The following is a 121896-nucleotide window of genomic DNA, read 5'->3' on the forward strand; positions in this document are numbered from 1 at the left end:
AGCATGGAACAGGGAGCCAGGAAATCCTGAATTCTAATCCAAGCTCTGGTACTGGTGCCCTTTGTGGCCTTGGCCCACTTCTCTGTCTTGTGCCTCAGTTTGCCCAATGTATAAAATGAGAATAAAGTTGCCCTACCTCATGGAGAGCTGAGAAACCTGAGCAATTCATGTTGGGGAACTGCTGGCTGTTCCTGCAGCTGGAGTGGGTGATACCTTGCAGGAGCTAGCACGGAAAGAATTAATACCCTGCCCCAGCACAGGTGCTTGCAGCATTGCTGGGAATGGCCTGGGAGCCCAACATGCTGGGTTCACTCACTGAAAGGGCCTCGCTCCCTGGTGGCTGGACTGAGCTAGGAGCCAGAGACAGCCTGGAGAGGAGACGCCCTTTGGGTTCTTTCAATGACCTTTCCATCCGTCCCTGGGCGGGGGGGTGGGGGGGGCTCTGTCCTTCCCCTAACCTGGCAGCAGAGCGAGCAGGAAGGAGAAGACTCTGCAAAGCCCAAACAATAGCGCAGTCTAGGAGCCTGCAGGAATTGAAGTGCCTAGAGAGTTGCTAGAAAACAAAAGCAAAGTGTATCCAGGAAATCGTTGATATGGGGCCTCTGCAGAGTGGGAGATCAGAGGGAGCTGGAGCATTGGGGGGGGGGAGAGAGGCCCCCGGATCTGTACAAGGAATACAAACAACCAAGGCTCAATTGTTGTCAGCCCTGGTGAATGAGTCCAGCTCTCCCTGGCTTTACCTGATGCTGGGCTGCTCAAAGAATCTGCCTTTGGGAAGCAGGGCAGGAGGACTCAGTATTCCCTGGCCAGAGAAGCACTGAACTTGCCCTAGCCCTCACCTAGTACCATATGGAGGTCGCAGCTCCTATCCCAGCATTGCCTGTTCCCTGAGAAGCAGCGTCTCTCTGGGCCAGACGCTGAGAGGTACTTAGGCCCCTAACAATACAGGCAGGGATCTCATGGGATACACGAACATTCTGAGGTGCCCGGCTCCCACTGAGGTCCCCTGGATTCCTTCCCCTTGTCTCAGGCCTCCCGCTCCCCTACAGCACCAGGACCATGGGCCCCCCCACCTCTGCTCTCCCCTCCTCCACTGCCCATGTCGGTAAATATCCCTATCGCTCTGCTGTAAACCCCAGCAGGGCACGACTCCAACCCGCTGCCTCTCATGCTCCTCCGCCAATAAGCCCTGGTGTGGCAAAGCAAAAAAAGGGGTAAGAGCTTCAGCAGAACTGCTGTTTCCAGTCACTTGATAAGGGGGAAGCCTCACGAGGGGAAGGCTGGTCCAGTGTGCAAAGGCTGTGTTGAAGGGGATCACAAATCTCCCGGCTAGGGTTTACATGGCATCGCGTCCTCCCCAGGGCATAGCCCAGCACTTCCTTTGAGCCTCCTTATGCAGTGTCCCGGGAGCCTGGAAACGTGTCACTAAGGGTATGTCTACACTACAGCACTAATTCGAACTAACTTAATTCGAATTAGTTAATTCGAACTCAGCTAATTCGAACTAGTGCATCTAGACCTAAAAACTAGCTCTAATTAGCGTTTTGCTAATTCGAACTAGCACATCCACATTGAGTGGACCCTGAACCGGGGTTAAGGATGGCCGGAAGCAGTGCCGGCAGGGCATCAGATGAGGACTTAGAGCGTGGAGCTGCTGTCTCAGGCTAGCCGAGGGCTGTGCTTAAAGGGACCTGACCCCCACCCCGGACAGACAGTTCTCAGGGGTTCCCCGCTTGCAAAGCAGTCCTGGCTTGGAATGCCTTGAGTGCCCACACTTGGCACATCACAGCACTCGGCCATCAGACCGGCTGCACTTGCCGCAGGCTGCCATCCGGGGGGGGTCAATCAGGGGGCTGCAGGAGAGTTTCCACCCAGAGGAGCCCGCAGAGGCACCCCAGTCCTCTTCATCAGGGGCTCGTACCCCATTCCTCCCTCACATCCTTCCACTTACTCCTCCCTAGCCCCCCTTCCTGATGTACAAAATAAAGGACACATGTGGTCAAAAATAGAAACGCTCTTTATTGAACAAAACTCGGGGAGACTGGGAAAAGGAGGTGGGAGAGGGGAAGAGAGAGGGTGGGAGAGGGGAGGGCAACTAAAATGATCAGGAGTTTGGAACAGGTCCCATATGAAGACAGGCTAAAGAGACTGGGAATTTTCAGCTTAGAAAAGAGGAGACGGAGGCAGGACAGGATAGAGGTCTATAAAAGCAAGAGTGGTGTGGAGAGGGTGCATAAAGAAAAGTTCTTCATTAGTTCCCATAATAGAAGGACTAGAGGACACCAAATGAAATGAATGGGTAGCAGGCTTCAAACTAATAACAGAAAATTCTTCTTCACAAAGCAAATAGTCAACCTGTGGAACTCCTTGCTGCAGGAGGCTGTGAAGGCTATAACTAGAACAGAGTTTAAATAGAAGTTAGATAAATTCATGGAGGTTGGGTCCATGGAGTGGTATTAGCCAGAGGGTAGAAATGGTGTCCCTGCCCTTTGTTTGTGGAAGGCTGGAGATGGATGGCACGAGACAAATGGCTTGGTCATTGTCTTCGGTCCATCCCCTGCAGGGTATCTAGTGTTGGCTGCTGTCGGCACACAGGCTACTGGGCTAGATGGACCTTTGGTCTGACCCAGTACTGCCATTCTTATGTTCTTATGTTCTAAGCTCAGGGTCGGGGGGTCTCAGTGGACCAACTTGATTTTCATGCAAACCTGCTCCTGGGTGGCCAGGCTGGCAGCTATTCTGCCCTAGACGGCCACTTTCCTGTGCCTAGTGCGGAGGTCGTGGACATTGGCGGCTTCCCCCCAAACCTCGATGAGGTCTACGATGTCCGCACTAGACCAGGCGGGCGCCCGCCTCTTGCGGCCCCGGGCAGGCTCCTGGGAGCCTGGTCCCGGGAAGAGGCGGAGGGCTGGGTGGCAGCGGGTGCCTGGCTCATGTCGTGCCAGGTGCAGGGTCTGCTGGCTGGGTGCTGGCTGGCTTGCACCTGGCATGGGCACGGTAGCCAGACCCTGCCCCTTTAAGGGCTCCGGGGCTAGGAGGGGGGCAGAAGAGTTTCCCTGGTGGTACCCAGAGTGGCCACCAGGGAAAGCTGGGGAGGGCTAGCCTCCCACTAATTCGAATTAAGTGGCTAAACAGCCCTTAATTCGAACTAGTTAATTCGAACTAGGCGTTAGTCCTCATGGAATGAGGTTTACCTAGTTCGAATTAAGCGCTCCGCTAGTTTGAATTTAGTTCGAACTAGCGGTTTGCATGTGTAGTGCCTATTAAAGTTAATTCGAACTAACGTCTGTTAATTCGAATTAACTTTGTAGTGTAGACATACCCTAAGTTACTCCTTCTGCCCCGTGTCCTCTGCTGGAAAAACCAAGGCCCAGAGAAGAGCAAGGACATGCCCAAGGCTTCACAGGCAGGAAAAAGTTTGCTAAACACGTGGTTCTGCCAAAGTGCAGTCAGCAGTTTTACCAAGATAACCCCTTGAGCACGATTTATGGGAACTTCCCGAAGCACTCCTAGGGATTAGAGGGCCGGTGTGCATTCATCCCATGGCGTGCAGAGGTGTCTCCTGTCTCTATCAGTTCCCTGCTGCCTAGCCGTGTGGTGCCCTGCCTACTGCTGTTGCTTTTCCGCAGCTGTCCAGGAGAGGGCAGTGTCCAGCCGCAGGACGCAGCCCCCTCTGGTTTCTCTCAACTAGAGCTCAGCTGCGGGAAAAACTTGCTAGCTGTCTACACCAGCCGCTGGAATTTCTGCAAGAACACTGACGATCTCATGTAAGATTGTCAGTGTTCTTGCGGAAATACTATGCTGCTCCCGTTCGGGCATATGCCCTCTTGCGCAAAAGCATTTGCGCAAGAGGGCCAGTGTAGACAACGCGGTATTGTTTTGCGCAAAAAAGCCCCGATGGCGAAAATGGCAATCGGGGCTTTCTTGCACAAAACCGCGTCTAGATTGGCATGGATACTTTTCCGCAAAAAGATGCTCTTTTCCGCAAATGCTTTTAACGGAAAAACTTTTCCATTAAAAGCATTTGCGGAAAATCATGCCAGTCTAGACATAGCCGAGGGGTATTTCCAGGTTGAAAACAGTGGAGCCTGGTTTGGGGAAGTGCCCCCCTGTGTTACTGCACAGCCCTCCATCAGGCAGCAGTGGAGCAGCCATGAAGGGGAACAGGTAACAACAATGCTGGGTGCATGTGTTATAGAATCCTAGGATCCTAGTGCTGGAAGAGACCTCAGGAGTCATTGAGTCCAGCCCCCCTGCTCTAGGCAGGATCAACCCCAGTTAAATCATCCCAGCCAGGGCTTTGTCAAGCCAAGACTTAAACACCTCTAGGGATGGAGATTCCACCACCTCCCCAGGTAACCCATTCCAGTGCTTCCCCACCCTCCTAGGGAAATAGTTTTTCCTAATATCCAACCTAGATCCCTTCCACTACAACTTGAGACCATTGCTCCTTGTTCTGCCCTCCATCACTACTGAAAACAGCCTTTCTCCAGCCTCTTTGGAACCTCCCTTGAGGTAGTCAAAGGCTGCTATCAAATCCCCCCTCACTCTTCTCTTCTGCAGACTAAATAAATGGAAATCCCTCAGCCTCTCCTGGGGCCCCTAATAATGTTTGTTGCCCTCCACTGGACCCTTTCCAATGTGTCCACATCCTTTCTGTAGTGGGAGACCCAGAATTGGATGCAATACTCCAGATGTGGCCTCACCAGGGCCAAATAAAGGGGAATAATCACATCTCTAGGAGTATGTCTACACATCAAAGTTAATTCGAAATAACAGCCGTTATTTCAAATTTACTTTCCTAGCATCTACACAGGCAAACCGCTATTTTGAAATAAAATCAAAATAGCAGGGCTCTTATTTCTAATTTGGTAGACCTCATTCTATGATGAATAATGCCAAATTTGAAATAGCTAATGAGAAATAAGCGCTGTCTAGACACTTGTTCTGAAATAGGGTGCCTCCAGCCCTTCCCAGTTTCCCCTGGTGGCCACTCTCCTCTCCTCTCCTCTCCCCTAGCCCTGGAGCCCTTAAAGGGGTAGACTCTGCCCACAGTGCATGTGCCAGTTACAGGCCTGCCAGCAGAGCCAGCAGACACTGACCCTGACCCAATGGCCCCAGTATGAGCTGGGCAGCCAGTGCCAGCCAGCTGTCCACCGCCCAGTCCCCCAGCTTCCAGGAGCCAGCCAGGGGCCGGAGACGGCGGGTGCCCTCCTGGACTAGTGTGGAGATCATGGACCTCATTGAGGTTTGGGGGGAGGCCTCCAATGTCCATGATCTCCACACTAAATGGAGGAATGCAGCCATGTACGGCCGCGTAGCTGCCACCATGGCCTCCAAAGGCCACATGCGCACCCAGGAGCAGGTGTGCATGAAAATTAAAGCGCTGCGACAGGCGTACGCCAGGGCCACACAGGGCAGCTCCCCAACACCTGTCCCCATTTTGACCACTTCACTTGTTTCTCCACAGCCTCACCAGCTGCACGTGCAAGGCGCACCACCCCGCCCGGGACATCTTCCCTCACCATAGGGCTCCGCAGGTCCACCCGAACACTACAGGGGTACTGACAGCAGCACTTGTGGGCCCTGCAAGCCCTGCATCGCACCTTGGAGCACTGGGTGCAAGACGATCAGGAGTTCCGGCGGGAGCTGCTTGCCCAGGGTCGTGCCATCTGCTAGCATCTGCAGACCCTGGTGCAGAGCGTGCTGCCTACTGCTGCTCCAGCGCCTGCTGCCTCCCCAGCTACTGCTCCTCCTCCCACTCCTTCTCCCCCTCCCGCCAGTCCCTCCACACCCTCCTCCCCATCTTCCGCGGTATTTCGAAATAGAAAAAGGCTATTTCGAACTGCATTTTGTGTGTAGACGTGTTATTTTGAAATATCTTATTTCGCATTAACTATTTTGAATTAAGATATTTCGAATTAACGCTGTAGTGTAGACATACCCTAGATATGCTGGAAATGCTCCTCCTAATGCACTCTAATATGTAGTTAGTCTTCTTGGCTACAAGGGCACACTATTGACTCGTATCCAGCTTCTCATCTACTGTAATCCCCAGGTCCTTCTCTGCTGAACTGCTGCTTAGCCCGTCAGTCCCCAGCCTGTAACAGTTTTGGGATTCTTCCATCCCAAGTGCTACCTACAAACACAGCCTGAGAATCAGGAATACAGGGATTGCCAGACTGGCTCTAATCAGCATCCTGTCTCTGGCAGTGCCCTGTGCATGTGTATTGGAGAATGATGCAGGAAACCATACAGCAGGCAGATGTGGGCTAATCTGTCCTCGGGAAGGTTCTCCTAATCCCTACTAGTTAGTGTTCGGTTTAATCCCTGGAACAGGTGGGTTGATACCCCTTCCAAACTGTTCCGTTAGCATGAACTTTCCTTCCTCTGGGCCTTCTCCCTAGAAATGTCTGAGCCCCCTTTGATTTTATTTGATCAAATAATCTTGTTTTTTTCTTCACTGGGAATGGACTCCCTGTAGAAAGCACTAAAGGCCACATTTTCAAAAGAACTCTGTGTGTTCGGTGACTAGGGGACTGCACTAGTTATACCAGGAGTGGGGAACTTTTGAGGGGCTGGGGGTCACTGACCCACAGAAAAATCATTTGGGATCTACGGGGGGGAGGGGAGGCGCTAGAGTGTGGGCTCCCCACTCCTTGCTGGGGCTGGATCCAGGCAAGCCCTCAGGCCTTAGGTTCCCCACCCCTGAGCTAGACCATGAAGTCCTGAGAGGTTTTAGGAAAACTTTTCTGTCAGTAATTGTTTTAAACTTTATTTTAGATCTAAAGTGAGCCAAGAAAAGTTTGGCCTTGTTATTGGACACGATCTCTGCAAACGTAAACACCATTGGAATTGACCGGATTTAAAAGAAACGGTTAAAATGTACAAAACTATAAATTCAGCGAGTCATTGGGACCGAGTCCATTCGTCCAGCACACAAATGGCAAAGTTAGAGTTATTGGAGGGCCTGATTCCCGTGAATTCTGCCCGATCCAGTGGTTTAGCATGTTTTCTGCAGTTGCCATTGACCCAGCCAGGAGCAAGTCAAGAGAGAATCAGTCCTTGACATGCAGTCACAGAGTCTGGGTTCAGACACCTTTAACTGGCCTACTCAGCCAACCCATGCCTCTTGCCAGTGCCTGGTGCACTCTTGTGTACTGGACTGCGGTTCATGTGCGTGAGAGGAACAGCAGGTGGTTATGTGTATCTGGGTATGATGGATCATCCTTTAGACTAGGGATGTTAAAATGCATTTAATTAAGTAACTGTGTAGCCGCTGCAAATTTCAGCAGTTACATGGCTGCACATGGGCGGCTGGCGGCTCCCTGGGAGCTGGTGCACACAGGGACCCAGCTTTAAATCAGCTCCCGCCTGCCTCTGATACAGAGTAGGGCTATTAGTGTTTATTTCAATAATTGTGTATCTGTAACAATTTTTAATAGTTACATGGTTATTATTAAAATGCTCCCCCCCCTTCCGCTGAGAGTGGGCCCAGCAGCCAATGTACTCCTGGCTCCCAGCCTCACTCCCAGGGAACCCCAGCCACCCACACTGCTGCCGATAGGCAGCAGTGTGGGGTGGCAGGCGGAGCAGGTCCAAGGAGGGAGCCTGTTTAAAAATCGGCAGCAACACGGTGGGTGGGAGGCCAGAGGATCCATGGAGCCAGGGGCGGATGAGAGTTTTGCGGGGCCCAGGGCAGCACAATATCCCCTCCTTTGGAGAAAAAACAGAAAAAAGGGGCCCCCCAGTGCCCACTCCTCCAGTAGCCCCACACTGATCATGTGAGCTACCCCCTCCTCATCCCCTCTCCTAACACCGCCCTCTACACACCTGCCCTGCCTCTCTCCTCTGGTGCTGGTCCCTTCCCTGCAGGTGTCTGCCCTTCTGCTTCACCCCCAGAAACCCCTGGCACCTGCACCTTCCCTTAGCCCTGCACCCTCCTGGTGCCTCCCCCTTCCCTCACTGCCCCTGAGCCCTTTGCCCTCTTTTTCCCTGATGCCCACCCCCTCACCACCCTCACCACCATCCCAAGCATTGTTACAGGCTGGGGACCAACCAGCTAAGTAGCAGTTCTGCAGAAAAGGACCTGGGGGTTACAGTGGATGAGAATCTGGATATGAGTCAACAGTGTGCCCTTGTAGCCAAGAAGGCTAATGGCATCTTAGGCTGCATTAAGAGGAGCATTGCCAGCAGATCCAGAGATGTCATTATTCCCCTTTATTCAGCTCCGGTGAGGCCACATCTGGAGTATTGTGTCCAGTTCTGGGCCTCCCACTACAAAAAGGATGTGGACGCATTGGAGAGGGTCCAGCGGAGGGCAACCAAAATGATTAGGGGGCTGGAGCATATGACCTATGAGGAGAGGCTGAGGGAGTTGGGTCTGTTTAGTCTGCAGAAGCGAAGAGTGAGGGGGGATTTGGTAGCAGCCTTCAACTTCCTGAAGGGAGCTTCCAAAGAAGATGGAGGGAGGCTGTTCTCAGTGGTGACAGATGGCAGAACAAGGAGCAATGGTCTCAAATTGTGGTGGGAGAGGTCCAGATATTAGGAAAAACTATTTCACTAGGAGGGTGGTGAAGCACTGGAATGGGTTACCTAGGGAAGTAGTGGAGCCTCCATCTCTAGAGGTGTTTAAGTCTCGGCTTGACAAAGCCCTGGCTGGGTTGATTTAGTTGGGATTGGTCCTGCCTAGAGCAGGGGGCTGGACTTGACGACCTTCTGAGGTCTCTTCCAGCTCTATGGTTCTATGATTCAATGATAAAAGCCAGCTTCCCCCATGTATCACTTCCCTCCTCCCGCCCGCCCCCCCCCCTCGGAGGGAGTCAGTTTAAAAATCGGCAGCAGCGCAGGAGAGGAGGGCAGGCGGCTCTGTGGGAGCTGATACAGGCAGGGAGCCAGCTTGAAAGCCAGCTTCCCGCGTGTACCAACTCACCCTGTCCCCCTCACCCTCTGCATTTTTGCCTCTCTATCTGAGGCAGCAGTGGGAAGGTGGTGGGCAGGCAGCTCCACAGGATCCAGTGCTTGTGGGAAGCCAGCTGTTAAGTTGGCTCCCCCGGCACACCGGCTCCCCTGTGCTGCTGCCTCTGTGGGAGGCAGTAGGGGAGGAGGCTCCATGGGAACCAGAACACATGGGGAGTCCCACAGCACCGGCTCCCGGCCCCTCTCCTTGTCACCTCTGATCTGGGGGGAAATGCGTGTCATCATTTGGATTAAACAACTATCGGCTAACATCCCTAATACAGAGGTGGCAGCATGGAGGATAGAGGGCTCTACCCTAAGTCGGCTCCCTGGGAGCCAGTGCATGCAGGCTTTTAAGCCAGCTCCCCACATGTCCCAGGAGTCTGCGTGTAGCCATGAAGGTTAATCGATAAGTCCAGGCTCATTGGACCGTGTGCATGGTTATACCTGCTCTGGACACTTGTGTGAGGTGTCCTGGATGCCATTTTTGTATTGCTTGTACACGTCCCCATTCTGACCACAGCTCTGTCCTGTGGTCCTTTCTACAGCTGAGGCGCTCTCTGACTGAGGCCCATCCCAATCTGTAATCAGGGTGACTAGAGCAGGGGGTTCAGAACACGCTTGGGAGTGCAGGCAAGGGCACCCCACTCCTCGTCCATTGCCCTAATCTAGACAAGGTCAAAGACCGCAGAGCCTGGGGAATGTGAGCCGAGCTGCATCTAGGAGGCGAGGGCTGTTCCGGCTGTGTCTCTGGCGGGCCTTTGATCTGCCGGAAGAGAGCAATCTCCGGGGAAGCGGTCTGCTCAGAGAGCTCTGCCAGGGCTGTGCGGCGTGGAGACAGACACGCTCCAAGTCTAAATGGACACGTAACGTGCTGGCTGTAGGGCCGGCCTGGAAGCGCTGTGGGCGTCTGCTGGAGCAATTCTTGTGGACCGGCGTCGCAGGACTGCGCTGGAAGGGAGGGCTGGGGGGAAGAGGATGGTATTCTAAGCAGAAGGGAGGGGCATTGAAAGGGGCAGTTTGGCGAGGAATCAGAAGCCAAGGGAATCTCTGCCTCCCACCCATTGGATGCGAGTGCCTGCTTGTATTTTGCTGGCTCACTCAGTGTGTGGTTTGTTGGCTGGATTAGTTCTGTATTGACTTACACCAGCTGGGCCCTTTCCTTACTTAGTTGTATTAGCTTTCTGGCTGTCTCCTTGCACTGGTTGTGTCTGTGCCAGCCGCTCTGTGTTTTGAGTCCTCGTGACGCCTGTTCCCTGCCCACAAGTTACACAAATATTTCATGTGCCATTAAACAGCTGCTGATGCGCAGAAGTGTTGGGATAAACGTTTGCTCTGGCTTTCAATTTGCTGGCCAGCTCTTTGTCCCAAGGCACCCCAGGTCGCTTTCCAAGCCTGGGGTGTCAGCTCCTACCTTTGGATGCTTCAGCTGGCATCTGGGTGAGTGAAATCAAGGCACAGACCCGACCCGAACACCCCGGCCAACATTTCCAAAAGTGAAGGGGGACTTTTGGGTGCCCCGCACGAGGCACCTCAGTGGGCCCTGAGGGTTTGAAAGCACGGAGCAGTGCCCACTGAGGGTCAGGCCTTTGCTGTTGGGCACCCAATATCACAAATGACTTCTGGGAGCTGTAGACCCTCCTCCCCTGAGCCAGACACACCTCCCCTTTCCTTAGGGTGTTGAATCCAGATGCCAGTCCTACAGCTGTGCTCTCTGCTGGAGCTGCCTGGTGTGAGGGCCCACACATGGGCTATGGATGCCTGCTTGAGGAAAGGGCCCCCTGGTAAGCGCCCACTCAGAGATGGCTGGCCAGTGAGTTGGTGAGGAGGTGGGGAATGCCTCAGAAAAGCTGCCTATCACAGTTGGTGGCCCTTTGGGGAAGGGAGCATGTAGCGTAGAGCGTGCGGCAGCAAAGGAATGATGGGAGATGGCCGGGAGGTCGGCGGCGAAGGGCAGAGGTGTAGCTGCGGGGCTGCCGGAGGGCCGTGGGATAGTGACACGGCAGGAGATGACCATGCACTGCAGGAGCAGCATGTCACTAGCTGAGATGGAAGCAAAGCACTGACCTGCCCCCTGTGAAGACTCAGGTGAAGACTCAGCCTCAGATAGTCGCAGCCCCCGCCTTCTCCTCCAAACCAGGACATCCCTGGTGCGCCGTTGTGGGCCTTTCCATGGCACTAGCCACACCTCACGTAGGGTATGTCTACACTGCCACCCTAGTTCGAACTATGGTGGCTAATGTAGGCATTCGAAGTTGCAAACGAAGCCCAGGATTTAAATATCCCGGGCTTTACTTGCATCTTGCCGGGTGCTGCCATTTTTAAATCCCCCTTAGTGCGGACTCCGTGCCCGCAGCTATACGTGGCACGGAGTAGGTAGTTCGAATTAGGCACTCTAATTCGAACTACCTACTCCGTGCCGCGTGTAGCCGCGGGCACGGAGTCCACACTAAGGGGCTACGTCTACACTGGCCCCTTCTTTGGAAGGGGCATGCTAATTTTGAAAGTGGGAATAGGGAAATCCGCGGGGGATTTAAATATCCCCCGCGGATTTAAATAAACATGGCCGCCGCTTTTTTTCCGGCTTGGGGATGGATCTCTCTGCCCCTGGGGCTTTATTGCCTTCCCAACCCCTCCTAGTCTTGTGGGGTCTAGCCTAAGGGCTCACATAGAGCAATTACAGAAATATTTTGCACTTGGAACTGTCTAATGGAAAAAGACACTTTTTTGGAAGACTCTGCTGGGATGGCCTGGTAGGGGAATGAATCCCCACAGAAATGGGGAGATGTCCCAGCTACTGTGGGACCTTGGCTTCTAAGGTCATGAAGTCATTGGCTACGTCCTACACTTTGAAGTAGGAATAAGAGATCCTCCGGAATAGGGCTTTATTCCGGAGGATCGGGCCAGTCTAGACGCTTTTTTCCGGCTTTTCCCCAAGCCGGAAAAAAAGCGGCGGACATGTTTATTTAAATCCGCGGGGGATATTTAAATCCCCCGCGGATTTCCCTATTCCCACTTTCAAAATCAGCATGCCCCTTCCGAAGAAGGGGCCAGTGTAGACGTAGCCCTATTGCCATATCAAGGGTAGCTCTTTAGCAAGGTCTTTAGTGAACATTTAACCAAGGATGCTGGGTGAACACTCAGCTGGGGAAGGCAAGCCCCAGTCCTGCCCCTTCCACAACCTCCCTCCTAATCCCTATGGAGCTGAGCCACCCCACGCCAGGTGGCTTAGCCTTCCCCCTCCCAGCGGGTGGTGTGGCCCCAGTCTTCAAGCAGCCAGAAAGCTGGGCAGCCACATGGCGGCCCCGCCCAGCCAGAATCAGGGCAGTTTGGGGAAGGCAATGCCTTCACTTGCCTGTGTTACCTGCCGTTCCTCATTTCACCAGAGAACAAGTCCGCCTGGCTCTCACAAATGGCCATGAGACTGAGGCCCTGCCTGGGCCCGTAACAACAGGCCTGAACCCAGAGCTGGGTGCAGCAAGATGGCATGACGCTGTAGCCTCGATAGGGTCAGAACCGAGCTCCCAAGGCAGGTGAAAGCCTTGGCTGTGTCGCAGAATGCACCACCGCTCGGAGCCCATTGGCACTGTTACTACAACTGGGCCATGAGCAGCCTTTTGACTTCAGCACGAAACGCAGAGACGACACATGCGCCTGTCAGGCTGGGCCACGGCGGTGCAGGATCTGCTGCTGCCCTGGAGTAGAGTTCCTTCTAGTGCTGTTGCTGCTTTGCCTGGGAAGCTTCCCCTCCCCCTCCTTGGTTCTTGTGCTGGCGAGGCTCTGAGAAGGCCCTCGGAGAGGCTGCAGGGTCTGTGTTCCCTGGCACATGTTGTTGATCTTGGGCAGATTCCTCGTTTGACTTCTCAGACAGCTCATTGAACTCCCATCGTACCTCCTGAAGTGACACGGGGAGCCCCTCAAAACTAGGATGTAATAGTATAGTCGATTAACCGATTAACCAATAAGCAAAAGCTTATCAGTTAATGCTATAGACCACACGCATTTCCCCTGCCCCTTGCCAGTACGTTTTTTAGCAGGCTGGCCAGCAGTCCAGCTCAGTCCTGGCTTGTAATGGGTCTGGGACATACCCCCGCTTCATTTAAAGTGTATTAGGAGTGAGGCGGGCAGGCAGCCCAGCTCAGTTATGGCTCATGCTGGGTCTGGGAGCTCAGACCCCCACTAGACAGGGGCTGCTGCCCCCCCGTATTGCTACCTCTTTATCAGAGGCAGCTGCATAGGGCAGCAGGCAGCTGGTCTGTGCGGGGAGCTGGTTTTTAAACTGGCTTCCCTCGCGGACCAGCTCCCGCCTAGCACCCCGCCCTGCTGCCTCTGATACTGGCTGCTGGCCTCACCCTGGGAGACTATAGAATAGTCGACTAACCATTAAGAATTCATGAGGTTACTTGACTATTCAATTAACCAATATTTAACATCCCTACTCAAAATCACAGCATGCCACACCTCTATTCCTCTCCACCCACAGCACTCCAGATTCACCAGTGTCGCTACTCACCACCTGGAGAGGTGGGCAGGGATTAGCAGCCCCATTTCACAGGGGAAACCAAGGCACAGAGCAGTGAAGTGATTTGCCCAAGATCACCAGCAGGTCAGTGGCAGAGCTGGGAATAGAATCCCAGGCCTGTGTATTAAGCATTAGACCACACTGCTCCTCAGGAGCCCTAAAGGAAGGATACAGTGCCTGGGACTTGAAAACAGGGCTGTGCCCGCACACATGCTGCCGGCACACTGAGGCACACGCACAAACCCACGGATCTGTCGCCATGCAGCATGTGGCCAAGAAGTCACTTCCTGGCATGGCCGTACAGATGTGCCTTGGGATGAAGCTGTGCCAGGGGACAGTATCCATTACAGGAGAACAGGAAATGCAGACCCACGCAGCCGCTTCCAGCAGTTCCAGATGTGCGGGGAGCGCCGGCTCGGCTACACTCCTCCCTGCAGAAAGAACCGAAAGCGGAAGGCGCCCTCCCCTGCTCTCCCTCTGCCTTGAGCCTCAGCTCCCTTGGTGCTGTCAGAGCGCGACCTCCAGCAGAGGCTCCAGGCCTCTGAAAGCGGCATTTCCTCTTTCCATTTGGCAGGCGATCGCTTGGCAGACCCTCCTCTGAAGGGAGTTAATTTCCTGCCGCGCAGGGTCATCAGGGCTGGGCTGAGTCAGTGCTGCACATTCAGGCATTGTGAGTCCTGTACAGCACATCCACGCTGAGGAGCCCAGGACAGCAAGCTGCAGCCACCTCGCTGGCCCACAGTGACCCACGCCGGTTCTGCTGCTGCTTCCACTTCTTCCCTGCGAGCTCTGAAACTCCCCAAGGCTGGAGTGGAGACGTTTCCTCTTCCTCCGTCTGTTTCTCCTGCGATCTACAGCGAAACAGTGCCGCCCATCAGGCGTTCCCGGTCCAGGGCCCCAGCCTCTGGACACAGGCTAAGAGCCGGGACGCGGAGAAGAGAGGCCGAGCAGGGAATTGGCATTCCCTCACCATGGAGGCTGGGCTGTTCGTAGCAGTGCTGCTGCTCGCTTGCACGCCGTTGCACACAAGTGAGTGACTTCTCCTTGCCAGCGCGCGGAGTGCGGGGGGGTTGGCTGAAGAGGTTGGTTTAATTCTGTGTTCTCCTGCTTCACGTTGGCCCCCTGAATCCAGTTTAGCCAAGCTCCCTGTTTTCCCACGCAGCAAGCAGCCCAGGGCACTTTCATGTGCATGTGTGAGCTAGACCCAGGCCGTGCGCCGCTCTGTCCCACAAATAGCCAGAGCCCTGCTCTCGCACCGGGAACCTGCACCCGGTGGGACTCTGCAGGCTTCTCCATTGCCCATTGCAGGCTCCTCTCGCTTTCAGTAGAAAGTGGATGGTGAGAGCAAAACCCAGCCTTGATTTCACTTTTGCCCACAGTGCGGGAACCCACAACGCCGCCTAGCTCTTACCCAGCCCTCTGGTTAGCTCTGTCACAGCCAGTGATTCCCTTGGCCAGCCGGGAAAGCTCACCAGCACCTCCTCTTCTGTCACCCAGCTGAATTCCCTAGGCCGGGGCTGTGCAATGGCTGCAGGAGGCTGGAGCAGCTTGTTTCTCAGGACCCAAGACTGTCGCATGACGTCTGTCTCCTGTTGCTGGTAGAGCCAGATCCTGCAAAGTGCAGATCGTCTCTTGTCATGGGCTCAGCTCCGTAAGCTTCCCTGGGAGTCAGGCAGTCTGCAGCCCATAGGACTGGTCTCCCTGGGCCTCATCCAAACCCACTGAAGTCAATGAGAACCTGTGTGTCGACATCAGTGGATGTTGGATCGGACCCCGAGTTAGCAAGTAAGAAAGCAAATTACTGAAAAATAGCGGAGGGGAGGAAACCCTTTCCCTGGCCTGAGATGAGGAACGGTTTGTGGCTTCCCAGTGACCCTCCAGATAAATCTCAGTTCTAGGACTGGACAATACAAGCCCTGTGCAAGGCAGCTGAACAGCTGTTAGGGGTTTCTAGGCTATGCCAGGCATCCAAGGGCTGTGCTGCCCAGGTCTCCTCTCCCATGCCACTGCACAGAAGGGAGGCTGCTCTGACCCGTTAGGTTTGGTATAAAACCCCTTTTGCTTGTGCAGCCAAATCAAAGTCATGGGGCTGCCACCAAAATGCTGAGCACTGACGTTTGGCAGAGGCTCTAGCTTGAAACGTTGCTGGGACCAGCCAAGCCCGGCTTTGTTTGTCTCACTTTCGACTGTCAAGGTCCCAGGCAGTGCAGGGAAAGGGGAAATGAAAATAGTGCTTGAGCTTTTGAGACCACATAAAAATAGGGAATTTGCCAAATATCCTGGATTGGGATGAGTCCTCTCTCTGCAACAGTATGCTCTGGAGAAGGGGGCTGCTTGGGAAATTACCCAGCTGCGTTTATTCACCCGCCTGCTTGTGTTTAGGCCAAAGAGCAAAGCAACATTGGAAGGGAAAAGTGCAATTCAAGATGAGCATTTGAGCAACTGAACAGAAATCCATGACAAGGGCACATAAAGGGGCTAAGGGCAGCCAGCAGGGATGGAATTAAATCTTGCCTGGGAAGTGACCTGGGGATTTGGTGAAGGGTCGGCCTATGGGATCTCTAATAGACAAGGTAGGTGTGAAAATTCTCATTGATTCCGCAGTGATTTATAATGTTCTCTGATCCCATTCACACAGCCAGGCCAGCACTAGGCTTAACTCCAGATCCACAGCGTGTTAGGCTTGGGCACAGAAGAGACCAAGATCAAGTTTCCAGGAGGATCCCGGGTGTGAAAGTAGCATGGTTATGACTTCCCCTGGCACAAAGCACTGCAGTGAGGGGCTGGGTCACCCCTGGCTTACAAGCTGGGCTGCCTTTCAGTGCTCTGCTGCTGCAGCTCCCAACCTGCATGAAGGGCAGATCCTAGGTGTCTGTGCATAGCCACAATCCTGGGCCAGCAGCCGGGACCTCTCAGCAGCACACCAGCCATACTGTGGCTCCCCCCAGCTGTTACAACATGCGGGGTGACCCCCATACACAACCAGCCTCGAATCGTCCCCAAAGAGTGTGTTCTGCACAGTCCAGATGGGTTCGATCCTGCAGCCCTCTCAGGGGGTCAGTACTCAGCAGCTTGCTGTCTTAAATGAAGTTTCCCTCACAGGTCACAGCGCTGGATTAAGTTAGACTACAGAACTGAACAAGGTTATTGGAGTCCAAGGAGCTACGTTTTGAGTACAAGTGTAGGGCATTACAGTCGGAAACATTAACAAGAGAAATAAAGATAAAACCACCTCCTAGAAGAACTACATTTAACAAACCAGATGTGGTTCAAGGTGAAATTCTTACCCCAGCTTCCCAGTAGCATTGCTGGCCGAATTCTCAGGTCAGGGTCTGCTCCCCAAATTCAGCGAGTCTTGTCTTCTTAGACTAGAGAGGGGTATGGAGCGAGACCCCTGGGTGTTTTGCCCCTTGTTTTTATAGTTCCTTCCCTTTTGAAAAGCATTTTTCTGAGTGTGCCCCCGAGTTAAAGTTCTGTCCAGCTGGGACCTAGGGTGGCTGGTTGAGGAGAGAGGCTTCCTGCTGTTTCCTTTCACTGGTGGATTCTGAAATACAGATTTTCTGTCATCTTTCTCCCCCTCTCGCTGTCTGCTTAGATGTAAATTGAGGTGAACAGGTAAATTCATCCGAGGAAGTGGGTTTTACCCACAAAAGCTCATGATATGATATATTTGTTAGTCTCATAGGCTACATCTAGACTACAGTCTTCTTTCGGAAGAAGCTTTTTTCAGTCTTCCAAAAGAAAACGTCCACACTGCAAAAGTGCATCGAAAAAGCGATCTGTTTTTTCGAAAGAGTGCATCCAAACTGAATGGACACCCTCTCGCATATAAGCTGTGATTGCTACGGACGGAATGGCCACCAGGGCACCTGTGCTTTTTCCTCTTTCCTCTTCTTCCGAAAGAACTCCCACTTCCCCATCCACACGCACCTTTTTGTGAAAGAGCTCTTTTGGAAAAAGGCTTCTTCCTCATAGAAATTGGTTTACCAATGTTGGAAAACTCCCCTCTGTTCTTTCAATTTTCTTGCAGAAGGACACAATTACAGTGTGAACGTTCCTCAAATTTTGTTGGAAAAATGGGTAGTGTGGACATACCCTCAGGTTTCATAGGACTGCTTGTTGTTTTTAAAGTTCCAGACTAACACGGCTACCCCTCTGAGACTCATCCCTTAGTTTAAGCCAGGTCTGCTTGACCAGCTTTATCTCGTCAGGGCTATGCAAGTTTGAACATATGTCTTTAGCATCAAACAGGGGGATGTCAGAACTTTACTCGTACGGTTGCTATGTACGCTGTTGATCTCATTGATCAGCGAGTTGCTAGTTTTTAAATGATACCTCCCCAGGGTGTATTTTGTACAAAGATGTGTGCAGGCTGTGGCTACTGAGGTGTGTGGGCTCCCAATGGGTACAGATGGTTTTTAAACATTAAAGCACCAAAAGCCTGGACCACCAAACCAGAAGGGCTGGTAAGCATGGAAGCATTTTCAGGGATCTCTTCTGCAGTTTGCTCAGCTCAGGCAAGATCACTATTGGCTAACTGCAAGATTCCCATGAGTCAATTTGATGGATTCTTGCCAACCACAAGCATTCAGAAGTCACGCATCAAGTCCCAACAAGCATCAGAGCAGTTTAAAAAGCACAAGCTATTAGAAAATGGGTGAATATCAAGGGGGGTGTTTTTAGCTTTCGGGCTCCATTTGAGTCATATATTCAAACTCTTCTGTGCGACGAAGCTGCTAATAAATTACAGGTCAGATTTTCACCTAAACATATGACTCCAGAAGCTGGGGCTTTAAGAAGTCCCCTCCCCTAACTATCCCAGCACTTGTGATAAAGCTACATGCTTTAGCAGCATGTGATGAGCAGGCTGGGAGAGCAGTGTGGAATCTCAGATCCCAGGGAGCACACCCATCTGCAGAACAGCGATCGTGGAAGTATGGTAATGGCAGTTCCCGGAGAATGGGAGAGGCTGTGTCCTGAGACAACGAGCCACTAAGGGAAGGTACATCCCTAGTAGTTGGGTAATACCTAGAGGTGAGGAAGGATTATGCTGATTTCAGCACTGAGCTCAATACAGTGAGGGGATCTACTGCAAGTGATGGCTCATGGAGAACTTCTAGGGGGCTGGATAATCTGGTTCAAATGGGACCGGACTGCATCCAGACAGCCTCAGTGAGCCCAGTGTATCCCTAGTGGAACCTTGTGACTTCTCTGGACCTACACCTGAGGATCGTCTCTTTCATTTCTACCACTGATGTTCCACATGGCAGGCACTGGGGCCTCCCGTTGGAGCCCTGCAGCATTCTGGGAGGGGGATCTGTGCTGACTGACAGGTGGGGATGGGCGCGAGAACCAGTGAAACAAGCCTTTCATGGACGTCTCACTTGGCACACTTTGCACAAGACTTGTCGCAAACATATAGCAGTGGGTGTTTAACCAGTTAACCAATTAAACTGGGGGGCAGGCGGGAAGGTCGCTCCAGCCCAGCTGGAGCAGCCCATCACCATGGTGGGCCCCTTGGGGCTAGAGCAGCTCCCAGCTCCCACCCCTTAACCAGAACCTGTTAGCATCACCCATTAATCAGTTATCCGGTTAACCTTTCACATCCCTAATTACAATCCAGTACAATCACGCCCTCCCATGCAAAATTGAAGCAGGAAGGGATGACACAAACATCGCTGACGGCATTCCAGGGACTTCCCGTTCTTGGTTCTAATCCAGCACGAGAACTGTCTGTGCAGCTGGGATGGTTTATGAAAACCATTTTGTCTAAAACAGGCTTCATCTTTGTAACGGTCCTTATGGAAGCACCTCTACTTTTGAATCCTTTTACAAACTCACGGTAAAACGTGGTTAGACCAATCGTGGATTGGATCGGCTCCTGCAGCGGGATTTCTCTGTGTCTTAGGCAGTGGTTTTCAAACTTTTTTTCTCATGACCCAGTTGAAGAAAATAGTTGATGCCCATGACCCACTCTAATTTGACTAGAGTGTGGGCTCTAGGTGGGGTTGAGAGCGTTGGGAGTAGGAAGGGGCTGTGGCTTTGGGGGAGGGTTAAGTCTCGGGCAGGAGAGACTTACCTTGAGGAGTGTTAAGGCAGCTTCCTGCCTCTGCTGGCATCGCAGTCTGCACTGTGCCCCAGAAGCAGCCAGCAGTGGATTCCCAGCCAATGGGAGTGTGGAGCTAAGTGCTCTGGGCAGGGGCAGTTCATGAAGCTCCCGCTGCCCCTCCCAGAAACTGGGTCTCCTGCTGGTTGCTTCTGGGGCACAGCACAGACTGCGGTGCCAGGACAGGCTGGTAATTGCCTTAGGATCCCCACTAGTCACCTGATCCCCCTGCAGCATCGAGACCCAGTGCGACTGTCTTAGGTGATCTTGCCAAGAGCTAAAGAAAATAGTTAATTTATCCATGCAAGCTCTGGCAAACGTCGGGCACTCAATTAACATCAAGTCAATGGAGATATCAATGTCCTTCATAGAGTAGGCATCTTGGCATTTAGCCATGAAAGCAATATGGCTTGTGTCTCAGTTTCCCTTTTCCTACAGCACTTTCACTCTGCAATGTCCTTTCTCCTGTGAAAGGTTCCAAGACTAGTTACAGGCGCCAACTGTGACTATCACAAGATTTATTCACATAAGGTGTGTTCCTAGGTACCACTCTTAACAAGTTCAAGGGTCTTTCCAGAAGATCAAGTGCATCGTCCATTTTTACACTTCCTGATTTCAGCAGCACATCAGTTACAAGAGCTAACATGAGCAATCCATTGCAAGTTACATTTACAATTACATTTGTCATGCCACACCTTTGGGTCGATACCATTGGAGTCCTGGTATTTTAAGGAGCTTCAGGGGGTAGCCAAGTTTGTCTGTTACAGAAAAAATCAGCAAGCAAATGCTCCGGTAGCACTTAATAGACTAACAAAGCATGTAGATGGTATCATGAGCTTTCGTGGGCACAGCCCACTTCTTCAAATGACCAGAGTTATGACTAGGGGATAAGAAAACTCGAAATAAGAAACAAAAAGTTTTTTTATCCCCTAGTCATAACTCCAGTCATCTGAAGAAGTGGGCTGTGGCTTTCTTTTGTAAAATTAAGCTCTTTCCTTCTCTTTGGCCTCAAATCCTGAATTCTCTTGCTTAACAGAATCCATTGTTGGTTGGGTGAATCCTCTGCTAACAATTGCCAGCCTTTCTCCCCAGTCAGGTAATTCGCATCCACAGGGACACTCAGTTGTTCATCAGCTTTCAGAGTCTCAGCAGCTACCAGTTCCAAGGCTGGTTTGTGTCTTAAAGAGATACCATCCATTTTCACTAGTATGTTAGACTCACCGTTCTTTTATCCTTCTATTACCAAGCACTGCTTCCACCTGGAATAAGATGTCCAGTCCACCAATGTTCATTATAATTGTTTCCATCCATGTGTGGAATACATTTTATGTGTACCGAGGCATGTGTGGATGTGCACCACCAGTAGAAACATATACTGCTGGCTTTGGGTGCTCTGCTAATCAGTCGGGCAGCATTTGAATCTCTTCTGCGTGGTCACCCAACTACTCATCTTACAGGGAACACTGCAGCCCACAAGATTACAAGACATATCCAAAGTGTCTAGAGATGGGACTTTACCTGCCATCCTCTACATTCTCGAGAGATTAATTGCATAGCTGTTCTGCTCTATACGCTCAGCTACCCAGACTTCCCTCTGAACCTCAGACACATACTGTCCACTTCCAGAATCAAACAATATTGTCTTCCTAACAAACTGCTTAAGCACAGCCACTTGGTTGTCACAGGGCAGTTCAAATTCCCTGGCAGTTTCTACTTCATCTGAAATAGGGGTGGGCAAAAGGGTATCCACAGGCCAGATTTGACCCACCATTCAGGTTGATCTCACTGGACCACCCTGATTTTCATGCAAACCTGCTCCTGGGTGGCCAGGCTGGCAGCTATCCTCTCTCTCCCCCCCCTCCCCCCGCCCCAGCCAATCAGGGCTTAGGGACAGGGGAAGTGCACAGCACTTAGAATCAGCCCTGGCGGTTGACTCTAAGCTTAGTGCACCGGAGGGCAGGGAGCCAAGAGATTTTGTGCTCCCCCTGCCCCCAGGCCAATCAGGGCTTGGGGGTGGGGGGAAGCATGGGAAGTCTCTTAGGTGTATCCAGAACCAACTCTGGGACAGTTGACACATTTTCAACCACACTACGCCGAGGGAAATCTTCTATCTGCTCCACAGACAATAACTGGAGAAAGTCTCCGTTAGCAGGCACACTACCCTTCAGAGCAAACCAGCGGAAATGGCCTGTTCCCAGACAACTGCTTGGAGACTGGGTAGTTCCCTCCATGGGCAAGTCATTACCCCTAATGGACACAGGAACATTTTCTGCCATGTCACAACTCTCCACACAGTAACAGGTAAAGTCGAGGGACTCAGGCTCTAGCCGTCCCTTCCCAAACTGCAGATTAGACAAAGCCATCAGCCCACATGGCTGCCTGGGGCCTCTCACCATTCTTTTGTCTTCTTCTCCCTTGTCCCAGCACCCAGGGCTGTCTACAGACAAATCACAGACTCATAGACACTATACCTGGAAGGGACCTCGAGAGGTCATCAAGTCCAGTCCCCTGCCCTCATGGCAGGACCAAGCACCTTCTAGATCATCCCTGACAGGTGTCTGTCTAACCTGCTCTTAAATATCTCCAGTGATGGAGATTCCACATCCTCCCTAGGCAACTTATTCCAGTGTTTAACCACCCTTGCAAGTAGGAAGTTTTTCCTAATGTCTGACTTAAATCTCCCTTGCTGCAAATTAAGCCATACTGAGAGGGAAGCGGCTTCCTTCACAGACAGACTGTCACTCTCAGCTTATAAACTGCAGTCCCCCTCCAGCGGGCTGATCACTCTGACCTAGTTCAAGCAACATAGCTCCACCTGCTTCATAAGCCAATAATCCATCATTCACAAAACGTTGCCCTTCTCCTCAGTTAGGGCTTCAACCTGACCATCAATTTTAATCTGTGCTAGAGAAACCTTTTCCTGACCCATGAGTTCTCCCTGTGTTTGATCTGATGCCAGATTCACTTTTGAGATATTAAACATTCAGAAACCAGGTGCAGATTTCCCTGCATGGACAGTGAGCTTACTTCCTCAAACAAACACTTGGAGAAACCCTCCCCTTGGTCTTAGCAAAATAGGTTCCACACAGTCAGCTGACAGGCCCCACCCCCGCTCCCCCACACATGTCCCTGTTAGTTACAGATAACACAGACGAGTTACATTCGTACTTGTTTTGAGGCTGGGTTATCACATTAACCTGATTCAACATATCTGCCCTGTTACAAGCAACCCACATTTCAACATTGTTATAAACAGGCCGTCCGGGCGGATATCGGTCCTGCTGCTCTTCCCTTGCTTCTTCGACTTGGAGCTTCAATTTAGCCACTCCGGTGCTTCCTGACTCTCTCTTCAGTGGCCAGCCATTCCATTTGCCTTGCTGGGGCTTCTCTCCCTCTTTTAGCAGCCTCTTCCCTTTTGGCAGCCTCTGCCTCCAGTTTAGACATTCTTTGCTGTTCCAGGACCTGAACTGCCGCAAGTTTCTGTTCATACTCAAGTTGCATTTGGCTTGCAGCCTCCTGCACTCTAATTGCCTCTGCATCTCCTCCGGCCTGTGCTCACACTGCCTGGGCCTCCCGCCTTCGTCTTGAGACTGCAGTGAGCCTCCTCCCTGCCTTGCTCCACAGTGGCCAAATCTCCTGGACGAGACGCCATTGCAACCTCCTGCTCCCCAGAGCTTCAGGAGGGGCTGCTCCCCCCGTGGGGGGTGCCAGTGCTGGGCTGCACAGGGCACCAGCACTAGTAAGCACAGCCCTGTGCAAACCCACATGTAGGAGTGTTTGTTGTTTACACACTTCCCTGACCTGCTTTTACCTTAAGGATTAAGGTGCTGGCTTAGAAGGCACCAGGTGGTAACTCGGAACTGCCAGCAACACGCTTTTTGGAGCCCTGGGACAGAAAGCAAGGCACAGACGCTGGGCTTCAGGCAGACTGGCTTGGTGGGGATATGGGCAGCCTTAAAACATTGGCCCGCAGGGGGAGAGATGCGGGTCTCTGCCCAGGAGAGGTGACATCTGGGAACCAGAAACTTGTGCCCTGAGGGACACTGGTGGGGGATGCAGGTGCAGTTACCCTGAATCAGTGACACTAGGTAGAGCTGCATAATGAAACTCCGCGCGCGCGCGCACACACACACACACACACACACACACTCATTCTCTCTCCCTTACTCCATTTTTCAGGTAGCAATTTGGTTTAAAACCTGTGAAAAATCCTAGTTATAGAACAAGTCAAAAGCCTTCAAAATGGGGGAGGGAAAAGCTACACTCCCCAGCTGCTATGGACCCATCTTTACAGTCCCTTGTGCTGCGCCCCTGCCACCTGGCCCGTTGGGCTGTGCGAGTGCTCAGAGGAGGGACGGCTCCGAGCTTGCCCTGCAGGAGTTGATGGTGCAAAATGTGGCCCTCTTCTGTGGGCCGGCACCACGTTTGTGTCCGGGGAGTCAGTACTCAGGTCCCTGAAGCCCCTGACCCCCCTTTCAAGAAGTGCACGATAACATCTCTCATGTCCCACAGTGAGCTCCACGGTGGGTGTCCATGTTCTGCCTTCCTAACAGTCCAGCTACAGTTTCCATCAGAAAAGACATTTTCCACCGTATCACAACCTAGCTGAGCGTTGGTGCCTGCTGCGAAGCCCCTGCCACGTCCCCCCCCCCCCCCCCCCCCGAGGTGGCTGTTTCACTTGCCGCTGTACCGTGTGTTTATGAGCTGGCGAAGTACTCTGGCGAAAGGTGCTGTGTGAATCGGGATCCAACTCTTGAGTCCCTTCAGCATGGCCATGCCACTTAACTGCCTCCTTTCTAACCAGACCTCCCTTCCCTGAACCCCACCCCTGCCTTCACTGGTCCTATGTGTGCATTGCACCCACACCCTCTGCTGTGACCTGGCATCCCACTGTGTTGCTGGCCATTCACTGGCATTGTGTTCCAGCTCACAGAAAGGATCTGAATCATATGATTGTGTCTCCGTGTGCTGATCTCATCCAGCTATTACTGTATCCATCAGCATCAGCAGCATCAAAGAGGGAGCTGGGTAATGTTTCTGCTGCCTTCAGTGGAATTAGAGGTTTGTCCTAAGGGTCCCCAGATGCCCCAGATCTTTGGTTCTGCTGGGAGTGGCAGCTGGGGTAGAACACGCTGCCCTTTTGTCATTGTGCAGGCTGTGGAGAAGAGCTCAGGAAATGACTCTGCCTCATTTGGCAAGGGCTAGGAGCCTGGACAGCATGAGCCACAGGGAACTACCAGATCCCTCTGAATGGCAATGGGACAAAGGTTTGGCGGCAGTTCCCACCTCCCATGTCTCACTTCCCTCCATGTGTGGTGCAGGAGCTAGGCATCTCATCCCTGCTACCGTTCTGACTGAGCTAGCGCTGGATTTCCAGCAGCCAAAATCTGCATTGTCTCCCTTAAATCCCAGGCCTATGAAGAGGCTCTGGAGCCCTGCGGCAGCCTGGTGATCTCCCAGCTGTTGTGTAGAGCACAGAGCAGACAAGCAGAAATCATGTTGCCAGGCATAAAAAGAAAAGGGTGTATTCCCTTTGCCTAGACCCGCAAACAGGCTGGTTCCTTGGGAGACAATTTCCCTTCACCTGTGGGGAATAGTTTCTCTAGCCAAGACTGGGGGATTTCCATTACTGCAGCTGCAGAGCTGCATTTAGCTAACCTAAATTTAGTTAACACCTGCTTGGGATGGCGTTTTACCATTCAGGTCCCATGGGGATCTGCCCTGGGGCTGGCTAGCCCGCCTCGGTGCTAGCATCAGCTCCCTGAAGCTTTTGGATGTCACACACCCAGTGACATTTCCCACCAATCTGTGTGGTCCACTGGTCATAGCAAAGAGCCCTGGATTCTCCTTCTAATCCCACAAAACCATTGCATGGCATCAAACAAGTTCATTTTACCTCCTCAGCCAGTCCAGGAAAACTGAGTGGTAACAAATCAGCTCTGAAAAGCAGAAGGACTCAAGCTAGTCTGGCTAACTAAATCATGGGCAGTGAAGGGTGTGACATGCTGGCAGTCCATTGAAAAACAACACTTTAACCATATCTTCCCGGAGTTCCTAACAGCCCCATCCATTACTAAAAGCTATGAGTTCTGAGTCCCCTTTGCTTTCCACCACTTCTTCACTTGGTGTATTTTTCTCATCCTGTACAATGAGACTTGATTACAGCAGCTGTTAATGTCACCACAGAATTGACAAACCTGTATCAGGATCAGGACTCCTGGCCTTTGGTTTATCCTTATAGAATCTATCCTACGGAATCTATCCTTACAGAATCTGTTGGGCTATGTAGGTGCAAGCAGTGCCAAAGATATGAAAGGGAAACCACCTGATTCAGAAACAAAGTAAATAATAAATGCAAATAGACACCCAGTAATTCTGATGAGTAAACTGGTAAAGTTACCAACCCTTAAATGGCCAGAAATAGTAACCAACACCAAACTCATCCTCAGTGTCTGCCTAACAGAGCCATCCTTACCCATAAGCAGAATATGCAGCTGCGTAAGGCAACTGAAAATTTGGGGCACCACTGGGTCTTAGTGTCCACCCACCCGTCTTTTCCTATCCCTCTTCTGTGGCTCTGCTTCCTCCGGAGAGGATCTAGTTAGGTGAAAAATCCTGCCAGACCTATTAGCAGAACATTAAACTGTGAAAGAGCCTTTCGGGTGGTAATGAAGCCACTGAACAAGCATTTGCCAACCCCAGGTGGGCAGTCAGGCTTTTTAATTTAATGTGTGTGAGCTACAGACCTTAGTTTAAAATTGGCTTTAAAATACTTCATGAGTGTGTTGCTGAAGAGTATATCATCACATCTCTCAAACTCATTGGTATTCCCCCGCCCTGGGCGGCCACTGGGCATAGGGGCACCAGTTAAATAGTACTACATAGAGCCTCATAAAACCTTAGGACAGCCCTGCAGCCTAAGCCCCGCCAGGTCTGATTTGCGCTCTGTGTATTTGTTTTTTAAATGATTTAGTGCTGGTGAAAGCCCTAGAGCAGTGGTTCTCAGCCTATTTATCATCATGGGCCACATAGGAACCTCTCTGCGTGTTGTGTGGGCCGCATCCACACAATATATATACTACCTCCATGGCCCTGGAGGTGACACAGGGCCAGCCAGGTACGTGTTCTGACTGGGCCCCAAGTGGCCCACAGCCTGCAGGTTGAGAGCCACTGCCCTAAAAGCCAATGCTCTTGGCTCTTCCCCAGGAAAGGTCCAGCCATGGCAGTAGGAGAGCATCCTTCTTGCTCATCTCTGCCCCCTGTCGGACGCACACTGCCCTGTAACGCTGAGCTGCCAAAAGGACAGTTAACGTCCCATAGCCCAGGCTATCTTTGTCCTCTCTGTGGAAACAGCCACCAAGTGGGTCAAGCTATCTGAACCCAAGGGCGTGGGCGGGCACTTCTAAAAGCCCCTCCCCCAGCTTTGCGGGAGGGACGACTGGACCCAGGGCTCAACTAATTGCGGGGGACACATGATGAAAAACAGGGTCAAGGGGTGTGGGCCAAAGGTTTAAAACAAGAAAAGCGGATGGGGACACCAAGCAGAGAACCCTAGACAGCACCCACTGCTCCTTGAAGCTGTCTAGGGAGCCAGTGGACGCCACCTAGAGGAACTCTGCCCGGATGCGTAACACCAGGGAGGAAGGGAAATAGACCCCACAGTCACAAAACACCCCCTCATCCAGCATCCTCCTCCTGGTATTGTATATGGCGGCTTTTGCCAGGGCCAGGAGGAGGTTGATGAGGAGGTCTCGCGACTTTGTGGGGTCATGGGTGGGGAGTGCCTAAATAAAAAGGTGAGGGGAAAAGTGCAGCCAGCACCTCAACAAGAGGTTGTGGAGGAGCTGGAAAAGGGTCTGCAACCTGGCACATTCCAGATATGTGTGTACAGGTGGTCTCTAGGCGTGGTTGAAACCATCGGCCAACAGGTATCAGGTTCCAAATCCCATCGTCAATCCCTTACTCCATTCAATTCTCCGTGGACTTTCCGTGTCTGTATGGAAATTCTCCCTCCCTTCCCAATGCATATGGCTTGCTCCATGCACCCTATCACTGCACCCCAGGGGCTGTGCCATTGTTCTGCACTTGTTTGGTTAGCGTCTCCTTCATCTGCTTGCAGAAAACAGGACTCCCCCTCCCTTCTAAGCCCAGTCTCCTCTGTGCTGGGTTAGGGGGAGGGAAGGAGTTTGAACAGATTTTTTTTTCCCCTGGAGTACAAAAATAAACGCTCTTATCTGATGGCCCCGGGGCCCTGCAGGCTGGGCCCAGCTGAGCTCTGTTATCTGATCATTACATAATGCTGGAGCCAGGCTGCCTTCCCCCCTGACGGAATACCAGTGGGGCCTGGCAGGGAGGTGAGGAGCCAGCCCTGTTTATGCGGAGCGGGCACGGGGAGCGGCTGACCCTGTGTAACACTGCCAGCCTGAGCCTTCCACAGGGAGGGGCCCTTACGCCACTCTTGGTGAATGATGAAGCCGGTCTCGGCAGTGTGTACAAAACATGCAGTGAGGTTCTCCCTTCTCGATGCAGCATCCGCCCCCCATGAGAGGGAGGGACAGTGGAGAGGAAGGTGGACTCTGGACCCCAGCTGAGCGGGGAGGCAGGGGAGGAGCCCAGAATCCAGCGATGGCCCTTGATAAAGGGGCTGGCAGGTAGCAAGGAAAGGGTGTGGGCCAGGGCAGACCTGGTGCCATGGAGGGTGATGCACTAGAGCTGTGCAGCTTGAGGGAGCAGGAGGGCTAGGTGAGATGGGGTGTGTGACTGGTGAGGGCACAAGGTGATGGGGGCTTCTGGGGGCACATAGCGGGGGTATGGCGTGCAGGTGGGGTTGGGGTGCTATATGGAGTGGTGGGGGTATCCTGTCAGAGCCAATGGGAGGGTTTCGTGGCGTGGGTCTGAGGGATTGCAGGGGGAAGGTGTTTCGCTGTTCATGCTGAGGCGCTGTTGGGAGCAGGATTGCGAATGAGTGGTGTGTCGGGCAAGGGGGCTATTTTATCGGCACGGGCTAAGAGCTGATGGGGCTGAAGGAAGCCTGGGCCTGTCTTGCTGGCTGTGCTAACTAGGACCCTGAGCAGCTGGCTCCTCCCTGCCTGCGTGGCCTGCCGCTCTGTGGGTGGAAGGCTTCACACCCAGGCCAGACGGCTGGGTGCTCTCCCTCAGCTGTAAGCAAGCGGTGCCGTTCTCTCTGGAAACCGTCGCCAAGCAGTTCCCCGTCGCCGCACAGATCTAATCTTTCCCTTTGTGTTCTAGTCCCAGAAACCTCTCAGTGTGAGGCGGAATCAAGGCCGGAACGGTATAAACAGATCAGGCCTGTCTGTAGTGTTCTGAGCAGCCGCGGAGACGTGTCTGGTCCTGGCTGAGTGACCCTAGCCAGGCTGCTTGGGGTAAGGCTGGAGGGGAAGAATGACGCTGCCTGTGGAGCCCAGATAAGCCTCTGTTTATCTTCCTCCTGATGCGGCCGACTGCATGGTTGGTCTAGGTTGGTGTGTTGAGGAAGTGCGGGACAATAGGTGGGTCGCGGACGCAGCGTCATGGACGAGGCCTGAGCTGTGACCTTAGAGTAAGGGTTGCTTTGGAATCTGCCCTTGCTTGACTTCTCCCCCCACTGTCCCGTCTCCCCCCAGTGAATTCATCTTTTCGGCTGTCACTCTGCGTAAGTCACAGCTGCAGCCGCATCTTCTGCAGCCCGGGAGCAGGAAACTGGCCTTTGACACTAACCAAGCCCATTAGCAGGGCTTGAAAAATCTACCAGACAAAGATTTCCTTGACGCGTGTGTTGTGTTGTGGGCTGGGATGGTAGAGGCTAGGCAGCCATTAGTTTCAGCAACACGTAAGTGTGATTTGAAAGTGTGTGCTGGTGCTCATGCATGGATTCACATAGAATGTTTCCTGAGTCTTATGCTCATGAAGAAAACTGTCCCTAGGAAAACAAAGTATAAGGGGTGCAGGGCTTGGCGTCTGAGTGTACGGAGAGCTCTTCTCCTCTGCCAGCTCTGCCCAAAAGCCGAGTGAAATTAACAAGATCTCAGTCCATGTCACTGCTATGCAGACCCTGCGAGCAAGCAAGGAAATGGAAGAAGAAAAAACATCCCTAAAGCCAGAAGGGATCATTATGATTATCTCATAGGAACTCCTGCTAGTGCGCACAACACAAGCCATAGAGCAGCGATACTCAGACTAACTTGCAAGCCACAAGTGGCTCTTGAATGTGTCCCCTGTGGCTCTTCGCAGCACATGATATAAACACACTGTGATTTCAATAGTCACCAGCCTCCATCATTCACCAGTCAGGTTCCTTGTACTGTTATTAACTGATAAAGTTATTAGCTTGCACTGAGTTAATAATGTATTTGCTGTGAGAGAGAGAGAGAGATGATATGGGGATAGATAGATAGATAGAGGCACGTATAAATGAAACGTTTCCACTGTCATACTGTTTAAATATGATAGTGCTGTAGTGAATGGAACTGTGCACTCACGCGACTGTGCTTTTTGGGGTAATGTTGGTGGCTAATTTGGCTCCTGGCCCCGAGGTCTGGGAATCGCTGCCATGGAGTAATACCCAGTCAATGCCTCATCGGTGTCGTGCATCTGTTGATTTGGTGGCGCTCTGAGCAGAAGCTGCAGCAGGTGCCAGTGCTGAGGACCAAAGGCGGGGGAAGGGCAGAGCAGTGGGGACCCAGCCTGACCTTGCAGCCTCAGGGAAGCTGGGAAGGGAAGGGAGGGCGAGGGTTAGCGTAACAGGGAAGCTGTGCAGTGCTGTCACCGGGCCGACTACTGCTCCGAACACTGAGTGGGACTAGGCAGCATGAGCAGGGACCTCTGGCCGGCACAATGGCCTAAGTGCTGCTCACTGAGAGTACATCTACACTTGCTCCCTAGTTCAAACTAGGGATGCAAATGTAGCTGACTGAAATTGCTAATGAAGCGGGGATTTAAATATCCCGCACTTCATTAGCATAATCTCGCCCGCGCACTATTCCGCTTGCCAGCTGATTCGAACCAGGAAGTGCGCTCTAGGAAGGGTTAGTTCGAATCAAACCCTTTGGTTGGAACTAACATTACTGTTGATTGACTGTCGATTTTCTTGTGCAAAAACGTGCTTGAGGTGTGGCAGCTCCGCGGGTTTTTGCGCAAAAACCTTGTAGTGTAGACATAGCCTCAGTGGCTTTGCAGATCTCAGCCTAGAGCTTCCAAATTCACTGCTACAGTCAGTCCAGCATCCCCAGGGCTGGCACTGCGAGGCCCTGGTCCAGCAGCTCCCTGCCCTGCTCCAGCCTAGGTGCTTAAGTCTCCTGAGTGGGTGCTTGAGGCTGCACCTTTGGGCTTAGGGCTGCTGTAGGTGGGATCTCTAGGGTTAGAGCCTAGGGCTATGTCTACACTACAACTTTTTTTCAGAAAAAGGTATGCAAAATGCACACCGCAATTTGCATCTCTTTTTCTGCTTTTTTTTTCTGGAAGAGGCTTTTCCAAAATTTGGCCAGTCTACAATGGACCAAATTTCGGAACCCCCCCCTCTTTCGGAAGATCCCTTCTCATAGAACGAGGCAGACAGGGGCTTCCAAAAGAGCGCGTCTGCTCTTCTGCAAAAAAAAGTGGAAGAATAAATGCGTTCCCTGGACGTGGCGGAGTTTTTGGTATCCCGAAAAAACCCCACACTCTAGATGTATCTTAGGGCTCTATGAGCAGCCCTGAGGGGAAGGGTGGCTGGCCAGGCCCAAAGCCACTTGCTTCCCAGGGGCTGTGGCCAGTCCTCAGGCCAGCCTAGCCAGACTTCTGCCCAGAGTCCCTCTTCCACAAGCCAGAGAATGGCCGCTTGGATCAGTGCCTCCTGTCTCTCCACCCCCACCTCAGGAGCAGGAAGTTAGGAGCCAGGCGTGACCCCAGCACCACAGCCAGAGCAGCCCTTAGCTGAGGGCAGGGAGCTGCCAGGGCAAGCAGCAGGAGTCAGCAACTCAACCTTCATCCCCATCCTGCCTGGGACCAAGAACAACCGGGGCAGAGCCATGTCCTGGAGCAGCCGGAGTTCCCCTGGCACCAGTCCGGGAAGAGCCTGGGCAGCCCTGTGTTCCTGCAGCCCCCTGTGTGCTGCAGGTTGAACTGTAGATCTAGACACTGTCAAAGGGCATGTGTATTCATCAGATACGCCAATGAAAGGATTGCACTTGCAAGACCTGCGCCCTGACCTTGCAGCTTCCCTGCACCTTCCCCCCTTATATATTCTCCTCCTTCTCCCCTCCCCCACTCTCCTGTCAGACCCGTATGCAGGAATTTCTTGGGGGGAGGGGCTTTTTTTGTAAATATGGACCACAAGGGTGTGAACGCACCCCCACAATCCCCCAAGTAAGCGGGGAAATCAGCCCCTGCCTTCTCCTGGTCGGCCAGAGCATACTTACTTGGGGGACCAAGGCGGGTTTTCGCACCCTTCGCACCCCCTGGCGTATGGGCCTGCCTGTTCTCCATCCTCCTGCAGTGCAGCACTGCTGACACTTGTGTGTAAATTTCCACTTCCATGGCTCTGGCCACCTATTTCCTGTCACTCACTAGAACTGTAGATACCATCGCCCAGTCATCCACCCTTCAATGTCAGGGCGTCTGGACAATCCAGGCCTAGCATCCGGCCCAGCTCCGCTGCCTCCAGACGCCTCGGCTTCAGGCCGTTGTCTGGAGCCACTGGTGAGCAGCAGTCCCCAGAGGGAAGTGATGAAAATCCTTTCAGTGGCTGGCCATCTCCAAAGAAAACACTCCCTGGAGGGAGCAGCCAGGCCCAGTCGCGGGACCCCGGTTCACCACCTCTGCTTCAGACTCATTCCCCCTCCCACTGCGTGCTCAACTCAGGAGGTCTGTCAAAGGAGGGACCCTCTGGTATTAGGTTCCCTTTATGGAGGGACTCATGGGGGGGTCGCAGGTCCACACCATCAATTCTTTGTTACATTAAGATGCTGCTGTAAAACATCAGTAGCCGCAGAAGACTTCATAGCTTTTGCGGTGCTGAATGCCAGAGCCACTAGAAACTTAACAGAAGCAGCAGGGACATCAGATCTTGCTCTGTTAGTCCAGACCTGTGTACCAAAGTCGAATCTCCATTAGCTGATAGCAGTATAGGGCCTATGACACACAGCTGAACAATTCTCATTCCTTCCAGTGAAAGCTGTTTGTTCTTGCATGTCAGAGGCTTTAGCACACTGGGTTGGACTAGCAGAGCGAGCTCTGATGTCCCTGCTGCTTCTGTTCAGTGGGCGAGGTGAGGTGTCTCGCCATGTCCCCACCCACTTCTCAGCTCTAGCAGGATAAAATTTTTCCAAGGTCAATGCAAAATAGCCAACCTCCCCTCCCCCATATTTACATAGCTGAACTTTCAGTGATGTTGCTGTGGGTTTGTTTTCCCAAGGTTTGGCTGGGCGTAGTGTCAGCTTCTGTCCAACAGAGCCGGGGGGCCATATTCTGATAGCTTTACTCACGCTGAGTAGCAACTTTCTCCTTACGAAGTCTCAGTGCCTTCAATGGGGCAATCCCCCAGTCAGCTGCATTGCAGGCAGCCGGAGTCAGATCTGCTTGCATTCCAGTAACAGATTTGCTGTTTAGGTTTTTTTTTTAATTGCACATTGTTATTGTCCCTTCTGTACAATGTTGCGTGTCCCGGTTTTTGGATGACTTAAATAACAGCTTCTGATCTTTCCAATTTCCTCTTGCTGTGCTGCAGACCGGAGGGGGGAGTGCACGGGGGAAGGGGGGAGAGAGATGTTGCTTCTTGTGCTCAATTGTTTGTGAAAGATACAGCACGATTTTGTCAAGAACTGGTTGCAGCAGGGACATCACATTTTCCATACCGGATCAGAGCTTTAATGCGTTCAATCTCCTGCCTTGGGCAGTGGCCAACGTGTGATACTTCAGAGGAAGTTTTATAAAGCCCCAACATGGAGCACTTGGCCTGTTGTGGAATGCTGGGTGTTTAAGTAGGAGGGCGCAGGGCTAGGGTTCCTGCCCTCAGTGAGAATTGTCTTCTCATGTCCTGAAGCAAGATGGGGTATGTGGTTCACATATTTCCCTGTGCTCTGGCAGGCTGAGAGCTCACCATTCATTCATGGTCAGTTTGGTAGGGCTGGGACTGACCTGTAAAATTTCACTTTGAATAAGATTTAAGATTTCAACCCCCATGCATAGGGGTGCTGAAGGGTGGATGATATGTGGCCAAGTAGGCATCTGGGAAAGGTGGGTCCAGGCCCACGCAAACTAAAGTTTCACCCTCATGGCTAAGGGGGAAGACTCTCTAACCCAGGCCACAATTGAGTATATGGGGTAACACATAAAGCAAGAGTGAGGTCAGAGATTGAAAATCAGGGAACCGAATGATAATGTCAAGTAATAGAAACATAGGACAGGGCCCATGTCCCTCAGTAGCATCCTGTTCAGAGGGGTTCAGACTACTCTCCACCCCTCAGCTATAGGCTCTGTAGTGCAATGTGTAGCATGTGGGCTTGCTAGTGCTATAAGAAAGGCACCTATTCAAAGGTTATAGGTTCAAGTCCTGCTATAGTTGCATTTTTCCAAATTAGTCTAGCTGACTTGTGTTCCATTTGAACCCTGGAAAAGGCAAAGGCATGGTGCTGGGACTCAGGAGACCTGGGCTTTGTTCCTGATTCTGCCACAGACTTGTTGGTTGACCTTGACTTAATCTCTATTTCCCCTTCTACTACGGTTGACAGATACTTTCACAAAAAATCCCAAAGATGGTGGGAAAAACATTGGTGGAGCCAAAATAAACCAAATCAAAAACCAAAAAAAAAAAACCAGAGGACCAAACTTGTTGAGCAAAACAAAAAAAGTCACTGCACCTTTAAAGCCCCATGCTTCCCCAGCCTCTGCCAAACACAGAAAGGGCAAAATGTCCCCGCCAGCCAGAATGTGTAGTCAACCTGTGGAACTCCTTGCCAGAGGAGGCTGTGAAGGCTAGGACTGTAATAGAGTTTAAAGAGAAGCTAGATAATTTCATGGAGGTTAGGTCCATAAGAGGCTATTAGCCAGGGGATAAAATGGTGTCTTTGGCCTCTGTTTGTCAGAGGCTGGAGAGGGATGGCAGGAGACAAATCGCTTGATCATTGTCTTCGGTCCACCCTCTCTGGGGCACCTGGTGCTGGCCACTGTCTGCAGACAGGACACTGGGCTAGATGGACCTTTGGTCTGACCCAGTACGGCCGTTCTTATGTTCTAATAATATAAAGTACAGCAGCACATTTGGTTCATGAGATTATTTGCAGAATCCTACATTATGCTGGCGTAACCCACTTTTCAGCATATTAGCCTACCCCGCTCTGTGACTGGATATGACTTTACTGTAGACAGCAGCTAAAGGAGTTATTGCTTTGGCTCAGGCGGTAGTGAGGTGCTCTTTGTGCTGGGAATCCAGGGTTCGATGCACTCTGATGGCTATTCCCCAGGTGTAGGGCAAAAGAGGAAACATAGTCTTAACTTGGACTTTCCTCTCTATCAGAAAGACTAGTGCATGTATTTGGACATAGGCTTTCATGGGTCAAAATCTCTTCATCAGGTGCATCTGACCAAGTTGTTTTGACCCACCAAAGCTTATATCCAAATACATGTGTTAGTCTTTAAGGTGCCTCATGGTTTTTACAGACACAGACTAACAGCAACCACTCTGAGACCCTTATTATTTTTCTGCAGCTTTTCCCTTGTGCTAGGCTCAGAGTTGGCCCTCACAGGCCCTGATGAAAGTCAGTGGGGCTCCACCATGGACAGAGAGTGGCCTGTAAATATGTGGTAAAGGTCGTAGTTTGAGATTAAAAAGCCCTCCCTTGTCAAGTCGATCCAGCTGCAAGAACAGCAGGACTCCCTCTCCTGGATGTATTCATGGCAAGCTGATGCTTCCTAGGAAGAATCCTGTTTGGTCACTTTTTCAAAGAGCTGTTTGAGGACATGTCCTTTTCAGAAACCTACCAATGGTTCAAGCTCGTCTTTCCTTCTGTGCTTCCTTCCTTCCTCAATCCTTTCCATAGTTATAGCCCTAAAACAAACCCTTCAGGACTCAGTGTTCTGCCAAAGCAAACTTTTAACCTTGAAGTTATAAGCCCTTGGAACATGGGACTGACGGCACCTTCCCCCTTTGATTCATTAGCCCTTTCTACTCTGTAGCATCTAATAACTAATAGATGCGCTTCCCAGTGCTTCCCGCCCCCCTTGTGCTCAGACACTTCTGCCCCCAAATCCCCTCTCAGCTCTGCCCTGAGCCCCCCATCTGGAGCCCCTTCTTGCTGTCCTGAGCAGGCCACGGCCAGGGCCCCCAGGAGCCTCATGTTCCAGTAAGCAGGACAATGCACCACAGTCTTCTCCACTCCTTTTAGCTAAATACTTCAGTTGCCCTTTGATCTCTTTCCTCTGTATCCCTGACTCCTTCTCCTCCTTGGCCACTCTGTGCTGCTGCTCCACTCCTGATATCCAGGATCTTCTCTCTTCTCCCACCCTCCTATGCTCCTTGCCCCCCCAAGTCTCTCTTCTCACTAGGTATGTCTACACTATACAGCTTTTAGTGACCAGGTGTCGCTAACAGTCAGCTTGTGTGAATGCTGTTTGTGGGTACTTTTACTGACAAAGTACTTCCACCCCCTCCAGAGGGTTTTGCTTTGTCAGCAGGGGAGCACGCCTGCCCACAAATCAGTGTTCAGTTCACACCTTCACTTGGCCTGGCAGAACTTTGTGGTTCATGGGGGTTTTTTAAGTGCCCATGAAAGGTTTTGCCCATCAACTGCAAGGGAGATATTCCCACTGTTCTCTCCTTCCCGACTGACACTAAATTGCTTCTCCTCTAGGTCCCACGAGTGCTGATGAATGCAAATTTCTGCCATCCACGCAGGACAAGTTGCTTTACAAGACCAGCCAAGCCCTGAGTGGCTGCGTGAGTCGCAGCAGCATGGAGGGACAGCAGGAAGTCCACGTTCTCCAAGTGAAAATAAAGGAGGTCAGTTGTCATGGGGCCTGGAGGGCGGAGGAGAGAGGTTTTCACTGCCTGTGGCATATGGCGCCATAGGTGAATTAATGGGGGGTGGAGGTTAGTGACGTTGCTCCCTAGGGTTACCAGTTGTCCGGTATTCACCCGGACAGTCCGGTATTTTCATCTCCTGTCTGGTAAAAAAAGTCAGACACACCTCAGATGTCCAGTATTCTCTGAATTTTTCCCTGGCCAGGAGGCAAAAATGCCGGGCACATGGCAACCCTACAAACACTCAGTGCCCGGCCTCCCCCCCACCCATCTCCTCCCTCCCACACACACACACCCATGCTTACCTGGTTCCCCAAGGCTGCCTGTACAATTTTGGGGGGGGCTTAATAAGTCTTTTTTTTTTTGCTCCACAACTTTGGTCTCCCCCCTTTTTTCCCTTCAACAGAATTTTTTCCAGGTGTTTTTTTTGGGGGGGGAAGAGAGGGTGTTCGATATTTTTGTTTCAACCATCTGGCAACCCTATTGCTCCCCCAAATGCCAGGCTTACACAGACGGGCTGTCATGGTGCAATGTAAGGAGTTCTGCTTTCTGCAGTGACTGGAGAGGTGCTGCTGCTTGCACCTGGAGGCAGGGAGGCAGCATTTTGTTTATAAACACAGAGAGTATCAGGCAATTCAGATAAGAAAGGGCTATTAGGGTGTTTCCTTAAGGGATCTGTTCCAAGCCTGGTGAACTACAACAGGTAAGCAGCCTAATGAAGGATTTTTCTACAGTTGCAGAGAAGGGTTACTGGGAAGAAACCCTAGGGCTGTTAGCGTGGAGTCGATTACATGATTAACCAACAAGCCTGGGCTTCTCAGTTAATCCTAATGACTACATGCACCCCCCTTGCTGCCTTCGTACACATTGGGAGCCGGTACATGTGGGGAGCCAGCTCCAGAGAGCTGCCTGGCCCCCTTGCTACCTTCCACAGAGGCAGCATGGGGGGCAGGCAGGAAGGGGGAAGCCAACTTAAAAGCATGTGCTGGGAAGCTGGCTTTTAAGCTGGCTTTCCTTGTGTGCCAGCTTCTGTGGAGCTGCCCCCCATAGGGCAGGGAGGGGGACAAGTGGAAGCTGGAACATGCAGGAAGCAGCTTTCAAGCTGGCTCCTCACACATATTGGCTCCCGCTGAGCCGCCTGCCCCTCCTGCTGCCTCTTCATCACCCCCTGCGTGTAAGCGTGTGACTCAGTGGTCCCCAACCTTTTGAGGCTGATGGGCACCTGGGGGCGGGGGTCGCGCATGCACCACACGCCCGGGGCGACACCATGCATGTGCCACGCGCCCGGGGCGACACCATGCATGTGCCACGCGCCCGGGGCGACACCATGCATGTGCCGCGCGCCCGGGGGCTGCACGTGTGCTGGGCGCCTGGGGCGCAAGAATGGCTGTGGCTGGCCCGGATCACTAGGTGGGCACACATAACTGCCCCGGCGGGCACCATCATGCCTGCGGGCACCGCACTGGGGACACTGGTGTAACTACTAACATTTCCAGTTACTTGTTTACACAAATACATGATCGTTAACATCCCTAAGAGAAACCTCTCTTATGAGAAGTGACTCAAAGAGCTTGGCTTGTGTGGTCCAAACCAAGACATGGCTGAGGGAGAAATGACTGCTCTGTATGAATACATCAGAGGGATAAATACCCCTGAGGGCGAGGCGTTATTTAAGTCAAGCCACTGAACAAAAGGATATAAATTCGCCAACACGTTTAGGCTGACATTAGGCAAAAGTTTCTAACGGTCAGGAGTGAAGTTCTGAAACTGTCTCCTAAGGGGAGCAACGGGGGCAAAAAACTTAACTGGCTTCAAGACTGAGTTTGAGAAGTTTAGGGAGGGGATGGTCTGATGGGACTGCCTGCAATGGCAGGAAGCCCACTGGCGACTGCCTGGAGCAAAACTCCCCACTGGCTGGAACTGGGACCCTAGACGGGGAGGGCTCCGAGTTACTAAAGAGAATTATTTCCCAGGGATCTGCCTGGTGGGTCTTGCCCATGTGCTCAGAGTCTGTCATCATATACAGGGTGAAGAAGGAATTTTCCCCCAGGTCAGATTGGCAGAGACCCTCGGGGGGGGGGAGGGGTCACCTTCCTCAGCAGCAGGGGGCACAGGTCACTTGCAAGTTGAAACTAGTGTAAACGGTGAGTTCTCCAGAACTCTGTCTTGTAACTATGATTTGAGGACTTCAGGAACTCAGCGGGAGGTTAGGGGCCTATTCCAGTGGCCTGCAATGTGCAGGTCAGACCAGGCGATCATGCTGGTCCCTTCTGACTTCTAGTATCTGAGTAAGAATTTATATTATAACTTTAGACTTAACTGGTGTCCCCTAAGTGACTTGCCACAAGATGTGAGTATTAGAGCTGAGCGGGTCTAATATGTATTTAATTTTCTTCCTTGATATAGGAATTAGATTCGGGGCTCCTGCCAGATATTTCTCAATCAGTGGTTCTCAAAGTGCCGTCTGCGGCCACCCCCCAGGTGGTCCCTGGCAAGAGCTCAGCCCCCCTCCTATGCAATGGGGAGCCTTTGCTGCCACTGCAGCCTGGTGGTTACCGTGCAGCCGCAAGGCTGCAACACCAGCTCTGGCTTCCCACTTGAAGGAGGCAGTGGGGGGTGAAGAAAGCCCTGACTTGGAGGGGAGGTTGGGGTGCAGAGAAGTGTGGCCGCCAGGCAGGGGGGCGGGGTGGGTATTTCTCACCGCTTCCCTGTCCCCTCCCACTGGAAATGTGAGAGCAGGACGCGTGGGGATTTCAGAGCGGCGGCGCTTCCTAGCGTGGAGCCTTCCCGCTGCTGCTTCCCAGGGGCTCGTCCCGGCTTCTCCGGGAGATGCTGGAGTTGCTGCCCTTCCCAGACACCCTGGCAGGCCCCAATGCCTCCTGCACCCAGACTGGACAACTCACTTAACTCCCAGCCCCACCCCGTCCCATGCAAAGGCGGGAGCTCCGGGAACATGGGGCTTTCTGCCGGGATGGCTTAAGAGTGCCGAGCCCTGTGCCCTGCTGGTGTTTGCATAGACCTTGCCTGCTCCGCCCCTGCACGTGGTTGGGAGACAGACAGGAGGGAGCCATGTCTGCTGGGCATGGGGGCGTGGACAGGGCAGGAGAGCTCGGTGAATGAGGGGGTTATCTGTAGGGATCTCTTAGTAGGTGAGGGGGTAGCTTTGGGGATCTCTATGCAGGCCTAGCCTTTGGGCAAGGCAAGCAAGGCAGTTGCCTAGGGCCCGGCCCACCCGGCTGCTCTCTTGCTCACTCTGTGGCCGGGCCTGTCTCTACGTGAAATGTGGGGGGAGGACAGGTAACTGTGGGAGTTTGAGTTGTGGGGATCTCAGTACATTGGGGTGTCCCCTTCCCAGTGTGAGGATCAGGAACAGCAGCTGTGTCAATGGCCCCCTCCCTCCTGGCCATACTCTGCACCCTCCCTTGCTCCTGCACCCTTCTTCCTGGCCAGACACCCTATTCTCAGCCTGCTTTTGCACCCTACGTCCCATACAGATCCCAAACCCCATCCCTATCCTACTCGCTGGCAGCCCTATCACACGGAACCCCTCATTTTTGTCCCTACTCCAGAGCCTAAGGGGATCCACAAGTAAATCTGGCCTATGGGAAGCCCTGAACCTCAGTCCTCCCTGTCTCTTCCCCTCACCCATGGTACTGGAGTGCAAGTAGAGTGCGGTGTCTCAATTGGAGGCCATGTCAGAGAGCATTGGGGTTCTTTGGTGAATTTTTTTGTGTGGTCCCCAGATGATTTTTCTGTGGGTCAGTGGTCCCTGACCCTTGCCATAAATAAAGAAAACATTGAAACCTTTTTGTGTTGGACATAAATTATTATTTTACTTTATTTAAAATGAAGTTTGATAAACTAACGTGAGAAAGTCAAAATGCTTCATCTGTTTCATAATGTAAATTAAACCGTTCTCCCCAGCTGCAGCATTAGCAAAATGGCTCAAGGGTAATTACGTAATTAACGGTGAGTTTCCATTAGCGCTGGTGGTCCATGGAAAGGTTTACATTGTTAGGTGGTCCATAAGCCAAAATGTTTGAGAACCACTGCTCTAAGCAGCCTGACACGCTGGGTTTTTCTTCAGTTCAGATGGGTCCCCCCGCAGGCCTCTGTGACTTGTTTCACTGAGCCTCTTTCCTGCTGGCTCTCGGCGTGATGTGCATGCTGCTCGTGTTGCTTTGTGTGCACATCTCCCGTGCGCTCCCTCAGCTGCAGCTCTGTGCCCGCCCTTATACAAACGCAGTCCAAAGGGGCGATACGCGTAGCCGTGCAAACACAACTGCAATGGCAGAAAGCTGCGGTGTGGACACAGACTGTACTTGTAAGCAGTGGAGGTGACTGTGTCTACAAAGTCACAGAACAGGGCTTAAAGCATCCCGCACTGGTTGCTGGCAGACAGGTTGTCAGCCTGACTGGATTGCCAGTCTGTGTGTGAGTGGCTTCTTCTCCTGTGTCCTTAGGTAAAACAGGCCCTCTGTCAAAACTCATTCACCAAAATCAGCCACATCTAATAAACCAGGATCCACACACTCTTTCTGCAGGTGAATTTAATGTTGATGAAGGGTGTCGGAGAGACAGCCCTGATTGCTGAAGTCCTGTATTTATCCTGCTAACTGGTACAGCTTCCATCACAAACTGCCCTGCTAATACATCTCAACCCTCAAGTGGTAGGGTGCCCTCTAGGAGAAAAAAAGAGACTTTGTACCTCAGTTTGTCCTTGCCTCTATTCCATTCATGATTTTCTAGACAGCTAACATATCCCTCAACCTTTTAGTCATTTCTTTTCCAAACTGAAAAGTCCCAGTCTTGTTAATCTCCCTTCATATGGAAGCTGTTCCTCACCCCTAATCTTTTCTGTTGCCCTTTCTGTACCTTTTCCAAATCCAATATATATATATATTAGATGGAGTGACCAGATCTGCATGCAGTATTTAAGATGTGGGCATACAATGACTTATATAGAAGCAATATAATATTTTCTGTCTTATCATCTATTCCTTTCCTAATGATTCCTGATATTCTGTTAGCTTTTTAGATTTTAGACTGTCACTGCACATTAAGCAGATGTTTTCAGGGAACTATCCACAATGATTCCAAGATCTTTCTTGAATGGAAACAGCTATTTTAGACTCCATCGTGTTTGTATGTATCATTAGGATTATATTTTCCCAGGTGCATTACTTGGCACTTATTCACATTGAATTCCATCTGCCCTTGTGTTGCCCGTCACCCGGTTTTGTGAGATCCCTTTATAACTCTTTTCTATCAGCTTTGGATTAGTCACTGTTTACTCTTTTTCAAGAATATTTTGAGATGTTTAACATCAGTACTCCAAATACAGATCCCTGCAGCACAACACTCATTCCTATTCTTTTCCTATCTTTTAAGTGTACCTGGCAATGTTTTGTTATAACCCAGCCTTTTGTCATTCTTAATCACCTGCCTCTTTCTTTTTACAACAAATGCTCTGTCGCCAAGGCAAAGCTGCAAGCAGTTCAAACTCTGTTGCATTTAAGAACTGCCTCTGGAGTCAGAGCCTGGGCTTTAATCAGACCTCAAGTATGAAATCTAGGAGTTCAAACTCAGCCCCCAAAATGGCACCCTTGCCCTTCCATCCAAGCCTCCGCCCTTTCCATCTGAGGCCTCACCCCTTCCAGGGGTGCAAAGCCACTCCCCCTTGCCCAGAGACCCAGCCAGTCTGTCAGCCCCACTGATGTCACTACTGTGGCTCTGAAGTCATGTGTTTGCCACAGCTATGGAATAAGGACTGTCATAACCATGAGGACTGGCCAGCACCTGGGGACTAAGGGTTAACTATGTCCCCTGTACCTAGCCAGGTATCTGGTAAGCCAATAACAATGCAGGTGGGGATTTCAAACTGGGACAAAGGGATTTTTAACTTTTCCCTCCTTTGTCAGAGTGAGTTTCTTGCAAGTAACAGGGAGATGGAAAGGCCTGTCTCCCTCCAAGAAAAGTCTCCTCAAAATATGTAAGTAGGGCAAAGTTAGTTAACCCATCAGGCTTTATTGTCTTCCTGGTCTGAGAATGTGGAAATGATGTCTGTGCTGTTAAAAGTGGGTTTTTCCTATCTTTTGTAACTAAAATTTGAGCCCATGGGAGGATCCCCCGCGAGTATATTAATTGGTGGCTCTTTTTAATCTAATCACTATACTGGCAACTATGGTTTTGTTTTGATAATAAAAAAGTTTTTTTTTATTAACCTGGTATTGGCTCATTTCTGTGTCCTGAAAAATCTGTCTGTGGGTATCTGCATGCCTCCGACGAGGGGGCAGCTACCACAGACTGCAGCTCTTTTCTTTTTCAAGCTCTGCAGGGAAATGAACTTGAGGTACCCCTGAGGTTTTAGAGAGGAGATTTCCCAAGTAATCTCTTCCCTGGTTTTCTTCTTGGAATGCTTGGATGGTTGCAGCGGTTTTTATTTCCCAAAATCCGGGTATTAGGATTTGGGGGGGACGTTTTTGTACCAAAGCCTGTAGAGATCAGGTTTTGGGGTGCTTTTGTGGGCCTCCCCCCCCCACACACTTCTGCATTCATCGTGCCAGAGTGGGGAACAGTCTTGACAAGGACCTTGGATTGGCTGTTACTAAGTGAAAAGGCAGATGTTGATCCTACAATATGAGCAGGGTCACTATCTTGCTGTGGAAGATAGCAAGTCATTATCAAGCCTAGTTGCTGGGGAACATTGTTGTAATCAATAAAAACCTAAGGGAGACTGGGTTATAAGGAGCATAATGCCAATGAGAGAAAGAGAAATGAACCTGGGCAAAACCTTTGAATTTTGGCTTAAAATGTCCCAGTGCACTTCAGTACTTTGACCCAAGCTGCTCTCCATGATCATGTCCAGCTTCCCTTCCCCCGGGCTGGTGAGCACTGACCTGCAGAGCCCCAGGTCTGGGACCCTGCTGCTCCTTACCCCCTGTTCCTGCTTTCGTGCTGCCTGCCTCTACCCTGTTCTACCCTGCCCCCTTCTCGCTCATTTGTGCTCCCTCCCCTCCAGATGGCTTGCTGTGTAAAATCCAGCTCATAGACTGTGAATTGGATGATGAGTTGAGCCTAGATCCACATTTTTGTATCCATGCAGGGCTTTATATAGCCCTTCACCTGCTCTAGCCTTTGGAGGTGTAAGTTCTCCCACTATTCTCTAGACCATCTGTGAAGAGACAACTCTCCAAATCTCGGGTGACAGGGTAACAGCTCTTTTTTCGTGCTCTACTGGCTCTTCGCGCCAAAAAAGATGGAAACAGTATTTCTGCCTGTGTGGGGTTTTCTTAAGTTTGTGGCATGCTGACCACACATGTTACATCTTCCCCTGTGTAGCTGATGCTCAGTCGCGGTCTGCCTGCTGCTGCCCCCAGCTAACAGAGTCGGTCCTTTAGCTTACGTGATCCCTTTCTATGTTTTGAAGCAGGTAGTCCCCAGACTCAATCCAGCCAGAGTGAAATTTTGCTTCATTTAGATTTGGTAGAAAACTACAGACTCTGTGGAATTGGCACTCGTAAGTTCTGCTTGTTCGGGGCATGGCTGGAAGGGACAGTCTGTTGCCTGCAGGAAATGGAAGATTTTCCAGAATTGTGGTGGCAGCGAAATCTCTCTGGATCCATAGTACAAGATCACTGGATGTTTAAAAGATATTTGGAGTTACCATAAGCAACCTCTCCTTTCACATCCTTCCTTCCTACCTGCTTTTCTCCTGAATTCCTACCCAGAACTGGTTCTCTCTAGCAGTGTTCTGTCATCTGTTCCCACTTCTGCATCTGCTCATGTATTATTTGCATTGAGTTAGGCGGTAATTTTCCTTTTCTTGGTGTGCTGAGAAAGGGCTGCTTGTGCTAATGGTGCTCTCTAAATCGTCTGTTTTTCCTTTTGTCCTAAACAAACATGAACAATGAGCAAAGTGTATGGGTGTTAGATTCAGAAATAGCTCCATTTGCATTTGCTCTTCCACAAGAGGCTTGCAGTATAGGTGTAGCCTTGGAGAGCGAGCAAGCATGGTGCGTGATTCCTCCACTCCTGGGCACACCCGCTTCAAGAACACAACAGTGTTTTGTTCCTTGTTTATACAGCACCTTGCTCAGGGGGGTCCTGGTCCATGCTAAGAACGGCTCGGCGCTACAGTAATGCGAATAATAAACAGTAACAATAACAATGGTCTCTGCATACCGACGGAGCTTGAGAATTCCAGAGACCAAAAAGCATCCCAGCTTCACAGTTATGTGCAAACAAATGCAAAGTGCCAAGAGAAGGGTAGGGCTCCAGGCTTTTCTGTTTCCTCTTTAACTCTGCCTCCAAGGACTGGGCGTGATATTCACATTCCTTACTGTGTCCAGGGGGAGGAGGACTGCTGGGCTTCTCCCCTTCGCTCAGCTTTCTGTGGAACCTCAGCCATTGGTGGATGCTGAGCCACAGCGAGGCCGAGAGCCACCCTGGGCCCCAGCGCAAGGTGGAGTGTGGGGGGCTGGCTCCATGCCCTCAGAAGGGGTGTGGCCTCAGCCAGAAGGGGCACTTCCCAGACTGTGGCATATGCCCCCCACCGAGCCTCAGAGCTGCGTGGAGCGGTGGAGCAGTGCTCCAGAGGCAATTGAAAGGGGGCCAGAGCTCTGACTGACACAGGAGCAGTGGTGGTGCCCGGGCCCCTTAGAATCACCAGCCCGTCCCCCCATCAGTGGGCCTGCTGAGGCAATTCCTCTGCTACAGCCAATACAGCTGCATCATTTTATAGCAGCTGAGGATCTTGCCCACAGATTTCCGTTATTCTTTTTGGGTCCAGAGGCCATTTGGGTTTTGGGCACTGAGAAGAATCGAACAGTGCAACAGGGAAGCTGGTGTGGACGTAATATACAGACCAAGTGGTTTTATTTCTGTCCGTTTTCACCTGTGGGCAGCCTACAACCAAACACTTCGATCAGCAGCCCTTAGAGCAAGTCCCACATAGTAGTGAAAAGACTGAGCCCAGCTGTACAGAATCTGTACGGATGTCTCACCTATTCAGGTGCAATCCAGCCCAGTAAGGGCTCATCGCCTGTCCCATAACTTTGAGTGCCTCAGAATGTTTTGCTGTTGTTGCTCCCAACCAGAGATGCTGACAGGGGAAGAGGGGCGGGTTCCGCAACACCCGGCAATTTAAAAAGGCCCAGGGCTCCCAGCTGTTACTACCTCGGTAGCAGCCAAAGTCCTGGCCCCTTTAAATCACTCCCAGAGCCCTCGGCAGCGCACACCCTCTGGCCCAGGTGGCACTGAAGGGCTGACTGGAAGAGGCTAGCAAAGTCTCTTGTCAGCCCTGCTCTCAACTTGGGCCTCTCACAACTTGCTCACCAGCATGCAGGGCACATCCTGTAGTGTCCGTGTGTTAGACAGGACTGCCTCAGCAATGTGACTCCCGCAGCATGTCTGCAGCCCCTCATCCACACTGTGGCTTCCACCAGCCTTGGTTACTATTGCAGGGTGACTAACACACTTCCAGTCCTGGATTTTCCCCAAAATGTCTGTTCTGCAATGTCCAGCCCTCTCCGATAGTTCCAAACGATATTGGCTCACTGCTCCGTGAAGGAGTCAAGATTCAACAGTTTGTTATTTTCCCAAAAAGTTGGTGACTTACCCTACCCATGATCAGGATCTCTCCCCAAGGTCCACAGTGCTGGTGCCTTTGTCTTCTTGGGTAAAAGAGAGAAGTTGGGGTTCTCTGTCACTTTTTTGGATAGCCCAGTGAACCTTCACAATGGATTCCTCTGAAAGAGGCTACTCCTCAAAGGAAAGTTTATCATGCAGTCAGGAAGGCAACATGGAGTCTGATGGGGAAGGAGGCTTCATGCTCTTCTTTACCCCATGGATGCATCTAGACTGGCAAGATTTTGCGCAAAAACTTGCCAGCTGTCTACACTGGCCGCTTGAATTTGCACAAGAGCACTGACTTTGTAATGTACAAAATCAGTGCTTCTTGCGCAAATACTTTCACGCTCCCACTCAGGGATAAGCCCTCCTGTGCAAGAACTGGTGACCACTTGAGTTAAACTGTTAAACTGTTAAACGTAATGTTTAATTGATTAACTAATTAAATAGGATTTTACATCCCTGGTAAATACAGGGATGCTTTCTGTTCCAAGCTCCTGCATGTCATAGAATCCTACTGCTGGAAGAGACCTCAAGAGCTCATTGTGTCCAGTCCCCTGCCCAAGGCAGGACCAATCCCAACTAAATCAACCCAGCTAGGGCTTTGTCAAGCCGAGATTTAAAAACCTCTAGGGATGGAGATTCCACCACTGCCCTAGATAACCCATTTCAGTGCTTCACCACATTCCTAGTGAAATAGTTTTCCTAATATCCAACTAGACCTCCCCTGCTGCAACTTGTGACCATTGCTCCTCGTTCTGCCATCCATCACTACTGAGAACAGCCTCTCTCCATCCTCTTTGGAACCGCCCCTCAGGAAGTTGAAGGCTGCTATCAAATCCCCCCTCACTCTTCTCTTCTGCAGACTAAATAAGCCCAAATCCCTCAGCCTCCCTCATATGTCATATGCTCCAGCCCCCTAACCATTTTGATTGCCCTCTGCTGGACCCTCTCCAATGCGTCCACATCCTTTCTATAGAGGGTGGTCCAGAACTGAATACAGTACTCCAGATGTGGCCTCACCAGAGCCGCAAAAAGGGGAATAATCACTTCTCTAGATCTGCTGGCAATGCTCCTCCTAATGCACCCTAATATTCTATTCACCTTCTTGGCTACAAGGACAAACTGTTGACTCATATCCAGCTTCTCATCCACTGTAATCCCCAGGTCCTTTTCTGTCAAATTGCTACTTAGCCATTCAGTCTCCAGCCTGTAACAATGCTTGGGATTCTTCCATCCCAAGTGCAGGACTCTGTACTTGTCCTTGTTGAACCTTATCATATTTTTTTTGGCCCAATCCTCTACTCTGTCTAGGTCACTCTGGACCCTATCTCTGCCCTCCAGTGTATCTACCTCTCCCCCTAGCTTAGTGTCATCTGCGAACTCGCTGAGGGTGCAATCCATCCCCTCATCCAGGTCATTAATTAAGATGTTGAACAAAACTGGCCCTAGAACTGATCCGTGGGACACTCCACTAGAAAGCAACTGCCAACCTGACATGGAGCTGTTGATCACTATCCATTGGGCCTGACAATCTAGCCAGCTTCCTATCCATTTATCCAAACCATACTCCCTTAACTTGCTGGCAAGAATATTGTGGGAGACCATATCAAAAGCTTTGCTAAAATCAAGGTATATCGCATCCACTGACTTTCCCATGTCCACAGAGCCAGTTACCTCATCATAGAAGCTAATCAGATTGGTCAGGCATGATTTGCCCTTGGTGAATCCATGTTGAATATTCCTGATCACTTTTCCCTCTTCTAAGTGCTTCAAAATGGATTCCTTGAGGATCCCCTCCATGATTTTTCCAATGACTGAGGTATGACTAACTAGTCTGTAGTTCCCTGGATTGTCCTTCTTCCCTTTTTTAAGATGGGTACTACATTTGCCTTTTTCCAATCATCCGGGATCTCTCCCGATCTCCATGAGTTTTCAAAGATAATGGCCAAAGGCTCTGCAATGACATTTGCCAATTCCCTCAGTACCCTCAGATGCATTAAATCCGAACCCATGGATTTGTGTGTGTCTAGCTTTTCTAAATAATTCTTAACCTGTTCTTTCTCCACTGAGGGCTGCCCACCTCCTTCCCATACTGTATTACCTAGTGCAGTAGTCTGGAAGCGGACCTTGTCTGTGAAGACAAAAGCAAATAAAGCATTGAGTACTTCAGCTTTTCCCACATCGTCTGTCACTAGGTTACCGCCGTCATCCACTAAGGGCCCCACATGCTCTCTGATCACCCTCTTATTGCTAACATGCCTGTAGAAACCTTTCTTGTTACTCTTCACATTCCTCACTAGCTGCAATTCCAATTGTGCTTTCACCTTCCTGATTATCCCCCTGCGTTCTCAAGCAATATATTTATACTCCTCCCTAGTCATCTGTCCAAGTTTCCACCTCTTGTAAGCTTCCTTTTTGTGTTTAAACTCACCATGGATGTCCCCGGTAAGCCAATATAGTCGCCTACCATATTTGCTTTTCTTACTGCGTATCAGGATGGTTTCTTCCTGTGCCTTTAATAAAGCTTCTTTAAAATACTGCCAGCTCTCCTGGACTCCCTTCCCCCTTTATGTAAGCATCCCAGGGGATCCTGCCCATCAGTTATCTGAGGGAGTCAAAGTCAGCTTCACCTGGATCCTGTAACCTGTGGTTTATGTGTTCCCAATGAGTCATATAAAAATAAGGACTAAAACCAAACAGAATCATTGTACACCTATGCAGACACTTAGGAGAGATTCAAATGCCACCCAGCTGATGAGTGGAATGTCCCAGATAGGGTTTTGTTTCTACTGGTGGTGCACATTCACGTATGCCTTGGTGCACATCAAAAATGTATTCTGCACGTGGATGGGAAAAATCTGCACATGACTGAAAAGATTAGGGAAGCCATTGAACAGCATTCTTTAAGTTTTGAGCCTCTGGGGGAGTTACAGATAATTTCATTTTGCAGTGGACTAAATAACACAAGTGATAAAATTAAAAATATTATTTAATATAAAATAGGTAGTTAACAAACAGGCATAGCGCTGTACCTGTACACTGCACTGATACTCACATTCTAAGAGGGCAGCCGCATTTAGGGGTGAGTACTCCCCACATGAGGTGAATGGGTGATATCATTTCGCTAACAGTACTTTGGGGGTGGGTGGATGGATGTGCCCAAGTTAAATTTAGTCTGCTACCCTTTGACTAAACAATTATAACAACATCTCATCATTAATTAACATTAAATCTACTTTTTACCATATCTGTACTTTGAAGACCATAATTTAATATTTTCTACTTCTTTATTGTCTAGTTAACATTAAGCATAATTAGAACTGACATTTGTATAAATGCCACACCAATAACAATCAACATAGATAACATTTCCCCAAACATAAACATTTTATTGAATAACATTTGTAAAAACAAGTTAGGCCTAAAACAACAGGACCTCGGGTTATGCCCTAACTGAATTGTCTTACTTGACTTTACTCATGTTTTACCAAACTTGCTTGGCTGCTGACACATCTATTCTGAGGAAACAGATTTTGGGGCCTACTTACATTTTCAACACATTTTTACATAAAGAGAAGCAGGCCTCAGCCCTACAGGCTACGATCCCAGGCTAACTCACACAGCCTGGGCTAACTGAGGTCACCACCCTGACTTCAGGGATGCCATCATGAAAGGGATCGCTGACTGCACTTCAGCCCCGGGTTAGGCCCTCAGATGGCTGAAATCAGGGGAGCATAATCTTCAGCAGAGTGATGCTGATTTGTACTAGCTGAGGGTCTGACCCTGTTAGCCTGTGGGTGACACAGCTTTTACCAGGCCAGCCACTTAGGGGGGCAAAGGGTGCAAATGCCCCAGGACCCAGCCATTCAAAGGAGCCCAGAGCTCCTGGGGTTGCCGAGTATTCACCCGGACAGTCCGGTATTTTCGGCTCCTGTCCGGTAAAAAAATGCAGAGAATATTGGACACCTGAGATGTCTGGTATTTTCTGAATTTTTCCCCAGCCAGGAGGCAAAAACGCTGGGCACCTGGCAACCCTACAAACACTCAGTGCCCAGCCTCGCCGCTCCCCCCACCCCCGAATCCCCTTCTTGCCCCCAACACCTCCACCCCCACCCCGACCGCAGCCCCCATGTTTACCTGGTTCCCCAAGGCTGGCAGGACAAAATGGCTGCCGGCCAAAAGAGCTAGGGGAAGTCTTAATGCTCAACCATTCCCCTGTTCCTATCCCTGTGCTTAAAGGGGACATGCTATTTTAATGCTGTTTTATTTTAATTTTTTAGCTTACTAAGTCCTTGGAGGGTTTTTTTTTTGTTGGTTTTTTTTTTTTTGCTGCTCAACAACTTTGGTCTCCCCCCCCCCTTTTTTTTTTCCCCTTCAACAGAATTTTTCCCCATTTTTGGGGGGGGGGGCGATATTTGGTATTTTTGTTTCAACCATCTGGCAACCCTAATCACCACCGCTACTGCTGCTTTGCGCAATTTTGAGGACTGGAAGGAGGGGCCCAGTGCTGTGGTCCAAGTGGTGCTAAGGGCTGACTGTCCTCGACCCTGCCCCTTCCAGGAGCAGAGAGCTGCCCCCACCCTGCCCCAGGGCTCACGGTGGCTGTCAACCCCGCTGACTCTTACTAGCCTGCAAGGTGATGCGTTGCAGGAGGCTCTTCAGAGGTCTGGGTAGTATAGAAGTGGCATGTGGCATGTGGCATCTGTTTCAGCAGCCCATTGATCATTGGGATGGTGCTTTGGGCCATGGGTATTCAAGTCTGGTAGACTCCTAGGGCAGAGCTACACTACAAGGACAGGTCAATCTAAGCCGTGCAATTTGAGTTGCGTTAGTCGTGTAACTCAAATAGACATAGGTTAGATCAGGGCTACTCAACACCTGCTTGTTTGCGGCCCATGGTGCAGTTTGGGTTTATGTGGGACTCAACATCCTTTGAACATGGTCTCCACTGGGAACACTCTCCACGCTGGCGAGGCATCTTCCAGGTGGGGTGAGCATTGAAAGATGCAAGTGGACGGGCTGGCTGGAACAGATGGGTACAGGGTGTTGGCGTTTCTAAACCAAAGGGAGGAGGTGCCAGGAGCACTGGGGTATTGTGGAAAGTGCTTTGTATTCATGCCCTTCAGTGAATTAAGAAGCTATTTGCATATATTTGCATAAATATTTACATGTATATGCAACCACACTTAAGTTGTGGCCATTGGCATATGCTGTGAGTATCATTGTGGCCCCCCGGGCTTCAAAAGTTGAGTAGCCCTGGCTTAGATCTGCTCACCACAGAGGCCAGACTGTAGGGGGTTGGACAGAAAAAGTTCTCCTGTTGACTCCTGTTCTGGTGGAATTCCAGAGTTGATGAGAGAGTGATGGGCAGTCGATTTAGTGGATCTTGTGGATCAATCACTGCAGCTTCAATCCACCCCACAGTAGAGACAAGCCCATAGACTTTAAGGCCAGAGAAGACGATTATGATCATCTAGTCTGCTCTCCTGCATGTTACAGGCCACAGACCCTCACCCACCCATGAAACGTTTCCTTTCTTGCCATTCCACTAAGCTGACTTCTAAGTATTTGGCTCAGGTACTCACTTGGCCCCATTACTGCATTGCCTGAGCATCTTGCCATCTTGGGTGTATTTATCTTCCCAAACCCGCAGGAGGCAGGGCTGGGTTGTTATCCCTGTTGTGCAGACGGGAATGGGAAGCCCTTCTCCCAAGTCTCCGGCTAGCATGGAACCTCCGGACCATCCCTTTATTCAGAGAGAGGGGCCTGAACCAGCAGCTGGCCTGTGCACTGCCCCATGGGAAGTGGTTTGGCTGTGCAGCTACACTGGGCTCCTGTCCACAGGAGATGCTGTGACTCAGGGACAGTGACAGCTGGGCCTCCAGCTCAGCGTTTGGGTCTCCTCAGTCTGGTGGAGGATCCAGCCCAGCTTCCATCACCTGGCTGCAAAGGCAGGGACAAGATGGCGGGAGACCTGGTTGTGGAGTTGTGTGTTGTGCCATGTAAATAAATGGCATGGACTCACCCCCTCACCCTCCCAGAGCCACAGACACGCACTGTTTATGTAAAGAGGGGATGGGGAAGCCAGCCATTGATGTCACAACTGTGGCATTCAAGGTAGCTGGCACCAAGCCCCGACTGAGAGGAGGGGGGCTGAGGGAGAGAGACTTGGCTCCACTTATAGAAGAATTACTGGAAGCCAGTTTCTATAAGCAGATCCCCATTAAAAAGGCAGCACTGGAGTAAAATAAAGCCTCCCGCCACTCTGGGGGAGAGAAACAATGGCCTCTGGAAAAAAACAGGTGGTAAAAATAGAAGCAAGGCCCTCCCCATCACAGGCCAAGGGGACCAACCGGCTGGGGTTCTGTGGCCACCCACACAGTCATATTTACTGGCTTGCCTCGTGCCATCGCATCAGGACTGGTCTTGTAATAGGAGTGAGTTATTCTTAAGAGGCTGGCGTAGACTTTTTGGCAGTTAATTTCCAGTAGCTCCTGATAAGATCATCTGGTAAAGGCGGGGCCTGTAGATGTGCGGGACTAGAGTTGCCAGAAATCCTGTATTACAAGGGACGTCCCGTATTTAAATAGAATATTGCCTATCCCGTACTCAGTCAGTCTGGGACGCCTTGTGTCCTGACTTTCAACGGATCACAAATATTCTCATTATGCAAAACCAGGTTTATTATTCCCTTACCGTGATAGTGTTTGCGAGTCGCCAATGCGGTAGTGCAGGACCAGCCCCATGACTTACTGAGCCAAGGTACCATAGCCCAGAGGTCCCCAAACTCTGGGGCATGGTCTCCTGGGAGAGGCACAATAAGGTTATTGGGGAGCAGGAAGACCTGAGGGGGCCATGTTGAATGGCTGGTGTCAGGAGGGGCTCTGTCTGGGAGGGAAATGGACAGGGCTCTGTTCAGGTGCTCTCAGCTGCCAGAACAAGGCTCCCTGCCTGCCTCTTTCCCCCACTGCTACAGCAGCCACCAGCCAGCTGTTATGATCTTCTGCTGGGCATGCTGACAGAGACTCTGTGCGTGGGGAGGCTATGCCCTGGGAACACTGCCCCCCGCCAGATAGAGCCTGTTCCTCAAATCACCCCAGCCCTTCTATGCAGCTCCAGGACACACAGCCCCAGCCAGCCAGAGCCTGCCCGGGGAAAGCAGCCAGAGCTGCGCTCAAGGGCTGGAGTCAGCAGAAGACCCTGGCCAGCGAGGACCAGGACTCGTGTGTAGTTCTCCACGCCCCTCCCGAATCTGGCCCTTTAGCGCTGCCCTGTTCAAGCCCAGAGCTGGGTCCCAGCAGCCCAGACTCCCGGGGAGTGGAAGGTTTCCTCCACTGCCCTGTGGTTAGCAATCCCTAACCTGAGTGGAGGTGGGCACCCCACTGCTGGCCCCATGGCCACAGAAAACTCCTTCCCCACAGCGGAGCTAAGAAAACAGGCCCGTACTTTTGACATGCAATGTTGGCCACCCTATGTGGGAAGTTCTGCCCTCGATCACAAAGCCTGCAGCCCACCCTCTAGCAGCTCGTCAGAGCAGGGTCAGCGTGAGGGTCTCTGGGGAAAAGTCAGGCTCTGGCTGTAAGCAGGACTTGGTAGGGGGGCAGTGTTGTGCAGATGCTCCTGGGACAGTACTGGGAGAAGGGTCTAGAGCTGTGGTGTCAACCATTCCTGAAGCAGTAGCCATTATAGTGGCTATTGCTATAGCGAACTGGCCAAGTAGCCACATGTGGCTAGTGTATTGGATACCACGGATCCAGAGGGTCTCTCTGTTAAATTCTCCATCCCTTAGCTGTGGTTCATGCTCGGCAGTTTTCCGTCCTGTCCTTGGTAGGTTGGTATTTTGGAGGCAGTTTTCAAAGTTGATCCCTGCAGTTTGAAATGTGAAGCCAGATTTAGGAGACCAACTGTAGGCCCCCAAGGTTGGTGCAGATTAATGCCCCCGGCGTCCATGTTTTAGGCCCCCAGGACTGTCTTTAAACTAAAAAGTTGGCAGAATGATCTCACCCCAGAGCTCTTGATCCAGCGCATACAGGGCTATGTGAGGGAAGTGCCCTGTGAATGTCACAAGTGGCCAAAGCTTGGCTAGGAGGCCGCAGCGCGGCTTGTCATTGCCCTAAGTGTTCCTTCCAAAATGCAGCCAGCGGAGCCTCTGGCAGGTTCTCTAGCCACCAGTCTAGGTTTCGGGGGGGGGGGGGGGGGTTGCAGCCTGTTCCATTTCATTCCTACCAGCAGTGGCTTTTGGGGAAAGTTTGAATCTCGCTGGGCATTAGGACTGGTTGAGACAAACTTGGGACCCTGACGACGCCAGTGGAAGGGCTCTCCTGGCTGCCCAAGACTCCTTTTGCCAGGGTGAGCTGAAGCAATGGCCCAGCACTAGGAGGGAGTTTGTGGAGACTTACAGTGGGATGGAGGGAGGTTTCCAGTTAAATTGGGGGAGGCTGATGCACAGACTCTGAAACAGGCTCCCCCTGAGGCTGCCCGGCTTCTCCTCCGCACTGCGTGGCAGTAAGCAGGCCACCAGCCGTGGCAGTCCCCCGTGGCTGCAGGTGCAGCCGCATTGTCTGAGCTCACATAGGATGCACCAGGCAGGGTGGGAGCTGGTTTCCCTGGGCTGCTGTGTGTGTTGGGCTGTTTACAACAACCCGCTGAAACTCAGCCAAACCATCTGGGAGGCACATTTCATCCTGACAACCCTTCTCACACGGTTCGCCAGGCAAACTCTCGTGTCCGCCCTGCACCAGCCAAGGACTTGACTCCTGGCCCTAAGAATCTAGATCAGGGTGGGCAATAAATAAAAAACCAGCAGCCCACAGGGCTGGTCCCTGGCAGGCCACTGCCGCCATGTTTACCTGCGCCTCCACAGGTATCGCAGGATCACAGCTCTGGTTGGCTGTGAATTGCCGTTCGTGGCCAGTGTGAGCAGCGGGAAGCATCATGGCCTGGGATGCTGCTTCCCACCACTCACACTGGCCACGAACAGCAATTCGTGGCCAACCAGAGCTGTGATCCTCTGATACCTGTGGAGGCGCAGGTAAACGTAGAGGTAGGGGCCCACCAGGGACTAGCCCTGTGGACTGGATCCAGCCCACAGGCCAGAATTTACCCACCCTGATCTAGATCCTGATCTTCCCTGCACTGACCCTACATCAAGTAGCCTCTGCTTCCCTCATGACACCAACCCCCTTCACACCCCTCCACAGCTGCCGCTCAGCTGCCTTTTGGCACTCAGTGGGGTTTGTGTAGCTCTTTCCACTCTGTCCTGTTCTTAACAAGCCCTGCTGGGGTTGCATTTGCCTTCTCGCTGCTTCTGATATAAATGGGAGCTCCAAGTCCCAGCAGGGTTCTCCAGACGCTAACAGAAGGAGGTTGGGCTCTTTGGAGGACAGGATAAATGGAGGGAGGGGGTAACAGCACGTAACAGCATGTCTGTTCTGGGCGGATGCAGGGGAAGGGTATAGATCAGGTGTAATTGTCTTCATCACCCCTCAGCAGAGTGTAGTTCAAGCTAGCAGGAGGAGGGGGAGGACGAATCACACATGTATCAGCTGAGCATAGTCAGCAGGGTCTCCTCTCTCCTCTGCTGATCCCAGAGGACAGAGCTGGCCCATTCCCTTGCTGTTAATGGAATGGCATCTCCCTGCCCCCTGCCATCACATCAGGCCCAGCCCACCTTCTCTGCACTTCATGGTGGATGGGGCACTGTCCAGAGATCACCTGTCTACAGCAAGCATGAGTGACACTGTCTCCATTCTTGTCCCCAGATGCAGCGCTTCCACCTGAATGTGTCCTCCGCGGGAAGGACCTCCCTGCCTAAGCGGGCGGTGCTGTTTGTGATTGTCTGCAACGAGTCCTGTGAGGTGTTGGTTCATTCAGAGGAGTCCGATCTGACCTTTGCCTCGGTGAGTACTGCACCCGGAAAAACCTTAGCAGCCTGAGCAGAACTCCGAAATGCACGTGACAGTCTGATGTGACGGAGACATGTCCCAGCTCCCATGTACCCGTTAGAATGTTTTCAAACCACTTCCTTGGTTCTCTAGGCTCAGTCTTGTCACTTGGTGAATTTTTTTAGACAGTTTGAGTAAAATCTGATCCAGCCATTGATGGCTAAGCCAAACATGGACCATGTGCTCAGAAAATCAAGGGAAGGAGGAGAGTTCATGGTTTCCCACTCAGCTCAGGGCAAGTCAGACTGAGCTCAGATTTTCCCTACAAAAACACCTAGGGCACAGCCTCGGGGTAGCACTGTGGAAGGGAGCCTCCTTCTTAGCTCCTGTCCCCAGATCAGGCAGGAATCAGAGAAAACACAAGCCATGGTGGAGCAGGTGGAGCTCCCCACATCTCTAAGATGTGGCCCTTCGTGATTAAAGGTCAGCATTGTCCTTCTTCATTGTTGTTCGCTATGATTATCATCTAGAGGCCCCAGCTGAGCTCAGGGCCCCACGGTGCTAGGCACTACACATACACAGTGAGAGACTGCCTTGTCCTGAAGAGCTAGCAGTCTGAGTATACAAGAGAGAGGGGGAGAGGGGAAGTGACTTGCCCAAGCTTACCCAGTAGCTCAGTGTCAGGGCTGGGAATAAAAGTCAGGTCTCTATATTTCTAGTTCAGTTCCCTCCACACTAAAAAGTGCGGCCTCTCTGTCCTCCTTGGCTGAAAGGAGGGTGGCCACATTCCAAGGCCGACAAGGATGTAAGTCTATGAAAAATGGGACCCTTTAGGCTCCCTGCAGGAAAGTGAAGGCTCCTTCATTATGCCATGCCCAAGAGGAGAAGCAGACTTGACTGTCACCTATTGAGGTAGCCAGGTGCAGGACAGTGCACCCAAAGCGAGAAAGCTCCAACCTTTTCTCCTTCCCGTCTGACTAGAAGCAGATTGGAGGAGCAGTATTAGCTGCAGCTCTGATTTCTCAACTGAGGTCTGTGGTGAGGAAGTCCGGGGGTTCATCTGGGGTTTGGGCGCGGGCCGGGCCCCAGAGTGCTTGAACAAAGGGGCATGTGGCCACTGTGAGGCAGGCCAAGATTATCAGTCCCATTTTACAGATGGGGAAACTGTGGCACAGAGTTGCTCTATGATCCTTGGGCAAGTCAGTGGGCAAGGCAGAAGTAGAAGTGGGGCTGATTCTGCCAGCTAGCTGAGACATCAAACTCCTCAGAATCTATGTGCATAACTGGCCTGGGTCTCAGCAGACTGGATGTCAGGTCCCAGCTCTGCACAGACTTTCTGTGTGACCTTGGGAAAGTCACTTAGTCTCTCAACATCTCAGTCCCCCATGTGTAAAAGTGGGGAGAACAGCACTGGCCTGCTCCCTGGGCGTGTTGTGAGGATAAATGAGAGATGTGGTAATAAGGGACATACAAGTGCCTGAGCAGCTGATTGGACAATCCGAAGAGCCAGCTCTGAATAGAACCTAGGTGCTCTGGATCTAGACTAGGGCTGCCAACGCTCCAGGATGGGCCTGGAGTCTCCCAGAATCGGCACCAATCTCCTAGTGACGACTGAAAGCAACCCTAGAAAATGTAATAGACTGTTTTACAAAAATGACATTATGCCATGTTGGGGGGAAAATCTCCCAGAGTAGCTTTAGTGAGAATTGGCAACTGTAATCTACTCACTAGGCAATACTACCTCATGCCATGGTAACAGCCAATAGAATGAATTTTGCTGTCATTAACTGACTCTCTAACATTACACACGCTGGTTCTCTCTCTCTCTCTCTCTCTCTCTCTCTCTCTCACACACACACACACACACACACACACACACACAAAATATCTGGCTTTACTTCCTTTGGGAATCTGGCAGGCTGTGTCAGTACCTGACTAACTCTGCACCAACTTCCCTTGCCCAGCTGGGGACAGTAAGTCCCTTATATGGAGGGACATGTTATTAAAAGAACACGGAAGCGTGCACTGGATAAGAGGGAGGGGAGGAGAGTTTAAAAGACGGGGAGAAGGAAACATCTCTGTCTTGTCTCTTCTTGTTCATTCTTTCTGGCTCCTGAGCCCTGTTGTTTGCCTTGGTCTGTCTGTCCTTTTGTCCTGTGAGAAGGGAAAGCAAACAGCTGGTTGCATCTGGGAGAGCAGCTCAGCTCCTCTGGCTATGTTGAGCAGTGGGCCCCATGACAGTGGGAGTTCTTGGCCTGTTAGCTGCTGGCTGCTGCCACATCTGGAAGAAATGCTCCAAATTCCAAACCAAGCCCCCCTGGACCTATTAGTATTGATAACAAACAGCAGGGGCTGGAGACGGAGTGTGGGTCCCTTTGGAAATGTGCACTCCCTCAAGTCATGGAGGAAACATCTGAGCTGAGAAGCCAAGACCTGCACCCCTCTTCTCCCCCCTCCCCCCTGCAGTTTTCAGGTATCTAAAAGGGTGTCATAAGGAGGAGGGAGAAAACTTGTTCATCTTGGCCTCTGAGGACAGAACAAGAAGCAATGGGCTTAAACTGCAGCAGGGGAGGTTTAGATTGAACATTAGGAAAAAGTTCCTAACTGTCAGGGTGGTCAAAAACTGGAATAAATTGCCCAGGGTGGTTGTGGAATCTCCATCTCTGGAGATATTTAAGAGCAGGTGAGATAAATGTCTGTCAGGGATGGTCTAGACAGTACTTGGTCCTGCCATGGGGGCAGGGGACTGGACTCGATGACCTCTCAAGGTCCCTTCCAGTCCTAGTATTCTATGATTTGGTTACAGTGACAGATGGCAGAACAAGAAGCAATGGTCTCAAGTTGTGGTGGGAGAGGTCCAGGTTGGATATTAGGAAAAACTATTTCACTAGGAGGGTGGTGAAGCACTGGAATGGGTTACCTAGGGAAGTAGTGGAGTCTCCATCCCTAGAGGTGTTTAAGTCTCGGCTTGACAAAACCCTGGCTGGGTTGATTTAGTTGGGATTGGTCCTGCCTAGAGCAGGGGGCTGGACTTGATGACCTACTGAGGTCTCTTCCAGCTCTATGATTCTATGATTCTATGATACAGGCAGAGAGGGGGCATATCCAGGCTGTTTATCAACAGTCACGGCCTGACTTGTACTTGGCACAATTCAGGGAGGATTTAGTGGTTAACAAAGTTAAGTTGAAAAGGCCCCAATTTTTCTCACACTGCTCCCATGGCCTTCCTGTCCAGTAGCAGAGGGGATCTGAGTCCACAGGGGGTTAAAGAGGGGCCCCCGACGCCCATAGTCCCAATGAGGGGAAGATCCAAGGCCCATACATCCAGAAAGCGGGAAAGGGGGCCTGAGTCTCATGCACCCAACAGAGTCTCTGAACTTCTAGCAGTCAGCCCCTGAGCCCTGTTCTGCCAGTAGCAGGCCCTGAGCCCCCTTCCTTTAGTTCCCAACCCCATGTTGCGCCCTGTGTTGGACCAACCCCTTTGTTTGCCAAGCTGAGTTGCAGCCCTTTCAGAAGGCTGTCGAATGCGAAAACATGCGTCCCAGCTCGCAGTGCACCCCAGTGCAGCACGCAACGCACGTCCCCAGCAGCACACAGGCTTCTGCCCAGCCAAACGCTGGCCACGCGGCATTGGCCCACAGGCTAGGAGGGTGCCGGGGGAGCTTGTGGGAAAGCCCAAGCTTGCTGCTCCCTGCAGAGAGCGTGAAAGGTCTGGGTGCAGCAGAGAGCAGCAGCAGGGATGGGCTGGGCTGGGGGCAGCTCTCCATGGCATTCTGAACACCACGCCGAGGGCACTGAGAGCCTGACGGGGAGATCTGCTGGCAGTGAATGGAAATCCCAGACACCTGGCCCACTGTGGACCACGCCCCAGGCATGGTGGAGCTGAGCCCTAGGAAAAAGCTCAGCCTGTCAGAGCCACAACAGGGGCTGGCACCCCGGAAGAAGAGAGAGACCGTCTCCGCCCACCCCTCAGAGTGGGGCGAGACCGTCAACTCCCCTCGTCTCGTCCCACAGCTCTGAGCGTGTGTCCGACATGGGGACCAGACTGTCCGTTGTTCTGTGTGGGACAGCTGTGGCTGCCATTTTTGTCCCTGATCCTACTCAGGGAGACATCCTGGCAGCTGTGTCCGCAGAATTACTGCCCACAGGACAACATCCCTTCTCCTGCCCACACACTGTCCCCATGTGGGCATGGGCCCTGCTGCATCACACAGTGCTCTCCAGCTGGCCTGTAGCACACTCTTCAGCAGTGCACCCCTCCCCCAGCTGGCCTGCATCCCACTGCCTCCAGCAATGTACCCCTACACCAGCCTGCCCCCAGCTGGCCTGTATCCCACTGCCTCCAGCAATGTACCCCTCCACCAGCCTGCCCCCAGCTGGCCTGTATCCCACTGCCTCCAGCAATGTACCCCTCCACCAGCCTGCCCCCATCTAGCCTGTGTCCTGCTTCTTCCCTCAGAGTGCCCCTCCCTCATTCTGCCTTCCCCCTCTCCCCCCACCCCCTGCTGCTTCCCTCAATGTGCACCTCCCCCAGGTTCCCTTCTTGGCCTGTATCCCACTGCCTCCCACAGCAAGCACCTCCCCCAGACCACTCCCCCACTTGCCTGCATCTCACTGCCTCCTGCAGCACACTCTCTCCCTTGGCTCAGGCTCTGTACCCCCTGCCTGGTTCCTGCTGTCTCCTGCGTCGGGCCCCTCCCTGCAGCTCTGGCACTGTACTTGGCCCTGGCTGGCTTTCCCTCTGGCCCTGGATCTGAGCAGAGGCCAGTCTGAGCAGCCAGTGACGCACAAAACTTGACAAAGCTCCCGTTTCCTCTGCCGGTTTGGAGGAAGGTCAGGGATGGGATTTGGCTCCAGCGAGCTCAGTCGTGGCTGGGAGCTTTGTTAGCAAAATACACCCTCCTTCCTATTTGTGCCTAATAATAACCCAGTCTGACAATGGTGGAGGCAGGGGCAGGGTGCAAAGTTCTATCAGATTGAACAGTGGCACCACTCCTGCTACAGCCCGCCCCTCTGCCCCACTCGCTCTGCCCTGGAGGAAGTGAAGGGTCGGCCCAGATCTGGCTCATTCTTCCTGGCCCCTTCCCTGGAATCTATTCACCCCGCAAAGGCGGCCCAGAGGCTCAGACAGACTGGATGCCGGCTCCACTGAGCATTCCTGGAAAATCCCAGTGCCACACCAGCTGATTCCACCTTCCTGTGGGCCTTCCAGAACCCACGCACAGCCAAGCTGCCTGTGCAGTGGTTCAATGTCATGAGAGCAGGCCGGGCCAGCTGGGCAGCCAGCAGTGGAGCCAGCATCCAGTCTGAGCTCCTGGGCCACCTTTGCTGGGTGAGCCTGTCATTTGCCAAAGCAGCCAATGAAGTGGCAGCGTCTTGGGGTCTGGTTGCTCGGTCACCCATGAGCCTGCTTTCCAGAGATGGGAGCACTGCCAGGTACCCTGGTCCAATGGGGTGCTTGGGGTTAGCCTGATATTTGGTGGGCTGTGCACTCTGGTGTCGCCCCCAGCAGGGAGCCCTGTCACCACACCCGGGGGGGAAGAAGGAGTCGTTTCCATTCTATTGCTGCCTTGTTTTTTTTTCAGGACATCCATGTCTCCACATTAGTGAACAACGTGCTAGTCACTGAAAAAGTTAACTATACAAGTGACAAGCCGATTGTGCAACAGGTGAAAGACCATTATAAGGGCATCACTTCCTTCACAGAGCTGGAAAACCCCTACCACATCTACTTCCGACTAGGTGAAGGTGAGTCCCAGACGCGCTCAGGGATGGGTGCTGGCATCCACAGCGAGGCGATGCGCTATCGCCCCACAGAGGCTCCTCGGTACCCCACCTCGCTGCTCTGGTTCACGCTCGGAGGAGCAACCCTCAGGGCATCTTTCAGGGCAGCATATGGCTCCCTTCCTCCTTTCGGGCCATTGCTCAGGAGTCGGGTGTCAAAAGAAACTGGTTTTACAGTGAAAATCAGAGTGGTTGAAAGACATTTCTCAACTCACTTAATAAAGATGTGGCAGGTGGGGGCGGGGGTTGGTGCCACAGCCTTCCTCACAGCAGTGGCCTGTCCATGTCAGCTGGCATCTCAGCAGCGTGACCCCTCGCAGGCAGGCGCTCGTGCTGATCACTGCCTGCAGGAGCTGGTTTGGAGCTAATCAAGCGGAGCCCGAGGGGATAAGGGAGGAAGGGGATTCTAGAGCTTCCTCGATATCCAACGGTCCAGCTGAGCACCTCTGCATCTCTGCCTGGGCTCCTGGTGTTGCAGCGTAGTGGTGAAGGACATGAAATCCTGAGGGCTCTCTGTCCTTCCCACACCCCAGCCTGGAAACCAGGCCCCTGCGAGGTGAGGAAGGGAGGTCACTGCTGCTCAGCAGAGCTCCCCACCCTGGAGAATAAGGTGGATTTTTCTTCTCCTTCCCAGATGCCAGCAGTCCTGAGGACTGCATCGTCCAGCCTGGCTTCAGTGCCTCGCAGTACCTCCAGGCCGAGTTCCTGGTCCCAAAGGTTAAGCACTGCAAAAACCCTCATGCGCAGAAGCTGAAGGAGGCACACATCTTGCATATGAAGCAGGCCCCAAAGGAGACCAGGTAACTGGCGTGCTGCCAATCCTGTCATCTAGCAAGGGGAGGGAGACAGAGCCTTCGCCGCCTGGGCTTCCCCATCAGAGTACGCCTGAGGCTGGCTGCAGGCCTCTGGGGCAGGCTCTTTCCTTGGCAGGAGGGATGCCCTTTAAAAGGCAGCCCCAGCAGTTGGGCTGAGAACCATACTGCAGGTTAGCTACGCTCACTGCGCAGCCAGGGGTGCATGCAGTGGGACTTTGCAGTGCGCGCGGTGCAGGTCGAGGTGGGATTGGGGCCTGTGAGCTCTGGGGAGGGAGCTGTGGGTGTGGGAGGTCAGTGCAAGGGGGAAGGTGGTTAGGGGTGATTTGGAGGGGGGGGGGGTTCTCTTTGCTACAACAAAGAGCCCTGCAGTGGTGGGAGTGATTACAAGGGTCCTGCCCTTGGTGTGTGGGGTGCAGGGCTGGGCAGAGTGAGAGCTGAGCCAGGGTGTGGTCTGGAAGGGGATGGCACCTTGTGAGAGGGTGAAGAAGGAGCATGGAGTGTCTTCCTCTTTGATGGAGGGTGACAGTCCCCAGGTAAGGGAGGCTTGGCTTGAGAGACTGTGAGGTTGGTAGGATGAGAAGTCTGTGGGGCTGGGAAAGGAAGGTGTGTAGGGTCTGGAAACCCACCCACTCTACCCGGCCTCCAGTGACAACAAGTTCCTCTCTGGGTAGGCCCAGTGTGTGCGCGGGACAGAAGAAGAGAGGCCCCGATGGCATTTTTGGTGGTGGCAAGAGCCAGGGATTGACATCTCGGGGTGTGAGAGGCTCTAATGTTGACTGAGGGGCTGTTAGCAGGAGGGGCCTGCCTTTGGAGGGCTTTGTCGGGGCTGTGATAGCTGCCTTCAGGCAGCTGGAGGGTGGACTAACCACAGTGGGAGGGAGGCCATGTTGGTTCGTGAGTCCATTGGTTGATTTTGGGCTTTGCACTGTAGCTTTCAGCCTGGGACGGTGAAAGTGAAGGTGAATGTGGTCTGTCCTGAAGCAAAGCTGCTGCAAGATCTGGAAATACTGCTGATCCTCCAAAGCCAAGAGAACGTGACCTGGAGGGTTGATATGAAAAACAACGGGGCCATTTTGGTAAGGCTGGAAAGAAATGCTGACAGAAAGCTCATATTTCTACGATGCCTTTCAACTCAAATGTTGGCCCTAGGCTCGCCATCTTTCCCAGCCAGACAGACCAGGTGCCATTCATGGCAATGGCATTTAGTCCATCTGGTCAGGGAAACTGGCAACCCTCGGGCTACCCACCTGAAAAACAGCCACCTCTGGGGTGGAGCATGGGTGCTGGTTTAGAACACACAGCAGTGCTGCCGTGCAATCCAGGTTGGGGAGTGGAGACTTCTATGTCCAACTGCAACAGCAAGAGGAGTTTAGGGAAGCAGAATGTCTTTGGGGGAGAAGTTGGCCAGGACTTAACAAGCTTAACAACCCTATTCTCTGTGAAAAGCATCCTGGGATTTTTAAAGGCTACAAGTGGCCAGGACCTCTGGCCGAGCCGAGACTCAGAAGAAAGGTGGAACTGAACCTGCCAGCAACACAGAGGTTAAAGTAAGAAGCAGTATTCAGGTGTTGGGGAACACCTTCCCCTTGCTGGGGCAAGCTGCCCTCTCCTATGGCTGGCACAGAGAGAGCATGTGAGTTCTAAGATGCCTAACCTGCCATGTCTGGAGTACTTATCCCTGTAGTGATTGTGCTGCTCCTGGAGGTGGCTGACAAGTCCCTGCAGCGGGCTCTTCTGGCCTGTGGCCACCCACTCCTGCAGCTCCCATTGATCAATAACAGAACTGGCCAGTGGAAGCTGAGGGATTAGAGCCTGTATGTGAGGGGCAGCACATAGAGCCACTGCTGTACAAGTCAGCTGCTTTGCAGGGTGGTGCAGGGCCAGGGGGGACCTGCCTTGGCTGTGCCTAGGGTGGGACTTGAACTCATAGCCCTGCACTCCCCAGGCAAATGTGCTAGATGATAGGCCACTCCAGAACTCACCCCACTTCTCTACCTTCAGATGGTCCCTTATCCTGCTTTCCTAATGTGGGAGCCAATTCTATCCCTGGGGCAGCCTGTGTTGGCTGGCTGTCTGCTCCAGGGTGGCGTGTGGGACTCAAGCCTTGAGCCCTGTGCTCCCCAGGCAAATGCCCTATCCCACTGCTCCACTCAAGAGCCCACACTCCCTCCCTGCCATCAGGGGGTCCCTTGTCTTGCATTGGCTATCTGGTTGTTCCCAGGGCAGGAAGGGGGGCAGGACTCTGCACTCCCCAGGCCAATGCCATATCCCCTGGTCCACTCAAGAACCCAGCCCATCACCTTACTTTCAGGGTATTTTTTAGCCTGCCTTCCTAATGCAGGTGCCAGCTCCATCCCTGGGGCAACTGGTGTTGGCTGCCAGGGCACTGCCTGAATGGGGACCATGGGGAACTTGAGTCCACCACCTTGTGCTCAAGACGCTCGATGCCGTCTCCCCTAGGGCACTCCAGAACCCACCCCACCTCCTGATCTTCAGCAGGTCCCTTACCCTGCTTTCCTAATGGGGGAGCCAGCTCCATCCCTGGAGCAGGTAGCCTGTATTGGCTGTTACCTGGCTGATCGCAGGGTAGATAGAGGGGAGGGGAGGGACTTAAGCCCCCACCCTGTACTCCCCAGGCAAATGCCCTATCCCGTAGTCCACTCCAGAACCTACCCCACCGCTCTGCCTTCAGGGAGTCCCCTCCCACACTCTGAACCCCTTGGCCCAAGACCAGAGCCTGCATCCCAACTCCCTACCCAGCCTGGTGAAAGTGAATGAGATTCAGGGAAGAAGGGGGATGGAGTGAGCAGGGTGAGGCCTCGGAGAAGGGGTGGAGCAGAGCGGGGCCTCAGAATAGGTGGGGAAGGAAACCGGACAAGGGTATTTGGGTTTGAGGTAGATCTTACATTGCACTTAAATTGAAAGCGTGATCTTGTGGTTAAAAAGATTGGAGAGCCCTGATCTAGCACATCAGTTCCTGTCTTCTCCATCTCCCTTCCTCCTAATTCTCTCTCCTCCCTCTTCTCCTTGTACAGACACGTGGGAAATACTGGTTGTCCACATTTCCCGACATGCAAATGAATGGCAGAGCCCTTCCTGACAATGAGGAAGGCCTGACTGGCTTGGCCCACGAGAAAGACTTTGGTGACGTAGCTTTCTATAGAGACATCCCATCTGCAAGCCACCTGACCATTGAGCTGCACCGATGTGGTGAGTCCACACTATACGCTGCCTGGGGCTCAGCCTGACTCAGTTGTCAGGCAGGCTCTCAGGGTACGTCTGCACTGCAATGAGATGCCCGGCCTGGCCCTTGGGCTGTTTAAGGGCAGTGTCGCATTCCAGCTCAGGACCCATAGTGAGGTCTGTGCCACAACCAAGCCGTCCTGTAGTGTGAGCCCATGGGAGCCCATGAAATCGCAGTGTAGACACACCCTGGAGGCCCATGGGCAAAATTGCCACATGGATTAGGAGGCTGCAGAGCCTGTCACCCCCATGGTTACTGACTCTGCCAGTGGGGCTACAGCCTCATCAGGCCCTAGGCAAGGTGGGGGGGACCCTGCTCCATGCCCCTGGGCTTGGGCAGAAGAGCCTGGGCTGGGGCAGCCAGCCAGACCACAGTGCCCCCCCCATCCTCAGTGCTACCTGGAGTGCATCATTCAGCACCCCCACCTCCGCAGGCAGCCCCCAAGACAGCACATGGTGCTCCAGCAGCAATTTAAAGGACCTGGGGTTCTAGCTGCCATCACTGCTGCAATAGGAGCACTCCCAGCCCTTTTGTAGCGCCAGGCCCTGGGGGAAGTTGTTCCCTTTGCCCTCCTTTGCCCTGTTGGTGGACCTGGGCTCAGCTCCAGCCCAGCTCAGTTGTCCTCTGCTGGCTGCTTGGTGAGCCGCTGTCCAGATGCCTGTGAGCAAGTGTCCACCTCAGATTTCACACAGCTTGCTCCTGCTGAGGGGACGGAGCCATTCCAGCCCTGCCCAATGCTCTCCTGATGTTGGTTTCTACAGGAGCAGAAGCGACGCCGACGACACCAACACTGATACACACACCCCCTATGCAAGATCTCCAGGACATTCTTATTCAAGCATATGTCAGTCTGAACACCCCATGGAAGTGTACTGATGACACCATGGAGATAGCCGTGCCGAGGAGCACAGAGGCGAGTAACATGCTGCAGGACGTGGGCTTCACAAGTGCCGGATGGCACAGTGGGTGCAGAACTGGGCCTTGCGGGAGGAGGGTTCAGGACCTTACAGAGCTGGGCTCTTGGTTTCTTGCTGTGTCTGATCTTTGGGAGCTGGGGCCTTACTCTGCCCCTATGGAGTGGGGAGAGAAGCAGCAGAGGAGCCAGCAACATGTTTTCCACGAGCAGGGGTGTGGGGCGGGGGGGTGTGGGATTCTGCCAGTAACAGGTGGTATTGTTCTCTTAGTATTTAAAAGAGGACATCACGGCTATCACATTGCGAGACACCGGCTGCAAAGCTGAACCAAACAAAACGCACTTTGTGTTGAAAAGGTATTTGGGGGACTGCAACACCACACTGGAGAGTGAAGCCAAGGCCAGTAACAAGGTCAGTGATTGTCCAAATGGAGCTACTGTCTACACTCTTACTCTCATGAACAGCTTTGTGTTACTGTCTGCCCCTTCCCCACCACACTGATTCCTGGTGTGTTGCTCAGAGATTCCTGCTGCACAGAATCGATCAGGCGTGCTTCACTGAGACTTTGTCACCGTCAGACATCAAAGAATACCCTGGTGCATTTCACAACCTGGGTTTGTTGGAACCCATGTCTGCCCTCACCGAAGGAATGTTTGGCCATTGCTTTCCATGGGAGCCACTGGACTTCTAGCTGGTATTTCACTTACTTCCAGCCCCCTTTTCTAGTGCACTCTTGGCCTGATTTTCAGAACAGCGGATTACCAATTCCACTAACGCCAGTCACTGTTAGCTGTGGGGGGGTGCTCAGCCCTTTTGAAAATTAGGCTGTCTTAATAATCCTGCTGTGGGCCAATCAGCTAGAGGGATGTGCTCATGATGTCTTGAGTGACATGCCAGTGTTCTGCATACCCATGCAGATTTCTCCATTTCATTATCCATGCTGTTAGATGGTGCTTGTAGGCTCCTAGTAACTGAAGGAAAATCACATTTGCTCTAAGTGAGGCACTTGGTGGGGAAGGCCACCTACTAAACCATCCTTAGCTGCCTGCTCAGCCTTTGCTAACTGAAGTGCATTTGGGCAAGGTCCATGAAATAAACACATTGCCTTCCTGGAATGAAGCCACTAGGAACTGTTGTTTGTGGCAAGTGATCAGCTTGAGACAGCTGAGGCTGGCAAGTGTAAGACTGGTGTGCAGCCCAGCCTGATCAATTTCCTGTGCCCAGCCAACTGGACTATTATTTTTATAGCAGTGTAAACGGGCATATGTGTCTCCTGCCCTGGAAAGCTACCTCCCAAAGGACTCTGCCTACGCACCACTAATGCTCACTGACAGGAACCTGCTCTCTTGCCTCATTTCTGTGGAAGACGTGCTCAGTGTCTAAGCAAAACACTGTTGTTTTTATCGGCCTGCCAACTCTGCACCATGACTGCCACTTGCTCGCCAATGCACGAGCCAAGAACAGCCTCCCACTCCGTCTCTCAGGGCCGAACGGGTCTGCAGGGCTGAGACAGGCCAAGAGCAGTGAAATACACAGATATCTTTGGCACTAGAATACGCAGATATGAGTCTCTCCATGCAGGCAGCAAATGGGCTTAGTCACAAGGTGCCTTTTCTGCCTGCTTGCTTTTTGCGCTAGAACCTGGCTTTACAGGAATGGAACCAAACCGTCCTGTTAATTAACAAATGTGTATAAGGAAGGCCATGATGTCCTGAGGAAGGGTGTGAGGCCCTTTAGAAAAGACGGCAAACCCTTGATGCCATTAAGAATTGCCATGCTGTATCCATAGCAATTTCTGGTAATTAAATGCTGTTCTTGGCAGGTGCACCATTACTTATGTCCGTTACTTCCAGTAAGCCTCGGAAATGGACTCAGGTGCTTCCAAAATCGGCCATGTTTCACATCGTCCCTAGGAATGCCAGCAACGGACCGATCTTCGTCTGTGTGTCTCCAGCTAGCAGGGGTGCCCCAGCCTAGCTCAACTGAGTGCCCTGAGGGCAGTCGCTAGGGCCTGACTTGGTGTGGTGCTGAGAATCCTTTGAGCTTTTTTGGAGGTTGAGCCTGCTCAGTGTCTTGCAAGAGCAAAACCTGAATTTGGAGACCAATAGGCTGCTCCCAGCATTGCTTTTAATCCAGAGGTAGTGAGCGGAGACTGCAAATCCGAGCATGCAAAGCTACATGTCAGACCCAGAGCTAGAAACCACGCTGCCTTCTGGAGTTGTAACCTTTTTCTCCCCACCACCAAGATATTGGCTGTCTCCTCTGGAAGATGCCACATGTGGCTTTTTGGGGACCAGGAGCTAGAACACTATGGGCTGCATGAGTTCTGTGAGCTGCTCTCCAGAGTCTCATGGTTTTTCCCTTCTCTTTGTGTTCACAGCTGATCCTGACACTGGCTGCATCCATGAAGAAAGTTGAGGTAAGAGGAGTTGTTTGATTTTTAATCTCCAAGTTTCCAAGGGTGCGTCGACACAACAGGGCTAAAGAACTAAGCTACACAACTTGGGCTATGTCAGTTGCGTAGCTTAAGTCGAAATAGCTTAATTCAGCTTTTGAAGCTGTTTGCACATCACAAAGTCGAAGGATGAACACTCTTCCTCCAACTTCCCTTGCTCCTCCTGAAATGGGGTTACAGGAGTCGGAGTAAGCAGTTCTCCAGCTCAACATTATTTCAGAATAAAGGCTTGTAGTGTAGATGCTGCTGTGTAGATGTACCACAAGCTATTTCAGAGAGGAGAACCAGGTCTGGAGTGTTCCCTCTGGGCAGCAGGATCCCAGGCCATGATTTGAGAAGATTCTTTCCTTCTTTTCTTTCTCTCGTTCATTCATGCTTTGCTCCTTCTTACTGCCCCAGAGAAATCTGGGTGACAAGGGAACAGTCTTCCTTCCCCCGCCCTGCTAGGGGATTGATAGCAAAACCCATCCCAGGGATGAGAAACCGTCTGCCCTTTGTCATGACTCAGCTGGAAGTGACCGAGAGGGCAGCATTGTGCAGACCACAAAGCGTCCGAGGCCCTCCCTTCCAGGGGGCTGACTGTGACCAATGTTCCCTCTAATAATCCTTTCCATCCATATGCGGAATACATTTTTATGTGCACCAAGGCATGTGTGAATAGAAACACAAAACCTAGCTGTGGGTGCTCTGCTAATCAGCTGGGCAGCATTATAATATCTCCTGAGTGGCTGCATAAGGGCCCAGCGTACAGGGAACACTGCTGGTGACAGTTCCAGCAAGTGCCCCCTTCTAGTTACCCTAGTTCTGCTGGGAGGGGAATCCAAGCTGGTGTTTCAACCAGGAACCTGAATAGAATCCAGCCACTGCCCCAATCTCAGGGTCCCTCGGTGTGATCTCAGTGCAGAGACCCTCTGTCTGGTAACCCCCTCTGAGGCCTAGAACCTGTTGTCCAGCTGCCTAACCCCTCTGGGCATGGCTCTGATGGGGAATTAAGCACACGCTTCTTCCACAGCTTCACTCTTCAGTTGCCGGGGGAGGCCAAAGGTGAGCCCAGGAGCCAGACACCCGAGTTTCTGGCACGACTGTTCTGGGGGCTGTGGGGAGCAGTAAGGGTTTCCTATGCAGTAGCTCGCTGGGATGCTGCATGGGGGGGATTTCAATTGTCACTAAAATAAACTTCTCTGCGTATTCCTGAGGGCCCTTCAGTGCAAGGCCTAAGGAGCTTAGATTCCTCCAGAGATGCCAGTGATCCAGCAGAGCAAATCCCAATACACTTGGCTGAACCAGCACCCACTAGGGGCCTATGGAAACAGTGGCCTGGAGTTGAGCCCTGTGCCTTTCCCTCATAGGTGGAGTTCAGCTGCGAGCTGCCTCAGGAGCCCCAGCTGCAGCTTTACCAGACCCAGGACTTCAAGTGGCCATCTACTACCGTGCTGCAAGTCAACAAAACTGCTTACGTCCAGGTACTGGGCATCGCTCCTGCCCTCTTTGGGCCTGGCTGGCACCAGGCTTGGCCAGGCTGGGCGCGTGAAGCTGTGCAAGGAGCTAGAAGACTCCTTGCCACTTGGAGAATGGCTTTGCCCAGCCCGTCCCTGGAGCTTGGTTTGTTTGTTCCCTGCTATGTCCAGAGAGCGGGCGGCGCCTTGGGAATGGCCAGTTAGTGCAGTCGCTTCTCGCCCCTGGGAAGCTGAGATGAAACCCTCCTGGGGATCTGAGACAAATTCATTTGTGTGCCTCCTTGAACAAGCCCCGCTTGGCCAGGTTTGGCTGAGAGGCCCAGGTCAGCACTAACTGGAGAGGCTTAAAACCAAGTGTTAGCGGCATCGCCACAGCAGTGTAGATGCCCACAATTACGCGCTGAGACAGCGCGAGCCAGGCCTGAGGGATTTTGGTAGAACCATGGGAGCCACGGCCTGGAATAACAGGGTGCTACAGCTCCACACTGAGGGGTTCTGGCAGAGATGTGTGGGGCTATGACAGGTGTAGCCCCACCCCATCCCAGTCACTTAGCTAATTTCCTGACAGACAATTACAGGTGTAACTGGAACCAATGAACTAGGGACAATGGGGACCACTGGCCTAGGGGAGGGATGGTTGATCTGCTGAGGTAATTAGCCCAGTCGGGGAAACCATCTATGGGCAGGAGCAGGCATGTGCGGGCAGGCTGGGAGAGCGAGGTAGGCCCAGCAGAGAAGGCTGGGTGGGCAGCTCTTCCGGACACACGCCTGTGCTGAGTGCCGCAGCGTTTGCCACTGAAAAATCAAAGGTGTAGAGGGCAAAAGAAGCATATTGGGTGTCTGCAGCGAACAAGAGACCACGTGAGGGGGCCAGGCACAGCGGGTAGCTGAGCCGATGCCCTGTGACGGAGGCCAGGCCAGGACTAGCCACGTGGACGGGGATGAGGCTGCAGCTCAGGATGAAGGGTTGTCGGTAGAGCTGGCGTGGCAAGGCGCTCGCAGCACTCCCCTGCCTCGCGCTTCTCACACAAGCCGCACAGATGGGGAGGGGCACAGCAGTGCCTTGGACGTGCACGCTGTGGGAGAGCTAATCGCCAGGCCAAGCATGGAGCGAGGACCTGCTCCTGGGCCATCTGACCAGTCCCAAATTCCCTCTTGTGCCACCTCCTTACCCCAGCCAGCCTTGCTCCCGCTACCGTCTGACCGAGGCTGCTCCTGCCATCAGCCTTCCGGCTGCACCGGCCTCCAGTGTCTGACAGCCACCAGGGAATGTGTGACAGCTGCTCAGTGCGTCTCCCCGCTCCAGGCCCCGCTCGTCAGTCCGAGGTGGGGAGCCACGCAGGCAGGCCTGTGCCCGCCCAGCCCCTAGTAGCAGTGTAGACAAAGGGTGTTAAAATGTGGTTAATTGGCCAGTCGACAGGCACTTCCGCATTCCTCCTTTGAAATGTACAAGAGCCCCCCCCCCCCCCCCGGGGCCCTGCTGGGGCTCTTGTTCATTTCAAAGGGGGGATGCGGAACTCTGCGTACAGCCCCGGGCCAGCGGGAAGTCCCGCTGACTCCTGGCTGCACGCGGGTGCCTGTTTTGAAATGCACAAGAGTCCCCAGCAGGGGCTCCAGTGTGTTTCAAAGCCATGGAACCCGAGGTCAGCCGCGGACTCAGAGTCCCGCACTGACCTTGGGCTCCATGCTACGCTGCATGCCGCTACGAGCCCGGGGTCAGCGGAGGAGTCCCCAGCTGACCCTGGGTTTCACTGACCCTTTGAAACGCCGCCTCCATGGTCGCCACAGCAGCCCAGCACTATTGCATTTAATTGCAGGAAAGGGAACTGCACAAAACTGAGGAGGCTAGTTAAACAGAAATTAAAAGATACAGTGCAAAATGTGAATGCTCTGTAAGCTTCATTGAAACTTTTTAAAAACAGCAGGGATGCAAAGCCTTTTTTTTTTTTTTGGATTGGGGGCCACTGACCTACAGAAAATTCAGTTGGGGGCCACACACAAGTGAGAAGCAAAACAAAAAAAATCTTGTCACTGATATGGCCCCTGAGTGAGAAGGAGAAAGACACTCCTCACCTGTGGAACTCCTTGCCAAAGGATGTTGTGAAGGCCAAGACTATGACAGGGTTAAAAAAAGAAGTAGATAAGTTCATGCAGGTTAGGCTCTTAGTCGGGCTGGGCAGGAATAGTGTCCAGAGCCTGTTTTGCAGAAGCTGGGAATGGGCAACAGGGCTGGTTCACTTGGGGTGTGTCTAGACTACATGCCTCCTTCGACGGAGGCATGTAGATTAGCCAGATCGGAAGAGGGAAATGAAGCCGCGATTAAAATAATCGCGGCTTCATTTAAATTTAAATGGCTGCCCCGATCTGCCGATCAGCTGTTTGTCGGCAGATCGGGGGAGTCTGGACGCGATGCCCCGACAAAGAAGCCTTTCTTCATCGACACAGGTAAGCCTGGTTTCACGAGGCTTACCTGTGTCGATGAAGAAAGGCTTCTTTGTCGGGGCATCGCGTCCAGACTCCCCCGATCTGCCGACAAACAGCTGATCGGCAGATCGGGGCAGCCATTTAAATTTAAATGAAGCCGCGATTATTTTAATCGCGGCTTCATTTCCCTCTTCCGATCTGGCTAATCTACATGCCTCCGTCGAAGGAGGCATGTAGTCTAGACACACCCTTGATGTTTCCCTGTTCTGTTCATTCCCTCTGTAGCACCTGGCCCTGGCCACTGTCGGCAGACAGGACACTGGGCTAGATGGACCTTTGGTCTGACCCAGCTGGGCTGTTCTTATCGTGGGCTAGACAGTTGTGTTACGGTGGTTCTGGTGGGTAAGGTCCATTGGGGTGGGGAAGAACCGTGCCGGTGACTGAAACCCTTCCACAGCTCTGCCATGCCGGCTGTGTCTAAACACGGTTTAAGTTGCCCGTTCTGATCCCAGTGTGGACAGAACTTCATGGTGTCCAACTCCCTCCCAGGCTGGTGTGTGATCGTACTCATCCCTGGGGAAGCCCCTGAGCTGGAGAATGGTGATCAGAGCTGGCTTGCCCCCTCTAACCCTCATCCAGTACTCGGGGGGGCCCAATAAGCACAGCCCCTGAGACCCGCTAACCAGACTCTTGCTCTCCTGCTGCCCTCTGCAGATCTCCTTTCGGTCATCGAATGCCCAGACCAATCTGATGGTGAAGGAGTGTTCTGTGCAGGTGGCTACCCAGGAGCCTCAGCGGCTCCTGCTCTCGCCTGGCGCATCACACGGCAAAGCAGTGACCATCCTCCCACCGAAAGAGGCCACTCTGGGCCGGGAGCTCCATCAGTTCAGCCTTGTCTACACCCCGGCGGGCGGACGGCCCTTGCCTCCTTGTGCCACGCTGGTGTGCACACTGACCAACGTGAGTATTGGGGCCGTCTCCTTCACGGGCACCCCCCACTGGCCTTGTGGCCTGGGCCTGGGCCAGGACTCTTCCCATCAGTCAAGCGAGGGGTCTAGAGGTTCCGCTGAGAGGTTTGAGGAATCCCTTCCAATCTCCTGCCAGCTGCCTGCCAATGTGCAGCTTTCTCCCACTGCTCAGGACCACACAACATACGCACAAGAGTGTGTTGGGGGGTTAACGGGGCCTAGCTCCTGCCAAGCCCAGAGGCCATCCAGTGTGTGCAGACTAGCCCCAGTGTCCCTGCCTCCATGCCACTGCCACAGCCTTTCCCCGGGGCACAAGTCAGGTGTGAAGTTGCCTCTTTGATCCCAAGGGAGCTGTGGCCAGGGAGGTGAAGGGGAAATCTCCACATCCACCCAGTGTGCGGTGGAGGCCAAAAAAGCAAACAGAATGTTAGGAATCATTACAAAAGGGATAGAGAATAAGACAGAGAATATCTTATTGCCTCCGCATAAAACCATGGTGCGTCCACATCTTGAATACTGCACGCAGATGTGGTCACCTCATCTCAAAAAGATCTCTTGGCACTGCAAAAGGTTCAGAAAAGGGCAACAAAAATGATTAGGGATTTGGAACGGGTCCCATAAGAGCAGAGATTAATAACTGGGACTTTCTAACATAAAGAGGAGACTAAGCAGGGATATGTCCAAGGGTTATAAAATCATGACTGGTGTGGAAAAAGTAAGGCAGGAACAGTTGTTCCCATAACACAAGAGCTAGGAGTCACCAAATGACATCAATGGGAATCAGGATTAAAACAAACAAAATGAAGTTTTTCTTCACACAACAGATAGTCAAGCTGTGGAAGTCTTTGCCAGAGGATGTTGTGACGACTGGGATTTTAATAAGATTCACAAAAGAACTAGATAAATTCAATGGCTAGTAGCCAGAATGGACAGAGATGGTGTCCCAGCCTCTGTGTCAGAAACTGGGAACAGGATGGATCACTTGATGATTCCCTGTTCTGTTCACTCCCTCTGGGGCATCAGGCATTGGCCACTGTCAGCAGACAGGACACTGGGCTAGAGGGACCTTTGGCCGCTCTTACACTGTGCATCTACTGCCAAGAGTCAATGTCCTTTACAAACAGGGCCGAATCAGGCTTCCCACCAGTCTCCCTATTTACAGAGGAAGAAATTTAGCCCCCGGGAGGGGAATGAACCCCCTGTCCTGGCTCCTGCGGACCTGGATCCTGTAGCAAAGATCCAGGTGTCTTGCTTCCCTGCCCTGCACCTTTGCCACAAGGCCAGGGGTCTCCTCCCAGGGTGACGATAGGTGCTCGTCCCTCCTGCGAGAGCCTTGTGACCGGCTGCTGGGAGATCCAGGGCCAGAGATGGGCTCACCTCAGCTTCACCCTCTGGTTTTTCTTCTCAAAATCCCAGGGCAGCACCACGGCAGAAGCATCGTTAAAGGTGACGCTGCAGGACACCCCTGCTCAGAGTGAGTTTGCGATCTCCTTGTCGTGTCCCGTCAGGCCGGAGCTGAGCCAGGTGGTGGGGTTGGATCGGCACAGAGCCCAGCCTGCGCTCCTGCTAGCCTGGCTGTGGGGCGGGAGGGAATAGAGAGTCCCACAGTGCTTGCCCAGTGGCAGGTGCTTCTGGCAGGGTCAGCATCTTCCCTCGGCTGGAGAATGGGAGGGGCGGGGTGAATGGACAAGAGAGAAATGGGCAGTGAGTGGGGAAAGGAGCCATCACCACTGGGACTCCATGTAACTGGGACTCCAGCATGGGATAGCAGGACCCAGGGCTAATGGGGACCCAAATGGGGGGCACTTGAATGACTGAGAGACCTTGCTAGCACATGAGATATGGACAAGGCTTCCGAACTCCATAGACCAGGCAGCCTGGACGCTGGCATCTCCAGCAAGTGAGATGCCTTCATCTTAGGGGGAGAGGAGCCAGGCTGGGCCTGAGTCCCAAAACTAGCACAGATTTATCCACATCCCTCGGGCACTTATCGAATTCCTGGCCGCTTCCTTCCTGTCATTTACCCTTGTGCTGCTTTCCCTGCTGGGGCTGTTGTGTGCCATGTGCTATTAGTCAGTCTCCAGGCAGCTGGGCCAGGCACTGACCTACAGGAAGTTGTGTACAGGGAAGGGGCATCAGTTGTCAGTGCAGGATGACAGGCTGCAGGGGGTGGGAAGGAAAACAGTTTGATATGAGCCAGAGCCTTTGTAAACTGTCTTGGCATGATAAGAAACAGCCTGACTTGGAGAGAACTCAGCCAAGAGTCTGTTGGCAATTGGATGCAGTATCCATGACTTCCTGTCCCAAATTCTTGTGTTGCCTTCCTATGTTGCTGTTAAAAAGCAGCTGTGTTCCACCCCAGAGGTAGCTGCATTTCATTATTCCTTTAGCTAGAGTTTGTAACGTGTTCTTTGGTTGTTCTGAATGCAGGATGCCATGTGGATGTAGGAGCATATAATCCAGTTTGGCATCCGCAGTTAGTATCGACCAAGCCATTTGTATCTCCCCACCCCCCGCAATTCTGGAACTCCGCATCTGTGTGTGGGAGAAGCTCTTAGGAGGATGTGGCCGGCTAGACAAATGCAGCATGGCCAAGCCTGGCCTTTGTAGCACACATGGCATGAGGTTAGAGTGTGTCTTCAAGCTCCAGCCCCGGAGCCCTAGGCTGGAGGTGACAGGCTCAGCTTTCCTGAGGCCTCCCAACCAGTAGGCAGAGCCTAGAGTGGGTTAGATTTCAGATCTGATTTCAGGGGGACTCTGGCTCTTGATTACTGAAGCGCTGGGGCTGGGGTTGCTGTGTGAGGGGAGCATGACGGGGAGCTTGCTGGGGCCTCTGGCATGGGGCAGTTGCTCCCAAAGGAGCCAAACGTGGGGGTGTCAATAGGTGATTTCTGCCCCTCCTGAGAAGCAGTTTCCTGGCTGCGCCAGCTCCTCTGGCTGAATCCTCTGAGCAGCCGCGACAGGCGTCCTGCTGCCTCGCCATGGCGGTGATTTTTGCAGTAGCGCCAGGCGCGGGAGCGTGGCCCGTCTTCCTGCCCAGCTGAATCCTTGCCAGGCAGGAATGAATCTTCAGCCCCATCCAAGAATGGATGATTTCCTGCTTTCCTCCCACCTTGGTCCTCTCTTCCTGCCTCTGTTTGCTCAGCTCCCCCAGGACGGCAGCACAACAAAGCCGGGAAAGGCTTTTGACCCAGGCGAGCTCTGACTGGAATTCGCCCCGCACATCACCCTCTCCAGCACACACGTCTCACAGCCAGGCAGCCCGGACACAGTCCTAGGGAGCAGCTGCTGCTCCTCTCGGCGCTGGAATCAGCAGCTGAGAGGAGTCCAGGAGCCATTAGGAAACCATCTGTCTGCCTGGCTGACCCAACCTCCTGAGCACGGTGGGGCTCCAGTGCACGGAGAGACCCGAGCAAGCACCATATAAACAAGCCCTAGCGAGGGTCCTGGCCAGGCGCTGCAGGCAGCGCCAGTGCGACTCACCTCCAGGCCCGTATTAAGCCTGTGCCCCGGGGTGGCCGTGGGGTGCTGTGTTGCTGAGGCAGTGGAGATGAGCGTTGACGTTCTGCCTGCCTGTGCCCATGAAAGTTCCTAAAGTGTGTCCGCCCCCGCCCCCATCATTCAGCCTGCCGGGAAATCTTCCATGGGGGTTCCACGGCCAGACACGCCCTGTGAACCCCATGCAGACCCCCCACCAGCAGTGCAGGCCGTGTGCTGCCAAACTGCCGCCATGCCCGCACCTCGAGGCGGCTGCATTTCACTACGGCGCCCCGGAGCGAGCACAGGGGGGAATGGCCCGAGCGTGTGGTGGGTTGCAGGGCAGCGCGGCCCCAGGAGAGGGGATGAGCCGGCTGCTTGTGGAGAAACCTGCCACTGGCCAGTTCTAAAGCGTGTTTCCTGCACCCCCAGTGGCGGAAAGGGGCAGAATCAGGCTGATATCCAGGTGCTAAGGAGAAGGCCACTTAGCCCTACACTTCGCTGGCTCGTTGTCTGTCACCCTCTGACTGGCTAATTGCAGGTCACTGGCAGGCTTCGGTCCAGCCCTCCCTTCCCATTGCCTGGCGGGGTTGGTGCCTGGCTCTCAGACCACTGCCCAGCCTGTGAGCTGCCAGGCCGGTTGTGATAGGGGCACAGAGCCCCTGCAAACGTGGCATTCACAGGCCTTCCAGCCTGCCCGGCTCATGGCTTGGCTGTCCAGTTCTCACTTGCTTTCTCCTTGGCTCTTTCCTGAGCTAGCAGGTGCCTGCGTGGGAAGGGGGCTGCCCTGTCACAAGGATGGGAAGGCTTTACCAGGGCGGGGCGGCGCCAGGGAGCGTTAGCCCGGCCAGAGGCTTGGGGGTCTTTGCCACAGAGCAGCAGAGGGGGCAGCTGTGTGGGGAAACGTGCTGACTGCTGTCCCTGCTCTTCTCTCCTTGCCCGTGGCTGCTGGTCTCCTGCGCGGCTCCAGGCCTAGGGATCGAAGCGGTCGTGGGGATCACCTTCGCAGCGTTCCTCATCGGCACCCTCCTCACCGCGGCACTCTGGTGCATTTACACCCACACCCGTGAGTACCTGCAGCTCTGCCCTGGGCCCCCTAGTCTCTCCTCTGCCCCGGGGCCCAGTGCTGGGGCCCTGCTGCTCCGCAGGCCCGTGGGCTCTCCTGGGAGCACCCCGGGGAGCCACAGAGCCTCACCTGCGCACACTGAGCGAGGGTTGGGCGGGCCAGGCTGGTGCATCTGTCCTGTAGCTCCGTCCCACAGTGAGCTGGGAAAGTGCTGCCAGGGGCCCATAGGCCCTTTCCGGAGGCCTCCAGCTGGGAGCCAGCAGGGTTGTTGCTGCAGCAGGGGGCCTGCTGTGTCCGAGGCTCTCACGGCCCTTTGCGCTAGTGCCCTGGTCTCCCACGCTGCTCAGGGAGCCTGGCCCCCGTTCCCAAGGCTGGCGCATGCCCAGGTCGGCATTGCTGCGGGAAGCTTATCTGCAGAGCGCTAGATCCCGGCCAACAGAGCCATGCAGCCTGTCGCCTTCTCTCCCACAAATGGCAGGCAAGCAGGCAGGCCGCTGTAATGTCGAAAGCTCCTACTTTATAGGAATGTGCTACAGGTAGCACTTGGTATGATCGTAAGGAAGTGCTACTGTGGGAAGCAGCTGCTAGTGGCAGCACAATCCTACATGCAGCAGTGCCCAACATTTCTGTGTTGAAAACAGCTCCCTGTAGGATTGCGCTCCTGGGGGCAGTTTCTGATTTCCAGAAATAAGAAATTGCTACTGTAAGCAACTCCTACTGGAAGTATCACTTTCATCTTTGCTGAACCTTTCGGCCCCCCCAAAAGTATAAGTACCCCCTTTAAAAAAATTAGAAGTACCCCCAGTACCTACAGTTTTCAGACACACCATTTTTTTCTACCATTGCAATACATTTGTTAAACAACTTAATTGTAGCCGGGCAGAAGATGACATTTTTCGTGTAAAAAGTACAAAAATAATAAAATGCTGTAAAATTTAAAACATAAATTCGGTTTTCTCCAAATTTCAGTTGTGCTGAAGTACCCCCCAGACATACCACTGGTTGAGAAACACAGCTCTAACCAAATAACACAAGTGCACTTATAAATGCTTTTAATGAAAGTGTAAAAGGCTCTGGAAAAGTCCCCCAAAAAAGCAAATGTCATTGTTGGTCTGAACTCCAGGAATTTGCTAGACCTGAATCAACCTTAGGCTACGTCTACACTGTGCATTGCACCGCAGCTCATTTGCATACCTAATGAGCCGTCATTTTTGCGGAAGGGGTTTTTGCACAAGAAGGAGCTGTCTACAGTACTCTTTTCACAAAAAAACCCTCTTGTGCAGGAGCCGTTCTGCTGCTTATTTTCAGGCAGAATGGCTTCTGCACAAGAGGCATTTTTTGTGCAAGAAGGAATAGTGTAAACAGCTCCTTGCACAAAACCCCTTTCCACAAAATGAAGGCTCACTGTGTATGCAAATGAAGCATGCACCTCATTTGCATATCTTCTTGCACAACAATGCACAGTATAGACGAAGCTTTAGGGTTTGAGAGGGTAGCAGTTTGTTATACTGCAGACTAAGTAATTGTTCCGTATAGGAATGTCCTACCTCCACTCAGACTTTCTCACTGGTCCTGTAAGAAAGTGACACTTACAGTATTTTCTTACAGGAGCAGTTTCTTCTGCCCTCTTTAAATCCATTTTTTAAATTTTGGTGTTCTCCCACCTTACACTCCTTATAACATTGCTCTCCGACCTTTTTCACTGCAAGATCGCTTTTCCAATGTAAGTGCAACATAAGATGTTCCTCAAACCGAAATACCCATGCTCCACTTCATTCCAGCCCCTCTTTGAGGCCCTGCCATTCCTCTGCCCCTTCTTTGAGGCCTCACCATGCTCACTGCAACCCTCTTCTTCCCCCAACCTCAATCACTTGCAGCAGGCCGGGCTAGGGGTTTGGGACGAAGGCCCTGTGCTTGTGCCGATGGGTTTGGAGTGTAAGCGGGGCTCTGGCCTTAGCCCAGGGTGGGAAAATGGGGTCCAGGAGGGTCTTCAGGTTGCAAGTTCTGGCACTGAGTTTGGGTGCAGGGGGACTCATATCTGTGGGTTCAGGGCTGGGACGGGTTCAGGAAGCAGGCTCTGTCTGGGCACCGTTTAACTGTGATGGCTTCTGGTGTGTCACCAGTGAGGTTAGGGCAGGCTTATTTTGGCCCAGGCCCTGCACCACTCCTGAAAGCCACTGGCATGATGCCATTTGGTGCCCCTCCTCTACAAGCACTGAGCCCACAGCTTCTACTCCCCATTATTGATCAATGGAAGCTGCAGGAGAGGTGTCTGCAGCAAGAACAGTGTATGGAGACCCCTAGCAGTGATTTTCTCTGGAGCCACAGGGACATGCCAGCCACTTCCAGGAGCAGCTGTTACCATAGAGTGCCAGAGAGTGTCATTCCTAAGCTCCCTCCAGCCCCTTCTCCCTGTGTGGTGACAGGGTACAGGAGTGTGGTGAGGAGGGACACCCTGACATCAGCACCCCCCTCTTGTACCTCCCACATTTTGTACAGCAAGCCGGGGGGCAGCTCCAAGGCAGAGTTCAGGAGCAGCAGGACAAAACAGGCTGGTCATAGAATCACAGAGCTGGAAGAGACCTCAGGAGTCATCAAGTCCAGCCCCCTGCCCATGGCAGGACCAATCCCAACTGAATCAACCCAGCCAGGGATTTGTCAAGCTGAGACTTAAAAACGTCTAAGGCTGGAGATTCCTCCACCTGCCTAGGGAACCCATCCCAGTGCTTCCCCCCCTACTAGTGAAATAGTTTTTCCTAAAGTCCAACCTAGACCTCTCCCACCTGCTCCAGTGATGTGTAGAAGAGGGGGCAAGAAACCTTGAAGCCACTCCACCATGTGGCTAGTGCACCAGTGCCAAGTTGCCTTGTTATAGGGGAAAGGAGGGAGTCCGAAGCATTACAGTCTACAGGCAGGAGCCCTGCCTTAGAGGGTCCTCATACCTCAATTGCCATGTTCAGTATTTAAAACCATAGTTACAGGACTTTTTCCTAAAATTGGCCTGATACTTAAAGACCTGGGTGTAGGTAGACGAGGGGTCACTAGCATCAGGAGCAGGGATTTGCCATCAGGAAGTGCTTCCATGCTTTTTGTGTCAATGATTCCATCGCAGTCCTGCTGTAGGACTGTCTGTTCTCCAGTCGATATATGAATGGAGCGATGAGCATGGGGACAGGGGTGCTGTCAGGCTGGTTTAGATGCGTCTGGCATCCACCACAACTGTCTGATGAGCCACGTGGTTCAAGCAGAGACTAGTGGGAGGCCAATGTGATGCTTTTTTATTAGGCTTCCAGGCTGGATATTATGGCCCCCAGAAAGCAGTACTAGAGCACTAATATGCAGACCTATTTATTTTGGGTCTGCATATCCTAAACTCAATACTCCGGTCATCTGAAGAAGTGGGCTGTGCTCACGAAAGCTCATGATCCCATCTATATGTTTTGTTAGTCTATAACGAGCTACCAGACCATTTTTGCTTTTTACGTTTAAATTATATTACAGCGAAACCTTTGTTATCCAGCACTCTGTTAACCAGAAAACTTTGTTAATCAGCATTGCCCCCAGCCACAATACTGTCACCTCTTCAGGTGCACAAGCCTGGCTTAGGTTACCATGATTAGCTTATCAATTTATTATTTAAGAGTACTAATAATTTTTAACTCGAATAGAAATGTGAGACCAACTGCCTCACACTACAAAATTACCAATATTAAAAACCTGAGTTTTACTATTATTGTTCATTGTTTTTTCCTAGCTTGATGGGACCCTCAGATAACTGGAATTTTTAGATAACCGGAATGCCCTAATCCCTGATCATACCAGATAACACAGGTTTTACTGTAGATAGTTTCAAAACTACAAAGGAACAAGATGTCTTCTTAAGGTCACTAGTAGATGGACTCTTGTATGGCATTCAGAAGTGTTTTGGTGAAATATTTGAGAACCCGGAGCTAATAGTTCTTGATGCCAAATGTTAGGACCACTTAGAACAAACATGAAACTGGGATTAGAAAAGATAAAGAGACTGTGTCATTTTAGACCAATGAAACTGCAAAGAATCTTGATGGGTATTTGGCCTCTTCAGGAGGGACCATGGATCTGCTGCAGTCTTTTCCTAGATTTAGGGAGCTGTGCAACAGGGCCAACAGACCTCTGCCTGCATCAGCTGCCTGTGAGAGATTCTTCTGTGGTGATGGACTCATATTTTTTCATAGAAGAGCAAGGATTGACTATGATAATTAGAAAGAAAATGCTCCTACTGTTGAACAGACATTTTGGAAATTAATCATTACAATGGAAAAATGCTAAAAATGCGCACACTGAATGTGGACAAAATAAATACATTTCTATAATCTTGACATTTAATTTGGTCACTCTTCATCTTTATAAATGAAGGCAGTGACTATAATTAAATTCCATCATTGAAAAATGTATAGTATATGTGTATACATAATATATAGAGAGTTATATTATAAGTGTTTATATATTTTGTGTGTGTGTGTGTGTGTGTGTGTGTGAGTGTGAGTGTGAGAGAGAGAAATAATGGCTACCAGCAAAAACTTGGGTTGTTAAGCATAGGTTTCCATAAGACAACTAATTTTTACTTTTGCATACCTAAATACAATTACTTCAGGGGATAGCCAAGTTAGTCTTTTGTTGTTTTTTTTAAGTACAATTAAGATGTGATACTTTTGTGCTTTTACTCAAGGGCCGTGTCTGCATTGGCATGCTGTCTGTCTACACTGGTGGGGAGTTCTTGCGCAAGAACACTGACGTTCTAATGTGTGAAATCAGTACTTCTTGCGCAAGAACTATGATGCTCCCACTCAGGAATAAGCCCACTTGCGCAACTGTTCTTGCACAAGAGGCCAGTGTAGACAGGCAACATCAATTTCTTGCGCAAGAAAGCCCGATGGCTAAAATGGCCATTGGAGCTTTCTTGCGCAAGAGAGCGTCTACACTGGCACGGATGCTCTTGCGCAAAAGCACATCTCTTGCGCAAAGGCACATGCCAGTGTAGACGCTCTCTTGCGCAAATACTTTAACGCAAAAACTCTTGCATTAAAGAGTATTTGCGCAAGATCATGCCAATGTAGACATAGCCAAGTAGTTTTAAAGAAGGTTACTTTGGCTTTTACTTACTTACATTTGTTTCAGAGTAGCAGTACTTTGACTTAAGTATCTTTTCCTCCAACACTGTGCATTGCACAGAGTAATTACAGTACAAAGACATTACATTTGCAAGGAGCGAAATAATGAAAATGGGTTGCAGAGATGGGAGAGCAATTCAGTGAGTCCCAGGAATAAGAAGACAAACGTGAGAAATGTTATGAAACTTCATGTCCTGTCTTTAGCCCCCTTTTCATTTTGAACCTTCTTTCAAATGCAATAAGAAAAAACATATAGATAGAGAGGGCAGGGCAAAGTGCAGGGGCGTCTGCAGCACTACTGAACATGCTCAGTGCTTGGATTGCCAGGTGTCCCGTATTCTACCGGACAGTCCGGTTTTTGGGACCACTGTCCGGTAAAACGATTCAGAAAATACCGGACATGGGCAATGACCGGTATTTTCTGTTTTTCCAGCTGGGCACCCAACGGATGCCTGGCGGGGGCAGGGGTAGGGGGAGTGGCTGGGAGGCGGGGCGCAATCGGCACTGGGAGCCTTCGGTTGCGTCAGAGGAGAAGGGGAAGCCCTGTCCCTATCCCTGGTCAAGCGCCCGGTGGAATTGCAGCCGGACTCGCTTCGCTGGGACCCTGCACGGGATGGGAACACCCTGGGATCTGCATGTGCCCAGGTCAGTCCCGCTCCCTGCCAGCCGATTTGCTCCCCTCCTCCTCTCAATCTCCCCTGGCCAGCCCTGCTGCACCCAACCCCCACCAGCTCTGCTTCCTGCCGGCCAAGGTTCCTTCTCCCAATCTTCCCCAGCCAGCCCCACTACACCACCCACCAGCCCTGCTTCCAGTGGCCAGTTCTCCCCTCCTCCTCCTGATCTCCCCCGGCCAGCCCTGCTCCGTCTGCCCCCCCCCTCCCACCGACCAGCTCTGCTTCCCGCCAGCCGTCCCCCCTCATATCCCCTGGCCAGCCCCGTGCCACTCAACCCCCCTCCCACCAGCCCCATTCCCGCTGGCTGCCCTGCCTGCCAGCTCTGCTTCTTGGTCCCCCCCCTTCCTCCTGGCCAGCCCTGCTCCCCTCCCAGCCAGTCCCCCCAAAGAGTGTCCAGTATTTTTTAATACTATCTGGTAACCCTGCTCAGTGCCTCTGAGGTGAATAAATGATTAAAATATGCTTAAGCAAATAAAAAAGCCCCCTTGCCACAGCTACTCTGACCTGTGCTTTGTTCCCACTGGGGGAGGGGGGTGTTTTTACCCCTCTGCCCTACCTGTGCTGGGGCTTTGCCCTCTGTGTTGTGGAGTTTAGCTTGGGCCCCTGCCCCCGCCAGAGCTGAGTTTGCCCAGAATGGATCCTAACTCGGCCTGCACCTGTCTGCCTTACCCCTTGCCAAGTCGAGGTTAGGTCATCTCCTCTGTTGAGCCACTTTTCTCCCTTTTTAAACACTTACCGCTAGTGCTGGCAGAGAGAAGGGCAATGGCTGCAAGAGAACTGCTGAGCATGCTCAGTGCTCAGGAAGTGGCACACTCTCTCACGTAGGAGCTTTCTACATTTCACGGCCCCGCGGGGACCAGCCCATCGGCTTATCCACAGCCACTTCCGTCTTTCCCCTCCAGAGTCACAGGGACAGCGGCTTATCTCAGGGCTGAGCGCCATGACTGGGCAGGGGCAGGATGCGCCACCATGTGCTCTCTGTTCCCTGTCAGCACCTGGCAAGCTGTGAGCAGCCTGGGAAAGGACCCGCCTGACTAACGCTTTCCATTCTCTCCGATGCGGAACATGCTCCAGGCCCCATGGCCAAAATGCAGCCGGTCTCCAGCACCACCCCAGCCTCGGAGAGCAGCAGCACCAACCACAGCATCGGCAGCACCCAGAGCACCCCCTGCTCCACCAGCAGCACGGCCTAGGCAGCAGGCCCCCGTCCCTTGGGCTGAGGGGCTGCCTGGGAGCTCCCACCATGGACCTCAGCAGAGCTGCAGGCTGCTCAGCTCCTGGACCCAGGGACAGCGGTGGGGGGGCAGAGCAGGGCCCCGCCCATCTCGTTTGCTCCGCTGGACAGGCAGAGCTGGGAGGAGACGCCACACCAGCACTTTGAATGCCCCCCCCTCGCGGGGCGGGCGCACCTGCCTGCCACCCCCTCACCACAGAAGGGACCAGCAGCCGGGGGGACCGTGGGCCACGCCATCCAGCGTGTGGGGGCCCCGGGAGCCTTTCGCTGCTCGGCCACACGCCAGCTCCTGCTACGGTTCCGTGGCAGCCTGAGCGGGGCTGGAAACATCTGTCCACCCCTACGGCAGATGGCCCTGCTGGATCCCCACTGGCCGACCCCTATGCAGGAGAGGGGCCAAAGCCCAACTGGGCGCCAGGACTGAATGCCCCTCACCGGGGTCCCCTGCTCAGAGGGTGGGCCTGGTATGTGCTGCTGCCTGCCCGCGCTGGCCCATGCCCAGAGTAGAGGAGAAAGGCCCCCAGTCCCTCCTACCCCAGAAATACCTTCCTGCCCCACGCCACCCCCTGCTGGCCCATGGCTACAGCCCACGAACAGTGCAGCGCTCATGCCAACCTGACCCGGTCCCTCCCCCAGGGCTCAGCCTCCAGAGCCAGCTCATATGGCCAGTGCACGGGCACGCATCCCCACTCAGCCCACGTTTACTGGCAAGGCACCGCCGGGCTCCCAGGGACGCAGGGGAAGCCAAGACCAGCAAGGCACTGGTGGAGCCGGGGTGCTCAGCAGCTGTGCGAGGCAGTGCGCCGGGGCATGGAGCGGGGCCAGCGGGATTCCTTGAACCCTAGGCCCCTTCCTGGCCAGGAAACCAAACCTCCCCATGTGGGCAGGCAGTGGGGGAATGATCTCACGCCCCCTCCCCCACTGGCAAAGCCATGGGTGCCGCCCAGCAGAGAAGCTCGGCAACCACCCGCCAGGCTGGGATTCAGCTCCCGCATGACAGGTTCCTGCCTGCACCCGAGCCCAGCAGCGGTGGCACCAGGGGCAGTTACTAGGGTAAGGTGCCAGCTATGTCCCTTTGTGTAAAATGACCCAGGTGGGGGGAGGGGCGGGGCACTGGGGACCAAGCTGCCCTCAGCCTGGGGGGGGGGGGGGCTGTGCCAGACACAGGGCAGTGCCGCAGGAACACAGGGCCTGGGGGTAAAGCCGCAGGGAGAGCATTTGCTAACAGGGGAGCTGGGGTCACTGACTCCACCCCTCACTAACCTCAGCCAGCAGGAAAGACCCATTCTGGCTGCACCCTGGCCTATTTCAGCTCCCCTCCCCCATTGACTGCCCTGCCCTGGGGGCCTGAATGTAATTAAAGCCACATGACACCCCCACCCTCCCCCAAGCCACAGCATAGTAGGCTGGGAGGCACAGGCTCAGCCCAGAGCCTGGCTCCACAGTAGACACTGGCAGTCTCCAAAGTAGGCAACTGGCTCCTGCCAGCTGGGCCTGGCGCTGGGCTGTAAATATCTGTCCTGCCCCCTGGTAACCAATGTTCCCTCTAATTTTTTCCACCCATGTGCAGAATAAATGTTCTGTGCACCGAGGCATGTGCGGATGTGCACCCCCAGGAGAAACACTTGCTGCTGCTGGTGGGAGCTGGGGGCGTGCGCTGCTCAGCTGGGCAGCCCCTGGGCAGCCTCCCACACACTCAGCTTCTAGGAACACAGCCTGGAACGGCCATCATGCATAAATATAATTAGTCCTGGGTTGGATGGAGCCTGCGGCAGGAGTCCTGGCCCCAGTCCGCCCCCTCCAGCGCTGGGAAGGGCCCTGCAGAAAGGCACCAAGTAGCTCTTGCCCCTTTCCCTTGTTTCTCCCAGCCGGGCCCAGCCCCAAACCAGCTGCAAGGGGCTGGGGAAGGTGCTGCCTGTTGGCCTGGTGCTGCATCTGGGTTTCCTTTGCATCCTGCACGGGCAGCTCTGCAAGCAGCCGCCAGCCCTGCCACAAGGGGCAGATGGAGCCAGCAGCTCCCCCAGCCCTGGGGAGTCAAAGATCCCAGCCTGTGGGCGAGGCACTGGAAGGGAAGCGCCACACAAGCTACTCCAGAGGGATGGGGGAAGGGCTGAGTCAAAGCCAGTTCTTGCTTTGAGCCCCAGGCAGGCTCCTGCAGGCCTGGGGTTGGCCCTGCTCCCTGCCCCAACCCAAGCTGAGCAAACTCACCTGGAGCCATCCCGAGCTGAGCAGCCCTGGACCCACCATGGCCAAAGCCAGCCCTGGCCCAGTTCCTACACTGAGCTGCCACTTGCACTGCCCTTGCTGAGTGCAGGGACAGCAACGCGCCTGCAAAGCCAAGCAGGAGGCACAGCAAAGCAGCTCCCTGTGCCAGTGCAGGCGTGTGCCTGCTTTCCAGCGGGCCCACAGCTCGCCCTGCTGCATGGAAGGGCTCAGCTGGGCTGGTCACAGCGAGCCTAGACTAAGTCCCCTGACTGCCAGCGCCTGGCCAGTGTTCCCCCGCCTCCCGCACTGCAGTTGGTGAGTCCAGCCCTGCTGCCCCCCAGCAGGCCCAGGGGAAGGGAAGCCACGTGGGCTACGTCTAGACTGGCATGATTTTCCGGAAATGCTTTTAATGGAAAAGTTTTCCATTAAAAGCATTTTCGGAACAGAGCGTCTAGATTGGCACGGACGCTTTTCCACAAAAACACTTTTTGCGGAAAAGCGTCCGTGCCAATCTAGACGCGCTTTTCCACAAAAAAGCCCCGATTGCCATTTTCGCAATCGGGGCTTTTTTGCAGAAAACAAATCTGAGCTGTCTACACTGGGACTTTTGCCTGAATGGGAGCAGAATAGTATTTCCGCAAGCACTGATTTCTTACAGTAGGAAGTTAGTGCTTTTGCAGAAATTCAAGCGGACAGTGTAGACAGCTGGCAAGTTTTTCTGGAAAAGCGGCTGATTTTCCGGAAAAATTGGCCAGTCTAGACACAGCCATGGAGTTGGTTGGAAAAGCCATGGAGTTGGTTGGGAAAAGTTCAGACAACGGCAACAAAAATGATGAGGGGTTTGGAATGGCTGCAGTCTGAAGAGAAATAAAATAGGACTTTTCAGCTTAGAAAAGAGAAGAGTAAGGGGGCAGGATGACACAGAGGTCTATAAAATCATGACTGGTGTGGAGAAAGGAAGTAAGGAAAAATGATTTACTTGTTCTCAACACAAGAACTAGGGATCACCAAGTGAAATCAATAGATAGCTAACAAAAGGAAGTATATCGGCACACAGGTGTTAACCTGTGGGACTCCTTGCCAGAGGATGTGTGTAGACCAGGACTTTAACAAGGTTCAAAAAAAACCTAGATAAATTCATTGGATGATCTATTAATGGCTATTAGCTGGAGTGGGTAGGAATGGTGTCCCTAGCCTCTGTTCATCAGATGCTGGGAATGGGTGATGAGAGGGATCACTTGACAAGTCCCTGTTCTGTTCACTCCCTCTGGAGCACCTGCCATTGGTCACTAGTGGTAGATAGGATTCTGGGTTGGATAGACCCTGATCTGACTGAGTGTGGCTGTTCTTATGGAACCAGAGCTGCACACAACTTGGCTAAGGCCTGCAGGAAACACCTGTGCACAGCTGGCCCTCTGCTGGACAAACACCCCAGGAACATGGAACAAGACCCAGCCACGATTTATTAATAGCCAAAGCCCACAGTGCTCTCAGCAGCAGCTTCCCCTGCATGTGACTCCAGCCAAGCACCCCAGCCCATGGTCCCAGTGCCCATAGTGAACACAGGGAGACGGCAGCTCCACAGCCAACAGCTTCTTTCACCCCAGGGTCCTCTCGCTCCCTAACTGTTCTAGTTGCATCATTTCCCTCCATACCCGCCCCGGTCTGGCCCCTACCCCCCACGTGGCCCTTGCAGCACACACCAGTCTGCAGAGCAGCCAGCAGCCTCCAGGGGGAAGCTCCTCCAACACGGATCATGGAAACTGCACCCACTGAGCAAGTAGAGCAGGAGGGGGGGTAGCCAACAGGTGAAATTTCACTGCCAAACATCCAGGCTTGTCCACCTGTAGGGTGCATGCCAGGCCCTGCTGTCTTGGGCAAGCTAGGTGGGGCCCACCCTGGAAAGAGAAGAGCAACCAGTAAGAACGCTCCTTTCAGGAAAGCCCCGTGGCCCAGTGGGGTAATTTTCCCCACCCAGGGCTATGGCAGTAGGCAAGGCAACAACAACAGAGCTCCTGGCCTTCCCCCGCCAGGCCCCGAGCCACTACGAGCACGTGGTCTATTTGCAGCAGGTGGCCAGTGGAGCGGATGCGGCCCAGCAGCACCACTGTGTCACTTTCAAACTCTAGTCACCTAGAAAGAAATCTGGAAATTTAATCCACTTGTTTTTAAGTTACAGAAGTTTTAATAAAAACCTCTTCTGAGTTAAATACGAGAGACTCGGTAACATCTCGCCTCGGAGCAGCAGGCACAGGGAGCCCCTTCCAACCTGCCTTCACGTGGGCCCCAGAACCTGCAGGCTGCCGTGAGGTACAAGGGCAGACGTTCCCCAGGCCAGGGTGGAGCCTGCTCCAAGAGCAAAGAAGCTGCATCAAGGTGCCCCAGAGCCTGGCACCCGTGTAGGACTAGGTCCCACAGCCCCAGCTTCACTGTGACTGGTGCTAGTGTTAACGCAGGGCTGCCTGGCCGCACTGCACTAACACCCCCAATTGCAGGGCAAACAGACCCTGCTCCCTAGCTGTGCAGACAGCTGCAGCCTGCCTCAGAGCCTGTCAGTCGCCATCTCCCAAGTACGGGGCACCCAGCCCTGGGCAGCACAACACGGGTGCATTGGCCGTCTGTGCAAACGTAGGCAGCTCGGCCCCATCTCCCTGCTGGGGGGGACAACCTGCGCCGCTTACAGGCCACACTAGGGCACCAGCAACTTGGCTCCAATGATCCTCGGTCTTCCTGCTACCTTGCCAAAGCCCAGCTCCGTGGCCAAGCCAGGGCTTCTCACCCCACCTCTGCTGCCAGAGGCCGCAGGCCAGGCCCCGCCTGTCAGTAGTTTGTTGCTACACCAGTTGCCCAGGAGGTACGTGGATCAGGCTGCAGCAGCATTAATCTGTCACCCAGACATACACACCCCAATACAGAGAGGCTGGGCCCAAGTCCATTGGTTGGATGAGAGGGGGACATGCTAGGGCCCAAGCTTGCAGCAGTTTGAGATTTGCCCAGGTCGGTCCCCCATGACTCACTGGGGATGGGTTAGGGCATCAGACACCGCCCCTCCCCCCAAGTGCAGCTGGGTCACACCCAAGGCTGCCTTCAGCATACCCAGCAACAGCCAGGAGGGGGCGGGGGGAGACACCTGCCAGCACATAAAGGGCTGAGCCAGTAGCTCTGCCCTCCCTACTTCTGGGCTGAATGCAGCTAAGTTCTCCCATGGTCTGGGCAGCAGCAGCAAGGCACACAGGAGTAACTAGTGAGGCAAATGCAAGGGGTGCGCACAATGCAGCGCACGGCCCAGCCACTCCACAACATCAGTGTCATGCTGCCCGACGGGGCCTCCTTACGCAGCCCGCCCACGCTGGGAAGGGCACTGACATGCTGGGGGACACGGAGCTCCACTCACAGGCCTCCAAAGCTCCCCTGGCAAAGGCTGCCCTGCACACAAGCAGCAGTCAGCGCTACATGGCTGCCCCAGGCAGGCTGGGTGTCCGAGCAGGGGTGGGTAGCTTGCTGCCTGGCCTAGGGCAGCTGTTGGGGTCTCTGCACGGAGCATACCCCCCAGACAGCAGCAAAAGATGCTGGCAAAGCTGCAACCGCAGGCAGCTCCTGGAGCCTGTTTCCACACCCCTTGCGCCAGAGGGACTTGGCTCTCCGAAGTCGCTGCTGGGCACAGGCCCCTCACAGCTCAGCCTGGTCCCCAGCATCCAACGCTTGCCCGGCCGCTGCTGGGGGTGAAGCCGCTGCTCAAAGCAACCAGGCCAGCATCAGTGCAAGCCCAGTGAGAACTGCCTAAGGCCCAGAACGCAGCCCAGCTGCTAGGGCCTGAGCCCAGCCCCTTGCCCACCAGACACAGGCCAGCAGAGGGGCCCAGCCTGCACCCGCCTGCCAACAGCCCAGGTTGGGGGAGGGGTGATCGCCCCCTCACTTGCCGCAGTCCAGGACAGGGGTGGGGAGATTGCCAGGAGAGCGGAGTCTCGGCCCCCATGCAGACAGACCTACACTACGCTGACACTAGTGCGCACGGACCCACTGCCCGGGGCACCCGGGAGACGTTCACAGTAGTAGGCCACTAAGAGCACAGTCCTTGGCACCACAGTGCATGGCTCTCGCCCCTGGGCAACATCAACACACCCTGCTCCAATGGGTGGGAAAGAGCTCAGGTCGCAGCTCCAGCCGCACCGCTCACAGGCTGTTCCTTGGGACCCCAAGCCGGACACCCCAGCACCAACAGCCTCTGCCGAGCACCCAGCCAGAACCGATGCTATGGGCAGGTGGCAGGTCTTGGCTGTGGCCACCCCCCAGGGCGAGCCCAGTCTTGGATCATGCCCCACTCGGCTCGTGCAGCCCAATGGAACAGACACCAGGAGGAGAAAAAGGCACCAGGGCAGGGGTAGATTTCCCAGACAGGCTCATTTCTGCAAGGTGGCTGGGGCAGCTCCCAACAAAGGCCCAGCACCAGCCAGGGGAGACTGATCGCGTGTGGGCATCTGCCAAGTAGAGGAAGGCCTGACCACAGCAGAGGAACTGCCTGAAAACCTGGCGCCTGCCTCGGCCCTCCGCAGGGCCCAGAGCACAGACAGGCAGGACAGCACAGGCCAGGCTGAGCCCACCCAAGCGGAGCTCCCAGGGGACAGTGCCATGAAACATCAAGTAAATGTAGAGCGCAGCCAGCCCCATGGGCTGAGATCAGCCGGGAGACTTCACGCCAGGCCTGCAGGGGAGCTGCCCAACAGCCAGGACAGGGAGCCTCTGGCTGCTGCAAGGGGCCTGGCAAGTTGAAGAGGCCAAGCCCAAGTCCTGCCAGTAACGAGAGGCTGAACGCGAGACCAGGGCCCAGATGACACTGCCACAAAGGCTCAGCACGGTCCTTAGGGTGGATGCGCCCGCTGAAAAGGGCTCAGCATGAGATCCAGCAGCACATGCAGTGCCCAGCCCCCAGGCCAGCAGCAGCCCAGCTCAGGGGACACCAGCTCGGAACAGCTGGCAGAAGGTGTCCAGGAATATTCAAGTAAAAGGCAGGGCCCACCCACTGGCACCCGCTACTGCGAGAGTGATTGGTCAAGCAGCTTCAAGACTCCGCCCACCAAGTGCAGGCTTCCCGTGACCAGCACGCGGATGGCAGCTGCTTCCTGGAGCAAGACGGCGCCACTCCCAGCCACGGGGTGTAGGTGGAGCCCCTTGGTGGCAGGTGCCTGGAAGTGCGGGTCCCTCCCCTGGGTGATCCACTGCAGGGCGTGGGAGATACAGGGGAAGACCAGCGAGTTGGAGTTGAGAGGGCGCTCGGCGGTGGGCACGAAGAGCAGGGGGCTGCGCAGAGGGTCAGGCTTCAGCAGGCTGCCCACCCCCTCCACCTGCATGGGGTGCGACAGCCAGGGGTCCTGCCCCACTTTCTCCTCCATCAGCCCGTTCCACTGCTTCTGGTTCTCCAGGCAGCGGGTCAGCACGTTCTCCAGGGTGACGTTGAAGTTCTGTTGGTCTGCAAAGGGGAGAGTGAGCTGCCATCCAAGTAGCCTTGTGCATGGCCCCTCCCCGTGAGGAGGGACGGGCAGCTGGGGTGGGGGGGCGGGCACCAAGCCAACGTGCACACCCCCATCCAGCAAACCCAACCCTCCAGAGTAGACGGGGCACAGACAAGAGGGGACTCGGAACAGGACAACAGGGAAGAGCCGTGGAGCCAGCAGAGGAATCCGCAACCCCAGACCTGGCTGTGTGGGGCCAAGAGGTGGGGTGACAGTGGGGCGACGGTGGGGCGAAGGGCCTGCAGAAACAGCACAGGCATCCCCAAGAACCCAGGACATCGTGGACCAACCAGCGCTGCTGACATGGTACAAGCAGAGCAGGAATCCACAAGAGACTCCAACTCCCTGCAGAAAAGTCCAGTGAGGAGGGTTTTAGGCCTTGAGCCAACCCGTGCCTATGGGGCAGGAATATTCCCACCTAGGGACATTCCTGCCCCAGGGCTAGCGCCCGAGCAGACTCCCAGCCGACCCAGCCCACCCCCAAGGTACTGACCCGCGTTGCCCACCGCAGACACCTCCGTGAAGTTGGGGCAGAAGACAGCGTAGTCGAACTGGCAAGGCTGGGGCACAAGAGAGAGCGTCAGCACAACGATCCAGGCCAGCCAGTGGCTGGGTACTGTAGCCATGGGCAGCCCGTTGGGGGGGCGGGGAGGGGGAGAGCCGCAAAGGAGAAGGAGAAGGAGGGTATGGCAGCGGGAGGGGGAAGGACCTTGGCTACTGGCTCAGCATCAGGCATTATTTCCGCTGGAGCACTCTAGCCAGGACGCCTGGGTCCTATTCCTGCAGGGGCTATTGGGCAAATCCACTGGAAACCGCCCCCTCCCATTTTCACTTCTGCCACTAACGGGGCAAATCCAGACACCCTCCTCCCCCCCATGCAGGGAGGCCAGGGAAGGGTTGTTACAGCAGCAGCAGCTGACAAGAGCAGGCACTAGCACCACTTGGTGGCGCCCTGCGGTAGGTGTCCAAATAAGAGAAGACAGACCCTAAACAGCCAGGCGGGTGCCGGGGAAGGGGGCAGCCCCCATCTGGGCCAGGCCATGTGACTCCAAGCCCGCCCAGCAACGCAGAGCCCCCCATCAGCTCCCGCCCGAGGGAAGAGGCCGGCGATACCCCATGGCACGGAAAAGGAACAGTGGGAAAATACCCAGCCCAGGTCGGTGCAGAGCTGGGAACAGAACCCAGGAGTCCGGGCCCGAGCGGGATGCTGGCAGCCTTGGAACCCACAGGCACCATCCGTAACTACCCTCCTCCACCTCCAACACGTGAGCGGCTCTCTTCACAGGGTCCAGCAGCCGCCTCCCCCACCCTCACAAACGCACCTGCCCGGCCTGGCTCCAGCCCCCACCCCCTGGCTGTGCCTTGGGGCAGTGCCTGACACCAGACAGTCTCACCAGCAGCAGCTTGAGCAGAGCAGCCGCGTCCCGGTCTCCTGTGGCGTTGAAGAGAAGCACCCGGACCTCGGAGCCACTGCAGACGAGACAGGACCAGCTCAGTCAGCTGGGAGGGAGATGGGCGCCTATCACTCTCACCTCACTCTGGTGCTGGCTGCTACCACCTCGGATGGCCCAGGAAGTCCAGCAACCCTGACCAAAGGCCTGGCCCACACTCAGCAGGACAGGTGGGCCCTCTTCCCACCCCACCCAATGTCCTGGGACCACGCAGGGTGCAGAGAGAAAGCCTCCATCCTTCTCCTCACGTACGTCCCCTTCAAGACAAGGTCCCCCCTCGACAGGGAAAGGCAGGCGCTGCTCGCACTGCAGCCGTGGCATGGCTGATGGGCAGGACTGAAGTTGGAGTTGGTCCTGCTTTGGGCCAACTGGACTCCATGACCCACTGAGGTCTCCAGCACTAGGATCCCCCTAGATAGGCCACAGGAGCTCGCTCTCCATCCAACAGGCCCCTCTCTGGGAAAGCCTCGCGCAAGCCTGCGACCGCAGAGCGGCCACTCTCCCTCCCCGCGGCTCAGGCTCCTTACTCCACCGGCTTCTCCTTGTTGAGGGCTGCCTGGCGGAACCAGCGCACGCAGGCCTGCACGCTGCTGGTGGTGTGAGCCCCGTCGATGTACCACGTCACCGCCCCGTGCTGCAGCACCTGCGTGCGGCCCAGCCACTCCGTGTCCTGCAAACCTGGGGGGGAGAAGGGGCCGTGAGCGGGGAGAGGCCCACCCGGCCTCCCTGCTACTCTGGACGGGACCCAGCACACCAGCCCCCAGTGTTCCCACCAGCTACCAGGAGAACTAAGCTGCGCAGCACGAGGGGAGGAGGGACTATGGGACCAGAGACCAGGGGGCTGGGGTCCAGGGCAGACCTGGCTCAGCAATGGATGGGGACGGGCCTGGGGGCAGGCTGGCTGCACTGCGACCAGCACCTCGGTTTGCGCAGCCCACCTGGAGCCATTCCTTCAAGGCCTTCCCTCCCCCCGCCAGGCTCCCCTTATTCCAGTACCAAGCTCCCCAGAGCCCTGTGGCAGCCCAGCCTGCTGCCCCTCCCCTGAGGCAGCCACAGCAGCCAGCCTCACCAGTTCTAGTGCCGGCTGCGGGGCACCAGCCCTGCCAGAGGCAAGGAGCCCGACAGTGACCCACAGCAGTGGGGCGAGAGCGTGACCTTTGCCAGCAAACTGCGGGGGAAATGCCCAACATGGGAGGCTGGGGATGGACAATCACCCTCCGCACTTGCTGGCAGCCCAGGAGGCACCAGGCTCTTAAGGGTTAAAACTAAGGAACAGGAAGCATTGAAGGGCAGCAGGGCCTGGGCCTCGTGAGTGACACACATCAGGCTGGGGGCACCAAAGAAGCAGCAGGGCGGGACACACCCACGTCCTTACCTTGCACCATAGAGCCACTGGGCCTGAACACAGGTGCCAGGGGCACAGATCTCTTGCGCAGTAGCTCAGCACCTGGCTGCAAATCCTTCAGCTCCTCAGTACCTGCAAGGAGATGGAAGTGGGGCTGAGTCACCGTCCAAAGAGCCCCCACAGCCGCCGGTAGCCCCGTCACCTGCCCTTCACTCCTCACATGCAGACTCCAGGCAGCTGGGGGAGCCACCCGGCATAGGTGCCCGAGGAACCAGGGGGCTGATTTCAATCAAAGCTTAGTGGAAATAACTGAGTGGAAAACCTCAGATCAAAAGGTCAATTTTAAATCCAGGTTTTGATTTGTATTTCAGTTCTTTTCTGGAGAAAGGTGCATTGTCCTGGACTGAAACAAGACTTAAAATGGGGCAATTTACAGCTAAAAGGAATGTTCACACTCGATTTGGTACCTTCCTTTGCTCCGCAGGTGAGAACACTGGGCCGCACACATTTAAGCAACAATATAGCCTAATACTTTCAGATTCTTGTCAATTGTACATTTTTTGTACATTAGAAAACGCTCTATTGCTTATGGCCCAGATACAGCAGATCCTCAGCACTATGAATGCTTTGGGAACAGAGGGTTGCTGAACTCTGAATACGTCAGGGCTGTTCTTTCAAAAGTTAACAGAACATTGACATAATCCACTTTTGAAACGGCTGGTTTCCCCTTTTCTCAGTAGCGCACGTCACATGGTTCTGTTCTGTGTTCGTTTCTGCTGCCTCCTGGGGACGACTGGTCAATTTGTAACTCTGAGCTTCCACTGCAATTAACATTTCGCTCATCTGTGTCAAGCTGCATTAGGCTGGTAACTGGAATTTCACAACACAAACTAGCGTAGGAGGCTTGAACAAAACCACCTTCCATGTTTTGGATATATAAACTTCAGTGAGCTGGAGAGTAAGTCTGAGGTGGGTGGAATCATAAATATTCATAATTTCAGAACAAAGCCCATCTGAGCTCAGAGCTGGAACATCCAGAGGGCTCCCGGCGGTGTCTGCTGGAGGCAGATGCTGGGTCCCAGCCCATGTGACAGTCGCCCCCCAGGCGTACAAACAAGTATTCTGTATTAAATCCATATTTCATTTTAAATATTTGTAAAAAGAAAAAAGCCTTAGAATTCAAACTACCCCAAGGGTCCCACAGCCCTCCCCAGCGGGGTGGCCCCTTCGTTCCCAGCATGGTGGTGACTTGCTGGCCTGTCTCTGCAGACTGAGAGCTCTCCCCATCAAGTGCTAAGGGGCTGGCTCCCAGCCCAGGCTCCTCAGGTCACCGGGGAAACACCAACCAGGGTCTCCAGGGACGTGGCTGGAAACACGAAGCTGGGGGTGCGTCACATGCCAGGCTCTGGGAAGCTCTGCCCAGCAGCGCCAGGCTGAAGGGTCACATGCTGCATCACAGCCCCCTGCCTGGAGCCCTGCGAGCACACGCACTGAAGCGCAGCCCAGGCACAGCTCTCCCAGTGCCCTTATCGAGGAACAAGAGCAGGGCTGGGATGCGCCGTCCAGTGTGAGGAGAGGGGGCCCCAGCCCCCCATTCCCCTCCCCCACGCACTTACCCTGATAGCCCTGCTGCTGCAGCCAGGCCCGCGAGAGCTGCAGGGCCAGAGTGGCATTCGATCGCTGGTGTTCACCCGCCAGCCCCAGTTGCAGAGCCTTAGCGACCTCTTCAAAGGCATCCAAGTCGGGGCACAGGTAAAGTGGGCACTGCACAGAGCCAGGGGACAGAGGGTGAGCAGCTGGCCAAGACCCTCCAGCTGGGTCTGCAGCAACTGAGGCCACCCCAGGGCCCTGGGCTGACACTCATGGGCCAGCATGTTGCCACGTGCAGACAGACCCCGAGGGGCGCTGGCACCAGCAGCACCCACACCCAGCTGCTGCAGAGGAGAAACGTGAGAGCCCCGGGATCACAGACCCTGCAAAGGATCCAGCGTGAGCAGGGCCGCAGGACCCTGACCCTCTCCTGGGAGGAAGGAAGGGTCTGGTGAGATCTTGGGACACAGGCCCCGGCCAGCACCATCCACAGGGGTAGGCACCAGCTGGCATATGGAGTGGGTGCAGCTGGGAGAGTCGCCTGCTCGGACGCGGCTGAGGTGTGCGAACCCCAAGAACTCACCGGGCTCTGCTTGGCTCGCTCCCTCAGCACCTCCAGGGGCCGCTCCGGCTGCAGCACCGTGAACGCCGGCACCCCAGGCTGAAAGCAACGCAGAGAGTCATGGGTCTGGCTCGACAGCCACCAATGCCAAGGCCTCTCATTCCCACACCAACAGCAGGACTCCAGGGACAGGCTGCGGGGCAGGGGCAGACCCCGACACTAAGGGGTGAGCTGGGACCCTCACTCAGACTCAGAGTTTGCCTCTTAGGTGGGCTCCACCCCCATGCTGCCCTGGCTTGGGATCAGCCTCCTATGTCAGGGAGTTCACTTGCCAGTCGTGGCCAGGAGCTGAAGCTGTCGTGGCAAAGAGCCGCTGTCCTGCTAAGCCAGGATTCTGGACCAGCCCCATCCAAGACCCCATCATGCCCCCTGCAGTCTCGACCCTACCTTGAAGATGCCCCCTTTCTGCCAGGCGATTTTTTCAATGGTGTCCCCCAAGATGCTGGTGTGGTCGATCCCCAGCGAGGAGACCCCACACACAATGGGCTTCCTAGAGACAGAGAGAAGCTGAGCGCCCCGTGCCAGGAGCTAGCGCCCAGGACACCCCAGATCTCAGGGCACCAGCTGGGCTGATGGAAACAGCACAGAGCCAGGCCCAGCACAGCTGGAAGCCCCTTTCGCCACAGGGACAGTGAATGGCTTCCCTGGCCAAGCATCCCCACCAGTCACTAGCACTGGGCCCCTGTGTCAGAAGGGTCAAGAACTATCATAGAACCATAGAGCTGGAAGAGACCTCAGGGGGCATCAAGTCCAGCCCCCTGCTCTAGGCAGGACCAATCCCGACTAAATCAACCCGGCCAGGGCTCTGTCAAGTCGAGACTTAAAAACCTCTAGGGCTGGAGATTCCACTACTTCCCTAGGTAACCCATCCCAGTGCTTCACCACCCTCCTAGTGAAACAGTTTTTCCTAATATCCAACCTGGACCTCTCCCACTGTAACTTGAGACCATTGCTCCTCGTTCTGCCATCCACCAGTACTGAGAACAGCCTCCCTCCATCCTCTTTGGAACCTCCCTTGAGGTAGTTAAAGGCTGCTATGAAATCCCCCCTCACTTTTCTCTTCTGCAGACTAAACAAACCCGAAATCCTCAGTCGCTCCTCATAGGTCATGCACTCCAGCCCCCTAGTAATTTTGGTCGCCCTCTGCTGGACCCTCTCCAATGTGTCCACATCCTTTCTATAGTGGGGGGCCCAGAACTGGACACAATATTCCAGAATTGTTGGGATTCTTCTGTCAATACTCCAGAATGCTTGGGAATCTTCCATCCCAAGTGCAGGACTCTACACTTGTCCTTATTGAACCTCATCAGATTTCTTTTGGCCCAATTCTCTAATCCATGGGTTCCCAAACTGGGGGGTGTGCCCCCCAGGGGGCATGAAGAAATTCCGGGGGGGAGGGCACGAGGCGATTCAGCCTCCCCTCCATATCAAGTTTTGCTTCCCTGTTCAGTTCCCTTTTTCTTTTTCTCAACAAGTTTTGCTGCTATTTGGGGGTGAGGGGGGGCCTGAGGGTTTTTCAAAAATCAAAAAGGGGGGCGAGATGCCAAAAAGTTTGGGAACCACTGCTCTAATTTGTCTAGGTCACTCTGGACCCTATCCCTGCCCTCCAGCGTATCTACCTCTCCCCCTAGCTTAGTGTCATCTGCGAACTCGCTGAGGGTGCCATCCATCCCCTCATCCAGGTCATTAATAAAAATGTTGAACAAAGCAGGTCCTAGAACAGATCCTTGTGGTACTCTGCTAGAAACTGACCACCAACCTGGCGTGGAGCCACTGATCACTACCAGTTGGGCCCGACAGCCTAGCCAGCTTTCTATCCATCTTACACTCCATGTATCCAATCTACACTCGCTTAACTTGCTGGCAAGTATATTGTGGGAAACTGTATCAAAAACTTTGCTAAAATCAAGGTATATCACATCCACTGACTTTCCCATATCCACAGAGCCAGTTAACTCATCATAGAAGCTAATCAGATTGGTCAGGCACGACTTGCCCTTCATGAATCCATGCTGACTATTCCTGATCACTTTCCCCTCTTCCAAGTGCTTCAAAATGGATTCCTTGAGGATCCCCTCTGATTTTTCTGGGGACTGAGGTAAGGCTGACTGATCTGTAGGTCCCTGGATCGTCCTCCTTCCCTTTTTAAAGATGGGCACAACATTTGCCTTTTTCCAATCATTCGGGATTTCTCCCGATCTCCATGAGTTTTCAAAGATAATGGCCAAAGGCTCCACAATGACATTTGCCAACTCCCTCAGTACCCTCGGATGCATTAAATGACCAATTCCCCTGCCCCTGCTCAGGGTCTCTCTGCTCCGGGAAGAGCCAGTGGCCTCCACACACCAGTGTCACACAGAAGCACCCAGTCTGTCACCCAGTCTGCTCCTACCTGATGATGTTGGTGCAGTCATAGGCACCCCCGATGCCAACTTCCACCACAGCCAGATCCACCTGGAGAAGACACAAGGGCATGTTAAGGGGCCTGTTGCCTCCCTGCCTAAACTGCAGGAAACAGACTGACCCGTGGCACAGCCCTGGGCAGGGACAGGCGGCTCAGCACCCTTGCGCAGGGTACGTCCTACTTGCAGCACCCTCTAGAGCAGTGTTTCTGAAAGTGCGCCGCAAAATCACTTTGAGAAACACATTAACTGGCCGCCCCAGTTTGTTTATTTACTGGCGCCGCGGCCATGGAGCCTTGCGGCTCCCATTGGCTCCGTTTCGTCCTTTGCAGCCAAGAGGAGCCAGCCAGTAAATAAACAAACCGGGGCATCCAGTAAGTGTGTTTCTCAAAGTGATTTTGTGGTGCACTTTCAGAAACACTGCTCTAGATGCACGGGACCTCCGCTTGAACAGAGGGGCAGGGACAGGCAGGCAAACATCACTAGAATGCACAGGGACCCGAGACTGCAGCCAGCACGTGTCCAAGAGAGCATGAACCAAGGACTTTCAGCTCTACACGTGCGGGCCTCTGCCCTTGGGAGGCTAAGGGAGACGCTCCACTGCCTCGCAGCAGTATTACAGCTTTTACCCCATAGGCTGCAGCCACTAGGGGGCAAAAGTCACACACACAGGCAGTTACAAATGGGCGAATCCCACGACTCTCCTCCCAGGTATCCCAGGGAACAGAACCAGAAAAGGAGATAAATCACGTAGGAAAGACGAGGTTCCTGCTCTGTCCTGGGGCAGATGGCTGGCTGGAACAGGGGCCAGAGAAGGACAAGGCCCAGGGCTCCAGGGGCCAGAGCCCCACCACTCTCACCTAGGGGGCTGCAGCCACTTGGCACCTGGGGGCACTGGCTGGAACTTGGGCGAGTGCCATACCTTCTCCTGCAGGAAGACGTGGAAGGCCATGATGGTGAGGAAGCGAAAGTAGGCAGGCATGCTGGTGTGGCCGGGGTCCTGCAGGACAGACAGTTACCGGAGGGTACTAAGGGACAGCAGCTCTACCCCAGCCCCACTGCTATGCCACAGCCAACTACTGCCCTGAGCCTCCTCCCTGCACTGCAGGGGCCATCCCAGTCCCACAGGGCAGGAGCAGGCAGACGGCACCTCTAGAGCCCAGCTCATCTGAGAGATTTACACAGCTTCACCACGCAGCTGGGGGAACCAAGTGGCCCAAGACGCCCAGCATGGCCGAGGTGGAGTAGAACAAGGGGGACTCAGCTCTAAGTGCTAGATAACCCGCCCGAACCAGGCCCCACACTCAGCCAGCCTGGGGCCAGCCACCTGACCCCCAGATTCAGTGACTGTACCCCCCCAGGATGATGCCCTTGGCATGGTCACAGGTACACTCCTGCCAAGGAACAGGAGCCCTGACTCCTCACCCAGGCTCTGGAAGGCAACTGTGGCTTACACCCTCCTAAGACAGCAACTGCCCCCTTCCCAAGCCCCACAGCACGCACCTTGGTCTCCTCCAGCCGGTTATACACTTGCCAGAAGTACTTGCTGAAGAGCTCCTTGCTGATTGGCTGCCCGTTGATGCGGATCCTCTCACGTACCTGGACCAGGTGGGGAGAGCTGGGGCGACGGGAGAACACGCAGTCAGCACCCAGGATAACTCCCCCATTTCACCGCCCCAGGTGCTGCTCGGCACCCAACAGCAACCCACTCAGTCTACCCCTGCCTGCCCCAGGAGCCACCAGGCCGCCCACCTGTAGAAGCCGGTCTTCAGGCCGTAGTTCCGGAGGATGCGCTCTGTGAAGGCACACGTTGAGCCCTGGGAGAAGTCAGAAGCGTTAGTCATCAAGCCAGGCCTCCCCCGCAAAGGGAACCCCTGGATTGCACCCACCCTCACAGCACCACTCTAACCCTCTGCCGCCCCACCCTGAGCTTCCTGCACATGGCCTAGTCATTTCCCCTCCTGCCGCCTGCTGGCCCATCCCCTCCCAGAGCCCGGCGCCCACAAAACTCCCTCCCCCCGCATGCCCATTCCACATCCCCAACACCCCCACTCACCTTGCCCTTTGTCCCAGTCACATGGATAATGTTCAGTTGATCTAGGTCTTCGACCTGCCAGACAGAGGTTAACAAGCCCACGAGGGGGAGGTCAGGGCTGGGGAGAACCTCCCACCCCTCACTGTGCTGGCTTGGCAGAGGGCTCACAGCCAGTCCCACCGAGAGGGGAGCCTGCGCCACCCCCTCCAGCCGCCCATCCCTCCGCACGCGGCCAGGAGCAGCACTGAGGGCTTGGAGCAGCCAGCTCTCACCTTTAACCCACTTCGCTCCAAGAAGCCTTTCATGGCCTCCAGCTGCACCTGGGGGTCTCCTCGCTCCCGCTTCACTTGCTCCAGGTAATTGGCGTTGGTCTGGAGGGTGTTCAGCATCCGGATGGCATCCTGGAACGAGACTCGGGTGAGGCACAGAGCGGCTCCTGCCCACGGGAGGGGTGATGGGCACCAGCACCGATGCCAAGAGCCAACATTCCAGGCCCCATGTGCACCAGAAAAGGGTCTCCTGCTCGCCCCCGAAGGAGCCCCTGGACCTACGTATGAAGCTCAGGGGCTCCCAGGCAGCCCGAGCCCACACTGCTCCCAACAGAGCCGCACAAAAAATAAGGGGCGCAAGGGACCTCCCAGGTTGTGAAGCGGCTGGGAGATCTTCAGAGGAAGCAGATCAGCAGTAATTCAGAAAATGACAGACAGCTGCCAGAGGAGGCAGGAGGCTCACGAGATCTGCTCCGGTAACCATTTCCAAAGCCCAGGGAGCGAGGTCGGAGCGTATGTCGATCACAAGACGAGCCCAGCCACACCAGCCGGAGCACTGGTGTCCTCATGTGCTTTGGGTGCGTTCCAAGTAGGGATGTTAAATACTGGTTAACTGAATAGTCGAGTAACCTCATGAATCAGTCAACGATTCTATTTACTTTTTTACTTCTTAATTAAATTTTTATATACATTTATATTGTGTTTTAAAAATGTTGTAAGCTGCCTCAAATATTTTAAATAGCAAGGTGGGGTACATATATTTGAAATAAATAATATAAATATTCTATAGCCCTCATAGAGCCAGTGGTGCCACTGCACTCCAGCCTCTCTCCGAAGAACCCCCTGCCACTCCACACTGCTATCTCTGCTTTAGAGGCAGCAGCTTGGGGTGCCAAGCAGGAGCTGGTCCACTAGGGGAGCCAGTTTAAAAACGAGCTCCCCTCACGGACCGGCTGCCTGTCACCCTGTGTTGCTGCCTCTGATAAAGAGGCAGCAGCCCATCACAGGGGAAGGGGTCTAAGCTCCCAGACCCAACAAGAGCCAAAACTGAGCCAGGCTGCCTGCTCACCTGGCTCCTAATACATTTTAAAAGCAGACCCACAGCAGGGGTAGGCCCAGACCCGGCACGAGCCAGAACTGAGCCGGGCTGCTGGCCAGCCTGCTAAAAAATTTACTGGCGGGATATGGGGAAATGCGTGTAGTCTGTAGCATTAACGATAATGCTTTTGCATATTGGTTAATCGACTACACTATTACATCCCTAGTTCCAAGGGCAGTAAAATCTGCCCCCAGTCTGCATCAGAACACTAAGTGCAATGTAAGCATCACCTCTTTCCATTATTTGTACTGCCTGACAGACCAGGTCCCACTGCGCTAGGCACGGTCCATATGCACGAGAGATGCTCTGCACCAAAGCGTTTACAGTGTAAACTGAGACAGTCTGAGGTGAGAAGGGAAACAGATACAGAGTGGGCCTCGTGGCATCCCGCTGCAGAATCAGGATTAGAATCCAGTGCCCCAGTCACGAGACCCTGGTAGCAGTACCTGGAGCAGAGCATTTGAAGGGCTATAATCTCACCCGCTTCCATCTGCGTCAGGGTGTTTTAAGGTCTTGGTTTTCCAAGGCCCAGAATAGCCTCTTCAAACGCTGATTAATACATTTCCCAGGGAAGGCTTCGTTCCCACATGCCTCATGCAGCGCAGCAATTTATTGGGGTTTCTTAGAAGTACTTCTGGGGGTAGACTGCAGCTCTGGCAGGGGCGGGACAGTAACCAGATACACTCCCCATAATTCGCCTCTATAAAAAGCACTAGCCACGCTCCTTCAGATGCATGTGGCTATTTATATTGGTGGACACTGTATCTCCTGGGTTTCTCAGGAGCAAAGACACTGGACACACTTTCTACCTCTCACCTTCTCTCAGCTGAACTACAGATGGAAAGAATCAGGTCCTCCCCACACTGCACTGGAACCCCTGCTCCCCCCACATCCCCAATGAGAACAGGACATCAGCCCCACAGCACTTCCTAGCTACACAGCACCTCTCGCAAATTATTATTAGGCACTATCACAATACAAGGGATTCCCATCACTGACCATTGTGCTAAGTGCTGTACAAACATTTAATGAAGAAACAGTCCCTGGCGCAGGGACCAAAACTCCCCTCCATCACTATTAATGACGACTACGGTCATCAGGGCACCTAACGTACAAAACTGACACTATTCACAACTCAGGCAGGTTTTAAGATTGAGTTCCATGTGATCCTGACTCACTTCCTGCCCCAACTTCATTTAATTAGACTCCAAACCCCGTTCTGTTCATGCTACAGAGGAAGCTGCATGCTCGTAAGTTGCTTGGAAAAAAATTGTAATTAAGTGTAAAAATCATGATTCCCACAGCGATGTTTAACATACCCACATCCCAGATGCCGGTAACTTTATAAGAGGAACTAAAGTAAGCGACACAGAAAGCACCGCAAATCGCTAGTGGAGACATTGGATGGGTGCAGCCAGCCCTGTTAATGGTGCTTTGGAACATTATGGGATGCAACATTTAAATTCAGTTACTTTAATATCACTTTAGCAGTGCTTTATGCATTTCATTCCTCGAAGGCCATCCGACATCTAACAGTCACCGATTTACATATATTCCGATGCCATTCTCTTGGAGAGAACATATCTCTTCAGGTTACACAGAGAAGCTCTTCGGTTTCGTGATCCTACAGAGATCTTAGATTCTACAGAGACTTTCAGTATGCAATTTTCAACTGTAACTGACAGTTCATCATTCCCTCACCCTCCAACTTAAGTCAGGGACAAACTATCTATCAGTGCCAACTGCTAACCATTTTCTATGTTAAGACTCACACATAAGCAGTTGTGAATTGTGGTGAAAAAAGTGAGTATGTTATTTGTACAGAAGTGATTTCATTTAATTTGACAAAATACAGGAAGTGCACTTTGGATGCAACCAGAGGATGGAGGAAGGACACCCCATGGAAGCAGAATGGCAGGAGCAGCTATAGAAAAGAGATACTAAGGAAGCAATGGATGGATTTCATCACAGAAGATGGTGTGTAGGTGGACCTCAGAGCTGCCTTGGACAGATCAAGACAGGGATGCTTGCATGACAATCCAACCCATGCTGAGGGTTACAGGGGTGATTTGAGTTATTCAGCAGTGTCCCCAATACTTCCAAAGTTGGCTGAATCATTTCCCCCCACATACTTAAAACAAAAGGTTGGGAAGTATGGTGCCTATTGAAATCAATGGGGTCTTTTCACCGGGAAGAAAATCAAAAAAAATCAATCAATGGGAAGAAAGTCTAGAAAGAACAAGTCAGGGAGAAGCAAGCAGAACCCGTTAGGCGAGCTTGGCTATGAGAACCTTAGCAGGAAGGGAGCCCTCGGCAGTCATGCTGTAACTAATTTTAAGTACACACAATGGCTGTATGACGCACACCACGGAAAATAAAAACCAGAATGGGCAAAGCGGAGGGAGCCGGTCACGGAGGCTTTGGCCGGAGCGACTGCAGAGGGCCAAGTCCCGAGAGAGCATCCAGCGCCATTTAGAAACAGGGCCAACCCCAGCGCGGCCCCCAGCAGCCCCGACCCGCCCGCACGTGGCTGTGCGCACACGGCGGAAGCCTGCTGCAAACAAAACGCCATGCGCCCACGCAACCCCCCCCCCTCGTGCCACGCGCTGCCCCAAACCCACGCCCGGCCCCCTCCCCCACGTGTCCCGGCTGATGTAACCCGGCCGCGCGGTACCTGATACTCCATCCTGGGCGCGCGGGCCGGCCTGGTGCTGAAGCAGCGCTGCCCGCCCGCCGCCGCCGCCAGCCGCAGCGCGCAGTGCAGCGCGCGAAGCCCGGGGGAGCCCATCCCGCCTCCTGCTGACAGGCGGCCCCGCCACGGATCGCGCCGCGCCTCACCCCTTCCACGTGGGGACCCGCCCCGCCCCTGGGGCCGCCTCCCGCCACCAGTGCGCAGGCGCAGCGGCTTGGCCCGCCATCTTTATGAGGGCAAAGGAGCCATCATTGTGAGGGGCACCGTAATCTCTTACAAGGGAAACATCGTCCCTCGCTCATAAGGGCACGTCTACACTGCTCCGGGATCCCCAAAGAGCTACCCTGCATCGACACAAGCTGCCCGTTATTTCGAAATATTTTTCAAAATAACGGGCATGTTATTTCCCCATCCCAGTAAACCTGGTTGCAGGAGCGATAAGGGATGGGTGGAAATGTGGTGCTGTGTAGACGCGCCAAATTTCAACATAAGCTATTTCAAAATCGATTCAAAGTAAGTTGAGCAATTTGCGCTACACAAATTGTGTATCTCATTTCGAATTTAGGGTGCTGTGGAGACGCACCCTTCGGGATTATGACTACGGTGTTGCCACAACTAGTAAGGGACGCTGCTGATCTCGTACAGATGCAGCCATCTTCTTCCTTCCCTACACACAGCACCTTGCCAAGAGCTACACACCGCCCAACCCCCATAATTACATTGGAGAAGACAGACCATGACTGGGTCCCTCTTTGGAGAAACTGTGGAAACATGAGTCTGTCTACAGAGCAACATCCCCAGACAACCACATTCCCACACTCGCTGCTTACAATCTAAAGCCCTCCAGTGCACATGGTGAGGAAAAACCACCAGCATGCACACAGCATGCTGCATGTTGTGGATTTCAAGGGCAGCTGGCACAAATAGGCAGCACAAAGTCCAAGCAATCCTGTTACCGTATATTCCGGCATATAAGACGACTTTTTATACTAAAAACATCACCCAAAAATCAGGGGTCGTCTTATACGCCGGGTATAGAACATCCCTGTGCTGATACTGTATGTCCGTGGTCCCCAACACAGTGCTCGGGGCCAGCCCCGGGCGCGCGGCGTTTGGCGGGAGGGGGAGCGCTGGCCCCGGGCGCATGGCTATGGGGGGGGCCGGCCCCAGGCGCGCAAGTGTCCCTGCCCCCTGGCAGGTGAACCACAAGATGTCATTGATGAACTTATGATGTCAGAGGATGAACATGATGAGGATTTTGAAGGATTTTAAGTACCGGTAAGTCAAAACCATTTTAATTAAAATTATTTAAATCAAATCTGATGTTATTAAATGGTGTTGCCTCGGAAGGGGGGGGGTAGTCTTATACGGCGAGTATAGGCCAAAATCTATGTTTTAACTGGAAAATTAGGGGGTCGTCTAATACGCCCATTTGCCTTATACGCCGGAAAATACGGTAGTTCAATAAAAGCTGCTTTTATTACAAAATGGAATGTTATGGTAGTGGCTACCCATGAAAACATAACACACCCACCTAAGGAAACTCAACTACAGCCATGGTACTTTGGGGGCTGCCTAACCAACTCCCCACAAAAATTCATAATAGATGCTCTACTTTTTAAGTTGAACCAAACACTTTTCCTTCAGTTTTCTCCTCATGTTGCAAATGCACAGGGAACGTGTATTCCACCCCCTTAGACATTGCTGAGGTATCTTCTAAAAGGATTTTTTGGTGAGGCCCAAATAATAATTTAACAGAAAGCCCAAGCAAGATACAACCCCATTGGCATATTCCAGCTAATACCTCCATTAGCCAACCATTCAGCATTCCCAACTCTTAGCTGTATTTACAGCTTTAGCAGTGAAGTTAGTAGCACAGCCTCAAATAAAAAAAATGAAATTACCATTTCAATTCTTCGTGTGTAGGGGCAGCTCCACCGCATTCAGCCAATCTCTCTCCTACAGTTTGCAAGGCTGTTGCTAAGTGTGGAGATTCAACGAGAGATTACAACTGTAGCAAAGACCATTTTTTAGTATAGGAACCAGAGGTTCAGGATCATCATCTACTGCCTGAATCATGGTAGCAAGTAGGAGCCCAGTCATGGACCAGGCATTGTGCTAGGCACTGTACACACAACAAAGATAGTTCTTACCCTAAAGTGCCTCAGTGAAAACACACAGGGAAAGAATGGGAAACATTACTCTGAAGTAACTATCTTCCAAGGTTCCAACACTGCTCTGGAAAGCAAGGTATCAGCAGGAGTTGACCACATTTTGTTCTTGTCAGTACCTTGAGGCTGGAGCTAGTTAACACTTTCAGCATTATCTTGTCACAAGAAAAATACTTTCTAGATCCAAACTATTTCCTAACACAAGAAGAGATTGGAGCCCACTGCCTGAGCTTCTACCCTCATCCACAGCAGCACCCGTTCTTATTCAAAACTAACCACAGGAAATCTCCGCCCCTTTTAAAAATCTATTTTCTTCAGGGTAAGGACTGAGCAAACAGTTAAAATAGAGCCACTAATGGAGACATCAATGACTTAATTACAGGTGTCTGAACAGTTACCTGCTTGCTCAGAGCATAAGCATTACAGTGCCACAGCATTATCCTCACTTTCCCCATTTTCTCAAACATTCACACAGGGGAAGAGAAATATATTTTTTAAATGGGACATGTGATTGTTTCTTCACAACTGGCAGGGGACACCTGTTGCCTGCAGCTAACTTGATTCAGGCCACTTACACCAAAATCTTCCCAATACTCTCTATTAGTTCCCGAACCCCATCCCAGAGATTTACCTTATACATGTCCTTTATCATCCTTACTTTCTGCTCTGAAGTGAGTTTGATCTCTGCTGCCTGCTGTTTACAGACCTCACTCTGGCTGGTGAGCGTCACTACTAGCCTAGTTGAAGGACAAAGGTTATCAGCAGCTGCATTCTGCACACAGTACTCTCATTTCAAAGGCTCGGGGTTTATTCTGGTTTACCAGAACCACAAAGCAGCTGCACCTTCTCAAACAAATTCACAAGAGCTGCTGCACACTGAACCACCCCTATGGAAAACTGACTGCCTGAAGAAAGTTTCCCTTCAGCACATGAATCCATAAAGATCTCCATTGAGAGTTTCTATTAGGTGCCTATCAGGTTTAATAAGAACTGTTGGCAGGAGAATGTATACATGTTGCCCAAGTTAAGGGTAGTCCATTGAACATGTAGGGCAGGGTGGGGAACCTATTATAAGTAAGGGGCCACTGATCCATTGACTTAGCCCCAACTGAGGAGAAAAACATGCCCCACATTCCCCTTCCTGCTGCAGTAGGGCAGCAGAGGGGCTGGAGCCAGTGCATGCTCCTCAATGCTGGGGGGGGGAGGGGGAGGGGAGAGGCTGAGCCTCGGGGGCCGCATCCAGGCAAGTAGGGGGCCACGTCCCCACTCCTGATAGTAGTATATTTGCTCTCTGCGCATGGAAAGAGTTACTGCTCTTACCCTAGACCCATGTAAGCAAACCCTGTAAAACGGCAGACACAGGAATGCTTGTAAGATTACAGCCAAGTGTCTAGCTGAGCCAGTTTTCACAGTAGTAATAGCTCATTGAGTACTGCTGCTCTGGTCAGAGCTCAGGAGAATTAGACAATCTGCCGTCATCTGGTCACATCCATCTTCAGCTTCCACACACAATGTGTCCAACTCCCTTAGCATGTGAACCAGTGCTGTTGCCATACTGGCTAGAGTCAGAGGAATACACAGCAGACCAGGGTCTAGGAAAGGGAACTTTAATTGCACTTTACAATGAAAAGCGGTGGTATGCTGAAGAGAAAGCATGATGAGCTTTTATTGACACCAACAACTCCTAGTCAGAGCAACAGGAACAGCTTCACTCCTTCCTGATTAGTTGCTGGGATCCTTTGTTTCCCGTTCTTGTAAGCTCTGACCAGGACTTCCTGCAATCTTGAACCTGGCACAAGCTAGTTCTTGAATTTGGAGGCATTTTGACTGAACCCAATCCCACTGGCTCTACAAAGCTCAGTGGCACTTGGCAATGCTGCACTCTCCCTATACACAACAAGGGAAAGTTCGCAGGAGGAAGGGCACCACTGGGAACTGCAGCTACACCAGAGCAATTCAGAAGAGGTCTGAGACAATTCCCAATGTGGCCCAATCTATCTTGTTGACTGCAGCAGCAATTCCCAAATTCACAAGTCACCCCTATCAGCAGTGCTGTAAAACCTGGGCAGTACTAACTTCTCCAACAGCAGCTCCCCTAGCACGTGACCCACTAGATTCAGTTACTGGGAAAGATAACATTGTGGAGGCTGAGGCAGAAACCTGGTACCAGATGGGCTAAGAGATGATCTCAGGCCCTTGGAATCAGCTCCCAGGGAAACTGAGGCTCATAACCTCTTTCTTTATGTGCATAACTATTCCAGATAGCTCATCTAGCTGTACAGCTCAGGGCAAGACTTGCAACTCCTTTCCATCTGAGCTGCCTCTAAGAGACTGCAAAACGTAAGGGTATTTCACATCAATATCAGTCATTTAAAGACCAAAAAAACCCCTCAGCTTGTTTGCTACTCCTTTTTTGGGACCCTAAGCAGTCAAAATACTCTGTCAAACTCTGTCTGATTGGTTGCAGCCGGATTCCTGCCCTGATTAGCTGGCTGCTGCGGCATGTGTCCACCTCTTCTCCTGGGTGGAGCCAAGTACTCAAACATTGATTGATTGTGAGTGGAGAGCATGTTCTTGAGATCAGAGGGCATCGGGTCCGACCAGAAGAAGTCATGATTTAGTGCATCGTCACTGTCTATTCTTTGGGCAGGATCCAGAACGAGCAGTTTGTCTATAAGATCCAGAGCATATGGGTCTTTGACATAGGCTTTCAGGCGATCTTTAACCTTGCGCTTTTGGCCCTTGGGCAGGTCCAGTTTCTGGTACAGCTCATACTTATCCACATTTGGCCAAACCTAGAGAAGGCACAAGAAACATCAGCCTTAGAGAAAAAGACAGCTAAACCATTCAAAAGCCTCATGTTGATGCCCTTTAAATCCCACATGCATGCTGCATTCAGCTGTAGTGGAGAAACAAACCAACCAGTTATTTCACTATACACCCTTTAGGGCAGGGATGGGGAACTTAAGGCCTGGGGGCTGGATGCAGCCCCCAGCTTACCTGGATCCGGCCCTTGGCTTTCCAAGATCCAGCCCCCGAGAGGCTCGGGGCTCCCCTCCCAGCATTAGGGAGCCTGCACTGGTGTTCCAGCCCCTTGCTATCCCACCACAGGGTTGGAGAGCGCGCGCGCACACACACACACACAACCAGCCTGGACTTCCCAAGGCTCTGGTCTGGGAGGGGAGTGTCTTTCTCCTTCTCAGTTGAGAGCCACATCAGAGAGGGGCTTTGTTTTGTTTTTTGCTTCTCACTTGTGTGGAACCCACAACTGATTTTTCTGTGGGTTAGCAGCTTCCCTACCCAAAAAAGGATTCCCCACTCCTGCTTTAGGACCCTCCCATGACAGCCACTAGGGTTTTGACTGTTGCAGTCTAAGATGGAATGCATTCGAGTGCTAGCGAAATGAGCAGCAGTATAAAATCCTAAGGCAGATACTGCACTTGGAGATACACAGAAAAAAAAAATCAGAGGGAGAAATCTAGTTGTGCTCCTTTAAGCCCCTCTATGATACTCATCGACCTCAGAGAGCAGCTGTACAGTTACATGGACTAGTCAATAATGAGAATGCACAAAAGAAGCAGTCTACTCCATAGCTTAAATGTATACAGCATCTTTCATCCCAGCAGGGCTCAGACTCTTCTGCCAACACACTCCCTCCCATCAGTCCCGCTCTGGGTGGAATGTGACAAGTGCTTATTTTATACATTCACCTACACACACAAATGAAGGTCACGGGCTGACAGTCCTGGAGATCAGCATCATATTTATCTACAGCACACATATAGTCAAGCAGCAGCAGTGTAAGGCTGCCTGCCATAGCCCACTATGCCACAGTCCTGACTTGAAGAACCATCCCTAGGGGTCAGACACAATGGACTGATTCCAGACAGTGGCTTCTCTTCTGAAAAAACTAGAGCCCAAAATGGTGGTGGTTTGAGAAAGAATGGTCAATTAGCAATTAGGCAGAAACCAAATCCATTTCACACAGACCTCTCAATAGCCACACAACAGTGCAATGTGATTGGTGCCACGTATCAGACAGACTCAGACCGACCATCTAGAAATGAAAAGCACTCTCTCATATTAAGTCATGGCCCATTATCAATCCCCAATATGGCAGCTGCTGAGGACTCTCTTGTGGCTAAAGCACAGGACTGAAAGCGGAGACATCTGGGTTCAATTTCTGTTCACTCACTGACTTGTTGAGACACCCTAAGCCAGGCATGTCCAAAGTCCGGCCCGCGGGCCAATTGTGGCCCGTGTTCCGGTTTAATACGGCCCCACAGGTAATTTGGCAATATCTATCTTTTATGGCCCCCAACGAATCCATATGTATTGAGATGAATACATTGTAAAATCTCAGTTAATGTCAGTTGGTCTAAATCAGTTATAAATATATTTGGACACAACATGTATACTTGGCGTTATGTTCCTGTTCATATTTTTTGAACTTAAAAGTTGACAGACAACCTTTATTACCAATAATATGTAATGTACTTTACAATGTTCCTGACATATATTTCAGCTTCCTGGATTTTTTTTCATCTGGCCTTCAGATATGAAAGGCAGAGTGATTTAACACCTGTTTAGATTTGTCATCCATGTGACGAAATGAAAAGTATGCTGTTTGCAATAAACTTTGCATAAAATAGTTAATTTGCATTTAATTTTAATGGTTCAAAGAATGTCAGGCAAAATGGTCGGCCCTCACGCATGTTCACTTCCTCAAATCTGGCCCTCTTTGAAAAAAGTTTGGACACCCCTGCCCTAAGCAAATAACTTCAGTTCTGTGCCTCAGTTTCCCTAGCTGTAAAGAGAGAGTGATACCTCATGGAGAGAGTCTAATTCATTGTTTCTCTTTGGCAGAGGTGCAGGCACAGAGCAGTGTATCATTCTGGATTCAGTAAACATGCCTGATTCCTTCAAGGGGCAATGCACACCTTGAGCAACCCTCTTCCCACTCTTGGGGCATAAAGGGTTTCCCTTCTGAGGCAGCAGATAGGTATATTACTTGCTCAAAATCCCCCAGCAGGTCATCCAGAGGCAGGATTAGATCTCAGGCCTCCAGGCTCATAAACCCATGCCCATATAATGTCACCACACTTTCCCACGGGTGCTGCATTCCCAGGCTTTGGAGTGCCTACCTCCGGAGTGATGGATCCACAGAGCTGGCTAATGAGAGTGAGCTGATGTTGTTCCGTGTTCCCTTGCATGATGGGGCTGCGAGTCCACATCTCTGCCATGATGCAGCCTGCACCCCACAGGTCAATAGGGGGGCCATAGTCCCGTTCCCCTAAAGAGATCAACACCAGGTTAATCATTTAGCCTCTAATATTAGCATGCTCCTCAAAGAGATTTACACCCAGACTGAGAGAACAAAACAGAAAAGGGGACAGGGAAATCGAAAGCAAAGAAAAGACTGGAGAATTCACTGTGTAATTTCTTGGGTACCCAAGTCTCCCAGCTACCTAAGAGAAGCTCTGGAGGCCGATACCACAGAGTCACCACCCGGTTGGTGTAGCGGTTGGGCTGGCTGTTTTTTGCCAGGCTGAAGGCTCGAGCCAAGCCAAAGTCTGCCAGTTTCAGGACCCCATCTCGGGTGATGAGTACATTTGCCGCTTTCATATCCCGGTGCAAAATCTGTGCGAAGGAGGAAATTGAAAGTGAAGACACTAAGGCATGATCTACCAGTCCAGCTATCTCCATCACAAAGATCCCCACCACCAGGAAGATGAATGGGGCACGTTCAGACCCTCACAAAAAAACCTTACTAAGTCTACAATTGGGCCTCGGCGAACTCCTCAGCAAATAAACCCATCGGGAACAAATATCTGAGAGCATCTCACAGAGCATGGAGCTGGATGGAGCGAGCAGTTACAGCTGAGGACCTAGAACTGCTGAAAGGTACTGCAATCATAACCCTGCTGTAATCCCCAATACAGATAGAGCAGAGGCAGTAGCATGGCAAATACCCCCCTATCAACTAATGTGGTTCATTCTGACCTTGGGGAGCCAGGGCAAATTCAGATTACATAGTCCAGTCAGCCTTGGGCCCTTGTGTTAGCGGTCACAGCACAGCTATGCATTAGCTCTTGGACTTAGAACATAGGTCACTTTAATTCAGTTTTCAGGTGCAGTGTTTCTTTGGACACTCTATGCTGCAATGTTACAAACACTGTGGTGGGTTAGGATCCTTCAGAGCATCATTCTCCCTCTTCAGAAAACACATCATAAGTGGTTATTTGGCCATCACTGGCTCTGCTAAAGCTTTCTCCCTCCCACCACTCATAGGAGCCTCCCAGCATCAAACCTTGAGGCAGAGAACAATTGTTACTGATTCATTGTTAAGACACCCTGAAATGTATACACATCCCAGAGTGCAGAACTAGCAGTCCAGCTACAGACACTGGCCTGTATCTTAGAGTACATGCAAGGCCACTGCAATCTCAGCCCACAAGCCTGAGAAGTGAATACAGGAATACAGATAATTTCCTTTACCTTATTCCTGTGAATGTAGTAAAGACCGTTGAGCAGCATCTGCATCACTTTCTTGATCTCTGATAGCGTGAACTTCACATGGGCGTTGCTAAGGAGGCCCGCAAGGTCGTGCTCACAGAAATCAAACACCAGGTAGATGCTGCCCTTGCAACGATTGTATGGGGAGGCTATGAGAGAAGTGGTGTTTTGTTGTTAAGGGGGTCTATTAACCCTAACAGTTCTCTACCTCACACTGACTGCTAGCTCTCCCTTTGACAAGCTGCAGTACCAGGTTAGCATTTGTCACTGAAGGATGAGAGTGTCACAGGTAGGGATGTAACAGGGAGGCAAGATTTGGTGGAAGCCAGGTTAAAAGCAAGTTCCCCACCAGCATCACCTCCACGGGTGGCGGAGGCGGGGGAGGCAGACGCACAGAGAGGCACTGGGCCTGAGCAAGGAATCAGCTGATTCCCTGCTCAAGCCCAGTTCCCCTCCCCTGCCGCTCTGCTTGTGCTTTTAAAATGTATTATGGGTCTAGTGGCTCTTAATACATTTAAAAAGGCAGGGCCACAACATGGTCAGCTCTGTAGCTCAGCAGTTTTGCCCCCATATCAATCAGTCAATGGATATTCCATCGACTAGTCAATTAGCTGATTAAATACCATTTAACATCCTTAGTCACAGGGCCCTGCACCTCCCTCTCCAGTCAGCTGTAACTTTCAGTCTGCAAGTAGAACAGAAGGTTTAGTGGTTGACAGGACACAGCGTTGAACAGTCTTGAAAGCACAGAAATTAGGAACAGAAATCTGGAAGAGGGGGGGCCAGAGTCAGGGCCCTCTCTCTGCCTCCCAAGCCAGCACAAACTGATCCACTCCCAGCTCCTGGTCCCATCCAGGGTCTTCCCTCCAGACTTTTTCCCTACTTCCTGGGCAAAAGGTCTCACCTGGCTGCATTCCCCTTGGACTCCGGTTACGAAGGGCCATTGTGTATGGTGCAGGAGGCTATCATACCCAAAATTCCTATCATCTAGATATTGGTGCAGTGCCCCAGGAAACTGAGGTGCATGCACACACACTGGGTTACTGTAGGACAGTAGAACTAACATACAACATAAGGTAAATAAAATGCCCAGTTTTTCACACCATTCAACTCAGGAGGTTAATACTAATACAAGACTAAGAAACAGAAAGCAGCATAACTCTGTATTATGGTCACTTAGCTAAGCATTCAAAAGCCAAGATGAACACACAACTACAACCATACCAGTCCCCTTTCACCACACACCTCCAGAGTTTTCAGCAATACTGAGAAATGAGGGTATCCATGTCCATCAAGGATCTTGGTGTCTAGATATGCACATGGCTATCAATGGAAAAGTATGGGCAGGGCTCGACAAATAATGCAATCTACTCGCCCATGGCGAGTAGATTGCAACCCGGAAGAGCCGGGTTCGGGTGAGCTGCGCATGCACAGAACAATCTGCGCATGCGCAGATCACCGGACAGTGCGGCTGGCGAGTGGGGCTCGCCGCTGTTCAGCGAGCTCTGAGTATGGGGAATGCAGGAGGAGTTACAGCAGCAAAGATCATGGCATGGGTACATGAAGCACATTGACTATGGTCATCTACATTCAAAAAAGATGAATTGCAGAGGAAATGTTTAACATAGGCAAACGAAGGCTGAGCTGGAATGACTGCTCACTTCAATGCTGGCAAACAATATTGTTGAAAGCTGTGAACATACTCCTGGAGGTAAACACCAAGGAGGAGGAAGAACTACTGAAGCTAAAGGAGATTAGAAGGTCTAAAAACCATCAGTGAAACGAGGCTCTGAAACAGTCTCAACAATAGTAGTGAAGGCAAAACACCTATTTGGCTTTAAGATGGAGCTTATAAGTTTCAGCAATATTACACAACAGGGCTGCCAGTGATAAGAGGGGACATGGGATGTAAGCGAGTAGTCGAATTATAAACTATCCAATAAAGCTCCCCTTATAGACTAATCATGCAGTTGATACAAATAACCACTCTAATATCTTTAGAGGGGACTGGACTTGATAACCCAGAAGGACTGCACAAAACAAAGGACACTTCTGTTGCTCAAATGCTGTCTTACATAATACAAGGTTTTACACAGCCTTCAACAATATTGTTTGCTTCCAGGAGTGCAGATGCACTATACAAACACAGGAGGCAACACACTCACTGCCACAAAGAGACAAAGTTTGCAATGCAGAGGGAGGACAAACAGCCATTCAATTGACTGAACTGTGGAACCACAAGGCCTTTAAATGCCTGTACAAAGGGCGTGCAGCCAACAATTGCAAAAAAAACCCAAACCACCCACCACTTTAAAGGCTGAAAAACTTGTTACATTTCTTTCCAGAGTGTCAATTTTTTGGGAGGGAGGTGTTAGAAACCCCCAGAAACATGAATTTGTAATGTCACACACACAGTCAATTGCAGTACTGCTGGATTTCCGACAAGCTTACAAAGGCGTCTCCTAATCAAGCCGAGATGCAATCATAGCTATCCGGCTGCAACCTCAGCACATATGATGTCCTCTCTTTAGGATAAAGCCACCACCATCCATAGATCTCTAAGTACTTTACAAAGCACATCAGAATCTTTTATCCCAGTTTTACAGATGGAAAAACTGATGTGCACTCACCAGGCCACTGTTATCCAAACGAGGCAGATATGCACCAAAACCTATGGACAAACCATGCTATTTTGTATTGGGCTAGTGCATTTCACTGAGAAAAAAATAAAGGGTACACTAGAGATCAACTGATGTAAGTTAAAAAAATAAAAAGGAGGAACTAAAATGTGCTACCTTTGGTCCTGCAGATTTCTATGAGGTTCACTACATTCTCATGCTTGAGCAGCTGAAGGATTTTGATCTCACGCAGGGCTGTGATGGGGAACTAACAAAGAGCCACAAGTTAGAATTGCAAGAGAAGATCCCAGTCTAATCTAGATCAGGGGAGGGGAGGAAAGGGGAGAGGAGATAATTATGGCAGAAATCTCAAAGAGATGTATTCAAGCAGACAAAGTGCTGCTGCTCAAACCACAGCTAGGGTCAGAACAGAGCCTAACACCAACATTGTGCAGTTCCAGATTTATTCACAGTGACTTCCAGTTTATAACTCTTAGCACCTAGTAACTAAAATAGCTTGTGTTGACTGTCCGGAACACCAGACTGGATCAACTACTTAAAAAAAACCCTGAGATGTGGAAGAGAATCCAGTGTGTTGTTGCTTCTTGAGATGACCAGCAAAAGCAATACTGATGTTTGCCATTAAAACATGGAGACACTTGTTAATGTGTGATCCCAATTAGAATGCAGCTCCCCATCTCCTCAATGTATGAACTTTACCATGTGAGCAGAAGTGAAATCTTATTGGGCTCAACAGAGATGCGATTCAGACACCCATGTAACATGGAAAGACTTTTGTTTTAAACCAAGTTACTTCCTGATACATAGGTAGGGGTTTAACTGGTTAACCAATTAAGGGGAGGTGCAGTCCAGATGGGCTGGAGCAGCCTCTGCCTGCAGTGCACCCAGGCCCACTGCCAACAGGGACTGCTCCGGACACTCAGGAGCTACTCCGGACACTCAGGAGCTACTCCGGCCCCCACAGTTTAACTGTTTATCCAGTTAACCTTTTACATCCCTAATACACAGAGCAGCACAACACTTTCTAAATTGAAATTATTTCTATATTGGTTTTTACTGCTGTAGATCCTGCAAAGTTACACACACAATGAATTTCCATATCCCACAAAGATTGAGACATTGTCTACTAAAGACATATGCCCAGCTCGCAAACTCCCACCCTTCTAACCCAGACACAGTAGAGGCACATGCCCAGCCATCTTACCCCCTCCTTCTCATTTTCCATCAGCACTTTCTTCAGAGCCACTTTCTTGCCTGTCTGCCGATGTTTTGCTTTGAACACTTCCCTGCAGAGAGGATAGAAACACATGGGCATTCCTGGAGGAGTTGAAGTAGCCAAGTGGAGCAGGCACAGCCAGCCAAGACTTAGGATGTTAACTAGTGATTAATTTATTAGCTGAGTTGATTACTAGTTGATAAGCACTTCCACGTTCCACCTTTGAAATATACAAGAGCCCCCAGGGCCCTGGGCATTTCAAAGTTGGTATGACACACACAGCCCAGCAGGAAGTCCCACTGACTCCATAGGGGCACTTCTGCTTTGAAATGAACAAAGTCACCAGTGGGGGCTCTTGCACATTTCAAAGAGGAAGCATCCGCATGGAGCCTGGGGTTAACAGGGGACTCATGCTCCATGCTGTGCTTCCTCCATGCCGCTGGCAACTCTTGCACAATTCAAGGATGGCATACTGGACGGAGCCTGGGGTCAGTTGGGGAGTTCCCAGCTGATCCTGGGCTCCAAGAGGTGCTGCTGCTTCAAAATGCCATGCAGAACCCGGGGTAGTCCCCAGCTAATCCAGGGTTCTGCACAGCATTTCAAAGCAGCAGCACCCCACTGGGCTCAGGGTCAGCTGGGGAGTCCCCAACTGATCCTGGGCTCCAAGCCACTTTGAAATGCCATGTGGAGCCTGGGGAGGCATTTTGAAAGGGCAGCACCACATGGAGCCTGGAGTCCCCAGCTGACCCCAGGCTCCATGTGGCACTGCTGCTTTTAAGTACCCCTCCTCTTTTCTCTCCCCCTCGCTGCCTCTATCTGATAAGGAGGGGAGGGGGGGGAGCAGCAACTAATTCTTTACATCCCCAGCCAAGACCAAACAAGACATTTCTATGCTTGCTTACAGGCAACTCAGTGCTGACCCTCTGCCTAGCCCAGGTCTTCCCACTTCGTGCCAAGAAGCACCACAATCTCCTAGGGTGCATCTACACAGCACAGTTATTTCAAAATAACTGATGTTATCTTGAAATAATGCGAGTATCTACACAGTAATTTTATTTCAAAATAATGGATGGCTTATTCCAACATCTTTAAACCTCATTTCACAAGCAATGTACTGTGGACACGCCCCTGCTGCTATTCTGAAATAGCGCCTCCCCAGGGCCACTCAAAGTAATTACTCTCTAGTGCAGCATTTCTTAAACTGTGTTCCACGGTACACCGGTGTGCGCCGAGGCAGTTGGAGGTGTGCCTTGGAGAACAACAGAGTGCAAAATGGCCAAACTTAGAGGGGCAGGAAACTTTTTTTCCCCCCCTCAATAACTCCCCCCCTTTTTTTTTTGTTGAGCAAAAAAATAAAAATAAAATAAAATAAAATCCTTGGGTGTTCCTCAGTCTTAGAAAGTTTAAGAAACACTGCTCTAGGGCCTCCTGGGGCTCTAAATCAAGGCAGCGCATCCACATTAGGGGAACCTGACTGGGACTAACTTTGAGGCTCCCCTGCAGTGTAGACGTGCTATTTCAAAACAAGCTATTTCTGAGTATTTCTCCTGGAATCGCTCATTCTGAAATACAGGTGCGGTGCAGACGTACCCCGAGAGAGCCGGCTCGCAGATTCCAAGGCAGGTGAGACCGGCAATGGACCAGCCTCTCACCGATCTCCAGGCGGGGGGGGGGGGGGGGATCTCAGACCCTGGGCATCTCCTAAGACACCAAGGCATTTTGGAGGGCGAGGGCGAGTCGATCCCTCAGCGCCCCCGGCGGGGGGGGGTCGCTCCCAGAAGGCCGGGCTGGCAGGAAGCCGGGTTGGGGGCGCTGGGGGCCGCAGGGCAGGGGGCGGCCCAGACCCGAGCGCTGGGGGGGGGGGGGCTCTCACCCGAACGTGCCCTGCCCGATCTTCGCCAGCTTCTCGTACTTGGACACCTCGTCGCAGAAGGGGCACTCCACCGTGTCGTACTGCTTGGCCATGTCGGCCCGCAGGCCCGGCTCCCGCTACTAGGCCCCTGTCGCCCCCGCGACTGCGGCGCGTTTGCTCACGTCATACGCCGGGCACGTCCGCCCCCGTGAGCCTTGCCCCGCCCCTTCTTCCGCCGCGCCGCCGCCTGGGAGTTGTAGTTCTCGTAGACCTGGCACTTGGTTAGCGGTCCGCAGCGCCAAGGGCCCGCCCCCAGGAGTCCCAGGCAGGGACCTCGGGGCATCGGCCCAGCTCCGCCCTGCGCTCCCAATGCTCCCCGGCCGGAAACTGCAACTCCAGCCTATAAGAGAAACTACGTTGAGCCGGGGCAGGGCCAGTCAAAGCCATTGGCCTGGGCCTCAGGCTCAAAGGGAGCCTCACGTTCAGACATGTGGCTGTGTCTACACTGCACCCCTGTTCCGGAA

General features: G+C 52.7%; 3 protein-coding genes across 10 annotated transcripts; 1 reads left to right on the top strand and 2 right to left on the bottom strand.

Moving 5' to 3' along the window:
- The first annotated feature begins 13914 nt into the window (after positions 1-13914).
- On the top strand, positions 13915-90173 carry ENG (endoglin). 5 transcript variants are annotated; one of them, XM_006119000.4, is made up of 15 exons: positions 13915-14509; positions 36410-36558; positions 55974-56111; positions 61682-61844; positions 62515-62680; positions 63627-63771; positions 65731-65905; positions 66701-66852; positions 67124-67264; positions 69234-69272; positions 70658-70771; positions 73904-74149; positions 75574-75631; positions 78605-78700; positions 82785-83064. In XM_006119000.4, exons 1-15 carry the CDS (start codon positions 14452-14454, stop codon positions 82940-82942), a joined length of 1998 nt encoding a protein of 665 aa, XP_006119062.2. In that variant the 5' UTR covers positions 13915-14451; the 3' UTR covers positions 82943-83064. The 5 variants fall into 5 exon arrangements, with proteins under 5 accessions (XP_006119062.2, XP_075761359.1, XP_006119060.2 ...); XM_075905244.1 differs by lacking the exon at positions 82785-83064 and adding an exon at positions 85427-90173 and having other exon boundaries at positions 13916-14509; XM_006118998.4 differs by lacking the exon at positions 82785-83064 and adding an exon at positions 85517-90173 and having other exon boundaries at positions 13919-14509.
- A 1112-nt stretch (positions 90174-91285) lies between these two features.
- FPGS (folylpolyglutamate synthase) lies at positions 91286-109889 on the bottom strand. Of its 3 annotated transcripts, XM_006119001.4 has the most exons (16): positions 109781-109873; positions 108883-108958; positions 103191-103319; positions 102940-102993; positions 102636-102700; positions 102387-102501; positions 101806-101883; positions 100874-100935; positions 98869-98971; positions 98443-98520; positions 97886-98033; positions 96300-96401; positions 95452-95602; positions 94868-94943; positions 93967-94033; positions 91286-93430 (listed from the first exon to the last, which is right to left on the bottom strand). In XM_006119001.4, the coding sequence occupies exons 2-16, from the start codon at positions 108919-108921 to the stop codon at positions 92994-92996; spliced, it is 1704 nt and encodes a 567-aa protein (XP_006119063.2). In that variant the 5' UTR covers positions 108922-108958; positions 109781-109873; the 3' UTR covers positions 91286-92993. The 3 variants fall into 3 exon arrangements, with proteins under 3 accessions (XP_006119063.2, XP_006119065.2, XP_075761360.1); XM_006119003.4 differs by lacking the exon at positions 108883-108958 and having other exon boundaries at positions 109781-109889; XM_075905245.1 differs by lacking the exons at positions 108883-108958; positions 109781-109873 and adding an exon at positions 106961-107967.
- An 851-nt stretch (positions 109890-110740) lies between these two features.
- On the bottom strand, positions 110741-121566 carry CDK9 (cyclin dependent kinase 9). Of its 2 annotated transcripts, none has more exons than XM_075905247.1 (7): positions 121394-121566; positions 119509-119590; positions 118461-118551; positions 115648-115814; positions 114618-114789; positions 114294-114442; positions 110741-111944 (listed from the first exon to the last, which is right to left on the bottom strand). In XM_075905247.1, the coding sequence occupies exons 1-7, from the start codon at positions 121483-121485 to the stop codon at positions 111579-111581; spliced, it is 1119 nt and encodes a 372-aa protein (XP_075761362.1). In that variant the 5' UTR covers positions 121486-121566; the 3' UTR covers positions 110741-111578. The 2 variants fall into 2 exon arrangements, with proteins under 2 accessions (XP_075761362.1, XP_075761361.1); XM_075905246.1 differs by lacking the exon at positions 121394-121566 and adding an exon at positions 121111-121356.
- Between the last annotated feature and the right edge of the window lie 330 nt (positions 121567-121896).

Source organism: Pelodiscus sinensis, chromosome 22, assembly GCF_049634645.1.
Source record: "Pelodiscus sinensis isolate JC-2024 chromosome 22, ASM4963464v1, whole genome shotgun sequence".
Lineage (NCBI taxonomy): Eukaryota > Metazoa > Chordata > Testudines > Trionychidae > Pelodiscus > Pelodiscus sinensis.

Coding starts and splice junctions, on each gene's coding strand:
- ENG (XM_006119000.4), top strand. CDS start 14,452: ATGGAGGCTGGGCTGTTCGTAGCAGTGCTGCTGCTCGCTTGCACGCCG. Junction 65,906..66,700: donor CATTGAGCTGCACCGATGTG/GTGAGTCCACAC, acceptor TGGTTTCTACAG/GAGCAGAAGCGACGCCGACG. Junction 67,265..69,233: donor AAGCCAAGGCCAGTAACAAG/GTCAGTGATTGT, acceptor TTGTGTTCACAG/CTGATCCTGACACTGGCTGC.
- FPGS (XM_075905245.1), bottom strand. CDS start 107,074: ATGGGCTCCCCCGGGCTTCGCGCGCTGCACTGCGCGCTGCGGCTGGCG. Junction 98,521..98,868: donor AGAAAGGGGGCATCTTCAAG/GTAGGGTCGAGA, acceptor CGTTGCTTTCAG/CCTGGGGTGCCGGCGTTCAC. Junction 93,431..93,966: donor GTCTGCGGTGGGCAACGCGG/GTCAGTACCTTG, acceptor TCCCCTTTGCAG/ACCAACAGAACTTCAACGTC.
- CDK9 (XM_075905246.1), bottom strand. CDS start 121,238: ATGCCTTGGTGTCTTAGGAGATGCCCAGGGTCTGAGATCCCCCCCCCC. Junction 115,815..118,460: donor AGAAATCTGCAGGACCAAAG/GTAGCACATTTT, acceptor CTTCTCTCATAG/CCTCCCCATACAATCGTTGC. Junction 111,945..114,293: donor GTGGATCCATCACTCCGGAG/GTAGGCACTCCA, acceptor TGCCTTCTCTAG/GTTTGGCCAAATGTGGATAA.